The following is a 144179-nucleotide window of genomic DNA, read 5'->3' as shown; positions in this document are numbered from 1 at the left end:
GTAGACCAGGGTCCATAAGTTCAAGTGAGTCTGGCTGACTTGGAATTCTCTGGCTGGCCATTTCAGGTCGGCCCACCCCAGAGTCTAATCCTTCCGCAGAGTTAGCACAGCAGCTATAGTGTTCTGGTTGACTTTTTCTGGCAGGGGCCCCATGTTGCACTCCTGGGCTTTGCCCCTCTACGACCACCTCCCCGTTGCTCTGACTGCTTGGGACCTCAGAGCATGTGGATTGTTCGGCCTGGCTGCCGGTTTGAGGTCTGTGGATGAGACCTGGGATGAAGTCCTCGCTTTGTGGCCGTTCTGGAAAACGCTTCCTAAGCTGATCGATATGGCGATGAACGACTCACCCGCCCTCTAGGCCCACTTCGTATGAGAGAGGGCCCGACATTTTGGTGACTTTCCCTGGCACCCACAGGTTCCCATGCCCATAGTCCCAGGCCCACACCCCGTCACCCACTTGCAACCCCCTCGAGGGTCTTGGGCAAGAGGCCTCTGCTGCCACCCAGTCTGGGTGCAACCTGTCCAGTTTTGTGATTAGTCGCCTCCCCCAGCACAACTCTGCTGGGCTTTTGCCCGTTGCTGTGCACAGTGTGGAATGTTGACAGAGCAAAAAGTCGGTCAGTCTGTAGTGCCAGTCCCCAGTCACTATGCACTTCAGTGATTCTTTTGTGGTATGCACCATTTGTTCGGCTTGCCCATTACTAGATGGGTGAAATGGAGCCGATGTCACATGCCTAATGAGGTTTGCCCTCAGGAAAGCCTGAAATTCTGCCGCAGTGAATTGGGCCCCATTATCGGACACTATGACGTCCGGTAGGCTGTGCATTCCAAAGAGTTTCTTAAGCACCTGGATGGTCCTAGCAGTAGTCATATTTGTGATTGGTATAACTTCCAGCCATTTAGAGTGGCTGTTGACCACTATAAGAAAGAGCTGTCCCTGAAAGGGCCCAGCGGTGTCTCCTCCCATCTATGGACAGGAGTGTGCGGCATTTCAGGCCTAGACTGCTGACACGTGTAACACCTGTGTACTTGAGCTTCAATGGCTTTATCTAATCCTGGCCACCATAAATAGCTTCGTGCCAAAGCTTTCATGCGAACAATATGCGGATGGCCTTCATGAAGCAATTGCAATACCCTGTCCCTTAATGAGGTGGGAACAATGACCCTGTTTCCCCATTGAATACAACCCTTATGAGCTGAGAGCTCATGTCTCCTTGTGAAGTAGCTCTGGAACTCAGGACCCAGGCTTTTCTCTAGCCACCCCATGTGGACCCAAGATAGCACTCTGCTTAGAGTTTTGTCTGCTGCCATTTCTGCGGCTATGTCCCCCACGTGGACATTTGTCCTTTCAGGACTCCAGCAAGTCCTGAAAGGACAAAACGCGGGCTGCTGGGACCGGATCTGGCTCGATTTGAGGCAGTGGAAGCCTGCTCAGGCCAACTGCATGGCCCATATCCTTGCCGAGTTTGTGAATTAGTTTAAAGCTGTATGCCCATTAAAAAATGGACCATCTTAACATTCTAGGGGACAAGATGTGGGGTGTCTGTCTGTCTGTAGTGAATAACCCCAATAGCAGTTTATGGTCTGTGAAGACTGTGAAGTCCCTGCCATACAAGTAGTCGTGGATTTTTTTTTACTCCAGCTACTATGGCCAATGCCTCCTTATCAATTTGTGCATAATTACGCTCTGCGGAGGACAGTGTCCTGGAATAAAAAGCAATCGGGACTTGAGTCCCATCACTCTCTAAGTGACTTAGGACAGGGCTTTTCAACCAGTGGTATGTGTACCACCTGTGGTACATTGGCACCTGGCAGGTGGTACGCAACCATCCTAGAAAAGTGGTAGCGGGGGAGGGGAATGAGCTGAACCAGTGGCAGCACTGCACAAGCCTGAGCAAGAGATGGCTGGAGCTGCAGGGCTGTCAGCAGAAGCACCAGGATCAGCGCCAGGCTCCAGCTGGAGCTCGGCACTGATCCTGGCGCTTCTGCTGAGCCCAGAAGAAGCGCTGATCAGCTAGAATGTTGCAGCATCCCAGGGTCTTGTGATTTACATTCAGATGCTTGGTAACTGATTCATATTTATGACGGTCACAGTGTCCCAGGGTCATGTGAAGTGACCAAAACCTGCTGCAACCACCCAGCAGATGGGAGGAATAAAAACCAAACACCCCCCCACCTCACCCCCGCTGCCAATCCTCAACAGAAATGCTTACAACAATGAAAACCTCAGACAGGTGGAAGATCGCCGCCAGGCAGGCAGGTGTCTTGCTCGGCTGTGGCTTGGGGGGCACTTTTTTCAGTGCCATTGTAACTTCAAACAGTCACTAAGTGAACTGTTGTAAGTCAAGGAGTACCGTATTTCATCACTTTTTTCCTTTTCCTTTTTTTTTTGGTCATTAGGTTTTTGACTCCTTGCTAGGCGACTGGTGGTACTTGGATGTTGCCATATCCTAAAAGTGGTACAATGGGTGAAAAGGTTGAAAAGCCCTGACTTAGGACAGCCCCCACCCCATATGGGGATGCGTCACACGCAAGGCATAACGGCATCGATTCCTTAAAGTGAGTGATCGTTGAACTGATGGACAGTAGAGCCTTCACTTCCTGAAAGCTGCTTTCGTGAACACTAGTCCACTTCCACGCAGTTTTTTTGTCCAAGAGCCGGCGTAACGGCTCTGCCACTGCAGCCTTATTAGGAAGGAATGCATGGTAAAAATTTAGGAGGCCTAGGAATGCCTGAAGCTCTCCCTTCATTTCACATTGCCACCCTAGAAGCAGCCAATGGCGGTGCTGGAGACGGGTTGTCTGAGGAGCTGGGAGCCATTAGCCAGCTTCCCTGCTTAAACAACCTTCCAGCAATTAACCCCACGTGATACTCTTTACTAAGACAAAACCCAATACATTACAGTTAATATTTAATATTTCATAGTGTGCTATATTCTAAATTTGTAAGCAAATGTTCAGTATCAATATAACAGATTCTGTCAAAGGAAGCAGGCTTGCAGTCAGTCAGATGGATATCTATCTCAAGAAGTCAGTCTGTTAATTCACAATCCTTCAATTTTTGTTCCCATTTCTAATCTAGTATTCAGTTTTTCCCACTCCTGGGCTTAGTGAAATATCAGGCTTACATACTCTCCTGTGGTACATCATCAGATAATATTTCACAGCCTGCCAGCATAGCAGGGCATAATATCTGTGCAAGCCTAAGATCTTTAAAGATTTATGGCTCTGTTTTCCAAGCATCATAGGGTAGCTTTTCATCCTGCTTGAGTCTAACTACCTAGGAAATTGTGCCTACCCCTAAAGATTTTTTTTTAAAGGTAGAAAAGGATTGCTGTTCTGGCATACTAAAGATTTTCCTCCACCCGCACCAATAATTAATTATATAATTGTAACTTTTTCCTAAAGATATAATGGGAATTAATCAAAATATATCCATAGAAAGAACATACAATCTAAGATATTTTTAGAAGTTTCTGGATTATTTTTCACACAGTAAGTGCATAACTTTTATTTGAGTTAAATAGGATAAATAAAACCTTTAGCACCTCTGCATTAAACATAGTATGAACCTTAAGATTTAAGGCTGATATGGATCTCAATATGTAACTGTAAACCATACATATTAAGGCCTGAAATCATAGTTGTGGTCAAAAGACCACAGAGGATTTCATAGGATTGCTAAGTAATAGAAGATTTTGATCAAACCACCTCCGAAGAAACTTCTGCACACCATAGATCATAGACCAGGGGTGTCAAACTGCCGGCCCATGGGCTGGTTGCATCATGCAGAGGCCATACCCAACCCAGCTCCAGCAATGTGAAAAAAGTCATGATACATCACGACACATCATGTGACGTGGTGAGATTGACACCCATGTCATAGACCATAGAGAAAACTATTCTATTACCAGCTATAACTATGGATTTAAGACTTACCAGTGAATCTCATCATTGCCCTAGATCAGCGGTCAGCAACCTGAAACAGTGAAAGAGCCACTCGGAACCGGTTCCCTCACAAAAGGAAAAACTGGGAGCCGCAAAAAATGTATGCGCATGTGCTGAATAGTTTGACTGAATAGTGGAGCCAAGGTGAGATATGCACCTACCCTGCATATTTGAATTGATTGGTTGGACTTTTTTAGTCCCACTTTTTTTTTTTTTTGGACTGCACATGGCAGAGGACTGGGAGCCGCAGGAGACAGCTGAAAGAGCCGAATGCGGCTCCAGAGCCGCGGGTTGCAGACCTGTGCCCTAGATGTATCTTAAAACTTTCTTGTCTATATACCTCAAGTCAGAAGAGAAGAAAGGATTTGGAGACAAATGGCCTAGAAGTGTGACAGAGTTTGGAAAGAAACAAAAACGGTGTTAAAATAAATATTTCCGTGATAAAAGCTTGTTTATTTCAGCAAGAAACAATTCACTCTGTTAGTCTTCCAAGAGCTATGAAGACCTGGTACTTTGCCCAGCATGTAAAGATTCAAGGTGCTGGTAATGACCTATAAAGCCCTAAATGGCTTGGGTCCGGGATATTTGAGGGAACACCTGCTGCCAGCATCAAGCTCCCTTCGTCCAGTGCGCTCGCAGAGAGAGGGTCTTCTCAGGGTGCCGCCGGTAAAAGATTGCCGGCGGATAACACCCAGGGGGAGTGCCTTTTCTGTGGGTGCGCCTACCATCTGGAACCAGCTGCCCATGGAGCTCAGGACTGCCCCTGACCTACGCTCATTCCGCCGGGACCTGAAGACCTGGCTCTTTGAGCTCTCTGACCCAGGCTGAGAATTTTAACTGGGTCTTATTTTCAGGGATAATTTAATCTTTTATTTGTCTTTTAACTTCGTATTTTGTATTGGTATGATTTTAAAATGCCCTGTAAACCGCCCTGAGTCCTTCGGGAAAGGGCGGTATATAAATCTAATAAAATCTAAATCTAAAATCTAAAGTTTATGAGATATTGCAACACTGTGGTTGGAGTATGCACTGATGTTGGAGGGTTTGGTAGATTTTATTTATTCTGTTTTATTATTATTGCAAACCACCTAGGATTATCTTATATATAAATGGCCATATACCGGTATGTTTCTAAATAAATGCTAGCTGTTAGCATTTTGAGTCTTTGATGAGAGCTAAACATTATGAGACCTTCTGATGTAGGCATTCTAGCAATTCTTCCAAACAAACATTTCCCAAAAAAAAAATAACCATTTTATTGATATAGGTCAGTCTGTGAGAAAATGCAATGATCTTCTTTTGCTACGTATGCATGAAGTATATAGCCACAATTAACCATGAAATGATATGTAAGGAATCACACCATTAACAATCTGAAAATACTCTTCAAATCTACCCTACTTCAGAATGCTCCTGAGGCCTAATTTCAATGCATTGGAAGGACCCCAAATAGCTAGGGGATGGTAGCACATGAACGCACACATTGCATGCCTTTTATCAAGTTTTATTTACTATACCCCTACACTCTATTAAGTTAACCTCCTTGATTTCGCAGCACAGGAGAAGAACATGAAAAGAGAAGAGCAGAACAATTGGGGCCGACTGCTGAGAATGGTTTTTTTAATGGTGTTCTGTACACTTTATAAGATATAAAAGGCAACATTTAAAAGACTTCTAAAGCTCCATTGTGATACAGTACAATTAATTTAGGCAGTGTCAATTGGAATTAGAGTCTAGGCTTTCAGGAGAGCAGCAAATGTTGCAAAGCCCCCATCTCCTAATTGCTACGTGCCATGGCAACTGAAAGACATGCCTTGTGTTTTTTAAAACAATAATATCTACTTTTGTCATTGGTGCAAGAATACAACATGGCACATAGCCAATTGTTCTGTGAAGTTCTTCCTGACTTTCCAGGCTTGTCCATTCAGTAGTTGCATACTTGGATTTCTTTCTGATTACAGTAGGTAGTTACCACTGTATTATGCAAGTTAATTCAACCTGATAACGTTGCCTAAAGCTCCAGCAGCATGGAAGAAGTTTTTATTATTCTCTAGTTCACTGCTTTCAAAGAGAATCTGACTATAGCCTGTTAAACTGTTCACTGCGAAATAATGAGTAAACATATTCCAAGAAGGAGGAAGCATATACCATCTGCAAGGCTACGATTACTTGCCTAAGGAGAAAGACTACATCCAGAATTTAGAGCCAATTTAAGGAAACTTCAGCTCTCCAAATATTGCTTCATTAAAACTCTTAGCATTTTTGTACTCTTGGCTTGCTTCAATCTTTTCTTAGTTGAATGGTCATATTCATTCAAAAGGCCACTGAAAAGCATAAACATCCATAAATTGTGAATATATATAATTTTTAGCCATTACTTTGCCATCCTTTTGTGTTTATCAGTAACCAAAGTTGAATGCCTGCTGCTAGGCTTAGAAATGCTGTCCTCTATATCAACAAAGACTGGAGGCTAAAACACATAAGGAACGGTTGCTGGAATTGGGTATGTCTAGTTTAATGAAGAGAAGGACTAGGGGTGACATGATAGCAGTGTTCCAATATCTCAGGGGCTGCCTCAAAGAAGAGGGAGTCAAGCTATTCTCCAAAGCGCCCAAAGGCAGGACAAGAAGCAATGGAAGGAAACTAATCAAGGAGAGAAGCAATCTAGAAGAATCTAGAACTAAGGAGAAACCTCCTGACAGTTAGAACAATTAACTAGTGGAACAACCTGTCTCCAAAAGCTGTGAATGCTCCAACACTGGACAGCCATTTGTCTGAAATGGTATAGGTTTCCTGCCTGAGCAGGGGGCTGGACTAGATGACCTCCAAGGCCCCTTCCAACAACAACAACATCATCAGCATTATTATTATTATTATTATTATTATTATTATTATTATTATTATTATTATTATTATTATTAAAGGTAAAGGTTCCCCCGCACATGCGTGCTAGTCGTTTCCGACTCTAGGGGCCGGTGCTCATCTCCGTTTCAAAGCCGAAGAGCCAGCGCTTGTCCGAGGACATCTCCGGGGTCATGTGGCCGGCATGACTAGACGCCAAAGGCGTACGGAACGCTGTTACCTTCCCACCGTAGTGGTCCCTATTTTTCTACTTGCATTATTTACATGCTTTCGAACTGCTAGGTTGGCAGAAGCTGGGACAAGTAACAGGTGCTCACTCTGTTATGCGGCACTCGGGATTCGACCCACCAAACTGCCAACAAGCTCAGCGTCCTAACCACTGAGCCACTGCGTTCCTTATTATTATTATTATTATTATTATTATTATTATTATTATTATTATTATTATTATTATTATTAATCTGACTCCATTTGCAGAATAAATGGCCTTGATACTATCAACTCTCTCCTGACCTCAGAATGAGTACCAGGCCAAGGAGTCAAATTACAATAATTATTCTTAGACCTATGTCTTATGTTGACACCTGCAAATATTCAAGTGTGTTTCCTCCTTCAGATTATTTCTGGCTGGCAATGTTGTTTGGTCAGAGTAACCAGGAAAGGATAAAACTTACCTAGATCTAATGCATCTAGGCTACAAGATCAAAGCAATCACCAAATGGCAACAACGGCTTGGGGTTTTCTGCATCACTTTGCTGACATTAGATTATTGGTCCTAGATTACTTCTAGACTAGAAGATAAAAGTAAAATGTTATGACTCAACTCTACTAATGCTTGGATCCTTTTTGCAGCCATTCTAACATGGATGGAAGCTGATGACACAAAGGTTTTTGAGGGAATAGGAGTGAAAAAAATAGCAGTAATGAGATTGGTATGTATTTCCTTTCTGTTTTGGGAAAACATCCATGATTCACAATACATTTCAAGGTGAAGATAAACCAGGAGAAATATCAATAGGTTTTCTCAATAAGCATAATACTTATAGAAATGAATGGTCACTCTTTTGTATGGCAGGAAATTATTCTGTATTCATTAATTCCAATAGACATTTCTCTGATCCAGAATGGAAAGGAAATGAATGTGGATCTCCTTTCATCAAGTCACTTTCCTCACTTATTTAAAATAGGCTTTGAGTAGCTTCTAGGCTGGCAACTTATAATTGCATGAACTATCAATCTGCATTGGTCATAAAAATAAATGTCCCTATGACTGTATAGCTTACAGGACCTGGGGCAAGAATTACTTTTCTGACCATAGTACTTTGTTTCAATTTCTACTTTCTGCTTAAGAAATTCAATGTAAATGGCTTGAAACGCATAAGAAATGAATAGACCTTACTATAAGAATATTTTGAAAATCTTCACTTCATCCAACTTCCCAAATTACATTTATGAATCTTAAATAAAGAGACATGATGACTTCTGCTTCTGTATTTTCATATCATGAACTTGATTATTATCAGAAACAACCTTACACTTCTGGTCCAACAATTATGCCTGAGCAGATTGGATCCAACAAGGTGTGCATAAAAGCCCAATGCTACACACAAAATATAGCATAGAAAAGGTGTTCCTGCAAAACAAAGAAATTCTATCAGTATTGGGGATGATTCCTGTTTATGTTTTAGAACATGTTTCAGGATTTTTGTACACCATAATTGTTTTTGATATCTTGTAGAATGTGGCTTTATCTAGAATATCCTAGAACTCTGCAAGTTGGAAATATTTTTCTATGGTGCCTCTACTTCTGGTGTTTCTTTATTCATGTCAGAAGCTCCTTCAAATTATAATGATGCTTTGAAAGACAGACAAGTAATTGTTCACCATACAATCCTATTCAAGTTCACTTAGAAGCAGATCCCATTCAATTTAACAGGACTCTAAATCTTTTTTTTCCTGTGATGTAGTCTTTCAATGTAGCATCCCAATGGCACAAAAAACACCTTAGTCCTCATAATTCAATTTTGTGCATGGTAATTTGGAACTGGTCTGAAATTGCTGTTGTAATTATTTAACAAATGGTATACAAAAAGCTATCAACAATGATTGATAGTCACAATTGCATGAGAACCAAACTATCATCTTAATAACAGTCATATGCATATATATATATTATGCACACAAAATGAACATTGACTTCTTATTATAAACCACTATTGTAGCAGTAATCAGAATAGAACTTCATTAACCCAGCAAGTTCCTCCAAACCTTCATCTAAAGACTACTTAATTCTTTCACGGTGGCATATTTTCTGTAATTCATCTGTCACTAACTAATCATTACATGCCGTAGTGTAGCAGGCTATCTATGGAACAGTCTTCATCCCATTACATCAGCCCATTCCCACCTGGTCAGGCAGGGAAGATATCTAGCTAAAAAATTCTGACTGGCATGGTTTCAAATTTTATACAGCGTTTTTATGCTTTAATATTTTTGTTGTACACTGTCTAGAGTTTCTCTGTGAGAGGGATCGGTGATTTCAAAATTTGGTAAATAAATAAATGTGTGGTCTGATTTCTAAATTGCTTTACCACAGTCCCACCATGTCTGTGGTGACAGAACCTAATAGTTCTTGGGACATTTTAAATAGGTGTAATCCATCCAAAATTCAGCATCCATGGCTCCCATGGGATTTAGTGCCACCACATCTTCCAACTACACATCCCCTAAACCTATAGGTTGCATAACACATGAGAAGATGGAGAGGGTGCATTCCCACTCTCTTTCCTGCCTCCCTCTGGACCCTGCACCCAATCAGCTGGCACAAGGCCAAATGGATGAGCAGAAATTGGCTGCTTTGGAACCAAAGCCAAAATTTGAAATTCTTAATGGTGGTGGCTGCTGATATTATATGTGGAAAGACTATACTATATATGGATAGAAGAATGACCCAGTGAGTCATGGGTTATCTAGTTAAAGGTTAATCCTTTTAGAATAGAAACACAGATCAATAGTAATATATGTGATGTCATACTGCCATCCTTCAACACACATTTAACTTTTTCTTGAAAGCTCATTTTTCCATAAAAATGTCATTCCTAATGCATATATCAGGTATTATAATGCATAAATCCCAACTTTTGATAATAAAAGCAAAATAAAGAGGATGGGATACGTAGACTTCAAAGAGCCCAGTCTAACCTCCTGAAAGCCTTAATGACAGCGATTATAAATTATAGATTTGTTAGTGATTTTGTACAACTATTGTAATGCAATACAGAGTATCTTTATTTTGTCTGAACAGTACTAAGACACTGAAAATTCTTGGCTCAAGCATCATTGTGATTTTGTGCCAGTTATTCTCTCTAGGCCCAACATACCTCACAGGGATATTGTTGTCGGGAAAATAGGAGAAGGAAGATGTGTTAAATGTGTTTGCCATCTTGTTATTTGGAAAACTAATAAGGGTGGGATTAAAATAAAATGAAATAAAAATAATAATATAATAAAATAATCATTATCTCTCCTAGGGACCACTAGTCTGGGTGGACCCCACAAGTCAACAGCTTGTAAATATGCAAGAGGATATTAATTCTCTAGTCATGCTCTTCTTTCACTTAGCAATAAAATATAAGAAAAAATAAGAATGTGTTGAAGTTAATAAGCATGTGAAGGTTGGGCTGTTTTAAAATGTACATAATTCACGCAAAATTGTAGAACTGTATGAGAATTGGCAGAACCTAGGAGTGGAGTAAAAATAGGAATCATCCTAGAATCCCTACATAACCACAAATGAACTAAGTCCGTCCCCCTTGAGTGTCATTGACCCATATCTAATTCTCACCAGGTGCTAACCATTAGTTGAGAAGATTCCTGTACATGGCTTTAGCAATAAATCAGCTTCACTGAACCCTCACTTGTGGACCTGGTCTTTTATGCCTTACAAGAATTACTTATTGACTTATACCTGTTTTTAATCAGAAATTCCTTTTTTTCTATTTCAAATATTCATGTGGACATCTTCTTTGATGTTTATTTTTATTTTATTTGCATCCCACCTTTATTATTTTTTATAAATAATTCATGGTGACAAACATACCTAATACAGTACTCCTTTGTTGTCCTATTTTCCCCACAACTGCAAATCTGACAGGTGAGTTGTGCTGAGAGAGTGACTGGCCCAAGGTCACGCAGCCAGTTTTCATGCCTAAGGCGGAATTAGAACTCAGTCTCCTGGTTTCTAGCCTGGTGTCTTAACCATTAGCTCAAACTGGCTGTCTTGTCAATATGTCTAGAAAATAAATATTAGGATGATAAACAATGACAATGCAGAAATTATTTAGAAAGATATATTTAATATTGTACAGACTATTTTCCTAAAATTCATGTAAACTTTCTGCTATAAATTCTAACTTGTTTCTGAGTGAATGGAAAATAAATGTAACAGGGCAATCCTATTCATAATACCATAATACCCTGTGGGGAAAGGTGTGCTGAAAAAGGTACTTGCATTTCTTAAGGAAAAAAAATCAATATCATCAAATTACAAGCTGATAACTACTTGCACTGTGAACAGGATGCTCTCTCTCCCACTTCCTCTCTCTATCTCTCAACAAATATTGCTAAAACAGTAAAGCATATGGAATTGCTAGTGTTTCTGTTTGAAACAGGAAGTATCACCACAAAATGTGTAGCCTGCACAAATATCACAGTCAGATCTGAAGTGATACATAGCCCTAATACAACCCAGAAGAAGCCTTAAATTTGATTTCTATGCTGTCTGAGGATGTGCACTTGGTGACCAAGTAGTGCCACTGACAACTTGTATGGGTAAATGGTTTTGTTTTATTATGCTGTGTGATTTAGTATAGCAGCACCACTAACTCTCACAGTTATCTTTTAAGAAATAGGTTCCAGTGATAGTCTAAATTTAACACAGCCAAATTACAAAAAATAGCCAACAGTACAATTGTTATTTTGGGAAGAGTGCCTTTCTTTCAGTATTGACTCCTGGTAATTTCTTTTTTTTTTAACGTGGACACAGAGGGACTGGACCAAGGTCACCCAGCAGGCTTTGTGCTAAAAGCAGGACTAGAACTCACAGTTTCCTGCCTAGTGCCTAGTGCCTGCCTAGTGCCATAACCATCAAACTGATTCTCTAGTCTAGTAGTTGCTAGACTTTAACACAAATTCTGCACTACCTATTTGGAACTGTAATTATATTAATAAAAAGGGTAACCCTATTGTTAATTTGGAGCCACAAGATGAAAAAGAAAAATGACTGACATTTCCTATTCTCCTTGCTGCTTTTTATTATTCTCTCCCGTTGTAAGAAACAAAAAGAGGTTAAGAGTTGGGCTCAGTAAGCAGGTGAGACGAATTTGGATCCTGCAATTATAGCACCTCTTCAGATTCATCCACGGCATACATACTCTCCAATATTTTTCTGACTTCAGGAAAGGAAGGACTGCAGAAATACAGTACATCCAAAGATCATAATGGAAACTGAATGTTGGATTTCCTTATCTGGGGTCTGACAGAATTCCAATATATCCAATGATTGCTGGACATCTCTCTTTTCCTGTATGGACCACATCTGGGTTTGATTGCAGATGATGTAGTATATTGCCCCATAGTTATAGATTTCTTCTATGCATGACCTGTAAGACCACAGAGCATCACTAATGTGAAATTTCTCCCAAAGGTGGAATATTCTGTATGCATGCCAAGCATTAAATCATGATGACATCTCGGTGCAATTTTGCTTTTGTATCAGTCTTGTACCTTCTACTTTTTACCTGAACATTCTGGTGTCCCTCTGGATTTTCTTTAATTAACTCTTACTTTATATTGCAGCCATCAGATGTAAATTAATAGTTCTTTGGGGGATCATCTTTCCAAGGTTAATTGGCACACCAGCCACCTGTTATTGCCTATCATATTTAAACCTACAGAGTGCTGAGTTGTTTGGTAATGTATGTCATTTGCACATGCATTTACACCACAAAGCATAGCCTGGATTTTGGATCTGCTTTATACACAGTGCAAAGTAAGTAAGCTGAAAAATGCAAATCAAAGCAGCACATAACTATCTTTTGTTAAGACTTTGTATAAATATATAAACACCTTTTTATGTAGATCATGTTTATAATAACACATATTTTACCAAAACTATGTTTCCAGCTACTGAGTCTTCTGCTAAAAACCAAACAACAATATATAATTAAGGTGCTAATTCTATATAACATGAGCAACATTTTTTTAAAATAAGGCACAGGTATAGATATAGATGACCAATATTTATAACAATAACTATGGACTAGATATCTTCCTCCAATCTCATTTCCATCCAAATGTGGATTTTTTTTTACCTGCATGGCTTTTGGCATTTTGTAGGGTGGGGAGAGGGAGATAATTTCCTCTGAATAATATTCATCAGTGTTTTTTTTAACTTTGGAGTGGTTAAAGCTGCTATAAGAAAATATGGAGCTACTTCTGCCAATACCATTTTTTTTGGCTTAGGAATTATGTTAAGTTTGACTGGCCATTGACATGATTAAGGCAGTGGTTCTCAACCTTTTCTTCACCATGCACCCCCTTTAAATACTATTTGTGGCCATGGACCCCCAAGACTCAAAATTTAAATCATAGCATTTCTTCAAGCCTTTGCAAACCCCCAGTGACAACACCACAGCCCACCAGGGTCTGCAGACCACAGGTTGAGAACCACTGGATTAAGGATAGGACAGCTCAAGAAATCTCAAGAATGATCATAAAATTGGAATCAGATGAGAGTTCAGGTAAACCAATTCTATAAGGTCAATTCATCCAATAGCATTTCAGTTCAGTTAAGCACCACAACTTGTCCAACTATACTTGACCGCATGTGAGGCAGCATTGTTTGATTCTTTTAGGGGGAAAATATATTGTCATGATTATCTTGATAGAGCACCAATATTCTCTGTTTCCCCTTTCCTTGACATATAACCTAACCAACTGAACATCTTATACATCATGGCATAAAATAACTATCACTACTTGGCTAATGAGATAATTACTATGTAGACTTAATGCCCCCCCCCCCAGAAAGCAGGGAACATTCTCAGTAGCTGTGTAAAATTGTAGGATAGACAACAACCAGAACACACTGGGAAAAGATTCTGTTGCCAGCCTAGATACCATTTACAGTCATATAGAATCCAACATGGTTATGATTTCCATGGGAAATAGTAAGCAGAATAAGAGGACATTCCCATTCTCATACCTTTTTTAACTAATTCCAGATGATTTTGCATAAATTTCAGAATAATCAGACATATAGTGACTATACACACACACACACATTCATTTTGTGCTTAAATCAAGTGCATGCCATATAAAGGTATTAATATAGCTATTATTACTTTATAATTTATACAAACAGCTGACATTTCATTTTATATGTAAAAGATATAAGTAGTCCTCAACTTACAATCATTTGTTTAATGACCATTCAAAGTTACAATGACTGAAAAAAGTGAGTTATGACTGTTTTTCACACATATTTATGATGGTTGCATTGTCCTGAGGTCATGTGATCACCATTTATAACCTGCCCAGCCAGCTTCTGACAAGCAAAATCAGAGTAGGAAGCCAGATTTTCTTAATGACTGAATGATTCACTTAACAACTGCAGTGATGCAATTAACAACTGTGGCAAAAAAGGTCATAAAATCAGGCAAAACTCACTAAACTGTCTTGCTTAGCAATGGAAATTTTGGACTCAGTTGTGGTCGTAAGTTGAGGACCACCTGTATGTTCATTCATTGAATCTCAAGAAAAGGCTGAAAAAAGACTTCCAAGCTAAAATTTAGAGCCCTGAAGTTGCCCATGGAGAGACAAATGCCCATGTGGATTAAGGGTTTGCTCTTGAGATGCAACTTCCATGATACCTTACAACTAGTAAACTGCTTAATGCTGATAAAAATGGGAGTTTAGCAGCTTCCAAAAGACCACACATTGTTTTCTCTTATGCAAATAATATTAATCTGGAAGGATCAATGGAAGGAGATGATACAAGTTTCCTACATAATTTTTAATTCTTTATTATGTAAAATAAATCAATATTTCAACATTTAATATTTTCAGTCAGTGCTTCTGATTGCCACAGTACAAAATGTAGCAGGAACTGAATAAATTCAACTTCCTCAGTCAGTCATGTTAAAGTAGGAGTTATTTTCAGAGACAGGATATCTGGAGGAGGCCAGTCTAAAATATCCTGTAATTTCCTATTTGCTTTATTAGCCTAAAAGAGTTAGTGAGCTCAAATGAAATAAATGAAATGTAAGAAAACAAAATGTGCAGTTGCAATAGGCTATGAAGCTGGAACAGGCTATCAAGACAACCATTTCTTCCTACACTGTATTCCCACTTCATTGTGATCATTCAGCTTTAGTTGCAATTGCAGAATTATATTTATACCAGAATTAAGTCTTTTCTACAGCCAGTCCGGTCCTTTGAAGCACTTATGTTCAAAAGTCAAAAAGCTGATTTTTGTTCGTTCCGCCGCGACCTGAAGACCTGGCTCTTTGAGCTTTCCAGCCAGGACTGAGGATTTTTTAATTTTTTAACTTATTGTAATTGGGTTTTTAATCAGAGTTATAGGGGTTTTAGATTTTAATTAAGGAAAATTTAATCTATTTTAATTGTTATTAATTTTTGTATTGTAATGTTGTTTTAATTGCCTTGTGAACCGCCCTGGGTCCTATGGGAGAAGGGCGGTATATAAGTTTAATAAATAAATAAATTTGATCCAAGTTAAATCATGGTTTGGGGCAGATCTGATGAAATCAATGGGTATTTTATTGTTCAGTCATTTAGTTGCTTCCAACATTCTCTGTTATCTGAGGGAAAGAATTTTACCAGGATTGTCTGTCCATATAAATTTAATTCTTATAAATTCATGTACATGCCGTTGTCTTCTATTAGCTTTTTTCTAATTGCTTTGGATTTTTCCAAGCATCTGGCTTCTTTAAATTATTTGTATTTGCATTATGTCTAAAATATTTAAGCTTTGGTGTATGTGTGTCTTTAAATTGGTGTTGCCTCCTAACCACTGCCTGGACTAGTCCCTGACGTTTTCTTGGCAAATTTTTCAAAAGTAGTTGCCATTGCTTTCTTGCTAGAGTTGAGATAGAATGACTATCCCGTGGTCACCCAGCTGGCTTTGTGCATAAGGTGGGACTAGAATTCACAGTCTCCCTGTTGCTAGCCTGATGCTTTAATCACTACAGCAGATTGATTCCATTTAAGCTTGTCTTTATTCTTAGTACTTAGTACTTCTACTGTCTTTGAGGCATACAAATGAAGATGCTGACAAAAAAAAATCTCTGACTGTATACTCTGATTGTAGAGTATATTTAGAAGAAGTTCTCTTGCAAATCTTAACAGGAGATGCAATTTTTTAGATAGTCAGTTCCATATTAAAGTGAAAACCCCATGAATGATGACATTTTTATAAGAGATGTGCATGCTTCTAAAGTGTCTCAGAATAAACACTCTGGACCCCAGTGCAAATGCAGGATCTTTCTGCTGCTCATTAAAGGAGTTTGATATTTTTCAGGCTTTTGCTTTAAAGTTGCATAGAATGTAAGGCTCACACTTAGTCTGTGAATAGAGAGCCTGGTGTAGGTAGCAGTGAATTTACTCCCAAAATCTGGATCTTCTGTGGTTTACATTTTTGTTTAGGAAGTGAATGTCTGCTTCCTAGTCTTTCATTTGATTTGATATCTGCTTTGTTTTTTACTTCATTTGAACTGCTGCCCGTTGACAACTGTCTCTGCCATGGGGCTTGTTCTTGATTATCACACATCATTCATTCATCTCTCCTGCCACCAGTGTCTTCTGAAAGTCACATTCCTGCCAAAAGGCTCTAAACAGAAAACACCACATCTCAAAATCAAGTATTATTCAGATTTCTGGGGACGTGAAAAGAGAGAAGCCAAACTTCAACTCAAAAGTGAAGAAGGCAGAATCTAGTTGATTATTGGCAACCTCAGACAGTGGGTGACAAGAATAACTTATCTAAACTCCAGGCCGTGAAAAACAACATGTTCCCTCACTTATGTTTCTCTTTTGTCTCTTTCTCTTTTTAGAAACGTGCCCAGCGATCTCAGTGGATGCAATTCAGTTCATTTGATATTTAATTCTGAATACCAGCTAGCACTGAGATATAAAGTAATGAAAGCGAAAGATCAATGTGCAAACTATTGATCCTGTCAGAGCTCTTTAGAGGTAATTACAGCATAACACTGGCTCCTGACAGCTTACCACAAACACATAATAAGGTCACTGGGCTATAATAACATGCAGTGTGTGGCTCATACAATTCCTTGACTGTTTTTAAGCTGACCCACAACATCTTCAGTTTATAGAAACCATAATGCTCTTCATTTAAATATAAAATAAAATGCAGGAATGGACTTCACTTAGACTATTAAAAAGGTTTAAATAAAGCAATGGGGGAAATGGCTATACCACCACAATTTCAGATTCTTCCATGAGAACATAATTGTCATGTGCATTTTCCATGCTATTTTTTTTAATCCCATTTATATCCCGCCCTTCTCGGAAGACTCAGGGCAGCTTACAATCTAAAGCACAAATCAATGTGCTTAGCAGTAGCCTTCATTCTATGTATATGCCTGCTTATTAGAGCTTTCGGGGGGCCCCCACAAGCGGCATTATTACAGTCAGCTTATTGCCCCCAACAATCTGGGTCCTCATTTTACCTACCTCGGAAGGATGGAAGGCTGAGTCAACCTTGAGCCTGGTGGGACTCGAACCTGCACTAATTGCAGGCAGCTGGTGTTACTTAAGGAGGCATTAGCCCACTGCTCTACTGAGCACCATAAAAAATGAGAAACCTTTTGAGCACCATCTTTACATAACTGCATCAGGACAAAAAGCTAAGATGCCGTTTGCCAAGCAGCAAACAGGGTCTGCCACTGCCCCACTCATCTGTAATAGCTTGTCCCCTGTGTTTGCTGCATTTCCATTCTTTGTTGGAGAAATTGTTAAGAAGAAACTAGCAATGCATTTTGTGAATATACACACTAAATTCAGAAATCATGATATGATTGTATTAGGAATGACCTTGGCAGTCAAGGAAAATATGCTACCTTGGAAAAAATCAGATTGGTGGGAGGGGACCCTGCATCTGCATTACAAACAGAGAAAGAACTCAGAAAGGACCCTTCCTAATTTATCAGACTGTAAAAAGAGACAGTGGAAATTTTCTATTTTCAGGCTTGCAAGATTCTATTAAAGTAACCTTACAATAAAGTAGAATTAGTAGAATTAGCTCATCTGGTCCTGTTTCCTACCTAGGAAGACGGACACATGCAGTTCAAAATTTAGATATTGGGTCCATTCCCATTTTACTGTTTTTTTCATCATTTCAGAGCCATGGGAAACATCATGTTGATGGCCCAAGAGGTGCAAGTAATGTTAATCCTTTTTTATTTTGAATGAAAATAAAATGAAAATGAAAATGTAGATCCATCCACTTATTTATGTATTTAAAATGTGCTGCTATGATTGAATAATTTGCCATCAGATTTTAGAGAAAGTGCCAGGAGTAACAAGTAAAAAGTCAAGAATCCAATGCAAGCTGTGATCTAGGGGGTAGAAACATATTATAAATTCCCTGGGAGTCAGGGAGCATATACATTTATTTATTTTATTAATTCGGTTTATATACCGCCCTACTCCCAAAGGACTCAGGGCGGTTTACAAGGCAAAATTTAAAAACAATACAATATAAAATTAAAATAAAATTAAATTAAGTCTGGCCGCAAAAAAATTAAAATCACAATTTAAAAACATTAAACCCCTCAGTCCAGACCAGATAGCTCAAAGAGCCAGGTTTTTAGGTCCCAGCGAAATGAACTAAGGTCGGGGGCAGTCCGGAGTTCCGTTGGCAGTTGATTCCATAGGGCAGGCATGCCCACAGAGAACACCCTCCCCCTGGGGATCGCCCGTCGGCAATCCTTGACCGGCGGTACCCTGAGGAGGCCCTCCCTGTGGGAGCACACAGGATGATGAGAAATTGACGCTGGCAGCAGGTGCTCCCTCAGATAATCCGGGCCCATTCCATCACCAGCACCTTGAATCTCACCCGGAGGGCAACTGGAAGCCAATGCAGCTTGCGGAGAAGAGGTGTTACATGGGAGTATCAGGAGACTCCCATCACAACTCGCGCGGCTGCATTCTGCACCAACTGAAGCCTCCGAGTGGTCCTCAGGGGCAGCCCCATGTAGAGAGCATTGCAGTAGTCTAGCCGGGAGGTCATGAGTGCATGGGTGACTGTGCGTAGGGCATCTCGGTCAAGATAGGGCTGTAACTGGCACACCAGGCGAACCTGGGCAAAAGCCCCCCTGGCCATGGCTCCTATACGATCTTCCAAACTGAGCCGTGAATCCAGGAGGACGCCCAAGTTGCGGGCCCTATCAACGGGGGGTAACACCTCACCCCCCATAGTTAACGATGGAAAAGATTAGTTAGTCTGAGATGCCAGTATGCACAGCCACTCAGTCTTGGAAGGATTGAGATGAAGCCTGTTTCTCCCCATCCAAACCCGGACCGCCTCCAGGCAACGAGACATCACGTTGAGGGCATCACTGGGTTGGTTTGGGGTGGAAAGAAAAAGCTGGGTATCATCAGCATACTGATGATACCCCACCCCAAAACCACAAATGAGCTCACCCAGCGGCTTCATATAGATGTTGAACAAGAGGGGAGAGTGGACCGACCCCTGAGGAACTCCACAAACGAGAGGCTTAGGGGCGGACCTCTGCCCTCCCATCAACACCGACTGTGAGTGGCCCAGGAGGTAGGAGGAGAACCACTGTAAAACAGTGCCTCCCACTCCCAACTCCCTGAGACGCCGCAGTAGGATACCATGGTCGATGGTATCAAAAGCTGCTGAGAGGTCTAATAGGACTAGGACAGAGGAACAACCCCTGTCCCAAGCCTGGCAGAGATCATTCACCAGCGCAACCAATGCCGTCTTCGTGCTGTACCCGGGCCTGAAAGCTGATTGATACGGGTCCAGATAATCAGTTTCCTCCAGGAACAGAGGGAGCTGAAGTGCCACCACACTCTCAACCACGTTCGCAAGAAAGCGAAGGTTGGAGACCGGACGATAGTTGTTCAAAATAGCCGGGTCCAGGGCAGGCTTCTTGAGGAGGGACCTCACCACCGCCTCCTTCAAGGTGGCAGGGAAGGTACCCTCCCTCAAAGAAGCAGTTATTACTGCCTGGAACCAGCCTCGTGTCTCCTCTCGGGCTGCATATACCAGCCAGGAGGGGCACGAGTCCAATAAACACGTGGCGGAACTCAGTCTCCTCATGATCCTGTCCAACTCATCTGGGGTCACAGGATCAAATTCACTCCAGGTAACATTCTCTAGACCGCTCGATTCCTCCCCGTCAGTCTCTGCCCAGTCAGAATCCAAACCAGCTCGAATCTGAGCGATTTTGTCCGTCAGATGATAGCTAAACTCCTCGGCCCGCCCCTGCAAGGGCTTCTCCCTCACCTCCTGATTAAGGAGGGAGCGAGTCACTCTAAACAGGGCGGCCGGGCAATTATCTGCGGACGTGATGAGGGCAGCGAAGTAATTAGATGATGATAACTAAGTCTTCAATGGGCTTTGTTCAGGAAAGCATATTAATTCTGATCCTCATAATGGGTGCAGTTACTTTACTTTTTCTCCATGATCTTGAATATGGTTTTAATCAAACGTTTGCTTGGTTCATCATCAGATTCTGCAAAACATTTTCCACTTTTGACATTCCTTTCCACTTATTTCACTTTTACATCTTCTGCCCTATCATGCTACCAGGACATGATCATGTAGAATTTATTTTTGTCAGTTGTCTACTTAACTCGCTAAAATAAAACTCCCATAGATCAGCTTTCCACAGTGCTTCCTGTATAATTAATATCTTTGAAAATTCAGATTCCAGTAAATATTAACAGGCTGCCACATGGTCATTCTCAATATCAGAAAATACTGTTACCCAAAAAAAAGTAGGTCTGTACTAGCAAAGATGCCATCCATGCTAACAAAATTGAAATTGGTAGTGCACTTGTTCGATAGGTTACACTTGGACAATGTGCAAGCTTGGTCTTATACAAGACTGAGAACAGATCCCTAATACATAGAAATGTAACACCACTTTTGAGAAAGGACACATAGCTAAATAAAAACATCCATAGCATGATAGGGGGAAGCATGATAGGGGGAATCAGACTCATTAATATATATGCAACAATTAAATATGAATGTAGACAACCGTGTTCTAAATGACTACAATTATTACATTAGAGTTGGGTTGTTTAAAGCCACAACCATCAAGAGTTATATAACGAATAAATAATCATATGTAGCCCAGGCACTTATACCAATGATATCATTATATTGGATGCATGATATCTGCATGCTGAACAGCTTCTTTATTTCATCAACCAGAAGGAAAGGGGCAAAAGGAAATTCTATTTTTTATATATAGAAGTACAGTATGCTCAGTGCTTTTTTTGTAAAAGAAAAAGGTGCCAGAACTCACACATATCATACAACCTGCTTTGCCTACCCTACAAGGTTCCATCCAAAAAAGGTGCCGGAGTATTCTATGACCAAAAAAAAAGCCCTGAGTATGCTTATATAATACTGCATGTAGCTCATTGTAAAAGATTGTTGGAGGATGTTATGTAAGAGCAGTAAGTTCAAATGGCACATTATAAGGTAGTGAAATCTATCCTTCACATTTACTTAATTATTCTTTCCCCAGAGGAAGAAGTCTTCTGTTTTTTTCCTCTCATTTTCAGAACACTCCAGAATTGATTTTGCTGGGGTTTTGAGCTTACAATATTGTTAAGGATGCTGGTGTCTGGTTTTCTGTTACACACCTCTCCATCACGTGGGATTGGGGGGGCAGTCAAATGTTATAAAAGGCTGAAACGAATCCACTTGCCAATTAAAATAGGCTGTTTGCTTTCCATAACCTCAGGATTTCCAAATGTTTAATTCACTTTCCATATTTAGAAATGGCAAGAAAGACAGATTTAATGCTCTTTGTCTAATTAAAGTTCCCCAATCTCCTTCCAAGCTGTTCCTCTGGCAACTCAAATCATACACGACACAATGACAGGATAGCAGCTTGTGTCAGAGGGTGGAAGATGAGTATTGGTTTTTGTACTAAAAAAATGAAATGTGCTTAATAAAACAGTTTTGTTTTTTGTACAGTGGACTTATGAGTGTGTTTATAATGTTTCATTTTGCGGAATTCTCACAAAACTCCTGACAAATTAATTGTAATTAAAATGCAACACTGTAATTATTACATTACACTATTACATAAAACATAATGATGACACTATTACATAATGTCACATAATTTAAATGTCTATCCATATTGAAAGTTTTGTTCCTTTGTCACTTAATAATTTAAGACAGTTTTTTAAAGTTCACTTGATCTTTTTAATCTTTTTTTAACATTACAGCATATTCATTTAATTTATCTTTCTGTTCAGAACTTGATGAGTTAGAATTTTCAGAGTTCAGCACTACATATTTTGTTATTCTGTCTAAAAGAATTCTAGATAATTACTTGTGTATATCTCATTTAGCAGAAATACCAATAGAAATATTTTAATAATATCAATCCAGTTATCTTTTGAAAGAATCCATTAATTTTATATTATGTTAAACTTTAAGGTACGTAAGTTTTCTTCTATTAATTTATGATGCAATCTTTTCATAGGTATACCCTGGATTTGGCAGAACTATAATGATAGACAGTGAGGGATGCACGTTGAAATGTTAGCAGGGAAAAGAATAGAAAGATATGAGGGGATCCTGTTAATTAGCTATGCATCTTGCTAAGGTAAAAACAAAATCTGGATCATAAGAGAATATCTATATTTGAAAGTTGTAGCTTCTAAATTTTGAAACAAATTATTTAATATTTAAAATACAGCATGACTTGTTACTATGAACTAAACTGAAAATTAAAACACCAAGGAGAAACATCAGTTGCTTTTTAAGAAAAACATTTAATAATATTCAGTTTCTGGCTGATTTGAGAATGTATTATTTAAATAACAATAATAGCAGCAATTCATTTCCAGTCTTTCTGCTTAGAAGGTACTCCAGATGACTAAAGATAAGCAAAGTATCATCATGTAATTCCATGTAATTGAACCACCCTATTTATGTTTCCTGGACTGGATCCAGACAGGTATTTCTTATAGTTTAATCTGCTGATTAACAGAATTTATATAGAGGGACTAGAGAGATTGCATACACTGTGGTTATACACAATAAAATGCTCCACAAATAGCATATAAAAGGCATTATCCCATGATATTATGGATACTTAATAATTCAAAATACTAAATACTTGAGAGAGAAAGATTGTTTTAGTTTGGCACTGAGTAGAGAGCAAGATAGGTGCAAGGAAAGGGGAGAGCATTTTAGAAGTCAGATACCATAACTGAGAAAGTAGCAGCCGGCCAAACTGATTTCAAAAAGCTAAGCAGAATCAGACCTGATTAGTATTTGGGTTGACACCACCACCCGGAAATAACATGATGGTAATTCAGACAGAATTTAAACAAGGAATAATCCTAGTGGCAAGACAGTGGCAAACACTTGTATGCTGCTGCCAAGAAAACTACAAAGAGATCAGCAAACCAATTTGACTTTAAGGGGGATATAATTTATGTTCTTTATCTTACTTCATGCTAAGGTCAAAAGGATTCTAGTAATGGCTAACCTTTATATAGCTTACATAAAATTAATTTTGCAGTCACTTTTACCAGACTCCACTATGAAGAGTGAAGGTTGAAGGGTGGGATATACAGATTAATAACAGTTAATATAAAGTACACTTGAACTAGAAGTAGGTTTTTCTGTTGCTTGCTTTACTGAAATTTCAGAAAGAATTTGCTCTGGTGAGTTTGCAAAAATTCCAACATATACTGGCAGTCCAAAGGAACCAAGTTACATTGCAAGAATATACAGTAGACACGCTTAATCAATTGATAACAATAACCCAGCCTACTACACCTTGTACAGTAGAATTTTTTAAAAAAGAATAGTAAGCCATACCAATGTTGATCATTTCATATTTTTTTTATTTTAATTCAGATATCATAAAAAACTAGAATAGAATATATAAAGATATATTAAAGAAGTATTGTATTTACCTAGCATCTATTACAGGGGTGTCAAACTGCCGGCCCACAGACTGGATGCATCATGCTGAAACCGCGCCTACCCCATTGCCTGCAATGAAAAAAAAATTGTGATATGTCACGACACGTCACGTGACGTTGCGAGTTTGACACCTCTGATCTATTACAACAGAAATGTGCTGATCATCAAGTTAGATTTCTTTTAGTGCTGGTAGGTGGAAAAATGGTACGATATAGGAAGAAAACTAACTTTGAGAAGACAAGGAAAAGGGCTACAAACACTGCAAATGTGTCCAAACTCTGGATCAATAGTTTAGAGTGGATCTTCACATCATGTAGAGCCATTCTCCCTCCCAATACTTTGGGATATCGCCATATCAGAAACAGCATCCAGAAATTAACTTGTGGTCATACAAACATCATACAAAACACATACAAATGCAAAGAAAGTTGGATGATGGCTTTTCTGCCAACCTAATTCAACTACAAACTCTTATTTATCAATTGGAAGGTTCAAATCTAGGAACCCCCACTGGCACTTGCACAACATCTGCTTAACAATTTTAACATTGATTCCCAATGAAAAGCCAAATGATTTGCTGAACGCCCAAACAAAGGAAAACATATAAACAATCCTACGCAAAAAGTGCCAGGCTCTGAATTACTTCACCAACATTAGACAATCCTGAATAGGATTCATACCTCACATGGTATCTGCTGGGATTTACTATATAAATGGGGTGTAGCATCCTCCCTTCAGAGTGACTGTGGAGGTCTCATGTCAAACTGTAGATCACATCCTCACTAGCTGTAAGATAAGGCATATACCAGTCCAGTTTCTGATTTCTTTTAGATAAATGATGGCCTAGAACAGAAGTCCCTAATCTTTTGGGCACCAAGGACCAGTTCCATGGAAAGAGGGTTTTTTGCAGGCCGGAGGGGGCATGGTATTATGTGCTGCCTGCATCCGGCAGATGGGGCTTTGCTTGTTTGCATGGAACAGTTTCTGGTATGCTACAGACCAGTGCTGGTCCATGGATCAGGGGTTGGGGACCCCTGGCCTAGACATTAGTATTGGAATATAGATCTTTTTAATATTCATAGTTTACTTGTATCTTTTATTTAGGTGAAATGTTAATATACATTGCAAATCATTGTATTTTGTGCCATACACTAAATAATCTACAAATAGAATTCTGACGTATGTTGGCTATCCAAAACTCAGCTTCTTCAGTGAGACCTCAGAACTCACATTTTAATATATGTGAAGATCTTAATATCATAAAATATTAAACAGATTAATATTGTATTGCAGAGGACCCTTTTGATTAATTTCTTCTGTTTTATGCTCCATTGCTAAGAAATTAGTACCAATTATATGTTATATAGTTGTAGCTGTCAGTTATGACTTTAAAATGTTTTACGTCACCTTGGGAAAACATTTATTCTGAAGGGTATCAAATAATACATGAACAAAACTTAACAAATGGAGTACTCCCTTCATTCTGGATACAAAAACTTAGGAAGTCCCTTAGATGTTGAGTACAAAGTACAAAAAACTCAGCAACATCTATCAGCAGTCTTGCTTCACCTCACAAAACAGAACAGGGAACCATCTCTGTGTCCATTTAAATCTCCAGCTTATCACCAGAACTGTAGTTCTGCTTTTAAAGTTGCAGGCAAATTAGACACACCCTCTATTGAGCATTCTTCCTATAAAATACAAGGGAATAGAAGAAACATTCAGCATTTTATTGATTTCCCCAGTGCCTGTGCATCTATTTGCACTGCTTGGTTAGCAGACGGAAATGGTGACTATGCAACTGTCTCATAATACAATATGTAAAGTATGTCTGGTATGTTGGATGCTTTGTAGTCTAGCCATCCATGATCAGAAAATATTCTCAATCACAGACTGTTATGCTAAGTTTCACAGGATGGATTGGGATCATATGAACATTGCACGAAAGACATACAAATGTAAATTGCATGATATCTAGATAACAGTATATTTTTATTACCAGTGGTATGACTATCAAAATCAGATGCATTTGTAATAACAATCACCATCTAGTGAACTTAAAAAATTCCTTTTATGAAAAAGATATCCTGCATATATCTTTGTGTATAAACATTACATTTTTTAACACCTGAGTGCTTAGGCTCTGACTGATACTCTCTGGGTTTATATAATATTTTGTCTACTGGTTACTTTGTCTTCAACTGGCATCATTTATGAGCCTATGTATGTAATCTCTGAACCTCTCTGTACAATATTGTTCAGTTTCCAAGCTAGCATGAATTAATTCATAACAAATTGTTTTTGAATTTCTGAGTTCTTAAAAGTTTCTGCAGTTTCCGAGTTTCAATTTTAGAGAAAAATAAGAGACATTAATGAACTCAGGAATGCTTCTGCCTTCCCATTTCAGTGAATTGAACACCTCAAAGTCTTTTTAAAACTGAAAGGGCTTCATAAAATATGAAGTGAATCAGAGAGAGGTTTGTTTTCTTCTGGTCTTTTTGTAATTTGGGGAAGAGAGAAATGATCTGTATCTCAAAGATATGGTTAATGTAATGCAATATCCAGGCTTGCAAAATACACACTCATCTAATTTGTTAAAGCTGCAATAATTTAACATACATTTTGATTTTGCCAGTAATAGCTGTCCAAATAATGGAGTTTTATGGTTACTATCTAAGACATAGATTTCTCATTTTCTCTGGAATAAGCAGGGATTCTTAATAAGAGCTTCAGTCTGATCTGGGGAAGTCAGATATGTGGAAAAGGCAAGCGCTTTGTGAAAAAGTAGGAAAGTAGGAAAACAAATCTTTTGCAGGAGAATCAATTGAGCTTCACCTTTTTCAATCTGTGCATGAAAAGTAATGTCAGCAAAGAAGTTTCCTGCTATACATTAAGACACACTCCTAAAAAAAAGGTTGTCCATTCTTTGTTTTGCAGGTTTACACTGTCAGCTCAGATAGAGGAGAATATTTGTAGCTCAGGGTTGAACTGTGGTGTCCTTGATACTCTTTGAGTTTGATGGTTTTCTTACAGATGTTTCTTTACCAATCTAGATAACAACATCAGTAGGGCATGGGGTTTGCTCTTATTTTTATATACTAACTAGAGGCTTGCCCTGTCAGTGTTAGTAGAAATGTTCTTGGTGGTTCCTTGATTAGGTGGAATACTGTTAGCTTGTTGGTCTGAGTTGATAGTTCCTTGATTGAGATATTGTTTATTTCTTGATTGTTGGTCTTATATTAATCTTGGTTCATTGTTCATTTGGGTGCTGATTGCTGGGGAGGAGGTGTTTTGGTCTTTTTGTTTTCATTCGGGCTTTTTGATTGTCTCTTTTGAATGGTATGTAGATCTTGTTTATCTCTATGTGACCATTGATGACCAATTTGTCTATTTGCCAGGCTTCTACGAATTCTTTGACTTTGGCCTTGGCTTGATCTTGGTTTCACAGTTTTCCAGTCAAAATTATGATTGAGTCTATCCTTTTGTTGTGAAATTAAGGAGTTTTCATTATGTCTTTTGATTGCTAGTTGATATTCATGAATGTGTTCTGCTAGTCTTCTGCCTGTTTGTCCTACATAATGGTTGTTACAGTCCTTACACTATAGATTGTAGATGACTCCTGCTTTTTCTTCTGGGGCTGCTAGGTATTTTGGTTTACTTAGGGTATTTTGCAGAACTTTAGTTAGTGTGCTACTGTAATGCCATGTGGTTGTAATAGTCTGTTGATGGTTCTGAGTCAGCAGCACAGCAGTGTTATCTGCAAGACGTTTGACATACAGGATTCATGTAAATCTGAGAAGAGAGAAATAGATTTATTGCTTTTATTATTTGGCATGCCTTTCTTGTCATTCTTGGGATTGAGCAGGGGAGGAGAGTTTCCTTTTGGTTGCATTAGTCACTGTATAGAGGATTCTGTGATGTTTTCAGCTTTGTTTAGCTGCCTATGCTGCATCTTCTTCATGAGCTTGCTTAATTCCAAAGTATTTGGCATGTGCAAAAGTATTTCCCTGATCTTACTAACAGCCCAGGGCAAGAGGAGATTTCAGTAGGTTTAGATTTCTTGAATTCCTCTCTTCTACATGCCTATTAAAGGTGCAGAAGCCCTGTCATCTTTTACATCTATCCACCCTACGTTTGGTATGAAGATCTAGTTTCCACAAATATCACAGGCATCTCTTATCCAAAGATTCTACAGGAACATTTTGATTAGTTCCCTGTGTTCAAAGGCAACCCAGTTTCCCCTCTCCCACTAGCTCCTTGTTCTTATATATGGAACTTCTCAGATGTTCAAATCCAGTCACCTTGAATGACCCACAATTACGGAAGGAGTATTTTTTACCAAGGAGCAAAAGGCAGTGAATATATAGCTGACTGTCACAAAGCCCCATTAGAACTCTGGTGTGACATAAGGTTGTAAGGAACCATTTGCACAATATGAAGTCTGGGGTGGCTGATTTCCTTTGCTCATTTTTTGACCAAAATTATTCAAATGTATGAAACCAAAGATGTTTCCACTACTCAATTACTCAAGATGGTGCCTCCCACCAGCATTTAATGAACTCTGTGGAACATGTTATAAATCTTTTCAGTCCTGATAACAAATCAAGCCACAAAAATTGGGAATAGTAATTTTCATTTTGGAGCTGAGGCCCGACTACATTACACATAAAACTCTGGTTCCCAGTTTCCCCACATCACAGAGGCACTCACTGTGTGTGTATATAAACAAAGGAATAACTAATTCTTAAGATGGGCAAACATTGCCCTATTACTAACAGAAGGGGCAGCTGTATAAATTTAATAAATAAAGTAAGTAAGTAGACTGTTTACAATTACTCTGAATCCCTTCTTAATATTTTTTTGCTGTACTTTCTTGTTAATTGAAAGACTACACAGCATATTCAAGCAACAGATTTGACATTAAGGTCAACTAATGCAACAATATCATATATACTATATATCAAGGATGAATTTTCAAATTAATTTCCTAACCTGTATTCTTCAGTGTCTACATAATAATGGTGACTGAATAATCTTTTTCAAACAGTGAAGCACATCACAGCCTGGTGGCTACAAGTTAAAGTGCAGCTTTAATGCTAGGAACATTATGAGATCAGAATCCAAAGCAGTAGTAGCATTTTCATTTGATTAGTCACCAACAACCCATCTGACCTAACCAACACATTTAACAAAGACATTCAGATTATCAGATTGTCCACTGGCTGACTCAGGAATTCTGGGAATCCACGTCATGAAAGGGGCATTGTTCCTCATCCCTGCTATAGACAATAAGGAAGATGACCTTGACAGAAGTATACAGGTTATTTATTGATTAAATTTACATGTTACCCATCTCACTATCAAAACAAGTCTGGGTGGCTTACAACACAATAAAATAAAAATAGGAAAACATTAAAAATGGTAAAAACATTTAAAGCTTTAACATTGATTTATGTATAAATGTGTAAAGGTATACATCATTACCTAGAAAAAGGGGGCCAAAACATTTTTTAAGCCCTGAGAACCACAATGATATTTGGAAGCAGCTCAGGCAGAGCCTGATTCACTGGGATATGGGGGTGAGATGAACTGCAAGTTTAGCACAATCAGACTTGTAAGATTCTTTTACTAAAGCCAATTTCAGTAAAGTCTTTGTGTGAACTTCATTTCCCGCTCTAGTCTATCTAAAATTGCTGATAGTTGCCCAGTCCTGGGTCTAGGTGGCCTAATTATTGGAAGTCTTGGATTCTGGTTGCTGCTGATTACCATTAGGTATGTTTGGAATAAGATAATGCCTGTGTATTATATGGTGACACATGAACATGCAGACCTGGCATGTATTATTGAAATCTGGTTGGGCAGCAATTCAATTGAAAATCTGCTAGCTCAGGCTTCACATCCTGAAGCAACAGTGACACCAAGGGGAAAGATTGGTAGGCCATAATGCTTGCTTGCTGGATGTATTTTCAATTTTCCTTGTGCATAACATCATTTATTTCTGCTCTGGTTTGGGTATTAGTTGGACAGAAACAGATGGGGTAAATTGGAGTCATCTTATGCTGTGATAAAGATTCTTTCTGAGTGTGTAGAATCTAAGGAAGTGTCTAGAATTCTCTACCACCCATAGGCTTCATGAATAACTCTCTTTGGCTACTTTGATAGGCTAGATGAGGCAACTATTTAGGAGACCAAAAAAGATCCTGGGTTTGCATACTTCCTTTTCTAATCACTTTCAGAAATTGCTTGTTAACTGCATTATTTAAAGTTATTTCAAATATTTTATCCTGCCTTTCTATTTCATACTTGGAAAATGTTAAACTAAACTTAAAATCACAGTTTTAAAATGCTGTGAGATAGCATTTGTGTCAATCAGATGAGTTGGTATGAATTAATAGAGTATACAATAATTCATTTATTGTATATAAAATCAGCCAGGGCTGATGGGGGAAGAGAAATAATTGTGCACAAAAAATCTGAATTGGAGCTAGTACAAATATCCTGCTTCTATGTGGATGTGAGCTTGGCTTCACAAGGGCAAAGTGGGGAAATCTCCCAAACTGTTGTTACAGTTAAATTTGGGAGCAAACTGTATTCTAGGTATTGTAGTCCCATGTTGTTCTGCATATATATTTGAGCGTTGTGTAGAATATGATAGATTTGTACGCTTGTTTTCACGCCCCTTTAACTTCTGCTCATTGTTATGCCACATATCTGTCAGCTGAGGATAACATGTTATTCATCCAGCAGACTGAGCTGCAGTCCTAAAAGCAATAAATCTCTCAAGTATCATAGGACTCATTTTTGTGTCATGAAAATAACCCCTGAAACTATTTCTTAAAAGATTATTTAATGGAATCCATCTGGCTGTGAAATAAGAATAAGCAAAAAGGAGCTCCACCTTTCACTCTGGTACAGCAATCCCTGTGCTGCTGGCACACACACATCATCAGAGCTTTCTTGTTCTTTGAGACAATGCCCTTTTGTTCTCATCCTTTTGCACGGTGACACATGAAACACTGAATAAATGAAGTTAATTGCCAACTTCTGCTTTTTTCCAAGCGGAACAGGGTGAAATGTTGTGGTTTTCCATCTGCATGCCTGCAGAAACATGCTTTGCTACAGCTTGTCAGCAGATAAATGTATTATCCTCTGCTACAAATTAGGATTTCTCACCCACTTTGGGGTACCACAATCAGCCCCTAAAATTAGAGAACTGGCATTAATGTTGTGGAGTGGCATACAATCATGGTATTGTTTAGAAAGTGTATGGTAAGAGAATCAAGAGAAAGGAAGCTGAGTCAGTGAGACTAAAATCAGAGAAAAACACCTCTACTATTGTATTTATCTATACAAGCTCAGTACCAGTGTGTTTTCATGTAACTGGAACCTCTTTGTAACTGAGGTGCCTCTAAATTAGACAATCGTAATATTACGGTCTACCTTATATTTTTTTCTTTTAAGTTTTAATATGGGACTTTTTCTTAAAACTTAATTTTGATTTGAGCAAATCTCATAGACTGGAATTGGAGGAAAGATCACTAGATGAGTTACTGTTTGAAAAAAAGGCAGTGCCAGTGACAACTACTTAGCTGCACACCAAAGTAGAAAATTGAGCTATGTATGGAGCACAAGGATCCAGAAGGCTTTTAGGAGAAAGGACTGAAGTCTTCAACCATTCGCCCTCCCTATTCCATGCCACTTCATCTGTTTATGAATCAAATAACCACTTAAGTTTACTTAGTAAAGTAGAGAAGGACTCTCTTGTCTTAATTTACTAAGCCTTAATTTTTCTGCCTTCATTCTCATTTCCTTTGTTTTCTTCCCAAATGAAAAGGACTATTAATTTTCACACAAATAATATTTTTTTAGACACTTCTATGTTGAGCACCTCACAGATTGCTCCTGCTCTTCATGGGCAGAGAGCGCCATGAAGAGGAATGTCAATAATTCCTTTTAAAGTTTTCCATCAATGACTGGAAAATGGAACTCCTGATAATATTTGCATTCTCTGCTCTTTGAATGTTACTGTGGTCATGGTGATGAACATTTCTAGTATTTTTCAGAAAAATAAGTAAAGCTCAAAAGAATATTTTTGGAAATAGTTGGGGTTTTATATCCAGTGTTTGATTTATGAACTCTGCATCCTACCAGACTGTTAGATATGCAAAGTGCCTCCAGCAGTGAGCAAAACCTGCCAACTTATTTTCTGGGATGATCTTGAAAACTATGTCTTTTTTTTTACTCTCCTTAAGCACTGTGAAAGACAGGGATTTATCCATACTGTAGTCAGGTAAAAGGTGGGTGCAACACACAATTAGAAATGGTGCTTGCGAATGTGAGGTGGAGGGATCAGGAAAACAATTTTTGGAGACATAATTTCTATTAATAACCTTGATTATAACAATATAATTTCATACAAGCTAAATATAAATAAAAAGTAGAAAGAAAAAGAAAAAGGATAAAAAGAGAAAAATAAATATATAATAAATACCAAATATTTAAAACATATCCAACATTCATCACAACAAATATCAACAAATTTAATTATTCCTCATCCCTTCTAAGGTTACAAACAATTATTTTTTCATCCCATATCCCTTATCTATAGGCAAATCCATAAAACATCACGTTTTCAGTCCTGGTGTCAGCAGAAAGTCCATAAGGGGTTGCCAGATGTAACAACTTACCTTGTTTTAACCTTGATCAAATAATCAACTTTATATTCCTTCTTTTTACTTCTAACAGTTTCAATCTTTACTTCATTCAAATATTGTCCTAGGATTTTATTATTATTCATTTCTTCTTTACCCCTTTGCAGAGTTCTTCAAGTCTTTTACAAGCCTCCTTTGTGATTCCATTTAAAAAAATAACTAGGTCACTTTCTTAATCATTGGTATTTCCCTTTTGATTTTTAAAACATCAGCCAGTTTATTTTGCATATCCAGAATATCCTTTACATGTGGTTCTTTTGCCCTGTCACTTGTAAATCCAATTTCAATACTATCTATATCTTATCAGATAAAATTTGTTCCATATCTATTATTTCTTCAGTAACATCTTTTGAACATAATTATCCCTAGAGGCAGACATCATGACTGACATTATTGATATTGTGGCTACTCATTTTTGGCTCAATTTTTCAAACGTCTCCTGTATTGTCAGTGTTATAATGTTTTGCATTATTCTGTAGTTTCCATTAATTAATACAAAATGTAGGCTAGTGTTTTTTCTCTCCGCCTAGAATCTTTAATCCCCTCTAGTGTAGAGTTTTTAAAATCATAACATTATTTAGCTTTGCTGTTTTGCAAAAAAACATTTATTTTCTACAAAAAGCTTTTGTTCTTTAATTTTAAAATCTTTTGGTAAAAGTTTCTATATTCTAAATTTATCTACTACCTTAGTCTAGCGGTCCCCAATAGTATCGTGCGAGTGGCAGACATGCATGCTTGTGCATGCAACTCCATTTGTGCATGCAGCAGGCACACACACACCTGTTACAAGTGCAAATGGACCTTCGCATACAAGCATTTGCCACTCAGGCAAGTGAAGCTGCATGCACACTTGCCAACCACTTGTGTGGCTTGGCTCCAAACAAACCGTGGCCTGGTAGTGGGCCATAGCCCGGGGTTGAGGACTTCTACTTTAGTCCATTTATAGCTTTCTAAAATCAAAATTGTATTTAATTTTTTTGTTTATTTCAAATTGTTTAAATTCTTAAGCTTATGACTAATTTTCTTTCATGCAAGATGAAAGCAAACTCACCTGGCATTTTCAAACTTCTTTTCCTGAAGGTCTCTAACAGCTTAAAAATACCTATTTAGCAAGTTCTGAAAGTTAGGTTAGGGAACTTAGTATCCTTTAAAAGTCACCAATTGTGTTTGCAAGCAAGATGGTTATTTTCATCATATCTCTGAGTTCACACCCACAGGAGACCACTCTCTGGTGTCTCCTTGTGAAGAGCAACTACCTGGAGCAATATGTGGACAATCTCCCATTCTCTCCTTGTTTGAAGAGGTTCTGAATAGTCAGTCTAATCACAGGTTCTTTATTTTTTGCTGAAGCAATCAGCTCTACTTTTGTGGAGACATCTTCACACTCCACCTTTCCATCCCCAAAAGCCCCAGGGGAAAAAATATTTTGAGGGAGCTGCTTAATCCCCTAACTGATGTCATTTTAGCATTGTAGCAATGTAGTGAGTACATTAAGAGAGCAACTACTGTCAGATGTGGCAACTTTAACCTTGCAGGACCTTTGCAGGACCATCTGCTGCCGGGAACAAATTCCCATCGTCCAGTACGCTCACACAGAGAAGGCCTCCTCAGGGTACCGTCAGCTAGGCAATGTCGGCTGGCAACCCCCAGGGGGAGGGCCTTCTCTGTGGGAGCGCCAGCCCTATGGAATCAGCTCCCCCCTGAGCTTCGGATGGCCCAAAACCTCCAATCCTTTCGCCGCGGCCTCAAAACACTCCTGTTCCACCAGGCTGACCTGGACTGACAGGCATTTTAATTAATTTATATTTTGAATTTTTAATTTATTTTTAATTCTTTAATTTTAATTTATTGCACAGATGATTTCAATTTTATTTTTATCTTGATTTCTGTACTTACTATATGTTTTGTTGTTAGCCGCCCTGAGTCCTTCGGGAGATAGGGCGGGATATAAATCCCATCAATAAATAAATAAATAAATAAATAAAATGTAGTAGCTCACTAACACAACAGAAAAGTGAATCTCAAAATGTTTTAAAATCCAAACCACAAATAGGGTCTTAATTTTTTTTTAAAGCAGGAATGAAGCAATGTGCTTCACATACTGTGGACTCAATTTCTGCTGTGATTTATCTCATTTGCATAATGATGTTATTCTGCAGATAAATTACAGTATTTGCATTAATTTACAATCTTTGTTGTGACACTATCACACAAATGATATAAATCCTCACAATACCCAATTCTCTGATTCAGTGGATTTTCCCCAATAACAGACAGCTCATCCTCCTACCAGTGAGCTCATTCTGTGGATGTTCATTTTAATTTTGAGAAGCTCAGTCTGTTCTTGCAAATATCAAGTAATTGCTACTGCTGAAATCCACTGCCTGGCCTACCATCTGCCTTGCATTTAAAAATATTTCACCAGCTAATATTATGTTAGCCTCAAATGACTTTAAGACCGACTTTATATTTGACTGTCAGCCACTGCACGTTTCCTGAAAAGTTCTGCCCACTGTATTTCCTTCCCTCACTCCTCTCCAGTTTTGCTATTATCTTTTGCAACTATTAAGGAGCAATTGATGGATACTGGATATGGCCAAAATGTTAAAATATTCTTCAGTATGCAGCCACTTCTGCTATGTCGAATTTTTTTGATCCCTGCTCCATCTGAATAATAACAGAATAATAACAGATTTGGAAAGGATCTTGTAGGTCATCTAGTCCAATCCCCTGTTCAAGCAGGAGGTCCTATACCATTTCTGACAAGTGGCTGTCCAGTCTTTTCTTGAAAGCCTCCAGTAATGAAGCACCCAAAACTTCTGATGGCAAGCTGTTCCATTGGTTGATTGTTCTCATTGCCAGAAAATGTCTCCTTATTTTTAGGTTGAATCCCTCCTTGATCAGTTTCAATCCAATGTTCCTTGTCTGACCTTCGGGTGCTCTGGAAAATAGGTTGTCCCCCTCCTCTCTCTGACAGCCCCTCAAATATTGGAATACTGCTATCATGTCACCGCTGGTCCTTCTCTTCACTAAACTAGCCATGTCCAGTTCTTGCCATCATTCATATGTTTTCGCTTCCAGGTCCCTAATCATCTTTGTTGCTCTTCTCTGCACTCTTTCTACAATCTTAACATCTTTTTTATAGTGTGGTGACCAAAACTGGATGCAGTATTCCAGGTGTGGCTTACTAAGGCAACTTACTTACCTGCAGGCATTGCTGCAAACATTGCAGATTCAGTGAGCATCTTGTCTTCTTCACAGATCTCTCAAGATGGTTGAAGCTCATTTTGACCTTTTAGAAACAGTCACTGAAGGTATTTTTCCCTTCCATGTTTGAGTGGGGTTCAATGTCTTTTAAGTTGCTTCTGGTAAAACTTAGTCAGGATGTGACTTCTGGATGGCAAGGCGTCGCTGGAGGCAGCCATTCTTAGGCTGTCAGCCCCGCGGCTCCGTAGAGCCGCCGAAAACAGCGCCGATCAGCTGTTTCGGCGGCTCGGAAGCCCCCTCCTCGGGAGAAGAGGAGGGGGTGAGCGCCCAGGTAGGGATAGAGCTCTCCGGGGCCGCCAGAACTTAAAGTTTTGGTGGCTGAAGGATTGAGCCCCCCCCGAAGCCTGGGCATGCTCCGGACTGCGAGGCGCTTCTGCTCCAGGCTTTTTGGAGCAGAACAGGGCGTCCGCAACCATCCCTGCTAGCAAGAAAGAACTTTGGAGAACGAGGATGCAGGCAGAGCGATACAGGAGATTCAGGTGAAAGTGGTCTTTTGATCTTTAACTCAATGGAATTTGCTGAGCTTGAAAGTGAAAGTGCGAAGCAGACAATAGTGGGTGAAAATGGCGGATACATCTTCTAAAGTTCCTGCTCTGGTGAAGCAGTCTTCGTTGCAAGCCTTATTGTCCCCTGCACCCGTATTTGCACCAGCCCTTACAGTTAAAGATTTGCAGAATGTGATGCAAGAGATTATGGAAAAGCAATTGCAACAATTTGCTGAGATAATGGATAAAAAGCTGGAGGAGAAGTTAGCTGAGGTTGTGGATGAAAAGATTACAGAGAAACTAACAGAAATAAGAGCAGACATCTTATCTGTATTTCAAGGCATGGCTATATGTATTGAGAATTTGGATGAAAGAGTGGAAGATCTCAGTCAAAATATACTAGATTAGAAGTAAAAATGACAGAAACCGAAAATGTAGTGGAGAAAATTGATTGTGATTTGACCTTGGTACAGTATCATCAGATGGAGTTTGCCATGAGAATCAGAGGCTTAAAAGAAGACCCTAAAGAAAATTTGAAGAAAATAGTTTCTGAGGCTCTGGAAGGGGTGCTGGGGCGACCAGCAGATGAAATAATGGAAGATATAGATAAAATTTTCCGTGTTAATTCGTGGATTGCAAGACAAAGGAAATTACCCAGAGATGTGGTGGTTTATTTTACAAAGAGAGCGATTAGAAATGAGGTTATTCAAGCCTCCTACAATACTGAATTTGTAATTGCTGAGCAATAAGTCTTGATTTTAAAAGAGATCCCTCCAAGAATTTTAAGTAGAAGGAAGGAATTTGCTTTTTTGACACAAGAATTAAGACGATGTGATATTAAGTTCAGATGGAAGATACCAGTGGGTATGGTGGTGACCTATGAAGGTATGAGGCATCGTCTTAATACGGTGATTCAGGCACGTGATTTTTATAGTAATGTTTTAAAAGCAGCCCCCATACCACTTTTGGAATCTACAAAGAAGAAAGGTGAGGGAGAGTCTCAACGACACAGAGAGAATCTACAAGGTGCTGAAGGAACAATGCAGACAGATGAGAAAGTTACAGGAGTGGATCAAATTTCAGTGTCACTGGAGGAGGCCAGAAATTGGAGGAGGCGTGCTGCTTCTAGACGAATGAGACGAGCCTGAAGATTTAGTTGTAGAACTGAAGGAGATAATAATGCAATAAGGATCATAAAAGGTGGTTTTAGAAGAGTAAACGGGAATTGAAATTGTTAAAAGGGTTAAATATTTGGGGATATATTTTTCGCCCTCGAATGTAGAGTTATATAAAATAATTATGTTTTGTAATATTTTATGTTGTTTTAATTTTAAGATAGTTATGAAAACTTAATTGGGAAGAATTGTAGTAGTGCTTACTGAAATTTTGAAGGTCATGATTTGCTATTTGGTTGGTATGTATATTTATTGTGTGACAAGAAGGTGGATAATGTGTTTAAGGTATATATTTTATGACATGCTCTGTTGCGAGTTTGGGAAAAAGTATAGATGAAAGTTAACTTGTAAGCTACTTTTATGGGCAATAAAGAAACACGTAATAGAAAATATAAAAATGATGTGATTACATATAAAAGAAATTTTAAGTTTGGAAAGTAATGTATGGTACCTGAAGCTGTATAATATATTAAGAGAAGGAAAGATTGTATAAACTTGGTTTTAGTATGGAAAATTAAAGACCAGGTGGAAAGAAGAATAGAAAATTGGTTTTTTAATGACTGATGTAAATTTGTTTTGTCTGTAATTGTTTTTATTGGGTATTTTTATTGACACTACTGTTTTTTGTTTTTTTTTATTGAAAAGTTTTAAAATACAGTTTTCCTTTAAAAACCCCCCCTTCCCCCTCCCTGCTCCCCCCCTACCTCCCCCCAACCTCCCCCCCTCCCCCCCCTCCCTGCCCGCCCCCCTCCCCCCCGACTTCCCAGAGCTAAATACAAGGTATATATATATAAAAAGGCAATCATAAACAACCATATACTAACAACTATAAATTCTAAAATCCATCACTCTCTAGCTTATATAGGATAAAACACACCTTAGCAATATTAAATATATATAAAAAACTAGAATAGAAAAAGAAAAAAAAACGAAAGAAGACTTATTCGAATGCTACATAAAACTTCTTAACCCTATACTTGTTCTGGATAAACTCAATCCATTTTCTCCATTCCATAATATAACGTTCTTGCGAATGATCTTTCAAATAGGCCGAAATCTTCGCCATCTCTGCCAGGTCGGAAACCTTTAAAGTCCACTCTTCTACGGTCGGCAGTTCCTCTTTCTTCCAATATTGGCCTATCAAAAGTCTTGCCGCCGTAATTAAGTTCAACATCAGCTTGGTGTCCACAACTGTAGCGTCTGCAATTATTCCCAACAAAAAAAGTTGCGGACAAAACTTTATCCTCTGTTTAAAAATCTTCTGCATATTCCACCAGACTTTTATCCAAAAAGCCTTAACCTTCTTACATGTCCACCATATGTGAAAATATGTTGCATCTTCATCACCACACCTCCAACATTTAGGCTGATAATTCGGATACATACTTGCAAGCTTTTTAGGATCTAAATGCCATCTATAAAACATTTTGTAAAAGTTCTCTCTTAGATTTTGAGCTTGAGTAAATTTTACGTTCCTCACCCAAATCTTTTCCCACGTGTCCATTGTAATAACTTCCTGGATGTTTTGGGCCCATTTTATCATACAATCCTTAACAAGCTCTGTTTCTGAGTCAATCTCTATCAATGCAAGATATATCCGTTTAATATGTGCTGGTCCCTGATTTCTAATCTGCTTTATCAAATTTTCATCAGTCATTGTAAATCCATTTTTCTGGTCTTCTTTCCACCTGGCCCGTAATTGAATATATTGAAACCAAGTTTGAACAACCTTCTCTTCTCGCAAGAGGCTATATGATTTCAAACACCAAACATTCCTTTCCAGGCTTAAAATTTCCTTGTACGTAGTCACATCATGTTTGAAACCAGCATGTATATTTTCTATTGCGTGTTTTGGAATTGCCCACAATGGTATCTTGCTGCTTAACTTATGTCTATACTTCTTCCAAACTCTCAGCAATGCCTGTCTTAAAATATGCATCCTAAACACAGTATCTACCTTCTTATCATACAACAAATATGCATGCCAGCCAAACAACAAATCATGGCCCTCAAGATTTAATAACCTCAGTTGCGTCAAATTAATCCAATCGCTTATTCCTACTAATGCAGCAGCTTCATAATATAATTTAAAATTAGGCAATTTAAGGCCACCCCTCTCACGAGTATCCTGCATAATCTTAAGTTTAACTCGTGGCTTTTTCCCTGCCCACACAAATTTATTGATACCACGCTGCCATTCCTCCAAGTTAGAATCTTTCTTAAGAATCGGTATCATTTGAAATAAAAATAAAAATTTGGGCAGGACATTCATTTTCACTGCTGCAATCCGTCCCAACAAGGACAATTGCAATTTTTGCCAACTCTCCAATTCTTTTTGAATTTTCCCCCATAGTTTTTCATAATTATTTTTATATAGCTTTGTATTAGAGGGCGACAAAATCACCCCCAGATATTTAACCCTTTTAACAATCTCAAATCCAGTTAATCCTTCTAAGAGAGCCTTCTGTGAAACTGTCATATTTCTAGCCAAAATTTTAGTTTTCTGTGTATTTACTTTAAATCCAGAAACCTTCCCATATTGTGTTATTATCTCCATCAGGTCCACAACAGAGTTCTCTGGCTGGGTCACTGTAACAACCAGATCATCTGCAAATGCTCTCAATCTATAGTCCTGATCTCCAACTTGTATCCCCTTAATTTTTTCCGAGTTCCGAATCTTAACCAATAGTATCTCTAATGTTAACACAAATAACAAGGGCGATAACGGACACCCTTGCCTTGTGCCCTTCTCAATATTACATGCTGCTGTCAGGCTATTGTTAACTATGATTCGGGCAGTTTGTTTTTGATATAATGCCCTAATCGGTTGTAAAAATTTTTCCCCAAAATCCATTTTATCTAAAACTTTCAACAAAAATTGCCAATTCAATTGATCAAAGGCCTTTTCAGCATCTAAAAAGATTAGCGCTGCAGAGATCTGGTTGTGCCTTTCCAAAAACTCTAACACATCAACTATATGTCTCACATTATTTTTCATTTGCCTACCACTAATAAACCCCGTTTGATCCCCATGAATCACCTGTTGCAGAACCCTCATCAGTCTATTAGCCAAAACCTTAGCAAATATCTTATAATCTGTATTTAAAAGCGATATCGGTCTGTAATTTTTAACTTGAGTAGCATCCTGGTCTTCCTTCGGAATCAAAGAGATAAAAGCTGTTCTCCAAGACGGTGGCACCATTCCCCCCCTCTGAATTGTCTGAAACAGTTCCTTTAACGGCTTTATCATCTCTAATTGTAAATTTTTATAATAGGCCGCAGTCAAGCCATCCGTGCCTGGCGCTTTATCCACCTTCAGTTCCTTAATTGCTGTAAAAATTTCTTCTTCTGTAATCAGTTGATTAATCCCCTCTTTTTATACTTGCGTAAGAACCGGGATGCTAGCATTCTCCAAGTATATATCAATATCTTTTACATTAATTTCCTCTTTAGTATATAATTTTGAATAAAAATCCACAAAAGCATCCTTAATAAGATTCTGTTGAAACACAACCCTTCCTTTATACTCAATCTTATCTATATTAGAGGCCCTTTGTTTTTTCCTCAGTCTATAAGCTAACCATCTGCCTGGTTTATTAGCGTTGCAAAAAGTATTGTGCCTAGCAAACCGCAGATTGGTTGCCACTTGATCTGCCATTAATTTATCAAATTGTCCTCTTAGCAGTCTAATAGCCTCCTTGGTCTTCACATCCTCTGGGTTCAAAATCAAAGCCTTTTCTTTTTCCTTTATTTCATTCTCCAGTTCTTTCCTTCTAGTTTCCACTGCACGTCTATGTCTATTATTCATATATATCAACACCCCTCTCATATAGGCCTTGCTAGCATCCCAAACCATGTCCATAGAGGTACCCTTATTCATATTAATCTCAAAAAAATCCTTCATTCGCTGTTTGCATTCTTCCACATTTCTCTGATTTCTAAACAAATTCTCATTTACGCGCCACGAGCGCCTATCTCTTTTCTCCTTGTCAATCTCCAACCAAACTGGACTGTGGTCAGAGATAGTTCTTGCACAAATCTTCACCTTTTTAGTTCTCAAAAAAAAAATCATTAGTCAACAAAATAAAATCAATCCTCGAAAAAGATTGGTGTCTGTCAGAATAAAAAGTATAATCCTTCTCCTGCAAGTGTCTCTCACGCCAAATATCTCGCAATTCCAGGTCATCCTTCATTTCAAAAAAAGATTTAGGCAGTCTAGCATGACTTGGAATGTGCTTAAAAGCTCCAGCCTTATCCAACTGTACATCCAAAACACCATTCCAGTCTCCCATAAAAATAAAAGATTTATAATCCAACTGGGTAAGCTTTGTGTGGAGTAAGCTAAAAAAATCAGCTTGTTGTTGGTTAGGTGCATATAATCCAACTAGAAGCGTCTTTTTACCTTCTAACAACAGCTCAATCATAACATATCTTCCATGCTTATCTGCTTCAATTAAGTCTGCTGTTAAGGCACTTTTAACATAAACAACCACTCCATTTTTCTTATTCTCTGCAGAGGCAACAAATTGCGTACCCAGTCTCGAGTTCAGTAAATGCTTTTGATCCAAAGCTCTAATATGCGTTTCTTGCAAACATATAACATCTATCTTAAATTGTTTTAAATATTGAAAAACTTTCTTCCTCTTCTGCGGTGAATTTAGTCCATTAACATTCCAGGTTAGAAATTTAGTTGCCATGCATATCCTCCAAAAGCTCTTGGACCACAGCTTTGATAGGACTAACTTCTTTAGGCCGTGCTCCTCCCACAGCTTGGCTATAAGTACGTTGTAAAGAATCTGAAAACTTTTGCTGATCTTGTTCTTTTATTTTCTTTGCTCGTTTTAAAGCAGCACGCATTACTCTTTGCTCTCTAGGATCATCCAAAGAAATTGTAGCTTGATCTCCTCCAGCACCACTTTCCTCTGTTTCATCCTCTTGATGTTCTCCTTCTCCAGATCCCTTTCCAGCTTCCAGAAGTGTTAATGGGGTTGCTTTTAAGACATTATTGTAGAAATCACGCGCTTGCTTCACAGTAATCAGCCGATACCTTTTACCTTCATGCATCACCATCAGCCCATCTGGAATCTCCCATCTGAACCTTATATCTCTTTGCTTAAGCTCATGCACGAGAAATGTATAGTCCTTCCTTCCCCTTAAAATCCTTGGAGGAATTTCTTTTAAAACCAAGACTTCTTGTTCAGCAATCACCACTTTAGCATCATAGGCAGCTTGTATAACTTGATCTCTAATTTCTCTTTTTGCAAAATAAACCACCACATCTCTAGGCAACTTTCTCTGTCTGGCAATCCATGAATTCACCCGAAACACTTTATCCATAGCTGCTCTTATTTCAGATGCTGGCTGGTTTAATACCACTTCGAGAGCCTCAGAGATCAGCTGCTTTAAATCTTCTTTAATATTCTCTTTTAAACCTCTGATTCTGACAGCAAACTGCATCTGGTAATATTGGGCTAGGCTTAACTCCCTTTCCACTTTGTCTCTTGCATTTTCATTCTCCCGTGCTTTTATTTCTAATATAGCATTCCTTTGAGCCAGATCATCCATTTTTTCATCTAAGTCTTCCACACATTCCGCCACTTTATGCACTGAAGACAAAATGTCTACCTTCATCACGCTGAACTTCTGTTCCATCCTCTCTTCCATTCTCTCCTCCAATTTCTCCAATTTCTCCTCCATCTGTGCAAATTTATCAGCAATTGATTGATTAATTGATTCCAAAAGTACCTGGGCATGTTTATCCAAAGCATCTCGCAAATCCTTCGATGTCAGCGCTTCAGGAGGGTGCAACGCCTGTAGTGATGATTGTTGCACCGGCGAGGATCCACCACTCCGAAGAGTTTTAGGGGGAGGTTTCGCCACCATCTTTTAGTCCTCAATTATGACGCACTTTCACTTAAAGTTTAAAAAGTCCAACAAGCTAGAGAGTATAGTAAAATAATCCTCTTCACCTTTGCCTCTTGTACCGCTCTGCCTGCTCCTTTAAATCATAGTCCTTTCTTCAGGCAGGGATGGTTCGCAGATGCCTGGCTCTGCTCCAAGAAGTTCGGAGCAGAGACGCCGGCCAGCTGGGAGCAACCCAGGCTTCGGGGGAGTTCAATCCTTCAGCCGCCCAAGCTCCAAGCTCAGGCGGCCCCGGAGAACTCTACCCCTACCTGGGGCCTCACCCTTTCCTCTTCTCCCGAGGAGGGGGCTTCAATTTCACCCGAACACCTGATTGGCGCTGTTTCGGGCGAAAAAACAAACAGCTGAGCCGCGGGCAGCCCGGGAAGGCTGTCTTCGGCGCCGCGCCGCCACCGGAAGTCGACACTACTGTTGTGGATATCAAGCGGCTGTTGAATTTAACTACGGCAGTAAGACTTTTAGTAGGGCAATATTGGAAGAAGGAAGAACTGCCGATTATAGAAGAATGGACTGTAAAAGTTCCCAACTTGGAGGATATGGCAAAGACTTTAGTGTACTTGAGAGACTATTTGCAACAGAGAGATACTGTGGAGTAAATATGGGACTAAAAAGTATTATCCAGCATTTGAATAATTATTGATGTGATATTTATACTGTTTGGAGTTAATTTATATGAGTTAAAGTGCGATAGTTTTAATAGTTTATGATTGTTTGCATAAGGTAGATTATGATTGTTTGTATTTTTATACCCTGTACTTAGCTCTGGGAAGTCGGGGAGGGGGGAGGGGGAAGGGGGTGGGGTGGGAAGTCGGGGAGGGGGGAGAGGGAGGGAGGGAGGTGTTGGGCAGGGTTGGGAGGAGGGGAGGGGGGAGAGGAAGGGAGGGAGGTGTTGGGCAGGGTTGGGAGGAGGGGAGGGGGTTGGGAGGGGTTTTGTTTTGTTTTGTTAAAGATAAAATGTACTGTAAAACTTTTTAATAAAAAAAACTTAGTCAGGATAAGTGAGAGGAACTTACGTAAGTAAATTTTGCAATGCTGCAAATTATTCCTTTCCCCACTATTTGGCCAACAGAGTGAAATACCAAAACAAACAATTTATGGACAAAAATAAAAAAGTAGGAGTGTTAACACATAGCTGTGAAGGGTAGTTGACAATGATAGCATTATTTTCCTTATATTTCTAATTGCAAGATCCTATCCATGAATGTATCTTTTTGATGTGATGGCTACTAACATGGTTTAATCCAGATGCTAGGTTAAGACTGTGTTTTCTGTGCTTTGTTTAGTACATTAAGGAAAAAAAACACCACTTGTTCTTCATAATGGCCCATAATGTCTCTTTGTACACAGGCTTCCCTCAGTGTCCTCCTAGTACAAACTTTGAGGCCTGGAAAGGCTCTGAAGCAAAGGAAATTAAATCAACTTGCTTCATTCTTGGAAGTAAAAGAACAATTTGGCCTTGTGAAGCAATTTTAATAGACTAGTTGTTTTGAAGTTTTGTCAAGCAACATACTTTATTGAAGCTTCACGTTGCCTCATATATAATGAACATTTGTCTTCATCTTATTTGTTTTCAGCTAATTACATCAATGGTACAATTCCACAATTTCAAAGATCAGATGCTGTGAGGTGATTTACCAAAGCCTCCTCAGCAAAATAGTCTCTACTTAAGAATCAGTGTATAATTCACACAAGTTACCAACTTGAGATCTGTGAATATTTCAAGAGATGCAGTGTATTCCCCCTATAACAAAAAGAAAAAAATAATTACCAGCTATAGAAAATCATTTTGTTTGATTGTTTCAAGCAATGGTTGCCTGTAGTTTCAACTTTATACCTTTAAAAAAAGCTTCAAATATTGTGTACTTGATCCTCTCATTCTCACAGTTGTGTTGATTGTTTCTGCACAAAACAAACAGTGATCAAGAGTTTGCCCAAATAAAATTATTCTGTTATTTTTCCACAATTTAACACATACAGTAGGAGGAGAAAGCAGTGTTCAAAATAAATTTAGAGGCATAACTGGATTTATTGCAAATGACAAGGGGGTAAAAGACAAAAAAAAATGGCTGCTAATACTTTAGCCATGCAAGAGCATTCAAATGGAGTCTTATATTAGCTGCTGTGTCCCTGATGAAAAGTGATGCCAGAGGCATCATGACATAATTACACAAATGCTGAAAAATTGTATAATCTGCATGATGATGTAATGATGCACATAGCATTATTGCAGCTTGTACATGATGTCTTTAATACACCTCGTAGAACAGGAATACACAACTTTTGGGTGGTGAATTAAAAAGATACATCTCAAATGAAGACCACCTTCCTATAAAAGATGTGCATGTGGCAGGGAGGATTGTATTTATATGCTATCTACTGATGATGATGTTGTTGATCATGGTGATGATGATGATAACGAGTTATTATTACGGTGTCAAATTTAGGGCTACCGAAAACTAAATTACAAATAAAAGGTGTGCTAAAGAGTAATGTGTGATTATTTGACGGGGGGATTTGTGCTGAATGAAGTATGAAAAAATTCTAAAGGAATTTATTATATGAAATTATATGAAATTTATCTTAACAGTAATCAATGTACTATCCTGGGCTCTCTTTATCTGATAAGTCAGGACAGAAGGAGGCAGCTGCCTTCCAGAGCATTTTTGAAAGTTACAGACAGATGCCCGGAAAGAGTTTAAAGTGTGTCAGGTGGAGATGCTAATGCTAAAAAAAATGCTAAGATTTTATTTCAAGCAATTTCTGTAAGATATTTTAATCTAGGATGATAACAAGAGACTTAAGTGAAGTCTTCATTCTTATATTTGATTGTATTTCTTTTATATTGTTTTGTATTTTTATTGTGTTTTGTTTTTTTAGGTCTGTAGTTTTAGGGGTTTTTTAAACTATAGCATTGTTTTTGCTGTATTAGGTCATTTTTCTTTTTCTTTTTACCTTGCTAATAATGGACCACAATTACACACTTTTTAAGAAATTCAGCACAATTGTATACAATGGTTTACCTGTTTGATCCTGAGAACCACCGACTGATAGTATGCATTTTTGTGAACACAATCCACTTTATACAATTTAGAAAACATGAAGTTTATCAGCCCTCAATATATCCTCTTCTGTTGCTTCCTTCACAAAAGGATATATTGTCAGTCTGAATAAATACAATAAAATACAAGAATGAGAACAAATTTCATAGGTCTGTTAAAGACTGCATATTCATACATACCTCCCTTCAGAGTTCCACAAAATGAATAGTCATCATCCACACCATGACAAACAGTGCTCTCCCATTTAAAGGCTTTTAAAGGTCCATTCTGCAACTGTACGCGTGCGTCAACAACTGTCAAATCAGCCTCTGCAGAAATATGTTACAAAAAGATCATTGATAATATCTTTATACAATTATATAATACAGGTCTATAACATATTCCTTGTATGTGTATGTGTATGAGAAAGAGAGTGAAAATCTGATCACTTTAAATTTCTTTTTAAATCCAAGGGATTTAAAACATTTTGTGTCCCAGAAGAAAGCATCAGTTGAAAGTATATTTATACAGACAATTATAAACTGTGACAACAAAGCCAGAGGAATGATAAATATTTTATCATATTTTATCATTTATGTCAGATTATACATTTTCAATCTTGTAATGAAATTTGGGACTAATCAGAGACCTTCCACCAAACAGTTGCTTCCAGATGTGTTACATTACATTTCATTAGAACCAACTGTATGGCATAAAAGAGTGTCAGCAATCATTTTTATCAATATTTTATTATTTTTACTGCTCATCATTCTGTGAGTAATCTGTGGTTGCTTTATTGTATTTCTGGTAAGCTACCTATGTAAGCATATAAACAGGGAGCAAATCCCACATTCAGTAGTACTGATGTTACCTCAGTATGTTATAATGAAATACTGTATCTGCAAACAAACAGCCAGACTCTGAGAGCACTAAGGACTAAACCCTGAGCTACAGATATTCTCTTCTATTGTTTATTGTGAAATATGTTAAGCATTGTGTTTGAATCTAACTGCTAGGGCCATTCAAAAACATATTCAGAAATGAATATGAACCACTGTGATATAGAGATATAGCAGTGAGTTCTATGAATGTTAACTTTGCAGTAGTTGACAGCACTTCAGATTTTTAGAAAAAATGTCAGTCTTAATTCTCTCTCATGCTTCCCAATAATAGCTATTGAATACTAAAAGTCAGTCCTCCTGGAGCAATCAATGTACAGGTAGTTCTCAAAGTATGACCAGCCAATTAATGGCCAAACTTATGACAGACCCCCAAAGCTGCATACAAGCCTATTTCAAATTTACAGAGGCTGCAGTACCCCTGCAATCATTTGCCCTTACAACCAACCACAAAGATACTTCAGTGCCCCCCACTTTCTCTCCCCATCATGCTCTGACAGGACTCCACAGTGCTTGGGCTGGTACCCATATTTACTGGAACCAGATGCCATTTTCAGCATTCTGACAATTCCTTGAGGAAAAGGTGGCTGCTTTCACAAGTTACCCTCACTTAACCCCCTCCCTCTTCCAAAAACCCACATTTCTTCAATAAGGAAAACAAAAACAGCTCAGAGGGTTGGACTTGTTGATCTCCCCCCCCCCAATTAGATGCTGAAATCAAACTCTTTGCCTCTGCCCTCCAATCTCAATTCCCTTTAACCACTTAATTTGCAAAATTTAGCTTATCCCAAAACTGCCACTTTGGCATGCAGGCAGCTGGCTTCACAAAGCCCAGCAAGGGCCAGGAAAGGTTTGAAGTTTCCTGATTGCCAGCTGATCAGGGCAGAGGCCCAGACCACTCAGAGGCTTGCTTAGAAGCCTCTCTAAGGCATTGAAATGAGGAGCTAGGCCCTAACCTAGCTGGGCTCTTCCCTCCCCCCCCCCCACAGCAGGGCTGTTTTTGGCTTTGAAAATCTTTTTGCTGCTTGTCTGCCTCCTTTAGGGACCCAGCCTCACCCACCCATGAGGTACCCCATGCTCGCTTAACAACTTGCACATTTGTTTTAACTGTAGGATCAGGGAGAGCAGGGGCTGGGGGTTGTTAAGCAAGGCTGTCTAACTTAAGAGTTGTCACTATTTGCAACTGCAATGAGCAACTTTTGTACATTGAGCATTACTTGTATATGCAGTCCTGCATATGAAACACTACTGTTGTTGCAAAGATCAGCCAAGTCTGGTGCTTCATCCTGAATAAGCAGAAGCACTTTCCACCCCATAGAAAGTTACCATTAGATCCAACCCAGCAACAGGAAAAAATAGCCAGCATGGTATACTTGCTGAACAAGTACTCCTTACAAGTGGTCATTAAGCAAGGCCCACCTGTAATGGAGAACAATTAAGTCTGGTGTGGTCTGACATAGCCAGTAAACTCACTTGGAATCCAGAAAATAGTACCTCGCCATTCTGTTTGATCCTGTAACAAACATGGCTCCACTGAAAAGAAGAATGTATCGCTTTCAGAGCCTGCAAGGGAAACAAATTTAGTAAAGTAAAAAAAAATATTAAAAAATAACACAAATCTTTGACATTCCTGTTGGACTACTACAATACAAAAGTAACATATCTTTTGAAAATAATATCAATAAGTGTCAACCAATACTTTGAGTCTGTGTGGGGATAGAAGAAACTAGCAAGACAATACTTAATCAGGATAATATACAGCAATTGCATCTAGAAAAACAGATTATATAAAAAAGGAGTTTAAGGCAGGGGTCTTCAATTCCCAGAATTCCTCAGCCAGGCATGCTGGCTGAGGAATTCTGGGAGCTGAAGTCCACAAGTCATAAAAGGGCCAAGTTTGAAGACCCCTGATCTGTACCCCTGGTACAGATCTTCTAGATCTGTACCTAATTGAAGCAGCTGAGATTGCAACAGGGATGATGTAGATATAGTATTCTATTTAGAGCTTTAAAATTCGCTTGTTTCTCATCTTTGGGGCCATGTTATTTATAGATTATTCTATTTTTGCTCACCTACCAAGATATTTTACAAACCATGTGACTCACCAAGTCATAAGAAGCCATCTTCTCATAAATGGGGACACACCAGAGCTTTCAATAAGTGAAGAAAGAAGTTATTAAACCATCTCAGACCATATTTGATGGCTGAACTTATCTGAGTAGATCTCAATTTTCATGTAGCACCCAAAACAGTTTTAATGTAGTATTATTTAAGCAAATATTTAAAAAAAGTTCTCTTTCAGCTTTGTAGGTTATAAAAAGTGGTAAAATAAATGTAAAGACATGCCTACTTCTTGTAGAAATAAAATGTTTCAGTCCCCACTGCTTGCTCAACTGTGATATTAATTCATTAGTTCATTTTATTTAAATTAGAAGAAATTGTTATGGTCCTCCCCCAAGATTTAAACTAATTTACTAAATGAAAAATAACTTTTGTGCCAGTTCTAAAATAACTCCTTAGCAAATGAGTGGGACCAAGACTGTCCATGAAAAAACAAAGGCACAAGTGAAGGCACAAATATGATGGCATCATCACAGACAATGCAACTTATGTATGTCAGATGCAATGACATATTTTAATTAAAAGGTAGACTTTTAAAAAATAATACAGGCATGTTGCTTTATACTAGAACCATGTTTTCTAAAGTGTGGTCCGAGGAACTTTTGGAGAGACCTGTAAACCAAAACCAAAATTCTTGCCAGATATTTATTGAAGATAATGTAGTTCATGGAGCCAGTATGTCAGAATCTCAGCAATAGCAGGGGGAGGACCAGCCACCCTAGCCACTTTACCAATCCACCTATCACTGGGGCCCCATGAGGAGGACATAACGTTTATAGTGGCCCCAGGCATGGAATGCCCAATGATCCTAGGACTGGAATGGCTGAAGAAATGGAACCCCGGGATAAACTGGAGGACAGCAGAACTCAACTTCCCAAAGGGGGGGCAGAAGAACGTAGACTCCAAAAGCACCCCCCCAACCCAGAGGGAGGAGACAGCAGCAGTGGGGAAAGAGAAGGGATTACCAGAGATACCAGAGGAATACAGGGACCTGGCTGAGGTTTTCAGTGAGGAAAGAGCAGATGAGCTTCCCCCCCACCGCCCCACAGACTGCACCATAGAATTCAAACCTGGGGCAAAACTCCCAAAACCCAGGATGTATGCCATGAGCCCAAGGGAAATGGCAGAAATGGAGAGATTCATAAAGAAAAACTTAGAAAGAGGATTTATTGAGCCTGCCAAACCCAAAGTGGCCGCCCCGGTTCTGTTCAGGGAGAAGAAGGATGGATCCTTTCGTTTGGTTGTGGACTATAGAAATTTGAACACAATTAGTGAATGTAATCTGTACCCCCTTCCCCTAATGAAGGATATGTTATCCCACCTATCGAAAGGAAAGATTTTTACCAAACTAGACCTGAGGGAAGCATACTACCGAATTAGGATTAAGGAAGGAGACGAATGGAAGACTGCATTCAACTGCCCAATGGGGTGCTATCAATTCAAAGTATTGCCATTCGGACTGCAAGGGGCCCCCGCAGTCTTTATGCAATTAATTAATGACGTGCTGAGAGAGCACCTATATAAGGGGGTCCTGGTTTACCTCGATGACATCCTTATCTTCACAGAAACTAAAGAGGAACATATCAAACTAGTCAGAGCAGTCCTGAAGAAGTTGCGAGCTGCCCACTTATATGCTAAATTATCGAAGTGTGAATTCCATCAGGAAAAAATCGACTACCTGGGATATCGCATATCTCCAGAGGGCATCGAAATGGACCCTGAGAAGGTCAGAGCAGTACTAGAGTGGGCACCCCCCCGCACACGGAAGCAATTGCAAAGTTTCCTGGGGTTTGCAAACTTCTACCGCCAATTCATCCCCGCATTTGGCCAAATAGCCATGCCCCTCACAAATTTGTTGAAAACGAAGGGGGGGTCACCCGTGAAACCCAGCCAGCCTCTGAAATGGTCAATGGAATGTCAAGCAGCATTTGAGAGGCTAAAGAGACTTTTTTCTGCTGAACCTGTCCTAAAACACCCAGATCCCGACAAACCTTTTGTAATACAGGCAGATGCGAGTGATGTAGCGGTAGGAGCCGTACTATTACAAGAAAATGATGGGGGGACATTGCAACCATGCGCATACACATCCAGAAAACTCACAGAAACAGAACAACGCTGGCCAATATGGGAAAAAGAGGCATTCTCGCTGAGGTGGGCATTACTAACATGGCGCCAATTTTTAGAAGGAAATAAAATACCTTTCCAGGTCTGGACAGACCACAAAAATTTGGAAGCACTAAAAACGCCCAGGAAGCTCACTCCTAAGCAAGCCCGCTGGTCCCAACACTTTCACCGATTCAATTTCACTCTCAAACACTTACCGGGGGGAAAGAACTTCCTGGCAGATGCATTATCCCGCATGCCCCAATATAACAGCACAAGAGTTACTGACTTTAAACCACTTGTACCGGAACAACAACTGGCAGCACCAGTCACCACCAGGGCACAAGAAAAAATGAAACCGAAGGTAGATAGCCAAACTGGAATAGAATTCAGGAAATCTTTGGAAAGTGATGAATGGTTCCAGAAAAATAAACATGTGTGCACAATTAAAGATGGACTGCCATGGGTGGGGGAGAAGCTATATATACCTGCCACACAGAGAATCAATTTCATGCAACTGTGCCATGATACAAAATCAGCAGGACACTTTGGGTTTGTAAAAACCTTACACTTAACTAAAAGGCAATTTTGGTGGCCATCTATGAAAAAGGACATAGAAAGCTATGTGGGTAGCTGTCAAATTTGCGCGATGGCCAAAAGACTGCAAGGGAAACCGCCAGGTCTGTTACAACCGGTGGCAAACCCCTCAGCCCCATGGAAAGAAATAGCCATGGATTTTATCGTAGAACTGCCTGAAAGTAATGGAAACACCGTAGTCTGGACTGTCACAGATCTGTTCTCTAAGCAAGTACACTTCATACCTTGCCAAAAAATCCCGACTGCAAAAGCATTAGCAAAACTTTTTGTACAGCATATTTACAGATTGCACGGGGTACCACAACGCATCATATCTGACAGAGGGGTGCAATTTACATCGGCATTTTGAAAAGAATTTTTATCCCTCTTAGGAACCACCCAAGGACTGTCATCTAGTCACCATCCTCAGACAGACGGAGCTTCTGAAAGACTTAATAATATACTTGAACAATATCTGAGATGCTATATTAATTTTCAGCAGTCCGACTGGACGGACCTACTGCCTTTTGCAGAAGTAGCATATAATAATGCAGTCCACTCAAGCACAGGTTACACTCCTTTTCAAGTAGCTACAGGCCAGAGTTTCAACCCAATACCAGAACTAACCCCAAAAGAACCGGTTATCCCTGACCTGAAGGAATGGATTGCTCAATTACAAAATACATGGCCAATCGTTAGGAAAGCGTTGGAAGATGCCAGAAAAGCATACAAGACACAGGCAGACAAAAAAAGAACCGATCCAACACCATTTAGGGTAGGAGAGATGGTATATTTATCCACAAAATACCTGAAATCACTCCAACCCTGTAAAAAACTAGGACCAAAATATATTGGACCCTTTCCAATTAAAAGAATCATAAACCCAGTAACAGTTGAATTAGAACTACCCAAAAATCTTAGACGAATACACCCAACCTTCCACTGCAGTCTATTAAAGAGAGAACAACAATCTCCACTACGAGAAAAAATCCCACCACCACCACCCCCCATCATGGTGGAAGGAGAACAACATTTTGAAGTGAAAGAAATCTTAGATTCCAGAAAACACCATGGAACGATACAATATTTAGTGGCATGGAAACACCTCCCCTCCTCAGAAAACGAATGGGTTAACAAACTCCATGTTAAAGCACCTAAGTTGCTTAAGAGGTTTCATACAGAATATCCAAACAAACCAGGCTAACAGTTATATGTTTTCTTTCCCCACAGATGGACTCATCTTTTTTCTGAAAGGAGAGCCGAATGTCAGAATCCATTTATATCACATTTCATAATTGTATAGGTAGAACAACGTGCTATTACTGGGGATTCTGCCATCTCTCCGAGGGGGGGGGAGAGGATGGTTACTAAAGCGATTTTCAAACAACAGGGGATGTTTTAACGGGGGAAGGGAGGGGGACAGACAGATATGGTTTGTGTCTTCATTTACAACTGAAAAAAGGGAAGCAATAACCATAAAACCAAGGAGAGTTCCCTTTCCCATGGAAGAACCTGACACCTAGCAACTGACGACAGCCTGACCAAATGGATGAGGGGAGGGGCTGGAATGGGAATGGTTTATATAGGATTGAAATGTAACTTTTCTCAGATTCCGTCTTGTATTCCCACAATCAATTCCTTCCTAGTAAACATTTTCCTTTTGGACTAAACTTGCATCCAAGAGTTCTTATTTCCTAAGATGTGGATTGAGGTGGGTCCTGACACAGTATGTTACCTATGCCCTTCTTTGGCACCCAATATTACTTGTGGACCACATTCTGCACCGGCTGAAGCTTCAGATACTTTTTAAGGGTAGCCCTATTATGCTTAAATTTTGGAAGTCAATGAGCATTTTATTGCTTTATTTGTTTATTTGTTTGTTTGTTTTATTATACATTGCCCAGACACCTTCTTTGAGGGATATGAGTGATTCAGAAATGTGAAATATAAATACATACATACATACATAATCTAGGTAGAAGATGACAAAGGTTGTTCACTCCTGAATAGGGAGGATTCAAGGTTACCATAACACTATCAACCTCTAGAATAGATCGAATAGAATTGTACTTTCTGTGTTTCACAACTACTTGACTGGAATTTCTACAGAAGTTATTACACTGACATTATGATAAGGTAATGGAAATTAGAGCATCTTAGGTTAAAAGACTTGGGATACCTATTTAAAATCTGAAAATCATTCTATGATGCTGCATTCATATGACAAGCCTATAGGTGTAGATCTGACACCAGTTTAGCCATGAACCAAATATTGGAAATACATTTGAAGCAGGGTGGAATTTTGTCTTTCTAGGTACTTCATTTTTCTATTTTATTCCTGATTGGTGAAAAGAAAATAACTTCACTTTTGAAGTTTAAAAATCTGTAGAGATTAACTAACAATTAGTTTCATTTTCATAACCAATACAAATGATATTTTTACTAAGAACCTGAAATCATAAAGCATCAGATTATTGTTTTCATTTTACAGAAATCTGTTTTGGCCAGATGTTAAATCAAAAGCGGAACGCATGTGAAATAGAAATTGCTAATGAAGAGCATAGTGGAAACCCAATGCAATATCCAGTAGTCTTAAAATCAGGAATTTGTTTGGCTCAGACTAATTGAGGGATAAATTATCTAAAGAAACAAAAGGGTAAAAGGAATTTTTTTTTAAAATTTTAATGAAATTAAAAAATAATTTTAAAAATTACATTGGTTTAAAGTTTTGCAAACTGAAGAGTTTTTCATATAAAAAGCACCACACATGTATGGTTTTCTAATTAATCTTGTGCATCCTAGATTGTAGGTTATCACATTAAGAGTAAAGACCATACCAATATGTGACACTAAACCTAAATTTGTCAGGGTTACTTTGCCCTATTGCAAAAATAGGGCAAATGGAGAGAGTTCCACTTTACTGAAGATGACACAGCTTTTCAAATGTCTGTAAGAATGTGTGTCAGTGTTGGACTTCCGGTGGCGACGCGACGTCGAAAGACAGCCGTTTTCGGGCTGCCTGCTCCGCAGCTGTGTTTTTCCATCGTAAACAGCGTCTATCAGCTGTTTAGATGGATTTGAAGCCCCCTCCTCGGGAGAAGAGGAGGGGGTGAGGCCCCAGGTAGGGGTTGAGCTCTCTGGGGCCGCCTGAGCTGAGAGCTTGGGCGGCTGAAGGATGAGCCCCCCCGAAGCCTGGGTTGCTCCGAGCTGCGCAGCGCCTCTGCTCTGGGATTCTTGGAGCAGAGCCAGGCGTTAGCAACCACCCCTGCCAAAAGGAAATACTTTTGATTATCAAGATGCAGGCAGAGCGGTACAGGAGGTCAAGGTGAAGTGGACTCTTTATTTTTACTCTCTAGCTCAATGGATTTTATAGCTTTAAAGTGAAAGTGCGTAATAAGTGAAAGTGGGGGAAGATGGCGGCTAAAACTTCTAAAGCTCTTCGGAATGCGGGGTCTTCCCGGGTGCAAGAGACCTCACTGCAAGCTTTGCTTCCTCCTGCATCTCCTCCGGTATTGACGCTTAAGGATTTACAAGACGCTTTTGGAAAGCACGCACAACTGATGTCTGATATGATGGATGAAAAGTTGAAAAAGCTGGAGGAGAAATTGGAGGAGAAAATGGAGGAGAAAATGGAGAAACTGGAGAAGAAGATGGAAGAGAAGCTGAGAGCAATGAGGGTGGACATCTTGTCTAAGGTTGTATCCGTAGCTGAATGTGTGCTACAGCTGGATATAAAAGTGGAGGATCTCAGTCAAAAGAACTCTATATTAGAAGCAAAGGTATTAGAAAATGAAAATATAAGGGATAAAATGGATGAAGAATTGAGCCTTGTTCAGTATAATCAGATGCAGAATGCTACTAGAATTAGGGGTTTAAAGGAGAATGGTAAAGAAGATTTAAAGCAGCTGATTTCTGAGGCTCTGGAAGGGGTACTGGGCCAGTCAGCATCTGAAATTGAGGGAAATATGGACAAAGTTTTTCGTGTAAATTCATGGATTGCAAGACAGAGAAAGTTACCCAGAGATGTGGTGGTCTATTTTACAAAGAGAGTAATTAGAGATGAAGTCATTCAAGCTGCTTATGATACTAATTTGGTAGTGGCTGAGCAAGAAGTTTTGGTTTTAAAAGAGATTCCTCCGAAGATCCTAAGGAGAAGGAAAGATTTCGCATTTCTAGCACAGGAACTTAAGAAACGTGATATTAAGTTCAGATGGGAGATCCCAGTTGGGTTGGTGACAACGCACGAAGGTAAAAGACATCGTTTGGTTACTGTGGCTCAGGCACGTGATTTTTATAGTAATGTGTTAAAAGCAACCCCCCTATCATTTTTGGAAGTTGCAAAAGGACACGGTGTGGGAAAGTTTCAAGATGTTGCAAACAGACAGACAGAGGACAATGGTGGTGGAGGGGATCAAGCTACAGTCTCATCGGTTGCTGCAGGAGGCCAGAAGATGACGCGTGCCGCCCTAAGAAGAGCGAGACGAGAGCAAGAGCAAGACCAGTGGAAAGTTATGGAATCTTCAAAGTGTGCTTACAATGAAGATGTAGGAGGAGAGCGGTCTAAAGAAGTTTTGGGGGTCATGACAGAGGTGCTCCAAAAGTTTTGGGGCGTTAAGATTGCTGATTAAATTTTTAGATTAGAATGTCAATGGAGTAAAATTATTATAGAGGAGAAAGAAAGTTTTTTTTCTTTTTTTTAATATTTTATACAATTTAAGATTGATGTTATTTGCTTGTTAGAAAAGTATATTAGGGTTACGGACTTAAAGTATGTGTTGAACTAAGAGTGGGTATGTAAGCTCCTAATTAATAACAAGTTGTCTTAGAGATTGCTTAAAAATTTTTTTTATATATATACTCTTTTTATTTGAACTTTTATTTGAACTTAAGGATGATTTGGAACTGTGAGACATTTGGCGTGATACACGCAAGAACTATTTTAGATTATAGTTTAGTTTGGTTGGAGATTATTAAGATTAACAGAGATAAGCGCTTTTGGTGCGTAACTGAGAATTTGTTTGGAAATTAGAGAAAGGTGGGAGAATGCAAATAGCAGGTGAAAGTTTTTTTTTCTTTTCCCTTTTTTTTTTTGAAATTAATATGAATAAGGACTGGGATTAAGAAAATTTATTTTGAGTAAAGATCTTTTTCTGTTTTCCTCTTTTTCTTTTCTACTTTATTTGTAATATTAATATTGTTTGTATTCATTTTATATGAGCTAGAGGGAGATAGAATTTATAGTTTATTGTTGATAATATAGGGGTGTTTATGTTTGTTTTTTGATTTTATGCCCTGTATTTAGCTCTGGGAAGTCGGGGGGGGGGAGGAGGGAGTGGGGGAGAGGGATAGGGGTGGGGGAGGGGGGATTAAAGTCAAAATGTATTGTAAAACTTTTTAAATAAAAAAAAAGAATGTGTGTCAGTGTTAACTGCCAGCAATTGCCTGGACAAGACCCTGGCAAGGTTTTTTTAGAGGAACTTGGCTCAAAGTCACCCAGCTAGCTTTGTGCTTGAGGCAGGACTGGAACTCAGGGTTTTCTGCTTCCTAGCCTGATGTCTTAACCACTACACCAAACTCTCTCCCTTTTCAAGTTATACCAAACTGACTCTTAAGTTACACCTAGCGTTTTTGTAAATATATAACAAGAAAAGGAAGCACAGATACTTATGCAAAACAGGTCTAGGTTAGTGAAAAGCAAACACACAGAGAAATCTAGAAGTTCACCAGAATGAAGACTCAATGGAAGTCTCTCCAAAATGATCTCCCTCTTTCTGGTCTGTTTCCAAGTATGGTATCATCCAGGACAAATTTTTTCTGGCTCTTTTAACAGAACAATAAAGCAGAAGAAGGGACAAACTAATCTGAAAAGTTTTGCAAATTCTGCTAAACAAAGGCATAGTGGTTCTTTACTTACCACAATAGGAATATAAAATATCAATGTCATGGGATGTACAAAGCAGTTGTTTTTCCGGTGCCACAGTAAAACCATAAACAGAAAGAATGATAACAAGCTGGAAAATGTGTAGGTATCTCAACACCATCTTGCCAGCAATGAAGTAACTTCATTTGCAATAAAAAGAGGAACAATGTTTCGCTTCGTCATCCTCAAACGACAATTTGTTTTAAAGGGGAATAGCTATGTTATATCTTAAATGATACCAAAACAATTATCTGAAATTGTCTTCCAACATTTTAGACATCATTATAGAAGACATGCAATATATTTTCTGAATCTCATTTTGGTTTTCTGTTAATGAATTATAAAATTATACAAATTACAAGAGAGAGAGAGAGAGAGAGAGAGAGAGAGAGAGAGAGAGAGAGAGAGAGAGAGAGAGAGAGAGAGAGAGAGAGAGAGAGAGAGAGAAGTACTATATTCACTGAAGCTTGATTTGATTATGACTGTCAGGAGGCAGACCCTCAAGAAATATTGGTTTCTCAATTCAGCTTTATTATGGCCTTCATAACCCTTATCTAACCACCAACCTTTTCCTTCATTCACAAGCATGAATGGACCCATTCAGGACATTATATATGCTGGAGTAAACCTGACTGCAAAAACCTGACCCAGAGCTTAATGAGTAGTTATTCCCATGGTGGCCTCTTTAATATGCTCAGAAATAGCAATTTAATTAAGCAAATCAAGTCTGATCAAAACCTGCCATTTAAAAAAAATGGAATAATCTGGATTGGTAGATTCCTGTTGTGTTCTTCCTGTTAACTTTTATATAGAATAAGGTTCTGATCCTAAAAATGATGGGGTTAGTTAAAATCAACTTTGATCTTATATCTAGAAATGATATAAATTATGGTATACCTGCAAGAATTTTATCATAGAAAATTATCTAAGCTAACAGGTAAGTTTTTCTTATACTATATAAACTTTTCAAAAATTCTAGGTTAAGATTAGGTTTGTATGCAAGGCTGTAACACCAAGGCAATTCCTACTAAGAATTAAGCAGATATGCTTATTTGGGCCACTGCTATGGCACAGCCAAGATGAATAATCACACTTGTCATTCTCCAAAACTGAAGGGTAGATATACTGCAATCCTCCTATATGTAGATGATGCTGTTTTCTCAGTTTCAATTGGGCAAAAGTGAGTTATGCATTGCAATATAGAAGCATTGAGAATTAATTATACAAATTGTACAAAACTTAAAAGGATGCCAAGCATCCTAAAATTCATCCCCGGCAACTAAATTGTCTTCCGGGTGAGGTTCAAGGTTTTGGTTATGATCTTCAAGTCCTTACATGGCATGGGTCCGGGATACCTCGAGGACCACCTGCTGCCGGCGTCAACTCCCCTCCGCCCTGTGCATGCCCACAGAGAGGGTCTCCTCAGGGTGCCTCCGGTCAGGGAATGTCGACTGGTGGCCCCCAGGGGGAGGGCCTTCTCTGTGGGTGCTCTGGCACTATGGAACCAACTGCCGTTGAGCTCCGGATGGCACCGGACCTCCGCTCCTTCCGCCGTGGGCTGAAGACCCACTTCTTTGAACTAGCTGGTCTGGCCTGATGGGGAGGGTCTTTTTAACGGGTTTTTTATTTTATTGTTATTGTATTTTAATTGGGCATTGGTTTAATCTCTTTTTAATTTTTGTACTGTTATTTATTTATATATGCCCTGTTAACCGCCCTGAGTCCCTTGGGAGAAGGGCGGTATAGAAATCGAATAAACCTAAACCTAAATAGGCACCCAGTTGCAGAGGTTAAAATCTTCATGTGTTTGGGAATAGTGTTTTATTTTACTGGACAGAGCACATATGGAATATATTCTTCAAAAATTAACATGAGCTGTGACACATTTCTATTATTCTAGAGGTACATGCTTCATATAAAGGTAAAGGTTTCCCCTGTCCAGTCATGTCCAACTCTAGGGGGTGGTGCTCATCTCCATAAAATATGCTTCTTTTTGACCACATAACTTTTATAATTATCTAATTTTTAAATAATTTTTATTTAACTTGTCCTTTTCTTTTTAAATTGGTCAGTGACCATAATCAAGTTTATTGAGTTATTTTGTTCAACTTTGTCCATAAATGAATGGAAAACAGCTACAAAATCATACAATTTTACAGCTTTTCATAATGGAGATAATCCATTTTTGCAGATCAGGTGTGGTAGCAGATGCCATAGAAATTTTTGTGACTGTGATTGCCTATCACAGTAATCTTGTACCTTTCTCAGGACAATCATTTTTTGGAAGAGCCTCATGTATTGTGTCTTGACTTAAATGTTATGCATGCTTCCAAAAAATTAGCCATCTTTCTAGCTATTGTTATGTATATATTATTGTTACAGCTTCTGCCTTTTTGTGAAAGTGATCATCAAACAATATTTGGTTGTGATCATTACAGATGCAGGAAATATGCATGTTGTAAACTACTTAACCAGATAAAATTGTTGGGTATAGCCATGTTCTTCAGAGTAAGACTAACCACTCTTCCCATGTAATTGAAATCATTTTGAAGACTAGATTGATAAATCTACCCTTTATTTGGACTTGTGTACAAAACTTGTGCTTTATTACCAAACTATATTCCTTCTTACCCCTTAACTATGGCCAAAGGTCATAGAACCTGTATGTGCACTACAGCAGAGGTCCCCAACCTTTTGGGCACCAGGGACCAGTTCCATGGAGAGAGGTTTTTCCACAGACCTGAGGGTGTGTGGTTTTGTGTGCTGCCTGCATCCCATGGATGGGGCTTTGCTTGTTTGTGCGGTCCGGTTGCTGACATGCCGCGGCCCAGTACTGGTCCTTGGACCGGGGGGTTGGGCACCCCTGCACTAGAGGAGCAGGCAGTTTTATCTTTGCATGAATATGTAGAATGGAAGTTATGTAACTGTGTAGACCAGGTTTGTAAAATCCATCCTTCAAAGGATATAATTTTTTAATAATTTTTATTAATCAGCCTTACAAAGAAACAAATCATGCCACTGTTGCCACTTATGCCTGAGCTAGTAAATTCTTGTGATAGTTCATATGAAGTCATAATAAATCCAAAAACACAATAAACCTTAAGAACAATTTTTTAAAGAAAAAATTTGTGTATGTCCCACTAAGTTATTTCACTTATTAGTAAGCCAATTATGACTCCATGTATTGAACAATGCATGCTTTTTGAGCACTCCATTAGAGGGCCTGCATTTAAAGGTGTCATACAGTATTGTGGTAAAGGTCCCTCTAGTGGCAAAAACACTTACTGAAGTTCATCCATTTTTTAGTTATCCAAAATTGTGAATTTTAACTTCCTCAATAGTACAGTTCTGGAAAAACTGAAGATCATTTCAATGGGCAAAAACTTAAAAATAAAGAAATAAAAACAGGTACTGCTTAAAATTGAGCTAGTTCTTAGAACTGGGAGAGGTTTCTTTGAAGATTGTATCAATCCATCCATGAAATAGATTCTATTGTTACAAAAGTGCTTTTTCAAAAGGCAATGGACGTGTTTTTTCCTTGGACATTCTGTTTCTCATCCAAGAAGCTTCTTCAGTTCTGACTGAATGGTGGTGGTGGCGGTGGGGGGAGGGGAAATAGGAGGTTTTATATTCGTTTCAGTCATCTGGTCATTAACACTCTCTCTGGGAGTTGTTGAGGCCACTTTGAGGTTTATCAGGGTCTTGTGAATCAGAGTGCAAATGGCTATGGAATCTTCTTCAAACTGCTGAAAGGACTGTGTTGTAAAGAGGAGACAATGGTGTCGTATCCCTCCCCCTCTATTGAGATAGGGCTGTTCAATTTTAATGTAGATGGGCTCTTTGACCCCCTCACTGTCCAGAGAGTGGTCTGCTCTGTTCAGAATGTGGACTCTGAAAGAGGGGTCAAAGAAGCAACATCTTAAAAGACCATATTTTTGTTCAACAGATTAAATGCTTATTCCAGTAAAAGCACTTTTAATCACACTCATCAATATTTAAAATAACAAAACTAGAATTAATGATGAAAAAAGCAGTATTAGGTCATCTAGAACCTGTGAAAGACTTCTGAACATCAAGCAGAAATCAGGTAATATATAAAGATTTGACATTTTAGAATTCTATTTTTCTGAGTCCTTCAAATGAAACTGAAAGGGTTTGTCATAACCCATAAGATGGCTGTAGTCTTGAGCATAATTAAAAAGAAATGGGTTAACAAACATTGCTCTTCTTTTAACATAAAATGTTGTGAAGATCTTGCTCATTTCTGGAACAGTCACATCTTTCTGATGGAATAAAGTTTTCTTTTCTCTCAAAACACCACTATATGTAACTGCTGTATATGTGTCGGTTTTATCTTTATGGTACAGACGGATAATATACCTTCTAGTAAATAAATGTAAGAGAAATGGTGTTAAGAAAATAAAGAATAGTGCGGTACTATAAAAAGCAATTTCTGAATAGAGTTTGTCAAAATTTAAACCATACTTGTGTATGATACCAAACAACATGGAAGCAGTGATTATACTGGTGGTAACACAGAAAATCTTTACTCCTGTAAGAAAAAGAAAAACATGTTAATAGTTAAGAGGTTCAAATTGGCTCCCAACCACATATATGGCATACACCTAGACAGTAATTCAAGAAATGCAGTACTAAGTTCCATTTACATCCATTTGGTGGAAGAGCCATCTTCCCTCAACAGGATTGGCTTCTGAATTGACATAGTTCAGTTAACAGAACTAAATGAAATATTTAACAATATGCAGCTGTTTGAATGGGAAGCTGAAGAGACACTTCCTGCCTCTTTTATCATTCCTGTAAGAAAGACAGCTTTTCCTGGGCTTCCATGGCTGCCAGAAAAAGCTGTACAAAGGTTCTTGTTTAGCAATCCCAATTACGACTAGCAGCTCTGTTAAATTTTTGCTACATGGGAAATCATTGTGCTTTCCTTTTTCCCAGCCTTCCCAAGCTTTGGGATGCTCAATTCTGAGAGCTGGGAAAACCTGCTTGAAATTGACAAGACTAATCAGTTTCACACCTTCCTCTTTTGCTTCCTCCTAACTAGACTGGGATAATTAACAGGAAGGAAATTAATGGTTGTATTTACATTCGTTGGAGAAGGATTACAAGAGAATATGTAGGCACACAATGAGGAATACACATCAAAAGCAATGTGGTGGCACCAGCAGCTATAAGCATGAAATGCAAATAGTACAGTATATTGCCCATTGTCTGCTTAATTTCTTGTAATCCCTTTTATTCTAATTTTCTTTTCTGGCGAAACAAGCAGTTTCTAAAGCAATATCTTCTAGACCTGACTCGTTTTCCCTCCCAACACCCAGAGTGGAGACACTAGAGTGGAAGGGATTACAAGAGATCAATCCTTTGTTATAAAGTCCCACTCTTTTGTTACAAATCTAAGATATGCCACTGATATGAAGAATGTTTTTAAAACTTGCTAGTTAGCTTCTGGATCCAATTCAAGTGTTGCTTATCACCTTTAAAGCCCTTTACAGCATGAATCCAGTCTCTCTGAAGAAATGTTTCACCCCAGTGGGATTGGCCTGCCCCACTTGCTCTGGCTGGGGGGAGTATGGTGCTGACCACATTGGCCCAAAAAACTTCAGCTACCAGGGTCCAGGAGAAAAGCCTTTTCTGCCGTAGCTCCTGCCCTTTGGAACATCATGCTCCTCATGGTGAAATCTGGCCTTACCCTCTTGGCCTTTCAAAAAGCGTTGAAAACCTGGCTCTGCCATCTAACTTGGGCCTTCCACTTTGGGGAGGGTGAGTAGATTGAGAAAAGATTCCACCTTCACTCCATTTACTTACTAGTTCCTTTTTATCTAGTCCTTGGTTAATTTTAATGTTTTAATCCTTAATGTTTAATGTTCTTAAATGTTCTATAGTATTTTTTATATTATTGTGAGATGGTTGGTATATAAGTTTACTAAAAGTATAAAAGAACAGAGGAAAAACAAAATATTTTGTTTAAAAAGACTTTGGAAAGCAATTAAGCTGGCCAGCATTTCTCATGTTGATTGACAAGAACATGCAGTAGTTCCTGATAGCTACCGTGTTTCCCCGAAAATAAGCCCCTCCCCTAAACTAAGGCATAGCTTGATTTGGGGGGGGGGGCTAATATAGGTCCTACCCCCAAAATAAGCCCTAGTTAGGGCCCTGCCCACTCTGTCCCGCCTCGCTGCCACAGTGGGGAAGGAGACCAGACGGCACATGGCGCTGCTGCCGCCACAAGGTGAGGCAGGTGGGGGAGGGGGTGTAGCTGCCTCACGCACCCTGCACCCCCTTATTGGTACTTCAGCCTCCCCCCACCAGGCCATTCCTTGATTGGCAACGTTTCACTTCCCTCCCAAGCCAGACTGTCATGCTATGGTGGATGGTATGGGTGGGTAGGCCCGGTCCCCCTCCGCCGTTTTGGAGCCAGGGGCGAATGGCTCCGCTGCTGCTTTGCACTGCTGGAGGGGCTTTCTTTAAGCTTCACCCTGCAGATCACCTGCCTGGGCGCAGCTGCTGCCTCTTTGTCCTCTGCCAACTCTCCAGGCCATCTATGTCCGCCAGCCCTTTGTCGCCTGTCTCACAGAGAACAGAAAATGCAGCAGCTCTGCATAGAGATGCAAAGCAGAGAACAGCACTTCTTTGCTGCCTGCATTGCCCTGCGTCTCCCTTCTGGAAACGGCAGCCCCATTTCCTGCCGCTTCTCCTCCTGGCGCAGCTCCTCCCTCTTCCCAAAAGTATTTCTTTGCTAACCTGCTTTCCAGCTCTGGCGCCTTTGTCTTCTGCTGCAGAAAAACTGAGTTTCTGGGACTAAAAAAAGTTCCGTCAGACTTTTCAATTTCTCGCAAAAAAAAAAAAAAAAAAAGATTTTGCAAGAAGTTGGAAGGTCTGACTGAACTTCCAGCCACTGTTTTCCCCATAAACTAAAAGGAGCCACCAAGGTGCTCCAAAAGTGTTTTTGGATTTCAGGCAAGAGAAAAAAGTCATATATAACAGAGAAAGCATCTTAATGTTCTTCTTTCTAGCAACAGTCCCAAATGCCTGGGTTAAATTACTACATAAGTAGCAGTTAAATAAGAGATTTAAATAAACAAATGTATATAGTTATGCACTTTGCATACATTTCTGTATGACAAGAATTTTTACTCATGAAAAAGTTTTTTTTTAAAAAAAACAACACACTTACCCAATACAGTTTTTGATAAACTTCCAGAATAAATTAATCTTCCATATTCTGAATGTTCCTCCAGGGATGATGTACTAAAGCGGTATAGAGACTCTGCATGGAAAAATGGAACCTAGAGGCCAAATACCATATATAACCAGTAGTATCAATATATCTTCCAGTACGTTTATTCAGATATAAACATATATATGCAGACATGCTTTCCTCTAGCAACTAACCTAAATAATGATCCTGAGAGCCTGGTTGAGATTGACAAACTGCTGCCCTACCTCTAACCATGGTTCCCTTTGTTATGTGAGTGATGCATGGACCACATGAAAAATTAAGATGCCCATGATTCAAAGATATTTATTGTATAAGATTTATATGGCCACCTATCTTCTGCAATATAATCTTGGGCAGCAGACAACTGCAATAAAGGCAACATAGCAAAATTAAAGCAACTACAAACATCTTTTAGATGTCCATCCTTAATAATTAGCAATTTCAACTCTATTTGCTACTATATATGCATTTTAAAGAAGCAGCAACAAAAGCATTTTGAAGTATTTCCTACCAAATTAAAACTAACTGTTTGCTTATATCTCCTGGTGGAAAAAGAAAACTACATACATGTCTCAGATTTTGTTTCCAATTTCCTGCTGCTGCTAGGCTATGAAACGCTGATATCTTTCATCCCAAGCACAGGTAGCATGGATCACTCCACCTGGTGGCTCAAGAATTCTGGGAGCTGCACTCCACTCATCTTACAGCTACCGAAGCTGAGAATCACAGGATTACAGCAGCAACTGTTGATCCACACATGCCACCTACGGGCCAGGAGCCACAGTTTAAATCCCGGTTGAATGCTTTCTGACAAGGATTTGCAAATGGCATGTGTACCATCGTGCTTGAAAGCAGCTACCATTGTCCCAGTCCCCAAGAAAACTGCAGTTGAGTGCCTGAATGACGACAGACCTGTTGCATTAACGTCTGTAGTCATGAAATGCTTCGAAAGATTGGTTCTCCATCTCAGGACATGCCTCCCACTGGATTTCGATAAACATCAATTTGCCTACAGGGGGAACAGGTCAACAGACGATGCCATAACTACTGCTTTACACTCTGTAGCAAGTCATCTTGAGAAACCTGGAAGTTATGTCAGGATGTTTTTTGATTATAGCTCGGCTTTCAACACCATTTTGCCGAGTATTCTCATCGAGAAGCTGACTGACTTGAAATTCTCCCCCTCCATCTGCGATTGGATTCAAGACTTCCTTAGGGACCAGTTACAAACAGTGAGGGTCGAGTCTGCTTTGTCCACCCCCCTGAAGCTTTGCACCGGCTCGCCACAGGGCTGCGTGCTTAGCCCCTACCTGTACTCTTTATACACATATGACTGTGTATCATCCGACCCATCTACTGCAATAATTAAGTTCGCAGATGATACGACCGGGGTCTTATTACAGGTGGGGATGAGACAGCATACAGGGCGGAGGTACAAAAACTATCCATATGGTGTTGTAAGAACAACTTGCACCTGAACATCAGCAAGACGAAAGAGATGGTGCTAGACTTCCGGAGGAAAAAGGAGAAACTTGCCCCACTTTACATCGGGGAGAACTGTGTGGAGAGAGTTTCCTCCTTTAAATTTCTGGGAGTCTACCTCTGTGAAGATCTGACATGGAAAGTTAATACAACCCAGGTGGCCAGAAAGGCCCAACACAGGCTTCAGTTTCTCAGGATCTTGCAGAAGAGTAGAGTAGAACGGCTTATGACCCTCTTTTACCAGTCTACTATAGAGAGCATCCTCTCATATGGTATTGTGGTTTGGTATGCTGGTCTGACAGCCGTGGATAGGAAGGCATTACAGAGGTGGTGAGCACAGCACAAGACAATTGTGGGCTGTCCCCTGACACCACTGGATGACATTGCCAGGGCTCGCTGCCTTGGAAGAGTGAAGAAGATTCTCAGGGATGACTCACACCCTGGACGGTATCTCTTTACTCTCCTACCATCGGGTAGGAGATACAGGAGTACAGCCAGCCGCACCAACAGGCTGAAGAACAGCTTTTATCCATGGGCTGTTAGGCTTTTGAACGGGAAATAATTTTTATAAACTTTATGCATAATTGACTTGCGAGGCCGGTGTGTTGTGCAATTAGTTCACATGGTGTAATAAGATGGAGGGTTTGTGTCACTGTAAGTTGGGGGGGTGGGGGCACGAAGGGAGGCTCAGCCAATCTCAATGTATACCTGGTTGTACTTTGACAATGAAAGGTTCATTCATTCATTCTACGGGGACTTCCGTCCTCCCTCGCCGTGTAAGGAAGCACCGTTCGCTGCAGGACCTACCTGCTTATTTTCCCCCAGCCAAAACCGGGATCCAAACGCTCGGGGCGAACCAAGCGGCGTTAACAGTTTGCAGTGGGAAGCCGTGAAGGGCTGGCGCTTCTCGGGGATTCCCGCCAACCTCTTCGCCGGCTGGAGCGCCCTACATCTTCCGGCGCTTTGCTGCCACAATTTTAGGCCGGGAGCGTGAAGCCTCAACCCGGCCACCAGCAACATCTCCGCGGGAAGCCAAAGCTAGCGGGAAAAGCAGAGCGGACGCCGCTGCGAGGCCTCCCCTTCCGGCCTACAGAAGCCGAAAGCGGCGTTGGGAAAGCTGCTGCAGCGCGCCGCGGTGGGAGGGGCTGCAAGGCGTTTGAAATTACTCGGATCCCGATCAAATGCCGAGAACCTGAGTTTTCCCAGCCGAGGAATAGAGCTCCCGAATGAAGAGCCACTCTTCAAGCGGTCCTGGGGAAAGAGGAGCTCGAGAGGCGATGGGAAGTTGGTGGGAACTCTCTTCCGTCTGCAGCAATTGGACTGTTTAAAAAAAAAATAGCAATGCCGAGTGAATCAAAAATACACCCTGGGGAAGTTGCCTTGGGAATGTTATCCCCCTCCCGCCCTCCCCTTGGAATATGAGGTACATAGGTAAACATGCTGCGAGGGATTTCCTCTGTTCTGTACCTGGAATAAAATGGGGTTTTTTTAAAGGAGCTGGGGGAAATAAGACTAGGAAATAAAAACCATAGCCTTTGAGATGGTGAAAAATTTATTTGAAGCTTACAAGTTTTAACTACAAAACTCAACTTTCTGATAGGACCAATATTTACAAAATACATGGAAAGCTTTTATCTTCAGCTTTGTTAAGTCTGGTGCTAAAATTAATGATTACAATTGAATATAAAGGAATACTAAGGGAGTTTCGTGGGGGGCGGGGAGGGTGTAGCATACAAACACACCAAGTATTATTGGGTACAGAATTGCAGGTTTAATAATCCTATAGAATATCTTTCATAGCACAATATTCCCCTACTGTCCTAATCTACAACTACTCTAATTACACTATGGGAAAGCATCACGTTGAGGAAGGTAGCTTGGAATATTTACCAAATTAGGATGAAATGTTAATCATCAATATGCTTAATGTAAGGATGAAAAAACAATAGAAAAACTATTGACTAATGAATTGATGTTCTACACATTCCCCCTACTTGGTGTAATAAACCTAGGAAGTCTTGCAGCAAATCCATTTGGGTTTAGTTATCTTTTCATATGAGAATATTCCCAGATTATATTTTGTCTTTAACTCAAGAATATAGTTTATCTAGTTCGCCAAATAACTATTGACTCATAGAGTTCATAGTTTCCTTTAAACTTTCTGGTGCTGCAACAATAGCCCATTAAAATTCAATGCAAAAAAATTGAATAATCTAAAAAAACCCTCCCAAAAAACCCTCTTATTAATTTAACACCTAATCTTTAAGGGTTGGGTTGAGCCTCAACTTCTTGCTCCAACTTTTCCACAATGTTTTTCAGACGTTCTTCATTGTTGAAGAAGAACAAGCAGAGTTTTCTTTCCATCTCCTGTACTTTATTATTTTCCAAGACTTTCTTCTTAGCTTTTATATCAGCAAGAAAATCCATAATAAGTTGATTTATTTTATTCAACTGGAATTCCAACTGCTGAAATTGTTCAGACAGTTCCTAAACATGAGAGAAATACAGTAGTGAGTTCAATACACTTCTGTCCCACCATATCCTAGAAATATCATTATACTAACTCCTTTATGTAGGCAATCATGAGCTTTTTCTACCCACATCTTTTTGAAATATGGTTCTTTAAAATTAAAGCTTCTGATTCTTGGCATTTATATTGTAAACTAGGAATATGAACATTTTGATTTTATTCTATTGGCCAACTATTACTGGTTATTGGCAATAACCTTCTGCTGGGTAAAAAGCTATGGGTGGGTTCACACAATACATTAGATTGGGAGTCTCAAGCTCAAATATTCAAAAGTGCTGATGTCAACTGAACAGCCACTTAACTTTGGTCACTTAAATTGTTGCATATTTATTTATTAATTTTATATGTTGCCCATCTCACCATCCAAAGCAACTCTGGGCTGCTTACAATATAATAAAAACACAAATACAAAAAACATTAAGATGAATAAGAATTAGATAAAACTAAGAACCAAACATATGAGCAGTATGAAGGTGGGATCTTTTAACTAAAATACCAATATCTGGTGTAAGTAACCCAGATCAAAAAAGCTGCCTAAATTCTATTTTTATGTTCTTTCCCTCTTCTTGGTGAGTAGAGCAATTTTAATTTCCTGCATTCTTTTTTAGATCTACCCCATGAGCACAATTTCCCAATGTCCTGACATGCTGTTCCATTGACTGCTGTGACCTCTGGCAGTACATGACTCCAAACTCTTCATGAAAATGCCTCCAAGTGGCCTCTTTCAGTGCACCAATTTCAGTATATATTTTGATCCACTGAGGAGGTCTAGAAAATGCATCAGAATTGTCTTAGTAAAGTGAAAGAAGCAGAGGCCAGAAAGTGTTTTCTACGATAGTGCCAATGTACCTGAACAGACCTCTCTTAAACAAGCATGATTCCCACCTCCAGTGACATAACCCAAATAGGAGAGGGCCTTCAGAAAATTATTATTCACAACTGGTAATGTTTGCTGAGTACTGCAGTCATTTTTCATGAACCTGAATTGAATTATATTATTTGGGGTTGTAGATTATTTTACTGTATACCCTTCACATAGCCAGCACTTCAATTTTGTGGTTTCCATTCTCCTCCAACAGTGTAAGTATAAGAAATAAGATTGGAAAGCCAGAGAAAACAACTATCCCTCTATAGGTAGTCCTTAACTTATTACCACAATTAGGCCCAATATTTATGTTGCTAAGTGAGAAATTTGTTAAATGAGTTTTGTCCCTTTTTACGAATTTCTTGCCACATTTGTTAAGCGAATCACTGCTAAGTTAGTAACATGATTATTAAGTGAATCTGGCTTTCCCATTGACTTTGCTTGTCAGGAGTTTGCAAAAGGTGATCACATGACCCTGGGACACAGCAACTGTTATAAAATGACAAGTTGTCAAGCATCCGAAAGTTGCTTGGGGATTTTACAACAGTCATAAGTGTGAAAAATAGCCATAAATAACTTTTTCCAGTGCTGTTGTAACTTCAATCAGTCACTAAATGAACTGTTGTAAGTCAAGGACTACCTGTATTGTCACAGTGAGGCAGGGGCTGCAAACTTAGTGAGTGAACGTTCAACAGATGTCAATATGCACTGCTGATAGTACTAAGATGGTCAAGGAAAAAGAACCACCCTCGGTCAGAATATTTAGGCTAGGTCAGGGGTAGGCAACCTCGACTCTTTTATGAATCATGGACTTCAAGTTGAAGTCCATGAGTCATAAAAGAGCCGAGGTTGCCTATCCCTGGGCTAGGTCCAGACTGTGTTAGATTTGGAAGGACTTAATTCTGCCTATCAGCTTTATGATAGCTTACTAAAGAGTTGATTAGACACATCAAAAAGTTATGTGAATCAGGCATTTTCTTATAATTACAGTATTAACAAAAGTACTGCTGAATACTCCATGAAACCACCATCTCGGGTGATCATAATCCAATTACTTACCTGATTACTAAGACACACACTTTCTTCTTTGCAGTATACTGTATCATGAAGAATTGTTAAATCAGCATCCATCTTTGACAAAAGAAGACTTTGTCCTTGGCCAGCTATCACCAATTGCTCAAACATTGATACTGAATCCAAATGTAACTTTTCAGCCATCTCCTCAAGCCTTTCGTATGTTGTAAATAATTGTTTTGGATTCCTTCCTTCCAGAAGTTGACACATCCTTTAAAATATACATAGACATGGGATAGAAATACAACAAAATTAACAATGCTAGTATTTCATTAACAGTGAAGCATAAAATATAACATTATTTAATAAAATCTGTAAATCTGGTGCAAATACAGCAAGTCAAAAAGTGTTGGGCCTTTGCATCCATGTTGTTGTTGTTGTTGTTGTTGTTGTTGTTATTATTATTATTATTATTATTATTATTATTATTATTATTATTTAGATTTATATACCGCCCTTTCCTGAAGGACTCAGGGCGGTTTACAGGATATTTAAAAGAAAATCAATGTTATGCTTGGTTCAAGAGTCACGCTTGTCATTATGGAATTCATTATTTTAAATAAATAAGACCAAACCCTGGCAAAAGATGGTTGACTTTGGAATGTATCAAATATCAGGCAGCTATTAATCCAGGAACAGCATTAAACTACGGTATCCAATATTCTTGGTTGAAATGTTACCAAAGTTAGACAAAGAAGTATACACGATGCAAACTGTAACATCCATACACTCTTTTATTCAAGGAAGGAAGTAAATTATACTCTCCAATCAAAATAACAAAATCCCAAAATACTTGCATATTAAAAGTGTACTGAGAAACTGTTCATCTGCAAAGTTTGGATGGGAAATGAGATTACATCCATTGATTTTAAAGGTTATCTGTTTCAGCTTTCTATACTTCTGCAGAAAAATCAGCTACTAACCTGACAATCAGTTTTCATGCAAGTATTCAGATTAACAACTGCTTAACTAGAAACAACTTAAAATACTGTACAAAAAAGTAAATATTTATTATGAATTTAAAAATACACGTAGTCCTTGACTTATGACCACAACTGAGCCCAAATTTTCTGTTGCTGAGACATTTGTTAAGTGAGTTTTGTCCCATTTTACGACCTTTCTTGCCACAGTTGTTAAGTGAATCACTGCAATTGTTAAATTAGCAACACGGTTAAGTGAATCTGGCTTCCCGCTGACTTTCCTTGTCAGAAGGTCACAAAAGGTGGATCACATGATCCAGGGACCTAAGCATCTCAATTTTGATCACATGATCATAGGGATGTGGAAACAGTCGTAAATGTGAAAAACAGTCATAAGTTGCTTTTTTCAGTGTGGTCACTAAGCAAACTGTTCTAAGTCGAGAACTACCTGTACATAACAGTACATTCTGACTTAGACCAGTTACCCATAAGGAAGACCAATTAATTTCAAACAAATTATTTTTATGTTTGTATATAGACCTTATGTTTAGTGCTTCATTAAGTTTGAAATAAGTCAGCTTCTTACCTATGTGCTGCAATATCTTTTGACTCAACAGTGCTACTTTGTGTCCTAGGAAGGGATATAGAAGGCTCAGACATTGTTTCTATTGTCCGCACTAAAATGTCATTGCTTAATTTCAGGTCTTGCACCATATTTTCCAGCAGACGGCTGTTTTCCCTAAGTTTTCGAAATTCAATTTCATATGCCAATTGAAGAAATTCGAATGATGCCTTCTGTTTGATCAGCTGGTTACAAATCTGATCCTGCCTTGATGTATAGTAGTCCTGTCGAGCAATTTGTAGATCAAAATCCCCTTTAACCACAGGCATATTCAACAGCTCTGCATTCTCCTTAATCAGCAAAGGTAGGGTTCCACTGTTTATTTGTGATAAATCTGTTTTTATTTTTGCAATATCATTATTCAAGCTAGAAATTTTAGCTTCAAATTTTTCTTTTCCATGAATCTGCAAAATAGACAAATAGTTTCTGAGTTTTTGTTTAATTTTTATTAAGTCTCGAACTCCAGAAGTTCCCCACTAATTATTTTGAAGGGGATAAATATATATATTTGTACATATTTATAATACTGTTCCATTCCTTTTCCTTCTCCTCCTACCTATCCCACAGCATCCAACAACGTCGAGGTGCTCTAGGTCTAGGTCAACAATTGAACAATGTCATCTTGTGAGGCACAAGAAGCATACCTCACAATGCCTGCTCTATGGAATACACCCTAACCCAATTCTGGCCTGTAAAAAATCCCTGAACGTCTGGTTCTTCCACCATGCTCTGGGCCAGGATAATATCTATAAGTCTGTTGCAACTACTTGAAATCTGTGTTTTTTCTCTACAGAAGTGTGTTTTATTTTCATTGCCTTCTATATTGTGTTGTTTTTAATCCTTACTAGCTGCCCAGAAATTTGACAAGTGGTCAGCTATATAAACTGAATACATGCCATAACACACTTTATTTGAAGCATAATTGCAATTACTCATCTTTAAAATCTGAGTGGCTGTAGACCTGAGCAAGTGGGAAATATTTTTCAAAACTTCATTTATCAATCCCTTTGCAATTATTTTATTCACACTATAATGGACTTTACTATAATGGATTTTTGAAATGCACCATAATGGATTGCAACATAGGAACTATGAAGCAAATTCAGCCAATTGATCCATGTAAGGATAGAAACTTTTAGAAGTCTTTTGTTCTCTTTTACCAAGGATTTCTCACTTCACCCATAAGGTTCCAATATCATTGACTGGTATGGATAAATACTGTAGTTCTGTTCAGAACATTAATTTTAATATTCTATAGTTACTATGCATAAATTCTATCTATTTTATTTCTGGAGTTGAAATCCACATCTCCTTTATTATTTAAGTCCTTCGTTGGGGAGATCCAGTTATCCCAGTGGCTGAAAGACAAAGAAATTAATTACCAGTGAAAATCAGTTATTTGGAGGGTTTATGTTATTTATATTAGCTGCCAATTGACCTTAGATTAAATCACAGCATAAAGAAGACAGAATAAAAATACAATATAAAATAGAAGAGACAAAGAAAAAGATGATGAATCTGGCCAACAACACCAAATACATACAAGCATATCTAAGAAAGGACCCAACCATCTCAGCCCAAAGCCTGGGAGATTGGGTGGTTGGGTCACTGGGGTGGGAGCCACACAGATCATAAGAGGAACTTCATTCCTTAGCACAGGATACTGAGAGATCAAGGAGCACAAGAATGAATGTATCATCTCCATCCTAGCTCCAGCACAGGTCATCTATGTGTGTGACCAAGATTGTCTCTGTACTAAATCCTGGCCTGAAATCTAACTGAAACAGGCCTAGATATTCCACTTCCTCCAGGGTGTTCTACAGCTGCAGTCGGACTACATTCTCAACAACCTTCCCTAAAAAAGGATGATAACTATCTGAAAGTATTGATTCCAAGGATGACTTCTTAAGCAGGAGTCCAACCAGCGCCTTCTTCAAATCTGAAGTTATTGCTCCTCTCCTTCAAAGACCATTCTCTAATGACACAGAGAATCCTACTTACTTCAAAAATTACTAATTCAACCTAATTCCAGCTCACACTTCAAAACCAGTCAAGGTCCAACTCAGCATAGATCTCAGCAACTCATACTGCATTTTCAGGATTAATCTGTTCTAAAATGCCAAATAAGTTTGCTCAAAATAATGAGTGCCAGCCTATGGAACATTTAAGATGATGATATGTTCAAGTCAACTCACTATGAATTCAAAGACCGCATAAAATTGTATCTTTAAGACAACAGCATTAAGCCTTAAGCAAATATCACCTTACCTTTTTTAAAGTACCGATACTCTTCTCTGCCCACTGAAGACCCGATCTCATACTTAGGTTCTTTGCTTGCTGTTGAATTAATTGATGCTGAGCACAAATATATGCCATTTGCAATCTAGCCAGTTCTGATCTTTCATCACAGAAATCACTGCTTCCCTCACAACTGGAGGACTTACTTATATGTACAAGCTGGAAATTTTCTTCATTAGAACTTTCCACCAATTCAGATATATCCTGGAAAAACTGTTTTTTTGTATATGAAGTAAGAGCTCCGGTGCTTTGTTCTTCTTGATACAAATAATTATCTAAAGCAAGTTGGGTTAGCAGCACAGGAGGAGAATCCAGGTCTTGTCCAGCTGCAACAGCAAAAAAAGAAGCAAGTTTCTTAACTCCTTCAGTTAGGGTCTGAAGCTCATTGTTTATCTTTATATTCATGGCTGTAAAGTTCCTTTGACCATCTTTCAGGATTTTAAGTCCTTCCTCACCTCTTTCTTTCATTTTTAAGGAGATAAAACTATTAGCTGAAGCCATGATTTGAAGCTTGTTACGACGATGAATCTTTACCTGTTTAATCTTTTTAAGAGCTTGTAATTCATTTTCTAACATTTTAAGAGTTTCCTCTTTTTCCTCACAATTGTCAGTGTTCAAATCCAGAGGCTTGGAAATCTTAAGAACCTCACTGAGAGCTTCTTCTCCTAAAATTGGTTTTGATGATTTTAGGAGAGTGTTAAATGACTGCAACTCTTCTTCAGATAATATATTATGTTCATTCAAAGCTCCACAGAACCACTCCAAAAATGATTTATCTTCCAAAGTTTCGAATAACCAGTCAAAGTCTTCTCCGTTAAGTGAATTTGCCTTTAAATATCCTGTCCGCTTTAGAGTTTCAACAAACCTAGCTCCATCATCCATAATTCTGTCTTCACTTATTGATGCTGGATATTGCAGCTGTTCTCTACCAAATATTTCTAGAAAAATATGGGATAATAAAAATAAATTAGTTTTATAAAGATCTATATTCTGTCAAATTATTTAGAATGCATGGTTTCAAACCAATTAGAATTTTACATATTGATTACAATGCATTTCAATAGTAGCAAAACAACGCAAAAATTAAACTGAGTGGGCAAGTAAACTGCTTTAAATTTCCGGGGAAAAAATAAGTTCCTTTCTACTCGTTTCCTATTAAGGTCCCTTTTCTTTGGAAATTGTTATTTCTCCCCTTACTTGGTATGAATCCCCAGTGTCTTTCCTAGGTTTATTACCTAGTGATCATATGAATCCACCCGCGTACGATTCAAAGGGATCTGTAGGACTAAAGAGACTCGCTCACCAAAAAAAAACCCCAAAGCATCCCGCGCCAACCTCGGGGAAAAGCTGCTGCGCTGCTTTGGCGGGCAAGGGCGGAGAGGAATTCAAACTTCCGCCTTTACATGAAAAACCAGCTTTCAGATCCTCGCGAGAGCCAGCCACATTCTTCCGAGTTCATAGAGATTGATTTTAACGCTGATCTCAGAATGGAATGATTCAATTTAATTACAATTCTTCTTAATTAAAATTAATGTAATTAATATTAAATTAATTAAAAAGCGGAGCCACAAGAACCCGCAGCTTGTTACTTTCCCATTACATCCAGTACACCTAAGAGGAGTCAGGCACAGGTTCGTCTCTTAGTCTAAAACGGTGTTTTCCAAAATTGTCAACTTTAAAATATGTGTACTGCAACGTTTCAGGTTGGTTGGGAAATTCTGAAAGCTGAAGTCCACACATCTTAAGAGTTGCCAGGTTTGAAAAACACCGATCTAAAAGTTATAAGGAAAACAATCAACCGCTACAATTTGTCGTGAGATACTCTCATCACAAGACCGAGGTTATTCAAGAATCAGACTTTTGTAAGCAACTTCCTATGTGTGTACATGAGAAAGAAAAGAAACTACCTTGGTTTATATCCACATGAGATTTAAACATATACTATGTACATACTGGGATGTAATGTGGAAGTGTCGGATTAGCACCAGAAAGACGTGCTGCTCTGCTTTCAGCCAGGGCAGGGGTAGGCAACCTCGGCTCTTTTATGACTCATGGACTTCAACTCCCAGAATTCCTGAGCCAGCCAAGCTGGCTCAGGAATTCTGGGAGTTGTAGTCCATGAGTCATAAAAGAGCCGAGGTTGCCTACCCCTGAGCCAGGGAAAGGGTCATTGCAGTCTACTTCGTAGGGTGAACAAGCCCGACACAGCTCTAATAATTCAAAACTGGACAGGACCATTCGTCGGCATTTTAAAATACCGTTAGCTAGACACCTCGCCCTCCTGTCATTGGAGTTACTAAAGAAAAGATTCTCCCAGTTGCTCCCATAGCATGTTACTCTACATTATATCTCTATCGTATTTGTTTCTCTTTGCGTTTCGGAAACCGGAAATCATTTTTGGTGACCTACAGGAAGTGGTTTCTGGGAAGGATTGTCCCGACTGGAGTGGTGTCGTTCCTTGGGAAGCTGCTTCGCGGATTTCTGCGGCTGGGAAGCGGTGAGTTGTTGAAGAGCGACCGGCTCGTGGCCTGATAAACCCGTTTCTTTCTTGCGCGTTTTGTTCGCCACGAGGACTCGATAGCTGGGAGTCGTGGGAAGCTTTGCCACAATAGCTGAGAGCCGTGGGAAGGTGCTGGTGTCGATGCTGGGCGGAAAGTGACTTAATCCCAGCCTTGAATTTTTGCAGCCCGCCTTCCCCAAAGCTGCTTCGCATTGCATTGGGGAAACTCTTCTTACGTCTGATATGACTTATTGATGCCCTCTTAAAAGGACCCCTTTTCTATTTTCCTCCCTGAGCCCCTGAAAATTACTTTTTTCTCAAGAGCTGCCACGTCTCTTAAGACTGCTGTTTGTGAAAAGCACCTTGTAAGGGTTGCTCCGCCTTCTTCCCCTTTAGTAAGAACTAAGAGGACTTTATGTCAATTTCTCTGTGGGTTTCAGCTCTTTATTACCTGTGAACTCCTGGATGGATTTTTCTCTCGGACTGACTTTGCCGCACATATTTTTCTATCATTTCTTTCCTCCATTCTCTAGCATTCTTCTCTGCTTTTCCCCCCCATTATGATTAAAGTGAAACGAGCCACTCTGATAGCAAGACATTCGTAACTCAAATATTTGTGTAGCTTAGAAATCAAATGTGGTAGTTTTGGTAATGTGATAATATTCCCTTACTCTTTTTAAATCTGTTCTTCGCCTACAATTCCCAAGTAATTTTCAACACTATTCAAAATATGATCCATGCAGTAAGAATACAGATATACTATAAATATAATAAAAAAATATGCCTTCCAGCCAGCATTGACTCCTACCAATTGCATGGATTTCTGCAGGTTGTTTGGCAAGATTTAAGAAATGGGTTTATTGCATTCTTCCTAGAACTGAGAGAAAGTGATTGTCCCAGGGTCAGCCAGCTGACTTTGTATCTAAGGCAAGACTAGAAACTACAGTTTTCCAGTTTCTAGCCTGGTGCCTTAACCACTGCACCAAACTGACTCTCGTACCGTACATATAATGCTAGTAAATTAGGTTTAGCAATAAATTATATATCAAAACCAAATCACGCATATCAGCCTTCTCTTAATATGGAGCACTCTATATCTCAGTGGGTTAGGACGCTGAGCTTGTCGATCAGAAGGTCGGCAGTTTGGCGGGTTGAATCCTGAGTGCCGCGTAACAGAGTGAGTGCCTGTTACTCATCCCAGCTTCTGCCAACCTAGCAGTTCGAAAGCACGTAAAAATGCAAGTAGAAAAATAGGGACCACTATAGTGGGAAGGTAACAGCGTTCCGTGCGCATTTGGCGTCTAGTCATGCCGGCCACATGACCACGGAGATGTCCTCAGACAAGCGCTGGCTCTTCGGCTTTGAAACGGAGATGAGCACCGGCCCCTAGAGTTGGAAACGACTAGCACGCGTGTGTGGGGGAACCTTTACCTTTTTATATAATATTAGGACTGCAACTGCCCCCAAATCTCCATCTAATGTAGCTGTTTGTCATACCAGGTAACAATTCTGAGAATTATAGATCTGAAAGATCTGAATGGTACCATAGGAGGAAAAGCCACCTATGTAGTGTCACTTTGTGTGTTCTTAAACAAAAATTTTTTTTCAGTTTGGTGAAACTCATTTTGATTCAGATTAAATTAGCAATTGTTTGCAATGTAAGATTTAGAAATCTAAAATCTCATAAGAACATACGTCAGTACAAGTTTATCATTTTGTTTTTCACAATGGCCAAGCAGTGCCTCTAGGTTTCTTGCAAACAGGAGATGGAGGAATTACTCTTTTCACCATTATTCTGAGATTGGTATTTTGGAGGTATTTGAGTCTCAAGATTAAATGCCCTTGATGTATCTGTCCTCTATGAAGTTATCCAAATCCTTTTTAAAACTATCCAGGTTGGTGGGCATTATTACATCTTGTGCTAATTAATTCAACAAGAATTTTACAGTTCTTGTGGACTAGGATGAGCAACCCAAAATAACTAAAACTTTTAAAATGTATATCTGATATACTGAAACTGAAGACACAATGTAGCTTTCTGATGAGATGAAGCATGTCCACTTTCAGGGCATCTGGGCTTTTTGCCTAGGATATCTTTAATTTTATATTTTAAAAGACAACATGTATAATTTTAGGTTAAATTAGAAAAAATATTCAGGTAGTAATGTCCCTTCTACAGGAATAATATCTCCCAAATGTTCAAATAAATTGGTGAAAGATTTTGTGCAAAGTGGCATTCAGAGTCATTTTCTTTGCCCAGTGGCAGTTGTGCTGGTATACTGATCAATTGACAAGGCAGATATTGATAGAATATCTAACAATGGTCAGGCATTTCTTAATTTCAGTTATTTTATTCAATAGGTAGATGATAGAATTAACTAATAGCAAGTGTTATGTTTTCTTGATTCCCAACTTGGCACATCACAGACTTAACTTAAAATTAAATCCTGCTCTTTCTATGTGTATTTCAATTTTAAACAAGATCCCTATCTCTGTATAGTATAGAGGGCAAGAAAGACAATTCTTTCTAAATAAGAACAATATCTGTATAATGTGCCCATACAATTTTTAACAGAATTTCAGCTGACATTTTATATCTGGCCATGCTGCCTAGAATGAGAATTTCCTAATTATTACTATCTGCAAGGAATCTTGAGGTATCATCCAGTGTGTGTGTGGTAGGATAGTATTTATCCTGAAATATATACCTGTAAATTCAAGAATGAATACATCTATATTTGTATAGCTATGTTAATACATAGATATAATATTGAAATACTTTATGTGAGAATACACATACACACAATATGAACTGTTCCTTATTGGAAAAGATCATACTTGTATTCTGATAATATGGGCAGTATTTTTGCCAGAAGGAAGACTTATTCTGAAAATCAAGGTTACACCTGGCCAAAAAAATCCACTTAGGTATTTTTAATAAAAATAGTATGTGACAGAAATTCTTGGACTGACCAATTATCTGTCCATTTACTTTATGGTGAAGTGTACCATCCTGTGTTTCCACATAACAGTTTGATTAAATAGATTGGGCTAAGAGTGAGTGAAGACCATATTTATATAAAATTTCCTGACAGTGAGAACAATCATCCAGTGGAATAGCTTGCTTTCAGAAGTTGTTTATTGCTGGAGGCTTTTAAGAAGAAAGTGGACAGCCACCCGTCTGAAATAGTATAGCGTTTCCTGCTTGAGCAGGGGTTGAACCACTAGAAGACATCCAAGGTCCCTTCCAACTCTGATATTCTATGTTCTATAGACTACCCTTACCAAGTGACTTCTTTTACTGGAAATGGACTGGAACCCAGCCACTCTTAATCGAATCATTTTACCACCTTGGCTCTCTGTGCAAGCAATGCCATGGACAGTTAAATAGAATCTTTCTAGACATTTATCTTTTGGCCTTTAGATTGTAGGAGGTATAATCCAACTTATCTGATAGGTATTAAGTTCCGGAAGACTGAATTAAGTCATCTGACATGCTTGTTATTGATGATGTTATCTAGTTTGGGTAATGAAACATCTGCAAGAAAACAACCAAGCTTAGAGAGCACCAAAGATCCCTTCATTTCAACCCTGAGCTACAAATATTCAAATTTGTCTTTTATTTTGACAGCATTTCCCATGATAATTTGCGTGTCTATTAAAAAGTCCTTCAGGAAAAACTTTATTCAGTTACAATCTCCAGATATTGTCACAGAGTAATCTATTTAGTATAAAGTAGTCCTTGGATTATGACAGCAATTGAGAGTGGGATTGCCATTGCTAAGGGATGCAGTCATACAGTGCAATGTCATATGAGCATCACTTAGCAATGGCAATCCTGACAGGTCCGGTTGCTGTTGTGTTAACTGAAGACGTGGGCTATTGAGGAGGAAGCAGAGGAAGTCCCAGGTAAGGAGCACAGGGTTACCAGAGGGTAGGGAGGCCTGGGGAGGCCTAGCTAATGCTGTGTGTGAGATGAAGGAATTGGAGCAGTGAGTTAGTGGAGGTTTGAGAGGGCTGGTGGAAGTTGTGCACAGGCAAGACTATGTGCTGCAGATGGGAACAACTTACTAGAGTGATTTGCAACTTTGCTGGCTTCCCCACTTTGCTTGTGGGAAACTACCAGTGAAGTAATGATTATGTGACTGTGGTTGCCTGTGACATTGTAACTGATCTACATTGAAACCTATTGTAAATGTTTCTGGGCCTACAAATACCTAGATAAGATTTTAGCAGGCTTGGCCATGTGATTGGCCAATCAAATTCATGATTGTACATTAAGGTTCCTTAGATAACCTTGGCCTCAAATTAAGGGGTAGTAATGTAAACACCATGCTATATATGGTATGGTAATATAGTACAGTAAACATAGGCAAATCACGTTTTTCTTTGAGGTCAGTACCAACTGTACAAAGGACTGCAGTTAGTGACCTTCTTGTACTGCCACCAGACAATATTCTTTTCTTTTCATAATGAACTTGAACATGTATGTACTTTTCCATTTGTTTTCAGATCCTGTTTAAAAGCTCCAAAGGCAAAGCAATTATCATTGCTTAAGAAGATATGGGTAAGGATATTGACAAAAATATCCTTTAGAAATATCTTTGCTTTTTAAGAATATATTCAATATATCATGAAAATGCTAATTTTACTTCCAGTCATGTTTAAATGAAAAGTTGGGTGAGTTTTCAGAGTAGTAGTAATTAATATAATACTTGTAGTTGCAACTGTTTTAAATTTCATTTTGTTTGCAGAATAACAAAGTGATACTTTTGTAATCTTACATTATTCGGAGATATATATCACTTCCTCAACACCTCCCCCTTTTAAAACTTCAAAGTTGTTTTTCCCTCGTTATTTGGAGATAAATTAAGTTTTCACTTAATTTAAATATGAATCAAATAGGAATGAAATTACATGGAGATTCTAAAAATCTTGAAAAACCAAAGAGGAATAAAAAAGAAAGATGGGCAAATGACAAACCATCATGAAAACCTGCTTCCCAGGAAGGAAGTAGCAGTATAAACAGTTCTGAAAATTGGAGAAAGAAGGGAAGTAATTACCATCTCAAAGCCTGAACACAATTAACGTATTGAATGTTTCCTTCAGCCATTCTCCCTCATGAAGCTACTTACCATTAACAGCCTATAGAAAGAATTCTACAAAATATCATCTTTTTATAAGCCATGTTTTGAGTATTGCTATCTTGACAGGTGAAATATTTTTTAAAAAAGAAAAATTACCAGTACTGGTGGGAAGGGTGGGTATAACAGAAAAAACAGAATTCATTTTACTTTGTAGTGTGCTGAAATTGTATTCATATTTTAAATTTATCTTTTAAAATTTATTTCCTATTATTAAATATTTTAGATAACTCTGTCAAAATATTGTTGATAAGGATGCCTTTAATTTAAAGTTCATCAGGTTTGAATATTATCAAGGAATGCTATAGTATTTTGAAAGATTTCAGATTAGTAGATTAGTGTCCACCTAGTATTAAAGCAACTTGAGATAAGAACTCTTACAGTATTTATCTCAAAGAAGATCTCAATATCATATTTATATGTTGGGCTTGCTACCATTCTCCTATGTATTTTTATCCCACTTTTATTACTTTATAAGTAACTTAAGGAAGCAAACGTATCTAATACCCCTTCTTCCTTCTGTTTTGGCCCCAACTACAATCCTATCATGTGGGTTAGGCTGAGAGAGAGTGACTTGCCCAAAGTAACCCAACTATCTTTCACACCTAAGGGGTGAAACTCATGGTATTCTGGTTTGTAGACCAAAATGGTTCTCCATATCAAACTATACATAATATAATAATTCATTGTTGCAATTTTTATTATTGTTAAACCTAATAATCATAAATTGAAATTATTCATTTCATGTTGTAGATGGAGAAGAGAAAACATATGGTGGGTGTGAAGGCCCTGATGCTATGTATGTGAAGTTGATATCTTCTGATGGCCACGAATTCATTGTTAAACGGGAGCATGCACTCACATCAGGAACAATAAAGGCAATGTTGAGTGGCCCAGGTTGGTATAACACTCATTTCTAGAAAATTGGGATTGAGAATTTTTCTTTGTTTTGTAATACTAGAGTAATCTCTGGAACTAGTTTCTCCAAAAAGAACAGTACAGTTTTGTAAGATTTAGTATTTCAATTTCAGTCAGAGTCTGTGTCCAAACAAAAGTGAAAATGATTTTAGAATCATAGGGATTTTCCAATATTACCAAAGGAACGATTCTAAGCTTTAGGTACTTTTTCAGTTTTTGTTTTTTGAAAAGGGATCAGCTTTGAGTTAGCCATAATACCAAATTGGGTCAATAATATATATTATGGAAAAATAATTTCCATATTCATTCTGCTAATGATAATAATTGTACAATTCTAGAGACTGAGAGTATCTGCCAATACAAGGAGCACTACTGGTGGGATGTATTTCCCTTCCTCACTGTAGTTGTTTCCTAACAAATATATTTAGCTACTGTGCCCACAAATCCATAATATACATTTGGGTTCCTACAAGCCAGATTTATGGGGCACAGAAGCTTATATTTCATATTATTACGGGGTGAAGGAGCTTATTATATTTCATATCACATTCACTTATAGTTCGCATATGTTCAATCATGCTTACTACAGTTTTATTCTAGGAATAAAATTTAGGGATGATCAACAGCTATCAAAATCAGAATTAATTCAAATTTATGACAAATACTTTTATAATGATTAGCGTCAGTATGGCACAATTCCCAATTCATTTCTTTTGGAAATAAAATCTGATTAAAATCCAATTATTTTTAAAATTACATTTAATGTTGCTAAAGGGATAGTTTTTAAATTTTAATTAGATACAGGTAATCCCCGAGTTATGAGCATTCACTTGACGCTCGTTCAAAGTTATGTGATGAGCGCCCCATAGTGCTTATGAGCAAGTCCTTAAGTTACGAATATTGCAGCAGCATCGGAGTCGTTCGCCCATACGAGCGACTGCAGTGGCTCTGCAACATTCACCCTGGTTATCCTCTCCCTCCCTACACCCTGTGAGATCTTGCATGATCTTGCGTTACTTTAGGCCTCCATTCTCTGCAAACGCACCAAAGGCCTGGAGCAGCCAAGAAAGCGAATGATCTTCAATACTCACCCTGTGAAGATCAAGATCCTTTGCTTTCTTGGCTGCTCCAGGCCTTTGGTGCGTTTGCAGAGAATGGAGGCCTAAAGTAACGCAAGATCATGCAAGATCAGTGGGGCAAGATCTCATACTACTGATCTCGCATGATCTAATGGTACTTTAGGGTTCTGTTCTCAGCAACAGAGAATGGAACCGAAGCTGAGAGACACGTATTTCCGGAGGCTGGATCGGGGCTCTGGAGGCCTTTTCCAGGCCACTGAGGCTCGGATCTAAGGCTGGGGGAGGTTTCCACGCCCCCCCTCCATGGCCCGATCTGGGCTCCAAAGGCCTTTTCCAGGCCGCTGCCGCCCAGATTTGAGGCCAGGGAATGCTTCCGTGCACCCTGTGCAGCCCGATCCAGGCTCTGGAAGCCTTCTCCAGGCTGCTGCCGCCCAGATTTGAGGCTGGGGAACGCTTCCATGCACCCCGCACAGCCCAATCTGGGCCTGGAAAAGGTCTCTGGAGTGCGTGGAAGCATTCCCCAGCCTTAAATCTGGGCAGCAGCAGCCTGGAAAAGGCCTCTGTAGCCCGGATCAGGCCGTGCAGGGTTGCGCAGAAGTGTTCCCCAGCCTCAAATTTGGGCAGCAGCAGACTGGAAAAAGCTTCTGGAGCCCAGATCAGGCCGCAGGGGGTTCACAGAAGCGTTCCCTGGTCTCAAATCCAGGCAGCAGAAGGAACCGCGGCAGAGAGGAGACGGATCTTTTCCAGGAGAGTCCGGCGCTGCAGGAAGGGAAGGGGAAGCATGCAGTATCTTAGTGGGTCGGGGAGGCCTGGGGGCTTATTCCAGCACTAGGCCCTCCATGGCCTCCCCCACCCTGAGATACCTCATGTTCGCTTAATGAGCCACGTGCATTTTAACAAGCAAGGGAGTGATCTCGTACCTCTACAAGTTTTCGAGTTATGAGTGAAATGGGCAGGCTCCATTACACTCGTAACTTGAGGACTACTTATAAATGTGAGTTTAATTAGCTGTAAAATATAGAGGCCTAATCTCTCACGACAGAAACAAAGTTATAAATGATGGAGTCATGCAGCAACAACTGACAGAAAATAGGTTCCTCACATATAGTTATAGATATAATTTGCAGAGGTATTACTGAGAACTATAAAAGGTACCTGAAAGTTAATGTTAGCTACTTTTTGGGATGCTTTCCCATATTCCTAACTATAATTTATGATTTAGGATAGCAATTAACTTCAATCATATTTTTATATCTGCAAATATAATGATGAAAATATCTGTGTGTTTTTTTATGTGCACAGGCCAGTTTGCTGAAAATGAAACAAATGAAGTGAATTTCAGAGAGATTCCTTCTCACGTCTTATCTAAAGTATGCATGTATTTCACTTATAAGGTTCGCTACACTAACAGCTCCACAGAGATTCCTGAATTTCCAATTGCACCTGAGATTGCACTGGAACTGCTGATGGCTGCAAACTTCTTAGATTGTTAAATAGAATAAATTATAATAAAAATGTAAACCACCCCCCTTCCCCTCCAGTATTTAATACATATGTTTAGTTAGCAACTTTTTCGTATAGCATGTTTTATATGTTTGGCCAAGAACTGTACTCATCACTGTGGAGGATATTTCTCACAGTGGTTTTGCATAGGAATCATTCATGCTCAGATTTTGTTTTGCTGCTTACACGAGTACGGACTTCTTACCAATTGATAAATAAACATGCCAAGTTATGCATGACCTTTGCCTTATCCTTCAGCAAAAAAATAATGTTACCAACGCTGTGAATTTGCTGAAATTACTTCTTTCTGAGAACAGATCACAGTTAAAGATGGAATCCTCTCTGGGGATGAAGCCGACTTCACTCATTTGGAAAGCTCAATATTGAGCATGCTACAAATGTGCTGGGGGGGAGGGTTTGGAATTTTATGTTAGCATATTCTCAGATTGTGCTAATAATAAAATGAATTTATGTTGTAATTGTAAAAACTATATAGCTATGCTTATAACATATTTGTTGCAATACTTTACTGCATTTCTATGTTTAAACTATTGGTAGGCATTATTACATTTACATAGTAATCTATCATGGCTTTTTCCATACTTCCAGTTCTTGTTTACTTTTAGTATCTTTATAAATTCATCTATAGCAGGGATGTCAAACCCAATCGCACTGTGGGCCATATCGTGACATATCAGGATTTGTTTTGCTCTACGGGGCTGGGTTGGGCATGGCCTGCACGGGCTGGATGCGGCCTGTGGGCTGCACATTTGACATGCCTAATGTATAGGCCTTATAAAAATGATGATTCCCAACTATGCTGTCAAATGTGAAACAGAGGACTATGACAGAAAGACACTTCTCAATTTAACATTATTCATCCTGAATAATATTTTCAATCATTACTGGACTTCATTTTGTGCAGTAAATAATAATTTATTGAATTCATATGCACCCGAGTCCCAGAAATTCTGGATGGTTTATAAATTGTTAAAAACACATAAAAATACAGTACAAGAAACAAAAAAGAAAAATTAATATGGCAGAGAAAAGAAACCTGGATAGGAACAAGGAAAGAAAAAACATATCAACTATCCTCACCAAATCCCTAATGAAGATCTATGTCTTCAAGGCCTTTTGAAATCGCATTAGAGTGGGAGCTGTTCAAATCTCAAGGGGAACCTTATTTCAGAGAGCAGATGCTGCTACAGAGAAGACATACTTTCAGTGTCCCACAATGCAGCATTATTTAATCAGTGAAACCTGGGGCAGGCCAATCCTGCCAGATTGAACCAGCAAGGCACATATTATGGGACTGTGTAACCTAGGACATTATTTAGTGTAGCAGTTTATACATCATCTCTAGAAATATAGAGTATGAGTTAAATGCTGTTTTTATCCAGCAGTGTTTTTCTGCTTGAGAGCTGGCTACAATAAGGTCATTTTGAATATTGCTGTTTGGTAACAGAGGTATGCAAATGTTTCAAGGAACATTCTGCCATCCTATTCTGACCATGCATCAGGCAATTCCAACTATACCAGAGCTAGTCCAGCCTCAATTTTTTGCAAACTTGTTTAACAAGCATTACAGAAAATGGTTTTGAATAAAAAAACACAGTGAATGTATATGCATGGATCCCATCTGCAGTCAGAGGTAAAAAGAAACAAAACCTTTACAGATTTGATGTGTGTTCAGACTAAGGCATCTGTTCAGTTTTTTAAAAAAATAGGGTGGGGAATTAGGGAAGATTTTTTTAAAAAAATCCCATTTATATCCCGCCCTTCTCCGAAGACTCAGGGCGGTTTACAATCTAAGAAGCACAAATCAATGTGCTTAGCAATAGCCTTCATTCTATGTATATGCCTGCTTATTAGGGCTTTCGGGGGGCCCCCAAGCGGCATTTTTACAAAGTCAGCTTAATTGCCCCCAACAATCTGGGTCCTCATTTTACCTACCTCGGAAGGATGGAAGGCTGAGTCAACCTTGAGCCTGGTGGGACTCGAACCTGCACTAATTGCAGGCAGCTGGTGTTAAGAAGGCATTAGCCCACTGCTCCACCAAGGCTCTATAAGATTGCCTTAAGTACTTAATTTTTTAGTGATCTTGTGAAATAACTTCTTTTTTTCTTTTCTTTTTGTCTCTGAGTCACTCTTGACTCCTGGTGGCTACCTAGACTAGTCAGCAGTTTTCTTGGCATGATTTCAGAAGTGGCTACCCAGTGCTGCCTTCTTAGGGCTGAGGGAGTGTATGTGGCCTAAGTTCAGCCATCTGGCTTCATGACTTATTCAGAACTAGAACTTACAGTCTCCCAGTTTCTAGTTTGGTGACCTTTAGACTAGTTATAATACTAATTGCTTGGTCTGTAAAATATCTGGATAAATATGCTTTGCTATAATTTTATGTATTTTTCATAATATACTATTCAGGCCAAAACAAGGCATGATACTGGGGTGGGGGAAAATCTAGAGATCCAGCTTTTCTAGTTGAATTTAGCATTCAACTCTTGTGTATACTAGTTCCCCATGTAGAACTGATGCAAGTAAATATAAGCAAATATTACTTACATTCCAAGTAGAAATTTGCGGTAAAGGTGTCTTCTGGCACAATTTGATCTAGAACCTTATATTAGTCAATTTGTTCTTCATTTATTGATTTTCCCTTCTTTCCCGGCCAGTATTCCTGTTTTATTTCTCACAATTCGGGTCTGTTTTTTAATCTATTCTGAATATTGTTCATTGTGTATGTATTCTGAAAGTATAGTGTAATGTGTTTATTTCAGGATTATTCTCTTTTTGAAAAATGAGGAAGGAACTGATATATAGAAAAGGCGCACAGTGAAAACAAAAAGTATACCATGAAATTTGGTTTTGTTTCCAAATACTCCCACTGTCAGTAGCTTCTAGTTTTGCATACACTGAAGATAATGAGAAACTGGAATAATTCTGTTAGGGTATACTGCTCATAGTGAGGTGGCCTCCTGGTACTGCAAATGTTAGTTGCTATGCAACTGGCCCAACAAAAGGATGTGAATATAAATCTTCCATTACAGTGGGCAAGACAAAACAACTATGCTGTGAGGAAAGTACAGAAGTACATCTGTTAATTGTGTAAGATGTTCAAATATCCACTTATTTATAAAATAAATTATGAAATTGATAGAATTTAACATCCAGGTCTATAGCTGATAGGAAACTGTCTCTACACTGCAAAACTATTCCACTTAAAATATTCATATGGATGTATTCCCATACTGAAGTGGAGCCACATATTGTCTTTTATGAAACATGCCATTTTCCAATTTTAGTCTATTATTAGTTTTTATCCAGTGTGTAGTGACGGTATATGTTACTTATATGCTTATAGCATTGGTTGTAGATTAGTATTAAATAATGTAATTTATGTTTAAAATTAATTATGCTTCAGAACTCAGTTTTAATATTAGTACAATTGTTTCCTCCTTCAGAAAGATCCTTTTTAGTGCCTTTCACTCAATGGTAACTCCAAGCTGACTGCCTGGTCTGTTCCCTGCGATTTAATAATTTTACAAGTTTCTATTTCCCTGGAATAAAAAAAAAATCTTGCAAAAAACTACACGTGAGATTTGAAAGAGTAGAATAAGACTTCTTAATCTTGTCAATGGAAGCAGTGGAATACTTACAGTGAATCTGATTTTGATAAATTATTCAAATTATTCAAGGAGTCCTAAACTTACATTGATTGGATTCATATACCTAATTATATAGTTTGACTTATTTTGACTAAAGAACAGTTTGAAACCAGGCATTCTGGCTTATAAATCATGATTTACAGTTTATACATAGTGTGAACCAAATTATGGTTTATTCAACCAAACATGGTTAAACAATCCATGGCTAAATAAATCAAGTCACTTGCTAATGCAGTTTTCCTCAATCGGTTATCCTCTAGATAACATGACCACAGAAGTCTCTGGACGACACTGGCTCCCTCAGCTAGGAAACGAAAATGAACACTGTCCCCTAGAGTCAGATACGACTGGACAGGGGAAACTTTTATGTATGTTTTGGATTATATTCATATAGCATTGTTCTTGTTTACACAGGCTAGTAGCCCAATGAAATACATATGCCTTCTTCCTAAGTAAGACAGTTATGCGTCTCAAGCAGCCTAGTTAACTTTTTCCATAAACAAAGTACCAGACTGAACTACTAAAATATTAGTAGGTTCAAAAACAATTCCTACTGAACTAATGAAAATGAGATAACTGATATAATTTTATCTAATAGTTTTAACAAGCAATACAAACTGAAAAGAATAATCTGATCTAGAATCATTTGGTTTCTTGTCATATTAGACCCATGGAAGATTATCTGTGGAATCTGTGTCACTAGAATCCTGGGGTCTGTTAGCCGAAGTCCTGGTGTAAAATGCAAACACAATGAATAACAGTTTGCACATGACTCATACTGGTTTCCATACCAAGTCCGAAGGATGTAATCTTGTGTCCAGATTGTGTGTGTGTGTGTGTGTGATTTGTACCTTTGAGTCAGAGTTGACTCCTGGCAACTTCCTGGACTAGGCCTTGCAGTTTTCTATAGCAATTTGTTTTTCAGAAATAATTTACCATTTCCTACTTTCTAGGGCTGAGAGTGAGCGACTGACCCAAGATCACCCAGGTAGTTTCATACCTAAGATGGAACTAGAACTTAAGTCTCCTTAATGCCTTAATCACTACACAAAATTACTCTATTAACCACTGGAATTTTAATAAAGATTATGACAACTGCTTTTTTTTAAAAAAAACAAGTTTAACATCCATATTAGCAAATGTTCTGTATGACAAAAAACATTAGTAGCCCTAATGGGAATTATATGGTTGTGGGTGTCATTTGGCTGGATGATGGGAAAATCTAAACTTGAAGTGAAGAATCATCTTCCAATTGCTCGTGTAAATATTTTCATTATAAATAGATCATGCAAACCCTTCATGAATTGGTAAAATCATGTATTTCTGACAAAAACATTTAGGATTTCAAATTCCCTGCTCAGAGGTACAGGACGAATCTGTTCAGATATATTTGCAAGATTTTACTTGATTATAACAACTGCCCCAATATACTTTCTTCAGTAATGAAAAAAACAGGCACTACCAGAAAATAAGCCTTTATCATGGCATGGTGTCATTTCCTATACATAGCTAATTATTTCTGTTCTGTGATAATATATTCTGTCTAGAATAAAGAGAAACTATTCTTTTTATAGCATGTTAAATGTTAACACACATTTTGAAGGTAGGTTATCTATAGCTGTATCTGAAACATAGGTCACTTGTGATGTCATTGCTGTCGATATGGACGAGATTCCAGGAGACAATCAAAATGCCTTGCTTTTCCTCAAAGCTCATTAAGTCGAGCCCTACTCTGGGTAACCTCACATCGTCCGTGACGTTTCTTTGGCCCCCTTCCAGATGCAAGGCCGTAGTCAGAGAAAGGACATGCGATGTCCGGTGCGTCCACGAAGATATATATACACGTATTTTTTTTATAAACCGCCTGGCACCCTATACTCGGGAAGCCAGCACAGCACGCACGTGGCCTATATGTCACCGAGTTCTGACGCCGTAACAAGAGGAGCTAAGCTGCTACGGTTTGTTTTGAACCTTTTGGGCGTCGTTGTTTTTTTTTTTTTTTTTAAGGAAGGCCAGAATTTCAGCAACCCACTCGAAGAGGTCCCGTGCCCACCTGGCACCAACTACGGCAGAGCCTCGGGACGCATGCGCGCTTTTCACGGGATGGCCGGAGTTCCCACGTGACCCGGAGGGGTGGGGGGAGAGGCGAGGAGGAGAAGGAAGCGACCGGGGAAGAGTGCCGGCGTTGCTGCCGCCGCCGCCGCCGCCGCCGCTCTCCTGAGTCTCTCCCGGTCCCGGCCGGCGGCGCCGAGAGCGGACAGTGCGGGGAGGCGGATTCATCATGGCGTCCATGCAGGTGAGCAGCCTGCGGCAGGCTGGGGTGGCGTGTCGGCTCGTCCCCAGGTGACTCTCCCGGGAGTACGGAGGAGAGTGGGGCGGAGAGCCGCGCTGCCGTCAGGGGTGGCAGAGGAGGAGTTGGTGAAGGTTGGACCGGAGGCTCTCGCCCTTCTCGCTCTTCGCCTGCAATGACTTCCGTGGAGCGGCGGCGGTTGGAGCCGCTCTGGCGTTTCCTGCCCGAGCGATTGGCAAAAGCCTCCGAGAGAGGAACTTCGTCCTGAAGGGACGGCGAGAAGCCGGGCGAGGGGCAAGAGAAGGCCAAGGAGACCTCTCCCCACCTTCGTCTCCCTTCCCGGCTGAGGAAGGGGCTGGCGAGGGGAAGGAAAGCTGGAGAAAGGCAGGGGTGGAGGCGGCAGGGCCAGCTTGGGCTTCGCCGGGGAGAGCAGGTGGCTGTTTCCTAGGTGTGGCTTTCAAAGACTTGGGCTGTGCTTGGCCTGGCTTGGTTGGTGGTGAATGTGGAAGGGGCAGTAAGAGGCGCCTACTGGCTGAGGCAGGGCTGTCGCTGCTTCAGGAAATGAAATATCTGAAGCATCCGTTGTCTTCGGAGTCCTTTGAAGGACCATGTTGCTCTGGAACAGGGGTCTTCAAACTTGGCCCTTTTATGACTTGTGGACTTCAACTCCCAGAATTCCTCAGCCAGCTTTGCTGGCTGAGGAATTCTGGGAGTTGAAGTCCACAAGTCATAAAAGGGCCAAGTTTGAAGACCCCTGCTCTGGAAGTAAGGAGACGAAGAAGGAGTTTCGGTGGAGTGCCTACGTGTGAGGGTTTGAGAAAGAGGAAGAGGTCAGGAAGTCTTTATGGAAAGTCCTTTCGGTGTGCTTTCTTTTGTACCTTAGTCATGGCATAGTTTGTTTTTGTAGGAGTGACACTGGCACTGCAGTCTCCATTGGACCTATCTTTCTCTGTATGAAGATAAGAGTTCGGATTATTTGTCTGGTCCCATAGACCGGGGGGGGGTCCCCAACCCCTGGTCTGTGGACTGGCACGGCATGCCAGAAACTGGGCTACACAAACAAGCGAACCCCATCCATGGGATGCAGACAGCACATGAAACCATGCCCCCTCCGTCCATGGGAAAACCTTTTTTCCATGGAACAAGTCCCTGGTGCCCAAAATGTTGGGGGCCCCTGCTGTAGACCAATTACCCTGACTTCAGGGATGTCTGTGTAGTACCAGGATTTCAGGGTCTCCAAGGGAACCAAATTCAAAAGAGTGGTGGAGAGAGGTGAAATAGGTCCTGAATAATCTGTTCTTCCCACTAAGTGGTCTATTACTGTTATCTTCGACACATTTTGATGGCAGGCGTATTCAAAAACAAGTACCGGTATGTATGAGTTGTGAAATTCTAACTAACGTTTTTGTTTGCCTTTGTGTTGGAATCAGGAAGTCAACCTAACCTAATTGGCCACTGCAAATCTTCTTGTAATATCTCATTTGCTTTCTCCCCCCTTATCCATAGAAAAATCTCCCCACAACCATTTCTACAGTTTTGTATTTATTTCTATTGCTTTTTAAATTAATAAAAAGGACAATACAGTACACAAAAATAATAGTGATAGTGATACATATATTGTCAAAAGACAAAAAACCCACATAAAAATTATTCTAACCAAAAGTGAAAAAAACAAAAATGTAATGTCTTTTATAACAATAAACAGTTACAATTCTATATATGTCTAGTGTAAATAGTGAAGACACATATTCTGATACATTTATATGATTATTTTTAACCTATTTTATTCTGTATAAATGAGTCCCATATTTCATTATACTTGTCCATGCAAAGCCTACGTCTATAGGAAATTCACTCATAGATGGCAAGTGCAATCAGGTCTTCAATCCATTGAGTGAAGCGGGGCATAAATATATCTTTCCAGTGCTGCAATATTAGTCTTTGGCCTTAATAAGAGCATGGATAATGAACTCACCTTGTCTTGTTCTCAAATTCCATGAATTAGATATGTAATTCAAGAGAATATTACCCCCTGAGAATTTTAGTTTTAGTTGTACAATCATATATCATCCAATACTTTCTCCAAAGATGTAGCTATAAGACATTGTAAAAACATCCATTTTAAAGAAATGCTACCATTATTACATCTACAATAAAATGCTATTTTTGATAATCCTTTCTATACGTCCAATAAATTCTAAACATTTTTCTTCTATAAGCTGTAATTGGAGGTCCATTGACATTCTTACTATAGAAGTTAAGATAGTCTCCCATTATCTAGATAATATAGAAACATCTAATTCTATTTTCCACTCATTTTTCAACATTTGCTTATTGAACTGATTTTTTGATAACAAATATCTATAAAAATAATAGGTTTTTTTTTAGTTTTAAAGGATTTAACAAGTTGTTCTAGTACCTCAGGTGCCTTAGAAACAAAATGCTGCTCTTCCAAATAATGTAGCCAATGTTATAATTGTAAATATTGCCATTGAATTATATATGATAGATGATTTATTTATCTTTGTGCGTAGGATAAATTAAAAATTCATCTTTATCTTCTATCATTTGGTCCAAAGTCAATATGTCTGCTTCTAAGCTGTTTCTAAGGGACGTGGTGGCTCAGTGGGCTAGGGCGCTGAGCTTGTCGATCAGAAGGTCGGCAGTTTGGTGGGTCGAATCCCGAGTGCCGCGTAACAGAGTGAGTGCCTGTTACTCGTCCCAGCTTCTGCCAACCTAGCAGTTCAAAAGCACGTAAAAATGCAAGTAGAAAAATAGGGACCACTACAGTGGGAAGGTAACAGCGTTCTGTGCGCCTTTGGTGTCTAGTCATGCCGGCCACATGACCACGGAGACGTCCTCGGACAAGCGCTGGCTCTTTGGCTTTGAAATGGAGATGAGCACCGGCCCCTAGAGTTGGAAACGACTAGCACGCATGTGCGGGGGAACCTTTACCTTTACCTTTAAGCTGTTTCTATATTTGACTTTCCCATGCTTGTTTTTTAAAATAGTATTTAAGAATTATTGAAGTAGTATCCTGCTCCTTAAAAATGATTTACAGAATTAAAATAATATACTTTCATACTGAAAACTGTCAACAACAAAGATCTGAAGAAGACATTCTTTAAGCAGTTGATGTAATCAAAGAACTATAAATGCCCAGATTACCCAAGTCTTCAGAAAGATTTAGTAACCATAGCTAGAGACTGCCTATCAACTAGGAATATATGTAACTTACATTAAACCAGTTTTTCTTTTTAAAAATATATATGAAGAATTAATAGTTGTGCTGACTATCACAGCAAGTCCACCATCCAATTAAAAAATGTTTTTGCCTATCAAATGTTGGCTCATACATGCATTCAATATCTATATCTCTATCTATATATCTCTATCTATCTATCTATCTATCTATCTATCTCTATATATATATCTCATATCTATCATCTATAATAACATAAAAACTAACAAGATACAAAGTAAAGACAGGAACAATGACAAAGAAAAAGTAAAAAATACAAACAAAAAAACAGTTGCTGATTTCCTTTTCAGCAAGTATAATTACAAATAAAAAATACCTCTTACTCTGTGGTTACAAAAACATTCTCTTTATTATATTACCTATTTTTTCTAGTTATTAAATCTGTAAGTCATAAGTTCATTATTTTCTGTTTCACACAAAAAGTCTATGAGGGGCTTCTACTAAACCAGACATGTCAAACACAGGGGCCGGATCCGGCCCTCGAAGTGGTTTCATGTGGCCCGCGAAGCCATCCTGGAAACAGTGAGGGAACGGCCCCCACTGCCTTGGCCCTGCCCAGAGACCCTCCTTCTGCCACAGACCCTCAGATCTGTCCCACTCCTGCCCAGGCCCCCATAGGCACCCTTGATGCAAATGATGTAGAGCTGCACACGCCCACCCAGTAGGCCATACACACTCTAGCCACGCCCACCCAGTAGGCCACGCCCACCCAGGCCACACCCACCCGGCCCCTTGAGGGCAACTGCAATGCTGATGCGGCCCTCAATGAAATTGAGTTTGACACCCCTGTACTAAACTAAGTCAATTTAGCTATCTTTGCAAATTCCATCATCTTCACCAACCATTCCTCAATTGTGGGTAATTTGAGTCTTTCCACTTTGGTACATATTTTTATACATATAATATTCTTGCTGCAGTTGTGTAAAAATAAAGTTCCATGACTTTTTTTTTCCAGTTCCTTGTCCATAAGTCTCAAAAGAAAGCCTCTGGTTTCTGTTGTATGTTAATCATCAAAAGCTTCTGCAGTAGTGTATTCATTTGCATCCAAACTTTGCTGGTGTTTTTACACATCCACTAAATATGATAAAATGTCCCTTTATGTTGTTTACATTTCCAACATAAATTTGAAATACATCCTATGCAGTTTTTCTGGTGACATATACCAATGATCCATAATTTTATAGAAATTTTCTTTGTTATAACAAAATGTAAATTGTATCTTGTCAACCACTTATTTTCCATTTGTAAAGAGTTCTATTTCCAATTCAGTCTTATATGTTCATACATTCTTTTATTTATTTTAAAGCTTTTTGATAATTATGTATAGGAGAGCCATGGACAAGTATATCACTTTGCTATTACATCTTCTCTTGACTTTATTTTGTATTCTCCTTTAAAAAATCTAATATCTCGTGGTAAGCTAATCATTTATGTTTGCTTATTTTACTTTATCAATTGTCATTGATAAAATACTTATTTTGCTGAGAGCCAGAGAGATATTTTTGGACAAAATCTGGATGTATATTCCATATTCTCAATATGGTACAACTAACATAATGATTTTTAAAATCTATGTTAACCTTAGTTTTATCATATGACAAATAATCATGCCATCCAAATCATAGATTGTGTCCTTCTAGCTCCAGCTCCAAAAGTCTTTTATTTCTCAGCAATGCCCACTTTTTCATCCAAAATAAACAACAAGCAGCAAAATGCAGTTTTGCTCTTTTTGTAGAAGAGGAGGCAGAGTCAAGAGGGGAATCAATCTGGAGTCGTTATGTTCCCACAATTGGTCCAAGTCCAGCTCTTCTTGAATTCTATTAACTCTTTATCTAGTGCTAATTTAGTGCTGACTGTTAGTTGATTAGATTCTTGTGTATAGGCAAGAGTAATAAATCAGCTTAACTAGAACTTAATATGTGGGCCTGATTCTTCATGCCTGACAATCTAATCAATTAAGAAGGAGAGGCAGAGCCTGGGGGGCAGAGTCAAGAGAGGAGTCAGCACTAAATTGGCGCTAGATAAGAGTTAATGGAATTCAAGACTGGCTACCCTTGAACCTCTTAGGGATGTAATGACTCCAGGCTGATTCCTCTCTTGATTCTGCCTCCAGGCTCTGCCTCTCCTTCTCCCACACTTTGCTCTGCATCTTGTAACACCTTACATTTAAACAGTGGCTTTCTCCCTTTTTATACAAGGGTAGGTATGATCACAAGGGTGCTTCAACTCTACCCATTAGCTTATTTCCCCCCTTATGTGGCTCCCAGCATTCTGAGGCCCCTTCCAGGTTACCCGGTCTTTGCTGTCTTCCTGTTGCCACTACTAACCAAACATAACTCTTTGTGATGCAGTTGCTAGCCACACGAGGCTTTTTTCCTCAGGCAGGATCTTTATAAGACATGGGGGAGATGGCCTCATGGGTCCAGCAGCTGCCTTGTCAAGGGCCAGAGTGGGTATGCCTTGTCAGCAGTAAGAGAAAGAAGATGGCGAATATCAGTTGGGATAGTAGAGCTCAGGACATCAGGGGCCCCGGAGTGCGAGATGGCGAGGATGATTTTTGTGGCACACTGCTGGGCCAAGCTTTGTGCTGTGAAGGACTTTGCTGTGTGCTGGGGGTCGGTGTAATGGGATGTAGATTATCTTTGGGGCAGTCAGACAAGAGAGGAGAAGCTCCTAATGGATTGACAGTCAGAGGAAGAAACTTAGGAAGGACATGCCCTAATGGATCAAGCAGTTAAAAGTGGCGGTGGGAAGTTTGTACTTTCAGATTTGCAAGATTCTTTTTATGTGGCATTATAGTAAGATAGAATTAGCTGATCTAGTTGCGGTTCCTTTCTGATTTACTTGGGACGATGACATAGGGGTTTTTAGCACGCCCAGAGTTTTGCTATGCCAAGAAGCCCCTTTGTGTTGTGCTGCTAGGCTGAGTTGGAGCTGGGTTTCAAGTTGTGAAGAGCTTTGTGTGGCGGCTGGGGTTTGTTGCAGCTCCCTTTAGCCGTGTATGCTATAGGATGTGGGCAAGCGTTTTAGCATCAAAGAGTTTTAATGTTTAATATTCCCCACCTTTAATAAAAAAAAAATCCTTGATGTTGGTGAACATTCTTCAAGCCAACTGTGATAAATTCAAAGCAACTGTGTCTTTTCCCAGGTTCACAAAGCTATCCTCTGTGATTTATGGAAAAGATAATGTTTGGCTTTTTCTGCTTTGAATCTGAAACATTGCATAGCTTTAAAAAAATATATGTAGAATCAGTTTGATATAGTAGTTAAGGCATCAGATTAGAAACCAGGAGATCATGAATTCTAATTTCTCTTTAGGCATAAAACCAGCTGGGTGACCTTGAGGCAGTCACTGATTCTCAGCCCTAGGAAAGCAAATGGCAAATCATTATTACCTACAAATATATATTGGGTGAAATGTCTAGGATAATAAGGTAGGGAAAATGTGCATAGCAAAGGATTACTTTTATTCCAGCTGTTTTGGGGAAAGTATTGTCCTAAATTCAGGGTCATCCTCTTTTCAAATAACCATGACATTTAACATATGCTGCTTGGTAATTCCTTATGACCATTATAAAGAAGCTGTCATATTCACTTCAAAATAATCACTCTATTTTTCAAGCATTTCTTACTAAACTCTCTGGAAAAAGTATTTCTCAGCAACAAACCGAAGTAGGAAAAATATAACAACACACTTTCCATGTGTTTGAAGATATATTGTACAGACCTTAATTTAAGATGAGTCTTTAACTTTAGTAGCTAATAAATGTTCTCTTGTAATCTTATACACATAACTTAAAACTTGATTATCCTTTGGTAAAATTCCTGGGATAAAGAATCCAAGGGTGATTTTGAGAAGAAGACTCAAAGGCACATGGCAGGTTGTATGAGAAAAGAAAGTAGAAGGGAATCCTGTTGCCCAAACAGACATATACTCGCATAAGTTCTACCTCAAATTTTCCTATGGAGCTACTAGGATACTAAATACATTCTATCCTATCATTATTTTCTGAAATTCTAGAAGAGATTTAGGAGTGTTATCCTATAAATAAAAGGGAGCTACATAATTATTTAATTAAATGTTTTAGTTAGTCTGTTTCACAGGCATACTTTGCAAAAACATACGGGTAAGTCAATCTTTAATAAACCAAAACATAGCTTTATAAAAGGTAGTGACTCTAAGTATATGTTTGTTTATTATTCTATACATTTATGTAACTAGTGCTTTAATATCAACTTCTGGAACTCCCCTACAAAATAATAATATAAAGAGGAGGAGTAAGAGAAGATGACAGTGAACGAGCATGCTCATTAATGCAGAATTTTAAAAGGTACATTAAAAGTGGAAAATAGGAAGTGAGAGTGAAATGAAATATTCAGGAGATAACGAAATAGGGCAACATTCTGAAAAGAAGCATTCCTGTATTTTATTAGCACACACTGAAACAGTTTGTTCTGGATACCGTTCGTCCACTATTTGTATACATTTTTCCAATCCTCAATATTCTTTTTTAAAGCTGTCTCCTTAAACTTTGAGGTTTAAATAAATAAGTGATAGACTATTGGCAACTTATTGGGCACATACATATATTACAATCTCCATAATTAACAGAGGAAAGTGAAATTCTGTGCTCATATAATTTCATCAGTATATGAATATTGTGAAACTTAAGGAGGATGCACTATGTAGTAATTGTTTTGAATATGAATTTATTCATTAAAGTATATTTCTCTATGACTTCTAGATTGGTTTTCCTGCATCTGCTTCATGTCTTTCAAGTAAAAGTATACTTTCACTTTTTATCCTCATGTTTACAGCAGCTCATTTTTGTTTTATTTTTTTTCCTCAGGCTGACTATAAGAGTGCTAATCTAACAAATCTAGAAGGCACCAAGTAGTGGAAAGCTATAGTTATCTCATGATTACTTGGAGAATACTTTGATTATTATTTTTTTTAGCTGCTGGGTGCAGAGATGTAATTTTACCCAGTTATGTACTACTCTTATCTATTCAAACATTATCTATTTGATATAATACTGTAAATAATAAAAACCAGTTTCTACAATTTCCTTATACCTTCATGCATTAATTAATTAACATATTTTTTCCCATTCAAGTGTGTTCAATTCTCAGAATTGAGAATTGCCATGAAAAATCCCTGCAATTTTTGATGAGATTTTTCTGAAATGGTTTATCTTTGCCTTCTGAGAGGCTTTGTGCCTAAGAGAGGTCTAGAAATCACAGTCTCCCAATTCTTAACCACTACACCAAATTGCCTCTCAATATATTAATAGTATGATGCGATGTATGTTTCCTCTGAATTATCCCTGTATATTCAGTTAGGTTCACTGTTAAGTAAGTTTCACATATTTGCAGTTTTAAATTATGTGAATCAATTCTATATCTGTTTTGAAGTCGTGCTACATATATAGACAATTGTTCAGATAAAATTGAATTACTAATCATAAATTTAATTGGTGCTCAAGCCAATTTGTATAGTATAGAATATCTAGATAGTTTAATTGAAGTTTCTTTACTTTCTGATATTTATTGTGTTAAAGAAATGTTGAACTTCATCAATAAACATTTTATATTGGATATCTGTTTCTTGTGCTGTACTGATTTTCTATATAACATATTTTGTTATTTGTGAAGTACAGTCTACCTGTCCCAGTCTTGTTCAGTTCTCTGGAATGATAACCAGTATGATATTCATTTATTTACTTATTTGTCTTACTAGGCTTATATGTTATTTGAGTCATTACCAATTCTTAGCAGCTTATGTATCCTTAACCTACCTTTGTATGTAAGATTAGAACAATATATAATTAAAAATAAAATGTAAGCTGCTGTTGACTTGCTATACAAAATGCAAAGCAAATATACACATGGTGATTATAGTGTTTAAGACATAAATAACAGGCTTGGCCATTCAGATTGAGCAATGTCTTATACTATATAGATAACATCTTTAAATACTTTATGAAATGTTTTAAGATTTTTCTTTCTCTTTAGAAGAGGCTACAGAAAGAGCTGTTAGCTTTGCAGAATGACCCGCCACCAGGAATGACCTTGAATGAAAAGAGTGTACAAAATTCAATTACACAGTAAGTATATGTATTTTTATTACTGTTGTGAAAGATACGACTTGTAGGAAAATGCAAATATATTTGCCATTATTGTATCACTAAATACTTCGTTTGATCCACTTATCCAGTTTACATTGCTATCAGACTTGGGTATAAATAGTGTTTACTTAGATGCATGTTTAAAAAGGATACCGTGTGGCAGGATGGGCAGCTAATAAATTTTACAAATAAATATTTAAGTAAGTGATGGAGAGTTCTCTGATATTTTATCACAGTTTAAACCTTTTAAACAAACTAGGTTTGTGATATTGAAGCATGAAATACTGTTTTATAACACAGATAGGCAATATGATGCCTATGATAATAAATGTCAATCCTCTACTTATGAATTTATTTATACCTATATGCATAGTCTGTGTGAATGAGATATTTTTTGTTTTGGGGCATTGGCAACTAATTTTGTCTGTCCCTTGTCATGAACAGATTGATTATTTTGGAGTTCTCTTACCCATTTTCTACTACAAGGTGGCAGGATTTATTCATGAGGGGGGCCTATACGATGATTATGAATGGAGTTGTTTTCCCAACTGTTATTTTTCATATTATTATGTTTGGTTGTTTTTAATTTTGTTAGCTGCCTAAAATTGCTGATTGCAAGATGGGTGGCCATATAAATTTACTTAATTAAATAACAATTTGGTCCAGCAAAGTGCCAGATGAATGCTTTTGGGCTTTGGAGGGTACTAGTAAGAATTCCTGATGATCAGCTGCTGAGACCTTAATCACCACTCCATGGCCTCTTTTTTTTATGTTTCCCTTAGGGCCACCTGGTTTTTACAGTCTATCTTGTGCATCCTACTCCTTACATATAATCACTCATACCACAGCTGGTCCAGAATCAGCAGAATGGGTAGTTATGAAAGTATGTCAGAGTGTGCACAGTCTTATTGCGTGAGATAACCCAGGAGTAATTTAATTTAATTTTTTAATTTTATTAGATTTATATACCGCCCTTTCCCGAAGGACTCAGGGCGGTTTACAGGGCATTTTAAAATCACACCAATACAAAATACAAAAGTTAAAAGACAATTAAAAAGATTAAATTATCCCTGAAAATAAAACCCCAGTTAAAATTCTCAGCCTGGGCCAGAGAGCTCAAAGAGCCAGGTCTTCAGGTCCCGGCGGAATGAACGCAGGTCAGGGGCAGTCCTGAGCTCCACGGGCAGCTGGTTCCAGAGGGCAGGCGCACCCACAGAGAAGGCCCTCCCCCTGGGTGTTATCCGCCGGCAATCTTTTACAGTAAACAGTGGTCTACATTAAATGGTGGTTTATCTTACACTATATAATATCATACATCAGGAACAATATACATACACCTGCTAATACAGCAGGATCCAACAAACACCAGTTAACAGCAGGAAACGGAAGAGATAGAACATATCAGCAGAGCCTTCCCTTTATACAAAGGCTCTTAAAGAGACACAGACCCTGCTGAGTCATTCCCATCATTACATCTTACATTACATAAGCTGGTTAGCTGTTAAATCATTACCTTGACACTCCTCCCATTTAAAGCTAAACAGCTGTTAACCCAAATGCTTTCAAGTCGCTTGACAAAGGAGTCAACCTGGGAGCGATTCTTTGTAATAAAACAAGTCATCAACGTAAGCTAACAGGAAACAAACTGCACCCTTATACTGCACAGTGTATAAACATGGATCTGCCTTTCTGCTTCTAAAACCTAACTCTTTGAAAGCAGCATCTAAACACTGATTCCAGTTTTTTGCTGACTGTTTTAACCCATATATGGCTTTATTCAATTTAAATATATATCCATATTCCTCTAATTCAGCATTTAAATATGCACTGGTAATATCAAAATGATATATGGTATAACTGCGTGTAGCTACTAAAGCCAATGCTAACCTTATGGCCTCACCTCTTACTGTTCGTGCAAACACTTCATCATAATGAACGTTTTTCTGTGTAAATCCTTGCGCAACTAACCGTGCCTTATACTGCAATTCATTATTGTGCAAAACCTTCTTTTTACATACCCATTTACACCCCATAGCCTTTGTTCCTCCTTGTAATCTCATAAGGGTAAACACCTGATGCACATTCATAGACTCCATTTCTCTGTCCATAGCCTCCTTCCATTTTATCCTGTTCTACTTTACGCAATGATAACATCTCTTGGTAATTACGGGGTTCATACTTTACACTATATGGTCTAACCTCACTGAGAACCGATCAGAAGGCATGCCTTTATTGCTACATTCAGACCTCCTCGGTATCATCTCTTCCTGTGTTTCTGTTACTTCTCTCTTTACCTTAGGTCTATCCTCTTCTATTCCTACTATTTCTGACCTGCTATCCTGTCCTTCCTTCATTGGGCTTTGTGTAGTCTCTCCTTCCTGAGAACGAGCGCTACATGTTGGCATGAACATCTCTGCGTTAACATGCGCCCTGTCCAATTGTTTTGTTCTGCAAAACTAGCAGACCTTGAAATCATAACCTTCTTTGTTCCATCTGTGAATCTATATTCTTTAGAACCTGGCTCATATCCAACAAACCTAAGTTTCCTGGCCTTTTTCTGTCCTTTCCTTTTGTTGCTTTTGGGAATATTCACCCAGGCTTAACTGCCAAATGTTTTTAGGTGAGCCAATGAAGGTTTCCTTCCATATAACAGGCAATATGGAGTTTCATTGATAGCAGCACTCCATACCCTGTTTACTAGATAGTTGGCTGTTTTCATGGCTTCCCCCCGGAATGTTTTACTCATTCCTGCATTTGCCAACAGTGAGTCTTTCATGGTTTGTAATACGTCATTCCTCCGTTCAGCCACACCATTTTCTGCTGGCGAGTACAGGTTCGTACATCCATGCTTTATGCCTAAGTTCCTCAGCTACTTTTGGAAGTTGTCAGACATGAACTCTGTTCCCCTGTCTGTTTGCAGCTGGCATACTTTATGGCCATAGCTTTGCTCTACAAAGTTCACCCATTGCCTGAACTGTTGTAGGACTTCTATTTTGCTCTTTAATAAATAGCAAAACCCATATCTGGTGTAGTCATCTACTAAGACTAGTACATACCTAGCCCCTCTTAGAGAGGACGCCATAGAACCAATTAAATCAGCGTGCACTAACTGCAAAACTCTGTTTAGCTTGAGCTTTTCTTACTTACAGGATACACTCTGGACTTTGACTCCTTACAAATAGTCGCAGTCTAAATATGTACTGCATTGTTTAAAGTTTAAAGTCTGGCATCCTTTGCAGCACTCCAAAACGTGCATGACCTAACCTCCTATGTAATAAATGTACACAATTATCATGTTCATGCACAACCATCCTGCTGCTTTCCTAACATGTATAAATTATCCATCTTACCACCTTGTGGATAAATCCTCTCACCTTTCCTGATGATGTATTGACCCTTTGCAAACAGTACTTCATACCCCATATTATCCAAGCTCAAAATATTGAGTAAATTATGGTTTAACTCTGGTACATATAATATATTATCCAATGTTTCTCCAATACCCAGTACATAAACTTTACCTTCCCCTTTAACAGCAGATTGTTGTCCATTAGCCAAGCTAACAAATGTTTGTTTAGCTGGTCTTAGGTTTGAAAACATTTATGGGTCATTTGCAACATGCTGACTCACCCCACTGTCCAACAGCCAAGTGTTTTTTTCAGTTACTGTTGCTGCCCGGGAAAATGTCGGTTGTGTAGCTCTACTACCTTGTTTTGCTGCTCCTCTGTTTCTCCTCTCAGGGCAGTGTCTCTGGAGATGCTCTGTAGAACCACATGTGAAGCAGCATTTCACCATGCAAATGTTCTTGGCTGCTCTACTGGCATCTTTGGACATTGCAGTTTTAGGCCTGGTCTGTGCGTTGTCATCACCTCCTCTCTGCTGCCTTTCCAGTCATTTCTGTTCCTCCTCCAACAACCAGCCAGTCAAATAACTCATGGTTAAGTCCCTCTCTTGCATGGACTCTAAACCGGTCACTAGGACGTCCTATGAAGTGTCCAATGAACTGAGCATCACATACACATTGTGTGCCTCAGTAAAAGTCATTCCTCTTTCTTTTAACTCTAGGAATGTCTTTCTCATGGACTGCAAATGAGTAGACATGCTCTCTCCCAGTTATTTTCCCTCCAACGTTCAAAACATTTCTACAGGTTAAAATTTTCCCAGAATTAATTACCTTAAAATATTTTAATATTTTCATGTCTTGAAAAATAAGTAAGAAAAAGACACAAAAAGAAGGACATAGAAAAAGAAAAGATGTGGGAAAAAAGAAGAAAAAAGGGGAAAAATATACTACTTAAAGTACATATCTCTCTTGAACTAGTATACCCTTATTTCCAATTTTTTTCTGTTCTCTTTACCTATAATTAAATCCAATCATCTACTTTTTAATTATCCATTGAAATTTTCATAAAATCAATTACATTTAAATATTTAAAACATTTTCTTTATGTTGATCATCCCACACATTTTTATAGTTCTCATATCAAAAAACAAAAGAAAAAAAGAAAAGAAAAATACTTGGAGGGTTCATTCCTCTTAAACTAAAATCTTTCTATTTCTTCAGCCATATTCAAACAAGTGTTTAATTTTTAAATATTCCCTCTGATACACCCCATCATCTAATTCCTCAATTCTCACTTTAGCCCTTTTCTTTTGCCAAGCATCTTTCTCAATTAATATATTCCATTGCATCAAAGAATCTTTCCATAATCTTGTAAATGTAGTTGTAGAGATAGTAGGCAAATCAAACTTCATGTCTTTGTAAAAAGATTTTGCCCCTTCATATTCATTGAAGATTTCTCTCATCATCCCTTGTCTCCCCATTTCTTGTGGTACTCCCAACAGCTCAGCAATCCATTTTGTCAAATCTTTTTCTTTATCCTCAAATATACTTTGTGGTCTTAGAGTACAAGTTTTCTTTTCCATGCTCAATGTTTCTTGTCATTCTCCACTTGAGTCTCCACTAGCTTATATTCAGTTGTCTGCTTTACATGATCTCTGTCTCTTTTTGTTTTCTGATCATTTGATTGTTGTGACGTTAAATTGAGAATGCATTCATTTAAATTTTCAAATTCATTTTTAATTTCCTCGTGGTTTGAAGTTAATATCATTTGCATTTGTTGTAACAGAACATACTTTTCCTCCTGGTAAGTATTTTTTTTTGTATGTTCTTTCTCCAGATCTCTGATGCTCCATAATGAAGGTCACAACAACAGGCTTTTCTTTCTGGGCTGTATATTTGTTGTTGTAGTTAGCTGCGAAGTGGTGTCCAACCCATCGCGACCCTATGGACAATGTTCCTCCAGGCCTTCCTGTCCTCTACCATCTTCTGGAGTCCATTTAAGCTCACGCCTACTGCTTCAGTGACTCCATCCAGCCACCTCATTCTCTGTCGTCCCCTTCTTCTCTTGCCCTCAATCTTTCCCAGCATTAGGCTCTTCTCCAGTGAGTCCTTCCTTCTCATTTGGTGGCCAAAGTATTTGAGTTTTAGCTTCAGGATCTGGCCTTCTAAAGAGCAGTCAGGGTTGATCTCCTCTAGGACTGACCGGTTTGATCGCCTTGCAGTCCAAGGGACTCACAGGAGTCTTCTCCAGCACCATAGCTCAAAGGCCTCAATTCTTTGGCGCTCGGCCTTTCTTATGGTCCAACTTTCACTGCCATACATTGCAACTGGGAAGACCATAGCCTTGACTGTATGCACTTTTGTTGACAGGGTGATATCTGTCTAGATTTGTCATGGCTTTCCTCCCGAGGAGCAAGCGTCTTTTAATTTCTTGGCTACAGTCCCCATCTGCAGTGATCTTGGAGCCCAGGAAAATAAAATCTGTCACTACCTCCATTTCTTCCCCATCTATTTGCCAGGAATTGAAAGGGCCAGATGCCATGATCTTGGTTTTCTTAATATTAAGTTTCAACCCAACCTTTGCACTCTCCTTCTTCACCCGCAACAAGAGGCTCTTTAGTTCTTCACTTTCTGCCATTAGAGTGGTATCATCTGCATATGTTAGGTTGTGATATTTCTTCCGGCAATCTTAATTCCAACTTTTGATTCATCTGTATATTTAGGGCAGTATTTTCATCTACCACTAGATGTCAGCACCAGTCCATCTTTCAATTTTCTGTATTCCCCCCCCCCCCGTAAACTTAATTCATCACTTTAGTTTAGAGGAGGGTGGAACAAAGTAGTAGTAGTAGTAGACTTTATTGTCATTTCAACAATATACAGTACAGTACACAGTGAAATGAAACAGCATTTCCCCAGAACCAAGGTGCTACATCAGACGACACAAATCAAAAGAAGAGCAGAACAACAAACTACACATAACTCTAAAAACTTAAAAACTACAAATACAAGTATTTATAGTTCCAGTTTCTTCGTGTTGAGAATTCTAATGGCTTGTAGGAAGAAACTGTTACACAATCTGGATGTCCGAGCCCGAATGCTCCTGTACCTCTTTCCAGATGGCAAAAGAGTGAAGAGTGTATATGAGGGTTGTGTGAAATCAGCCACAATGTTTCTGGCTTTACGGATGCAACGTGTGATGTAAATATCCATGACAGAGGAAAGAGCAACCCCGATGATCTCTGCCATCCTCAATATTTGCTGTAGGGTTTTCCGATCCGAAACGGTGCAGTTTCCAAACCAGGCAGTAATTCAACTACTCAGGGTGCTCTCAATAGTCCCTCTGTAGAAGATTGTGAGGATGTGTGGTGGAAGCTGTGCCTTCCTCAGTTTCCTCAGAAAGTAAAGACACTGGTGGGCCTTCCTTGTTATGGAACAGGTGTTGAGGCACCAAGTAAGATTCTCTGCCAAATGAACACCAAGAAATTTGGTGCTCCTTACGATCTCCACGAAGGAGCCATCGATGTTCAGCGGAGAGCGGTCGTATTTTGTCCTCCTGAAGTCAACAACCATCTCTTTTTGTTTTGTCTACACTCAGAGACAAGTTGTTGGCTTTGCACCAGTCTATTAGCTTCTCCACCTCCTCTCTATATGCTGACTCATCGTTCTTGCCAATGAGACCCACCACGGTCATATCATCAGCGAACATAATGATGTGGTTCGAACTGTGCATTGCTACACAGTCGTGTGTCAGCAGGGTGAACAACAGGGGACTGAGCACACAGCCCTGAGGGGCCCCAGTGTTCAGTATGAGGATGTTAGAAATGTTATTCCCGATCCGGACTGACAGGTCTTTCAGTCAAAAAGTCCATGATCCAGTTACAGAGGGAGGTGTTCAGGCCCAACAGGGCCAGCTTCCCCATCAGGTGTTGGGGGATAATAGTGTTGAATGCTGAACTAAAGTCTATGAACAGCATACGTACGTATGAGTCCTTGTTTTCTAAATGAGTGAGAGCTAGATGGAGTGTAATAGAGATGGCGTCATCAGTGGAATGATTTGAGCGGTATGCAAACTGCAGTGGATCCAATGTTACGGGCAGCAGGGTCTTTATGTGCCTCATAACGAGCCTTTCAAAGCACTTCATGATGATGGGAGTAAGTGCAACGGGACGGTAGTCATTGAGGCAAGACACAGATGGTTTCTTCGGCACAGGAACGATGATCGTTGTCTTGAAGCACTTTGGGGCAACAGTGGTGCTCAGAGAAATGTTAAAGATGTGAAAACATCTGCCAGTTGGTCTGCACATCCTCTGAGCACTCTGCCAGAAATATTGTCTGGTCCTGCAGCTTTCCGTGGGTCGACTCTACTTAGGGCTTTCCTCATGTCAGCAGTGGAGAGACAAAGTATCTGGTCGTTGGAAGGAGGTGTGGTCTTCCTTGCTGTCACATTATTCTGTGCTTGAAAACGGGCGTAGAAACTGTTCAACACATCTGGAAGTGAGCCATCGCTCTCACAGGCAGATGGTAATATTCTGTAATTAGTGATGGCTTGCATGCCCTGCCACATACACCGTGTGTCGCCACTGTCCATAAAATATTGGTGGATGCTCTGGGCATGTGCACACTTTGCTCCTCTGATGGCCCTGGACAATTTGGCTCTCGCTATTCTTAGGGCTACTTTATTGCCTGCCCTGAATGCAGAGTCTCGAGTTTTCAGTAGAGCACGCACCTCTCCAGTTATCCACAGCTTCTGATTGGGGTGTAAGACAATTTTCCTGGAGACTGTAACATCATCAATTCACTTGCTAATATAGCTGGTCACTGACAATGTATACTCCTCCAAGTCAATGGAGTCGCCGTTGGTTGCAGCCTCCCTAAACATGTCCCAATCAGTGCATTCAAAGCAGTCCTGAAGAGCAGAGATGGCTCCTGCTGGCCAGGTCCTCATCTGCTTCCGTACTAGCCTTGAACGCCTGATGAGTGGTCTGTTTGCTGGAATTAGCATAACAGAGATGTGGTCTGAATAACCAAGGTGGGGACGGGGCTTCACCCGATATGCACCCGGGATGTTTGTATAAACAACATCCAGCATGTTTTCCCCTCTGGTTGCAAAGTCCACATTTTGATGAAATTTAGGGAGCACAGTTCTGAGATTTGCATGATTGAAATCTCCGGCAACAATAAATAATCCGTCAGGGTGTGTGTTCTGCAGTTCGTTGATAGTCCGATAAAGTACACAGAGCGCTTCTTTAGCATTAGCGCTAGGTGGAATATACACTCCGAGTATAAAAGCAGTGGTAAATTCCCTGGGTAAATAAAAAGGTCTACATCTCACAACCATAAACTCCACAAATGGTGAGCAGTAGGTGGAAACAAGGACAGAGTTTATACACCATTCTGTGTTGATGTAAACACACAGTCCACCACCACGGGTCTTACCACACAGAGCTTCATTCCTATCTGCACAAAACGCGGCTAACCCATCCAACTGAATAGTAGCATCCGGAACTCTATCACTCAGCCATGTCTCCATAAAAACAAAGACACAGCAATGTCTGTACTCACGCCGTGTAGCTTGCTGGAGTCTGATGTAATCTAATTTATTGTCCAGGGAACAAACATTTGCTAGCAGGATAGATGGTAAAGCAGGCTGACTAAAGTTAGCCTTTAACCTACCCCTGCTCGTTTTCCTCGCTTCCGCTTCCTCTCGCACCACTTCCGATGCCCCCTCCTCCATCCGTCGGCTTCTGGTGACGCCGAGGTCTGAAGACCTGGGCTTTGGAGCAAGCTGAGATTACACAGCTTCCTCTGCAAATCTTCGGTAATAATGTCGTTGAAGTTGTTGGAGTTGTTTCTGAGTTTCCATAGCGTCTGGCGATGGTACACGTAAACACCAGTTGCTCTGACATCCATATATTGTGTGAGACATAAAAAACATAAAAAAGATAGCACCACTTAGGATCTGCAGTGGCCGCTGCGAGCTACTGCCGTGCCGCCAAAAAAAAAAAAAAGACACACACCCTCACTTTCGGAGGATTTTTACTTCTGGGTTTTTTTCTTTTTTTTTCCCCTCAGGAAATCAGTCAGGTAAAAGAGATAAAATCAATCTTCTTACCCAGTTCAGTCACGCTGTTTACAATCACGCTTAGTTTAGTGCTTTTTGGCTTCAGCTGCATGTAGCTTGGGCTAGTCTCATGAATGATGCTAACCTTTCTTCTGTTGGTTTTTTTGCCACCTGGCTGCCATTTTTTGAAATGACTTGCTGGTGTCCCAAGGGTGCTTTTTTCAGGACATAACTGGACTTCCTTGTTTTTCTTTGAAGACGTTTCACTTCTCATCCAAGAAGCTTCTTCAGCTCTTCTTCAAAGAAAAACAGAAAAGTCCAATTGCCTGTTGAAAAAGCACCTTTGGGACAACCATGATCTGGAAGACTGAGAATCTCCATTGACCTGCTGGTGGTTTATCTTTTTTTTTTATCGTCAATATCTATTCTTCCAATTATTTCTCAACCTCCTCACAATTTCTAAGAGGAAAGATGACAGTTTGAGAATGACTCAAGGGGCAGTTAGGAAGATACCAGTACATACCGTCCATTGCTCAGTTGTCTGGGAAATGGCAACCCAGCCTAGTGATTCATTAGAAATTGAAGAATTCTCTGTTTTGGATTCAACAGTCCAATTGTTGATACAATATTTCTGTAACATAACTTCATTATTTTTTTTCAAAGGCCAATATTGTAGAGAATATTACTTTTGGTAAAGCACATACAATGACCTTTTAAGAAAAAAAGACAGCCCGATAACTTACATCAAGTTACTTACAGAAGATCAAATACTATGGTTATGTGTTTTCATCATTGTAAACCATTTTCTTTCCCAAGGTGGATAGTAGACATGGAAGGGGCTTCTGGAACATTATATGAAGGGGAGAAATTTCAACTGCTATTTAAATTCAGTAGTCGGTATCCATTTGATTCTCCTCAGGTAATTTATCATATGCTCAATTAAATTATAAAATATTTGGTAATATTGAATGATTATTTTATTATTTTATCCATTCAATGACATTGTAAAGCTTCACCTGTAAAAAAAATAAATTCAAAACTCAGGCTTTAGCAGGAAAACTCATGGGTTACAGGTTTGGGGGGGGCAGTGAGCTACACAGATTTACATAAACTTGAATCCAAAGCCATCATCAGTTCAAAACTTGACATTGCAAGAAATCTTTGAAACAATCAGAGTTGAGAAGGAAATTTGCTATAATGTAACAATACCAGGGTTCAGACCTCACAAGCGACCCACAAGGTAATTGCAAAGTTGGATCTTTCCATCTTAGCAACTTGGTCCCATGCGACTTCCATTTTTTCTCCAAATTAAAGAAATACTTCCGTGGGCTATTTGAAACAATGAAGAGGTAAAAAGTACTATTAGGCCAGACACGTCAAACTCGTGATGTCACATGACGTTGTGCAACATATCGCAACTTTTTCCCTATTGCCGGCAATGGGGTGGGTGCAGTTTCAGCGTGATGTATCCGGCCCACGGGACGGCAGTTTGACATACCTGTATTAGGAAGACAGGTTTTGAACTGTATATTCTGAATTGCACGGATTCACAGCACAGGATCAGGATTAAAAAACTTCAAGTTAAAAAAGTTAAAAAGAAGAGTAAAAACAAATTAGGAAAAAAATCACATTGAGAATATTTGTCTGACAAGAATTAAATATATAAAGGTGTAAGTCTTCAACTTACAACAGTTCATTTAGTGACCATTTGAAGATACAATGACACTGAAAAAAATGACATGACCATTTTTCACACGACCATTGCAGCATCTTCATGGTCATGTGATCAAAATTCAGCTGCTTGGCAACTGACTCATATTTATGATGGTTGCAATGTCCCAAGGGTGATTATCTTCTATGACCGTCTGACAAACAAAGTCAGTGGGTAAATAGTGATTTTGCAGTAATTCTCTTAACAATGGTGGCAAGAAAAGTAATAAAATGGGGCAAAACTCACTTAACAAATGTCTCACTTAGCAACAGAAATTTTGGACTCAATTATGGTTGTAAGTTGAGGACTACCTCTAGGCAGTAGCACCTGAAGTAACAGAATGTACATAACAGAATATAACCGAGAAACCACTAAATTGGAAGGGATATTGGAGGCCTTCTAGTCCAATCCCTTGCTCAAGCAGGAGATCCTATACCATTTCAGTCAAAAGGCTGTCCAGTGTTGGAGCATCCATTACTTCTGGAGGCAAGATATTCCACTGGTTAATTGTTTCCACTATCAGGAAAAATTTTCTTAGTTCTAGGTTGGTTCGCTCCTTGATTAGTTTCCATTCATTGCTTTTGTTTTGGAGAATAGATCTTCCTTGTGACAGCCCCTCAAATATTGGAAAACTGCTGTCATTGTCATCCCTAGTCCTTCTTTTCACTAGATTAGACATACCCAATTCCTACATTCTTCATATGTTTTGGTCTCCAGCCCCTTGATCACCTTTTGCTCTTCTCTGCACTCTTTCTAGTGCCTCAACATCTTTTTTATATCATGGTGACCAAAACTGTATGTAATATTCCAAGAGTGGTCTTACCAGGGCATTATATTTCATATGATCTTGATTTTATCCCTCTATTAATGCAGCCTCTGACTGCTCTGGCTTTTTTTGCAACTGCAGAACGCTGCTCGCTCATATTTAAGTGGTTGTGCACTAAGCCAGGTACCACCTATTCTGTACCTGTGCAACATACTGAATGATAAATTTCATTAAATTCAAGACTGACATACTGCGATATATGAAGGATAAAATTTGATTCATACCTTTCACATGTCTCAGTTAATTTACAGATTATGTCCACGTTTGAATTCAAATGTTTTTTGTATAAAAATGGGGTATTTTATAAATAGTATTAGTATTTTTATCTATAATTTTAATAAAGTATTAATTTTATTTTTACTTTATAGGTTGTGTTTACTGGTGAAAATATTCCTGTTCATCCTCATGTTTATAGCAATGGACATATCTGTTTATCTATTCTAACAGAAGACTGGTCTCCAGCTCTTTCAGTGCAATCAGTTTGTCTTAGCATTATCAGTATGCTTTCAAGCTGCAAAGAAAAGGTATAAATTTAGAGATAATGTCATTATAAGTTTAATGATAGTAGAATGTCCCACTCTGAACCAATTATGTTTCTTTTCTCTTTAATGACATTTAGTGGACCCCTAAAATAGCTACATTGTTAAACAATACACTTTAAAAGTGCATAAGGGTTAATTTATATAACTGCAATGCAAACTAGTTAAGTAACAACTAACCTTTTTTTTTCTTTCCAACCTTTGGAGACTAAGAAACAATAATTATCTTCAAAAGAAAGGTCATTACCTAGTTTCACTGAAATTAGTGTGAATTCCTGCTTCATTTTGCCACATTTTTTAATTCACATTGAATTGTTATTTCAAGAAATCCTGAAAAGTTCATTGGAAAGCTTATGAATGTGACTGGCTGATAATGGGTATTCAGTGAGATATTTGTATACTTAGTGAGCTTGATATTAATAACATTTTGAATGCTATCTCTAAAGCAAATTAGAGATATTTAAAAATCCTGTAATGATTTTCTGTCTAAAATAAAATTCAGCTTTTAGCAAAGCACACTTGGGCATCAGTGAAATTTTCCTGGCTCTTTGTATAGTTGCAGATCATTTGGTATATGTTGCAATGTTATATCTAAATTGTGTCTCTCCTAGATTGAGACTATTCTTGTTTGGCTTAAAAAGAACAAATATAAAAACACATTCGGGCAATATAGCAATCCTTCTGACATACTACTCATACTTGGTATCTTTTACTAAAAATACATTATAAATACTAGATGGTTCATACACAGAATACAGTTGGAAGAACTTCTTCCGATATATTTAAAGTGTGTGATGGAGAAGGAGTAAGAGGAAAGCTTCTGATTATTATTTCCTCTAGAAACTGCTATTTAAAGTTTGGCAGAGAAATATTTTCTCATATCACTTAGCCATGTATTATTCACTTCTTTCTTTCTTTATCCAGTTTATTTCTTGACACAACTTGAGGGTTTTTCCAAACCTGGATTGACTACATGCTAGTTTTGTCTGGTTTGTCCAGCCATGAGTAGAGAGATATTATATTTGCTTAAATATATGTGTCAGTACATCAGGAATTATAAAGTCACCTGAAGTATTAACAATTTATTCCCTGAGAGTTGACCAGTTTAAAGTATTGAAAATCAGGAATAAAATCTTAGAAAAGGAACTTATAAATGCCAGATTTTTTTCTCATTTCAATTAATGCATTTCTGAAATTTCCTTTTTCCCTTCCTTTTCTTTGTTAGATGTATATCCTATTTTCAATTGAGCCACTGATGTGCAGTTTTGTATAATTGAAATAGGTTTATAATTTTATATAGTTTTACTTTATTGCAGAGAAGACCACCAGATAATTCATTTTATGTAAGAACATGTAACAAGAATCCAAAGAAAACAAAATGGTGGTATCATGGTAAGCACTTACTTTGAAAACAATATTCTAAATAATGAATAATTAGTATGTAATTTACAAAGCTTCTTGTATAATGCTTGAATGTTTAAGTTTCTTAATATTCACAAATAATACTACAAATGAGTCTACTAGTACATTACTTAGACTTGTCTTAATGAATTCAGGTGAGAGAGATCTATATCTTATAGGCATATGAAAATTTCAAATACAGTTCTTTTCCAAGAAATCTGCTAGGGAATGAAGTATTGTCATTCTGAACTGCAGAAGCACTGAAAACAGGCTTTCCTATATGTAATGCAGATGTTCAGCTTTAAGGATTTTACTTATATTGAGAATAGCCATTAATAAATGAGCCAGTTAGTACATTAAGTGTAAAGGAGTGCTTCATATCAGTAGAATGAAATAATGAATAACCTTACTGCTCGGTATAAAAATCTTTTGAATGAATAGATCATTAATAAAATAGAATTGAACTGAAGAAATAGGTTGCCAAAGCTAGCATAAAATAAAATGCAATGAATAGTTTAAAATATAACAATTTCTTTATTCTGCATGGAAATATCAAGACAAAATAGTATAGAGGGTTTTTCTACCACTTCTCATCCTCTAAACCCTTCATGATGTGGCACAGCAACAGATTTTTTTTCCCAAATCTTTCACGGTTTCTGAGACTTGGGGCTTTTTGTATATTTGCATTTTTGTTTGAAAGATGCACTATTTTACTGAATAGGCAGTTGAGCATTGTCAGATTAGTGTGAACAAAACAAGGCAATTCAATGGTTCAAAATTACATTGTCTTCTCCAGAATTTATAATTTAAACCTTATTTAATTGATTGAAGTGGTACTGTTAGGGGCTATTCCAGATAAAGATCTTCATAAGTTTTAAAGAATGTACATGTGCACAATATAATATTTTACATTTTGTTTTTCTTTAAAGATGACACTTGTTGACACCATCATTCTATGATTCTCCTAACAGAAGATAGTCCTACTGAGAAAATGAGCACTTTGATCATTCAGTCTTTGAACTTTAACCTTCTGACTGGAAATGATAAATAGGCGATGAAGACTACTTCCTTTGACTGAATTTTTACTAGTATGCATTCTGGGCGCATGTTTATCGCTGGTTCACACCATGCTACTGACATGCCTTTCGTAGTCATACAACGTTAATGCTGGAAAATGTCATTCAATTTTAACATTCGGAAGAATTCCAGGTCTTCATGTATTGTGCAATAATATGAATTTCTTGGTGGTTTTGGTATATCCATTGCCGCAAAAGATTGTTTCAGGAAACATATATGCTTTCCAAACAATAGTTTAGATGCATGATAGGGCCTATGAAAGGTTTTAAGTATATTAGGATGATAAGTAACCTATCTTTTACTTTGAAAGCCACCTAATTTGTTTAGATATGGATTCTGTGCACTGTGATCACACAACTAGCAGCATAAGTTAAAACATGCTTAACTAAGAAATTAGTAAGATCATTGCATATTTACTGAACTGTCAGTGTCTTGACAAGCAAGTTTTTTCCAAGTTATGTCAGCAGAGAGGTACGTTCTATGGTAAATAAATATCTTTTGTTTTATATGTGTTATGTTTCTGAAGAAAGGTATGAATAAGGCAGAAATGGTTTAATCAAGGAAAACTTTGTTATGAAATAGAAACAGGTAGCAGTGATAAAACTGATTTGCTGCAGTCCATGATTGGGCTTGTTAATATGTATACTAGAGCTATATTCCTAGTAGATTGCACACTGTTATTTCATACTAGCCTTCAGCATGAGCTCTGTTGCCTACATAATATTTCATTTATTTATGTGTCTAGAAATTTTTGAGTTCACCATTTCTTTTGTGGTCTTATATGTCATATTTGAATGTTACAAAACAATATTTTCACTGAAAAGCTATCAGAAGATATTTTCTTGTAAAATATTTCTTTATTAACATTTATCTTGTCTTTTAATTCTGTACCATAAAGGAAGAAATACATTTTGGACAGAGATGAACTGTTTTGACAAAAAAGTGTGGATCTTTTTATTTAAACAAGACAAATATATATAAATATATATATTTTTCTTACCTTACTTATCCCATACAGCCATAACACTTTTCCAGGTTTTCTTTAAAGATATGACAAAAACTAGAATTACCTTTTATACAGAAAAACAATTGTTAAACAATAGTGAATTGATCTTCACCTATATGTAATTTTATGATACTGGATCTAGGCTGTCTTTTTAGGAAGCAATGATGTGTCTTTTATAAACTTGCTACCTTTACACATATGCAAACTTTCTATTTCAATGCTCTTTTTAATGTTGCCTTATTGTTGCACTAAAAATCAAATCTAGTAGTCAATAAATGAATGTTTGAACTGCAGAGTAACTTTCTTACTTGATTTTTAAAGTAAGAATCATATAAGCAAAACCAATCTCTTAGGATTAGCTGAAAATACTCTAGTGTGTGTGGATTTTTTTAACTGCTGCATTGAATCTTACAAGTTTTATAGATATGTACATACTACTATAGCTATATTTAAAATCAATATAATTGCTAAGCTCAGGGGTGGGAAGGAATGAAATGAAAGAAAAAGTGTTCTGTCCAGGCACTGAATTCCAAATTATTGTTAGAGCAATGTTACCTTTTTTGTTTTAAAGAAAATGATTGGCCTCTTAATCAAAAATAAGATACTGTGGGAAAACTTGTATATAGATGTTTATATTTTTCCATTGCATTATTAATGTTACTATAATAATTTTTGTTCAAACCAAAAATAATGTTGATGTTGAAATTTGTATTCCTCCTTGATTTTCTTCTTTTTCCATTTGTAAATTAAATTGTGAAAACATGTTAAGTGTATACATGAAGGGTACCACTGAATATTTAAATGGAATCTTCATAGTTCCACAATTCACAAAAACTATGTATTCATACATTTAAATAATGTCAATCTGTTCTGTAATTCATTAACAACCTCCATATGTCTAGAGGTTCAATTTCTCATCTTAAAGATTAATGCAACTGTTTCCATATAATATCTGATTTTTAAAGGTTGGTTACACAATCCATGCTTTAGTTTTGCATGTATTTTATTTGCCTATAGATTTCTCAGTTTGGATTAAATCAAAATTGCTCAACAAAATGCTACCTGGGTTGTTTTATACTATTTTGGGGGTATGGAGGCTGTTTAAATATGTAATAAGGATTTTAAACCAAAATTGTATCATTTGGATTTCCATAAACTTATGATCCCACACTAATGCCTGGAGGCAGAGGAAGAAATCAAGGTTTGCTTTTTTCGCTTTACCCTTAAATTCTGTGTCACCTGAAAATCTGTTTGGGGAAATTATGGAGCTCACGGCAAAAGTATATGAAATAACATAGTGAACAACCATTCCATTTTTTTTGGGGGGGGGGGAAATGGTATCACTCAAAAATGTGTTCTCTACAACTGGTACATGCTGATTTGATTCTGTGCTATCAATAAGATGTTCAGGATCTACTTTCTACTTAATCAGAGTTCAGTCTGCAATATATACATGGAAGATGCCCTTTTTTTCTGGAGGTTGCCCATCTTTATCAATTGCACATGGTAGTATACATCACAGATTATTATTCATTTTATTTATGTGGTATTTTGCTTAGAACATGCAAGGCAACTTATATAGAGATGTTCCTTAATTTTATCCTGTTTATCAACCCGTGAGGTAGATTGAATTAAAGGAGAATGATTGGCTTAAACTCAATGAAATCCTTGGTTTCTTTAATGTTAATCACTCACATCAATATCATTTTAAAATTTTATAGTCCACTTGTATGTTTTCTTCATTATTTATTTTTGGTATTTTAGGTTATCCTAATGTTATGAACAGAAGGGACGTGGTGGCTCAGTGGGTTAGGACGCTGAGCTTGTCGATCAGAAAGTCGGCAGTTTGGCGGGTCGAATCCCGAGTGCCGCGTAACAGAGTGAGCGCCTGTTACTCGTCCCAGCTTCTGCCAACCTAGCAGTTCAAAAGCACGTAAAAATGCAAGTAGAAAAATAGGGACCACTACAGTGGGAAGGTAACAGCGTTCCATGCGCCTTTGGCGTCTAGTCATGCCAGCCACATGACCACGGAGACGTCCTCGGACAAGCGCTGGCTCTTCGGCTTTGAAACGGAGATGAGCACCGGCCCCTAGAGTCGGAAACGACTAGCACGCATGTGCGGGGGAACCTTTACCTTTAATGTTATGAACAAATAAAGAACCACCTGTCTTAGTATCAGTTATTAGTTAAACCGTCTGTTTCCCACTTCATGGTAAAAAAAATGTCAGTTTATATTTTTCTGTTGTATGGTATGATGTTGGTGTATGAAAAGGACATTCTCTTATCTCCATGAGACATTTTCTCAGAAAGTCCAGATAGACAATATATTAAAAGTTGTGAAACAAACAGCTCAGGAATGCTGTTTTGATATTAATATCCTATATTTTTCAGTGAAGATAGATGCTGTGAATTAATTAAGTTTGCCTCAGTCTCATGATATCTTTAATTTCACTTTCTTCTAATCAGGCTTCTATTTAGGAAATTTGCCTCAATGTCTATAGCAATAGCCAGCTATGATTGCATTTATTTTGCCAGACTCCTCTGTTGATAGCAATCTGAGGACTTCTATTTAGAACAGACCTTGACTGAATTATGTGTAGTGTGCTGTTTAATGCTGCAGTAGCACATAACATTTTTTATATAATTATACCTCATGTTTATTGTTATTAGATAAGCAAACATGAATCCATTTTCACTGTTGCTGCTGACTTGAATTGGATCGCAGATTGTCAGATGGAATACTTACCAAAACCCACTAAATGAAGCATATGAATTGTTTTAAAGTAGTCCCAAAACTTCATGTTCTGTCCCAAAACAAACCAACTTAAACTGATTATTGTGAAAATTATTTTAATTCTTTCATGAATTACTAAAAACGAACAGGGAAGATAAATTAGTTGTTACATTTCATTAATATCTGCAATATTTGCAGTGAAGGATGAACAACTGGCGGGATAAAATAATATAATTGATGCTAGTAACTTATTAAAATGTGATAAAATTGCTTATATATTAAGTCATTCCTATTTCTCAGCATTTTCAAACCACCAGTTTTGTGTAGATGCAAATGACATGGAGCCAATTTTAGTATTCAGTACTGTGTCTTTCATGCTGTTTATAACGGATGGAAACTAATCAAGGAGAGAAGCAACCTAGAACTAAGGAGAAACTTCCTGACAGAACAATTAACCAGTGGAATAACCTGCCTCCAGAAGTGGTGAATGCTCCAACACTGGAAGTTTTTAAGAAGAGACTGGACAGCCATTTGTCTAAAATGGTATAGAGTTTCCTGGCCGAGCAGGGAGTTGGACTAGATGACCTCCAAGGTACCTTCCAACTTCTACTTCTTCTTCTTCTTCTTCTTCTTCTTCTTCTTCTTCTTCTTCTTCTTCTTCTTCTTCTTCTTCTTCTTCTTCTTCTTCTTCATTATTATTATTATTATTATTTCATGCCAATAAAAAAGGATGGGTGCACAGAGTAAAATTCAGTAGACATTTTTACATTCAAGTGCTAAACTGGAAAGGAGAAAAACGAGTGTGACTTGGGAGATAGTGGTACAGCACATATTCTCTTTTGAAGGAGAAGGATAACTAAGGAGGTAAATGGACTTAATATTTTTATATTCTTAAAATGCTTTTAAGGCTTAAACCAGAGATGTCAAACTTGCGACATCATGTTATGTCACACAATGTGTTTTGTCATTGCCAGCAATGGGGTGCGTGCGGCTTCCGGATGACGCGCCTGCCTGTGGGCTGGCAGTAGGCTTAAACCATGAATTGTTTAAGGCTTTTAAGGAAATGGATGACACACATAATCTGCCTAAAGATGTCTAAAAGCAGCATCTAGCTGCACTTTATATGATTTCCCTTTATATCCATTTACTTTTTTAACTTGTTTATTGTGGATACTATAACTTTTCATTAAGTAGTATCAGGAAAGGCAGCCAATAGAAGCATCAATGTATCTTTATAGATACATAGCTTAATTTGAATAAATGACATGACTTTTTAACATTTTTGGAAAAAAATAATATATGGCAATTTATCAAATGGAATCAATTGTATCTTAAATTTGTAGTACGTTGGTAGAAATCACTTGACTCATAGCGTGTACTTAGCAGTACATAGTCCAGGAAGACTTTTCCAAATTTGTCTTATGCACCACTTGTGCCATTCTGAGAGCAGAATATACTTATGGAATATGCATACCTTAATCAGCTGATGGTTGGATGACTGCAATATACTTTATATGAGGCTGTTCTGCAAGCTACTTTAGAACGGTCCAAAATACAGTGGGGCAAATTGGTATGGGTGTACCCATGTCATATACCCATGTCATACTTTCTGAGCTGCATTGGTTACCAGTGAGCTTTCAAGTAAGTTCAATGTCCTGTTGGTCATCTATAAAGCCTTTGTGGTACAGGGTCTAGATATTTGTAGTACCATCTCTAGCCTATTATTTCTGGCTGCCTTAAAAGAAATATATCAGGATCAGCATGTTTGGGGCTTCCATCAATTAAAGAGTGCCATCTTAGGGGACACATGAAGTATGCTTTCATTGTTGCTGCCCTTGGAATGGTATCCCCCCCACTAAAAAAAATCCTAATGACCCTAACCTTGCTGACTTTTAGGAAGACATTTAAGAGCTGGCAATTCCCATCGGTTGGAAAGGATTATGTTCGGTCTTGCTAATTTCCAGGTAAATTATTTTTCCTCGGTTTGGTCATTTTTGATGTTTAATGTTTGGTTTTTACTGTTTTGAACCATTGCAAGCTGTCCAGAATCATTGAGTGTGTGGTCTTAGATATTGACTAAATAAATAAATTAAATAAATATCCCTGCAGAATATACAGACTGCTTGTTACACAATTGCAAAACAGTAAGTCTCAGAGCTTTGCATAAAAGCAACTGAAAGAAAGCTCCACAGACTGTTGATGGAGGCAGACAAATGTTTCATGTCAACAATTAAGTAATAAGTCATTTGTGGAGAGAAAGATATGAGAGATTTCATCTGATATTTCAGTCAGTAGTGAGGAAAGATGGTGAGAGAATGCCAACAGCTCTGCTAAGTGTGGACCAGGTGATAGCAGAGAAGTGTCAGGCAGGGAAAGGCTTGGTGGAGCAGTGGGCTAATGCCTCCTTAAGTAACACCAGCTGCCTGCAATTAGTGCAGGTTCGCATCCCACCAGGCTCAAGGTTGACTCAGCCTTCCATCCTTCCGAGGTAGGTAAAATGAGGACCCAGATTGTTGGGGGCAATAAGCTGACTTTGTAATAATGCCGCTTGGGTGTGTGTGTGTGAAAGCCCTAACAAGCAGGCATATACATAGAATGAAGGCTACTGCTAAGCTTGTAAGCCGCCCTGAGTCTTCGGAGAAGGGCGGGATATAAATGTAATAAAAATAAATAAAATAAATAAATAAAATAAATTGCTTGCTAGTTGCTTGCCTGAAAACATGCATCTAGCAATAAATTCCAAATGGGAAGCCCAACTGGAGAAATTGCAGCAGTCAACAACATGGTAAATAGAGGGTGGTAGCAAAGGAAGAGAAGGTGCCCATGTTCCACTCTCTCTAGCTTAAACACTTGCAACAGCAGTCCAACGGTGATGTTAACTTACTAAGGGCTGTGCTTACATGACAATAAGAAATAACTTTATCTCTACAGAAATAGAGCACAACAATGACGAAAACTGTAAACCTGAATGCATTTGGGTCAATATAAAAGGGGGGAAAAGACATTGCCATAGGTGTATACTATAGGCTGCCCAACCAAGCAGAGGAAATAGATGAACTTTTTGCTAGTCAGCTAACTAAGGTATGTAGGAAGCACATCACAATAGTAATAGGGGACTTTAATTACCTGATATCAACTGGGAGACAAACTGCACCAAGTGGAAGATCAAACAGATTCCTGACAAACCTAGCAGACAACTTTCTCTCCCAAAAAGTAGAGAAGGGAACTAGGGGATTAGCCATATTGGATTTAATTCTCACTAACAGAGATGAAATGATAGGTGTCAAAGCCACAGGAACCTTGGGGGGACGTGATCATGCAATACTGGAATTCAACATTCTGGAAGCACAAGCAATAGAACACAGTCAAACTAGACTTTAAAAGAGCAAATTTCAATAAACAGAGAGAAGAATTCCATGGATGAGAATCCTAAAGGGGAAAACAACTCAAGAAGCTTGGGAAATTTTGAAAAGAGATAATAAAGGCCCAGTCTAGCACAATACCAACAAAGAAGAAAAATAACAGCTCTCAAAAGAAACCAGCATGGCTGCATAAAGAACTCTCTGATAAATTGAAAGATAAAAGGACAAGTATAAGAAGTGGAAAGAGGGGCACATAACTAAGGCTGAATATCAGCAAATAGCCTGTGCCTGCAAAGATGAAGTGAGGGTTGAAATGATGCCCAAAAGTGCAAGAAAAGATCAGATAAGTTACCTGGCATTGGGGGCAGGGTGAGTGGGTGGAAGAATGCTGATAGAAAATCCAGTACTGAAATGCGCTTGTTTATGATTTAGTACCAATAAAAGCAGAAAAAATTGTCTTGTACTCCTTCAGCTTTATAACATCCAAATAAAAGTATTGTTAAAGGGAACCCCTAGCAGAAGGATTAAAGAATGAAAAATTAGACTATTTCTGAATGTATGTTGTCATTATTTATTTATTTATTTTATTTATTTTTATTTATTTAGATTTATATACCGCCCTTTCCCGAAGGACTCAGGGCGGTTTACAGGGCATTTAAAAGAAAGTCAATACAAACTTTAAAACAAATTAAAAAAGATTAAATAGAACCCTGAGAAAATTAAAATTAAAATTATTGACAGGTAAGGCGTGTCATGTTGTGCCGGTTTGCCGATTTCCACTGCCACAGCAGCTAAAAGTAGAAAAGCAGCAGAATTTTAAAAAATTACAATATCACATGCCAGCAAGGTGTAACACTTCTTAAAAGAGAAGTGTCTTTTCTCCATCCTGGGATTGAATTCAGAGGACGGCGGTGCCTTCAGCTGCCACCGGGGGGCGCGAAACACCACTCGGGGTTTGGGACTGGGAGGCGCTGGGGAAGGTGATGCGGAGGCGGCCCTTCGCACGGTCAGAACTGGGGGGGGGGGCGGTCAGCAGCGGTAGCAGTCCCGCATAGAGACGCTCTAACCTAGGCCGACTGGGCTAGGCCCCGGCCAGAAGTCGGAGAGCGGGCCGCCTCGGCTTCGGCGCCTTATCGTGGCGTATAGCGAGAGTGGGAGGGTGGAGAAGCGGTGGGTTGGAGCCGACCTCCAAGGCGGGGTCCCTTCTTGTTACTATTTGCCGATTTTGACGACGTCACCAAAGTGTCCCGGGAACCAGGTAACCTTGGCCGTACGGGCCCGTTGCGGGACCGGGGTGGCGCGAGGACGGCTGGAGCGGACTCCTCCACAGCAGCCGCCCTGGCCTTGGACAGCCGCTGGAGATGCTGCCGCGAGGCAGAAAAGAGCTGCCTCCTACGGCCGGTAGAGAGGAATCGAGCTGCGCAAATCGAGCCCCGCTTGTTTTGCTCCTCACAGAATAACAAGAGTTGGAAGGGACCCTGGAGGTCTTCTAGTCCAACCTCCAACCCCATACTATTCCAGACCAGGGGTTGTCCAGTCTCATTAAAAACAAAGCCTCCAGTGGTATCTTCTGAAGACAATCTCGTTCGGCTGAGAGACGGGACGGCGGGGAGCCTCTCGTCGTCCCTTCGAGAGCCGCTTATCCGATAGGGCAGGGAGCGCCCAGGTTGGGAGCCTCGCAGTGATCCTGAAAAAATCAGTTCAAACGATGAGGGGATGTTCAGGAAACATGGCAAGGACGTGTGTGTGTGTCTGTGTGTGTGTGTGTGTGTGTGTGTGTGTGTGTGTGTGTGTGTGTGTGTGTATGTGTGTGTGTGTGTATGTATGTATGTATGTATGTATGTATGTGTATATATATATGAGAGAGAGAGAGAGAGATCTTCCCAAGGACATGTGTGTATATGTGTGTGTGTACACACACACACATACATATACATATATGTATACATATACATATATATATATATACATACACACACATATACATACACATAGATATAGACATACACACACACATATATATACACATACACACACACACATCTTCCCATGTAACTTAATGGATGTCCCATTTGACTTAGTTAGCTCTCATTTTGCTTAATAAAGGTTATTTCTGAAACGTATAACGTAAGTTGAACAAAAATATACCCACGTAGTTAATCCTTCAAAACCTGAAAAATTCTGATATTAACATTGTACCAAAAGTAGAACTAAAACAGCATATTTTTATTGTGCTGGTTTCATGCCTACTAATATTGTTCCCAACACCTTCCTGTCTTAATTGTTCTCTTGTTTGGTCTTTCATAAAGAACATTTCAATGATGAAGGCAAAACTATGTTCAATCTCTGTATAATTAGTTTGGAAGCTAGTTACTTGAATAAATTTTAGACTAAATGAAAATTACACATGCTATAAATAACTACAACTAAATATGCTTTCTTGAATTATTTAATAAATATATATTAAATTTAGATTTTAGCAATCTTTTCAAGATGTCTGGGCAGGCCCTATTTTTAAGATGGTCTGTTCCTTCACTATGATCTGGTTAAGACACTGAGATATGATTAGATACTCAATGTCAACCATTAGTTTCGTGGCTGAATGGAATGCTGAGCCCATCAGTTAGACCAGGGGTATCAAACTGCCGGCCTGCAGGGTGGTTTCATCATACTGAAGCCGCGCCCACCCCATTGCCAGCAATGCAAAAAGAGTCGTGATACGTCACAACATGTCATGTGACATGGCGAGTTTGACACCCTTGAGTTAGATTAACTGCTGAATCTTATGAAAGTTTATTTAGATGTAGCAGATATTTAGATTCAGTAGAGCATGGGTGGCAGCTTTAAGACTTGTGGATTTCAACTCTCAGAGATTTCCTAGCCAGCAAGTCTTACAGTTGCCAAGATTGTCCAACCTTGGCAATGTTAAGACTTGCTGGTACTGCAAGAATAGAGTACTATGTTCCTAATCAATGATATTGAGAAAAACCAAATAATAAATAAATTGTTATGCCAGTCACACATTTTAGTTTGGCTTGATGGTATTTGGGAAAGTGATTGGTTTGCATTTACACAGTGTATTTATGAGGGTTGAATGAAAAATGTTTGCAGTGTTATAAGTCATCAATACATGGCATTGCTAACACTCAAAACTCTGATATCTTCTTTAGCATTTGTTCTTTATTTTAACTGATGGGAAGTTGTTATAAGAAAATGTTGGTGTTTCTGTTATTTTGTGATATAGAACCCTGCAGTGAGTGCACATTGGTGCACTTTAAATCACATGTTATAACTTTTTTTTCTGGCAAAGGGAAGAAATTCACCACCAAAAGTAACTTGTTTATAGAATTGATTGAATCAGTATGAATAGTGGGCATTGCTGGCCCAAAAATATAAAGTTGGTGAACCAGAAAAAGTTGATTTGGGTGATCAAGAATGAAGAAGATAATATCTAACAGCAGCCAATGAGTTTCACAAGAGAAGAATTGATGAAGTGATTAAAGACAATTGATGGATAACTTAAAGGGAAACTGCTATCAAGCAGAAATGTGTGGGCTACATTATTGATGTCTTGTGTAAGATAGGTTTTTAGCATGTTGACTGCAGAGATGAAAACTTCAGGAACTGAAATTTGTTAGCAGTTTTTGCCACCTTAGGAGAATGAAAGTGAAGAATCTCTTGACATCATGATGACAACACAATAGCTCATCATTATGATCCAGAAATGAAACAGTCACAAAATAATGTCACTAAAATGTCACCTGTGAGGGGGGGGAATCAAAACATAGTCTTCAGCAGGAAAACCTGTGGTCACATTTGTTTGTAACATAGATGATTCTATTAGTATAGATTTATTTGAACCTGGTATGATTATCAACTCAGAATATTGAATATCGTAACTTCAAGGACATCTGTTTGATTCAAATGAAGAAGTAATAGTAATTTCAGTCTCTTAACTGAAGAGACAAAGCATGCAGTTCTTTCATGATGGCTTCAAGAAGCTTGTCTGGCATTGGCAGAAATTTTGTATAATGAATGATGGTGAGTATGTGTGGAGAAGTAAATGGAAATAACAAAAGAACTCAATCCAGGCTATTTTACTGTTTCACTTAACTAAACATCTCTTTTAAAATTAAATATAGGGAGGTGGAGTTGCTTTTCATTCAACCCTTATTGCTTATTTTTTTAATAGTTTGTGCATAGACAATCAGACAATAGTTTTGATTCATTTTACCCCGCATTATATTTAGATTAAGGTTTCGTAAGTGTCTTGTGTATTTTCTGGATTTTATTATATGTAAATGTATGTTGTGACATATGTCACACATCACAAATATTTATTTTACAGAAGTAAAGTTGGTGGTCCTCAATTTAACACACAATTAAAAAGAGGGGGAAAGCAAAATGCTCATTATATGTAATGAGCATTTTGTTCCCCCTGCTCCCTTCTAACTGCGTTTTATTTAGGATCACCAGCTTTACTTCTGTAAAATAAGTAATAGTGATTTGTGAGAGCAAACATGAGAGGTTCTGAGATGTCAGATCTTTCTAATATTCAGCTTGTAGGGCATCTGAAATGAATGTTAAAATAGAAAATTGTGCATTCAAAAGAGTTGCTTTATGTTTTGGATCTTATCTCATACCTTGAGGAACTTCAGGGGTGTTATCTCAGAAAGTGCCTTTTTTATTTTATGACTGACATCCTCATTGTGAAGGAGATTTCATGAAACATAATTAAACAGATACACAAACATTTTGTGTAAGAATTCTCATGTGTCCATCAGCCATCACCCCCGAATAGGAATCACTGCTTTATTCCTTCTCAAAGTGGCCATTCAGAAAAATTAATTGATGATTAATATTTTATGCACTACTGTAAGAATAGCCATGTGAATGCGCAAGCCTTTGAAATTTTAATGTTTTAGCATCTTTTGTCATATTGTGTTTATGCATATAGTAAATACCCTCTATCTTAATGTAAACACCTCATATTGTATCAGTCAATGTTCATTATATTTAGTTTGACAATATAAACTTTCCTTTTTAGCCTACTTAACATCTTCTGGAGTAGCCTCCTGAGTGAATGAGATTATCTCCAGGTTTAACATTTAGAGATTTTGTAAATTTAGATCCGAATGTTCTAAGTCAGAGGTTCCCAACCTTTTGGGCACCAGGGACCAGTTCCATGGAGAGAAGTTTTTCTGCAGACAGAAGGGTGTGTGGTTTTGTGTGCTGCCTGCATCCTGAACTGGTTGCTGGCATGCCACGGCCCGGTACTAGTCCATGGACCAGGGATGGCGACCTCTGTTCTAAGTTAGTGGTGCTTTCTGGATATGATATTTTATGATTCAAAGGTAGGAAATAGAAACAATTGATTCTGATGTTTCTGTTATGTCTGTTAAATATAGATATACATTTAAATATAGATATACATTTCTGTTTTTACAGGCAGTATTATTCCAACAGTGAAATTGAATGGTCTTTCTATGGAAAGACAGGAGCCTGCCGTCTCTGTACCATTAGATCAAAAGCCAGTCCCACTTCGAGAGCAAATTATATTTTTTGTGGCATGTATGATCGGAGGTTTGTGCATTTTATAATTATTATAGGTCCAATAGCATTTTAAAACACCAGCAGATTTTAAGTTTTTAATTTGTGTATGCTGCATTTCATTATTTGATACTTTATCTACTTTAGGTATGCTTTAGTTTCTGAATTTTCTTTTCCTTCACAGTGAGAGAAAGTATGTGGAAAATTAGCAGGAAATGAAACAGTTTCCCCATCTCGGTAGTATATATCACATTGTTTGGTTTACAAATGTTGTTACTTGATATCAATTGGTTTATTATTATTATTTTTTAAAAAAACTCTTCATTTCACATTTTACAAATCCTTCTGTTGAAGACATAAGTGGAAATAGATGGGTTATAGTCACTGTGTATGAATAGAACATGGCTTTCCAACCGGTGGTACGTGTACCACTAGTGGCTGGTGGTACATGGCGTTGCCTTCCTCCCCCCTGCCTCCCCCGCCTCCCCCCTGCCTCCTCCCCACCCCCCCAACCCCCACGCTCTGCTCCTTCCCAGCTCACTTGCTGCTGGAAAGCATGCTGCTTGGCAGCGGCCTGCAAGAACCCTACAAAGGGCGCGCGCAGGCACAGAGTGAGACCCCGCCCTTCCCAGGGACTTCTTGTGCAGCAACCGGATTGACCTATGATCAGCGCTTCGGGGCACACATAGCCGGGAAGGCGCGTCAGAGTCCCAAGTACCAGTAAGGCGATCAGCCTGCTCCTCCCCCATCGCCCGCCAGCCCTGGGAGAACCCCGTGCAAGTGCCTTGCCGGCCATCGAACCCTGCCTTTCGAGCAGGAGCAGCTGTTGAGTCCCGGGCTCGACAATCAACTGGGTTGGGGGGGGGGAAATCCATGCAGCAACCCGGCTACCTGGCCTGCCAGCCTGCTCATTGCTCCGCCGATCAGCTGGGAGGCTGAGACTCCGGATTTGAGCCGCTGACAGAGCGCACTGCAGGGAAGACATGCCAAAGCTCGTCCCGGAGCCTCCCGCTGCTGGAAGCCTGCTTGCAAAAAGTGGGGCAGGCGGCAGCAGCTGCTCATTGTGCCAGGCAAGAGCAAGCAGGGCAAGGCCGCTATGAAGCCCCGGGCTTGACAATCAACCGGGTGTGGGGGGAAATACATGCAGCAACCTGGCTACCTGGCCTGCCAGCTGCTCATTGCTCTGCCGATCAGCTGGGAGGCTGAGACTCCGGATTTGAGCCGCCAACAGAGTGCAGCGCAGGGAAGATGCACCAAAGTGAGCTGCTCATTCTGCTGATCAGCTGGTTTGCTGTGCGGATCCCCCCACCCACCCACCCAGTTGATTGTTGAGTCCGGGGCTTGATAGCGGCCTTGCCCTGCTTGCTTTTGGCCGGCTCTGTGAGCAGCTGCCGCCGCCCACCCCACTTTTTACAAGCCCCGTTATGCCGCCGTCGCAGGCTTCCGGCAGCGGAGGCTCCGGGTCGAGCTTTGGTGCGTCTTCCCTGCACTACGCTCTGTCGGTGGCTCAAATCCAGAGTCTCAGCCTCCCAGCTGATCGGCGGAGCAACAAGCGGCTGGCAGGCCAGGTAGCTGGGTTGCTTGCACCAGACCCAGTTGATTGTCATGCCCGGGACTTGATAGCGGCCTTGCCTTGCTTGCTTTTGGCTGGCACCATGAGCAGCTGCTGCCCCCCGCCCCACTTTTTGCAAGCAGGCTTCCAGCAGCAGGAGGCTCCGCCTGCTTGCTTTTGCTCTGCTTGCTTTTGGGCGGCGCCGTGAGCAGCCACCGCCATCTGCTCCATTTTTGCAAACCCTCTTATGCCACCGCTGTAGGCTTCCGTCAGTGGGAGGCTCCAGGATAAGCTTTGGCGCGTCTTCCCTGCGCTGCGCTCTGTCTGCGGGGGCCACCTTGGGAAAGGTGGAAGCGCAGCTGACTGTCCAGGACAGTCAACCGCTCTGAGCCCTGTTTGGCCGACTTTGTGCCTCTGTCCCCAAAGAGCAGCTGGTTGTGATTTGCTGCCGTGTGCTTCCCCGAGTGTGCCTCAGCCCCGGATCTCCCCCCACCCAGGACTCCGGCTGCGTCTGCATAAGGCAGCGGGACGAAAGGCGTTTTGGTGTGTCTTCCATCAATCCCGTTTGAAGGGCGCTTTCCTGCCCTGCGGTCCACAGCAGCATTGTTGGCGTGCATGGATTGACTGTGAGCGAATGCGAGGTGTTTCTGTTGCTGGAATAAAGCTTATTAAATGAGCTAGCAACCTCCAAGTATCATTGATAGATCTTCCCTAACTTTCCTCAGGTGCTTCATAAAGAGTTAAGTGGGCATCAGGTTTCTTGGTAAAAATGGATAAGGAAGGAAGGAAGGAAGGAAGGAAGGAAGGAAGGAAGGAAGGAAATGACAGTGGGAGGGAAGGAAGAAAGGAAGGAAAGAAGGAAGGGACAATGGGAGAGGGAGAGAAATAGAGGGAGAGAAAGGGAGAGAAGGAGAGAGAAAGAAAGGGAGGGAGAGAAAAAGGGAGAGAGGGAGAAGAGGGAGAGAGATGAAGGAGAGAGAAAGAAGGAGGAAGAGAGAAAGAGAGAGGGAGAGAGAAAGGGGGAGAGAGAGAGATTAAATTAATAACGTGGTTAAGTGCTTGTCACAAGGTTGCAAAAGGCGATCACGTGACCCTGGAACAATGTGACCATCATAAATATGAATCGGTTGCCAAGCATCCGAATGTAAATCATATGACCCTGGGGATGCTGAAATGGTCATAGGTGTGAAAAATGGTCATAAGTGACTTTTTTCAGTGCTGTTGTAACTTTGAACAGTCACCAAGCGAATTGTTTTTTCTTTTTTTCTTTTTTTGGTCAAGTTTTTGACACCTTGCTGGGCGACTGGTGGTACTCGGACATTGCCTTATCCTAAAAGTGGTACAATGGGTGAAAAGGTTGAAAAGCCCTGCTTTATAGTATATGAAAAACCCTTGTGCTCTTATTTGGAGTCATAACTTCAAGATTATCTATGTATTATACAAAAATTGCACATAAGAATCAGTTCAAGACCTGTGAATATCTGCTTACACCCAAAGAAGTAGAAACTCAGTATAGCTTGAGGAAATGATATGGGAGGCTCATGAAAGTACTGTCACAAAGCTTGTGCTCATGGTTTCTATTTGCCTAGAATAACATGAAAGTCAGTCTGTGGGGAAAAGCTTTGAAAACAGTGGTTATTTACCCATGCAAGAAGTGAAGTTTACAGGATCAATTGTCACTCTATTGATTATGTTTAGAAAATAGTGTAACTTAAAATAATTTTATTGGCCATCAGAGGGCAGTATAAATTTATTATTTGTTTTTAGCTTCAACTACAGAAGCTAGGGTATTTTTCAGCAGACTATTCTTTACACTCTTTTTAGACTGCATTATCCTGTTCCATATTATGTTTTTAAAAAGGGATTAAATTTTTAACTCTGACTATTATAACATTTTGTAACAGCTTCTTATTTTGAAAGGCATGTTGAGTTTATGCTAGATGTCAGAAAAGGTAAAGAACACAGCATATGGCCTATTTACCACAGAAGTATTTTTAACCTATGACATTATTTCTTGCAAAATGCCTGTTTAGTACCATACCTATACAATTATTTCTTTTCTTTCTCTCCTCCTTCAATGCTCTCTCATTTCTCAACATATTTCACACACACTGAAAGTCTGTGGCTGAACAGTACATCGTGGTCATTTCCCCCAAATCCTTGCAACAATTTAATTCTAGTCTATAAAATAGTAGATTCTGTTGACCTGCATTCAGAGAGTAGGAAGGTTAAATTAGAAGGCATCCAAAACCAGGAACTGGGGAAATACTTCCATTAAGAGGACAAGCCTGCAGGAGAAAGTGGGGTCAGGGTTTGATACCTGGAATCTTAACCAAACTGGGTTTTAGACAAAACACAGAATAACTTTGAATCCAGAGAAGATTTCCCCAAGCTAATATCCTCTTTAGTTAACGAAAGCATTCTCTGGATTTTCCCTACCAATGTATCAGTAGCTAGAGCGGCTTGTGAATTTTTGGATTTTAAGTTCAGCACATTTGAAAGGTATCAAGTTCAAGAAAATTGAGATCAGTACTTTTTAATGAGATAGTGTTTGGCCAGTGAAGCCCCTGGGAGGGTAACTCTTTAGAGTAAAATGCAGCAGCCCAGTTGTTATCAGGTAGGGTCCACTGCTATAGAATAATGGCTATTTTATTGTTGCTATACAGTACTGGCTTTCAATAGATGTCCAGGTTCAATTCAATAGTATTTCTTATCATCTTTAAAGCCCTATACAGATAGTCCTCATTTAATGACTGTCCTGTTTAGTGATCATTTGAAGTTACAGTGGCACTGAGAAAGTAATTTCACAACTGGTCTACCCACTTATGACATTTATAGCATTCTGCAGTCATATGATCATCAACTGGCTTCTGACAAGCAGAGTCAATGTAGAAGCCAGCAGTAAAATTGAAAATCATGGTCACACAATGTCTTGCTTAATAGCTAGGTGATTCGCTTAACACCTAGGAAAGGTATAAGTTTTGCAGTCATGTAATCTCACTTAACAAGTGTTAGTGACAGTATTACCAGTCCCAATTGTGGTTGCTAAGAGAGAGTGCTGGCAAGTTTGATTGCCTTGTTCAGAATAAATCTGCCCATCCTGTTAGTTCATCTAAAGCATGAGTGTCAAACTTGCCATGTCACGTGACATGTCGCGACGTGTTGCGACTCTTTTTGCATTGCCAGAAATGGGGTGGGCGCTGCTTCGATATGATGAAACTGGTCCATGGGCCGGCAGTTTGACACCCCTGATCTTAAGAGAGCTTATGAGAGTTTTGGCCCATTAATAGGTAAAAAGTACAAAGATTAGAATCCATGCTTTCTTGATACTACAGAATTGTTTGGATCCCTTGCTCCTGGATTTCAGGAATAATCTCAAAGCCTTTCTTTTTAACCCAACCTTCAAAGCTGAAACCTAGTTGTTTATGTTGGCTGCCATCTTATATATACAAAGGAGAAGCTTGCTTAAATGTGGGATGGGTGATATAATGTGAGGCTTTGTTTTTAAGGCTGTTAGTTTATATTGCCCTTGCAATCTTGCAGTTGGGGCAAATTCATAAGAATTCCCAGCCAGAATACTGGAAACTGTGTTCTCATAACATCTTAGGATAGTATGTTGGGGAAGTACTGTAAATGTGAAGTTAAGTAAAGAATAATGGTTGATTTTAAGATTTGTACTCTTTATAAGTAAATCTAAGGACTAGCCCTGAATTTACACAATTTATGTTCTCTCTTCTTAAAAAGAGTATCTTCTTTGTGAAAAATTTGCCTTAATGTCTTGGTTGTTATTCCAAAACTGAAAATACACTTGTGAATGAAGAATAGTATTTATATTTATTTATCCCCTCTTGCCTTGATTTTCTTTTTTTTCTCCATCTCTTTTCTTGCCTTTGCTGCAGGTAGATTTTAAAGTATAAACTTGGGATGAAGAATTGCCTAGGATTTTTTGATTTCAGACTTTTTTTTCTTTGATTTATATAATGTTTTATAAACATTAGCAATATTGTTAAAAACCTGGCTCTTTGAGCTATCTGGTCTGGACTGAGGGGTTTTAATGTTTTTAAATTGTGATTTTAATTTTTTGGGGCTAGACTTAATTTAATTTAATTTTAATTTTATATTGTATTGTTTTTAAATTTTGCCTTGTAAACCGCCCTGAGTCCTTCGGGAGTAGGGCAGTATATAAGAGCCTTGGTGGAGCAGTGGGCTGATGCCTCCTTAAGTAACACCAGCTGCCTGCAATTAGTGCAGGTTCGCATCCCACCAGGCTCAAGGTTGACTCAGCCTTCCATCCTTCCGAGGTAGGTAAAATGAGGACCCAGATTGTTGGGGGCAATTAAGCTGACTTTGTAATAATGCCGCTTGGGGGTGTGTGTGAAAGCCCTAACAAGCAGGCATATACATAGAATGAAGGCTACTGCTAAGCTTGTAAGCCGCCCTGCGTCTTCGGAGAAGGGCAGGATATAAATGGAATTAAAATTAAAAAAATAAACCGAATTAATAAATAATAATAAATTATATTGCATATGTTAAAGTAAATCAGAGATCCCCAACCTCTTGAGCACCTGGGACTGGTTCCGTGGAGAGAGGTTTTTCTGCGGACTGGTTTTGTGTGCTGCCTGCATCGTGTGGATGGGCCTTTGTTTGTGCAGACCAGTTGCTAGCATGCCGCGGCCTGGTACTGGTCCACGGACCAGGGGCTGGGGACTCCTGAAGTAAATTATTCTATTACAATTTCTAAGCAGTGGAGTGAGGAGTAATCAGGCTTCAAGACTGCAGAAGTATAAAGCATGATAAAAAAAATACATTAGTGGAGGAGATCTTATAATTGGCCATAAAGATTGAGTAATCTCAGTGGGCATAGAATGTTGATATCATTGCAGTTATATGTGTAAATAAATAAAGTTAACAACAACAAAAGTAGAACATGATTTAAGTACAATAACCCTTTTTTTCCAGGACATTTTGTCCTTTCAGTGAATATAGTACTTTTTATATCTAGATCATTAAGTATTATGTGTAATCAAAACAAACCCTCTGCTAAACCTTTTGACTCTACAATTTAACTTTTTCTCATGAAAAGTTTGGGTTTTCTTATGCTTACCATTGTTCATGCTAATTTTTAAGCATTATGTAATAGGGAAATATTCATCTTAATAAGTTGTCCAGAGTAGCCTGATGTATATAACATCAATAGGGATAAATTGGGAGTCTCCCGATACTCCCACGTTACACCTCTGCTCCGTGAGCTGCATTGGTTACCAGTTGTCTTCCGGGTGAGATTCAAGGTACTAGTAATGGTGTTTAAAGCCCTACATGGCAGGGGTCCGGAGTACCTTAGGGAACACCTGCTGCCGGCATCAACTTCCCTCCGCCCTGTGCGTTCCCACAGAGAGGGCCTCCTCAGGGTGCCACCGGTCAGAGAATGTAGATTGGTGGCCCCCAGGGGGAGATCTTTCTCTGTGGGCGCCCCAGAACTATGGAACCAGCTACCAGTTGAGCTCCGGACAGCACCCGATCTTCGCTCCTTTCGCCGCGATCTAAAAACATACTTGTTTGAACAAGCCGGCCTGGCCTGAGGGGGGGTTTTATTATGTATTAACTGTTTTTTAATGGGCATGTATTTAATTACTTTTTAACTTTTGTAATTTTGTGTTTTATTCTTGCCCTGTACACCGCCCTGAGTCCTTCGGGAGAAGGGCGGTATAGAAATATTAATAAATTAAATAAATTAAATTAAAAATATAATGCTAAATTGAAGGGTTGAAATACCTTGTTTTCTTTCCTTACGTAGTCAGTATGGTGGCAAATACAGCATTATTTTCAGGTTACAAAGATGATACTGCAGTAAGATATACAGTATTTTTTATATTCTTCTGTATCAAAAATTTTGAAGTATTTAGAAAATTGTCTTTCTAACCACTAAGCATGGTGGGTTATCTAGTTCACGGAAAAGTTTATGTGCTGAAATAGATAATAGAGTTGAATAATCTAAGACATAGATTCTGCCTTTTTTTAGTTTGCAAAAGCAACTTTTTAATTTCTTGCCTACTTCTGATCCCAATTGCCATCATACCTCAAGGACTAACTCTATAAGAAGTAATGCCTTCTTTCCAAAAAGTATTACATGCAGGAAATCTGAATTCAAATTGCATTTGCATAATTGTAATACAACTACATAATGCATTGAAATGTGTTAATTTACTTGATAGTAGGGTAAGTTTGTATTGTCCTCTATCTCAGGTATGAGAATATACCTCTTTTCCTTGTAAGTTTTTGTCAGCTTATGAAAGCTATATTTACATTATATGGATAGGATGCTTCTTAAATATATCCTAACTAGTAAGTCCAAAATTAATATAGTATGACATGATGTCATTAAATATTATTTCAGACTCTGAGAAAATGTTCATGAATTCTAGATCAACTTTGGGAGTCTTGTTCAAACTTTTTACATAACATTAATCTTGTTAATTTATGGAAAGGATTAATAGTTCATTTAAAATATACATAGTCCTCAGTTTACAATTGAGCCTGAAATTTCTGTTAAGCAAGACAGTTGTTAAGTGAATTTTGTCCCATTTTACAACTTTTCTTGCCACAGTTGTTAAGTGAATCACTACAGTTGTTAAGTTAGTAACATGGTTGTTAAACGAATCTGGCTTACCCATTAACTTTTCTTTTCAGAAGGCCACAAAAGGTGATCACATGGTCCCGGAACACTGCAACTGTCATAAATATGATTCATTTTCCAAGTGTCTGAATTTTGATCATGTGTCCATGGGATGTTGCAATGGTCAAAAGTGGAGAGGTTTTGCCTGCATACAAATTTCTTTTAGATTCCAGGTAATGTGTGGTGTAGAAATTGCTGTCACATGGGTAAATATGTTTTAGAATTGTAATCTTCCTATAACTATGGCAGAATCCAGTGATATGTTTTCAGGAGGAGTAGGTCTTGCTTTTCTTCCATACACATACTCTCAAATACTGCTTTGGGGTTCCTTCAGCTCTGGAACAAATTTTGAGAATGCAGAGGGAGGACATCAAAAGGAAGACTTGGGAGATGGATGTACTTGTATAACATAGGATTCTACCGCTATATTTTGTTCATAATAGAGGCAATCCTCTTCCTCCTTTTCTTCCTCCTCCTCCTCCTCACGTCTTCCTCTTGCAGTCACATCATACCCATGTTGTCTAGACTCTGAAATGTATTTTTCCAGGATAGAACATGTTTGGATTTTTCTGGTTAATTTAATCAGAAAAACCTCTTAAAGTTATTTTAAACCTGTAGGTTAATACTTCTCCTTTTTACTTTAGCTTTAGTCTTTTAAAAGGCAGAGTTTGTTTTAAAAAATTGAAGAAGGATCACATAAATTGACTTTGTTCTATATAGTATACCAAACTGTATTGTGCCATTGATCAGCTATAGATGGATGTGAATTCTATAGGAAACAGGGGTCACTAGTTGACATGGGCAGCTATAGAAATCAAATAATAAATAAAATAAAACATAATTTTTGCTAAGTGAATTTCATTTCTGTTTTTTTAATTGTTACTTTATGGCCTTTGTTTTACAATCAAAATTAATAATCAAACAAGCTGGATCTACTGAAAACCTTTCTAAATTCTTCCATAGCAGCAACTGCGATCACAAAACTGATCCCAGCTCCATGATTGTGCCTTGAGATCAAAATAAACAGATGCCTTTAATCTACTTTGTAAATATCCCTTAATGATGTCATTATATAACCAGATCAGAGAAGTGTTTAATAATACCATTGTTATTTGAAACAAAAAGGATCATTTTTTTTACAAACAACACACACACACACACACACACACAGATACATACCCATGCCGTGGGATATACGTCCAATGTGATAAACTTGCATGGCTATGAAGGAGTCACCCTCTGTGCTATCAGACAGTCACAGTGTAAGAACTCTTTAGAATAGTATCAGAAAACACGTCTTCTCTCCGAGATGTCCAGTTCTCTTCAAATGTTCTTCTCTGGATATTCCTGCAGGGGAATGTTAGGCGCTTGACTCCAGCAAAAGGTCTTTTTCACTTGCAGGTACCTACTTGTAGAAAGACCTTCTAAAGAACCAAGAATTTGTTTCCCTCTTATTCAGGACATTGCTCTTCTGGCATTTTTAAAGTATTTGGATGCTTTTTAAAGTTCTCCTGCTATTTTAAAATAGCCCTAGTTTAGCAAACTGCCTCATTTAGCAGTTCTTCAGTTACGGTGGTGATGGAAAAGTAGCTTTAGAACCAGTCCTTGCATTTACAACCTTCACAGGTCTGTAAAACAAAGGAAAGCTGAAGTAAGATCGTAAGCAGAGTTGTGGTATCGGAGACCACTTTGTTTAATGACTGAGTTGCCAGTCCCAATTGTGGTCACTAAATGAGGACTATCTGTAATGTCATTTACTTAAGAGAACTCCTGTCATCGGATTGATTAAAAATGTTATAATTTTTTTTAAATGAGTTTTCAGGACATTTGTGTTATGTTTTATTTTGTCAATAAATGTTTTGCAGTAAAAATAGAGTATCTTTGATTGCCTCAGAAATAATGTGGTACAAACATGTTTATCCAGGAACTTAACAGGCAATTCAGAAAATGCTAAAGGAGGCAAACAGTGCACAGACCTAGCTTTATATTGCAAATTATAATATGCAAAGAAAATGGAATTAAATACAAGCAGTTCATACTGTTTTGAAATTTTACCCAGTTTGTTAGAAGGTTTGTATAAAAACATCTATTCTTCAAGGAATGTTGATCCCATAGAGGAATCTGAAAAAATATGGGAAATGCAATAGATTATTTAATAAAATAATACTTTACTTTTATGTATATTTAGTATACATGGAGAAGTTTTAAGGCATATTTAATATGCAATTAATATTTGGCTAGAAAGTATAGGATTGATTCAGCATGTGTGTTTCATATGACATCATATTCCATTAAAATTAAAATAAACATAAATTTTGTTGGCCTCTGTGGCAAACCAAAATTAGTTTTGTAATTGTCAACAGACCATAGCAATTTATTTAATTACAATGGCGCCTAATCACACCAACGTGAAGGCATATTATAAATCCCTTTTCAGATGCTAAAAACTAGTTGTAAACATTCTTCATTGCCTAAGAACTTTGTGCTGGATCATAGCTTAGAAACTGAGTTCCAGCTTAATACTTTTAGTTCTAAAATGGTCTCCTATTGGTGGTCTCCCAAAATAGTTGCCTATCTTGAGAATTTATTTTAAACCTTATTAAAATGTTTACGAACCATATGCTAAATGCATTGGGACCTTTGAATCTTTCCCGGGCAAAACCCCTTTGATGAAATTTTCAATTGTACTTGTAGATTTGCCATAGAAAAAAGTGATCATTATTGTCATTTCAATGCTTCATAAATGTTACATTAAGATAATGTGAGTAATGGCTTCAGGAGAGTCACAGTTCACTTATATATTAGTTCTCTTGGTAGTCACTCATAAAACCTTTGCTTGGATTGATTACTAAAAAAATGAACACCCTAATTAACAACTAAAGCCACACACAACCAGGCACTGTATAAATACAACATATAGGACATCCCAGTGCACATATTAAGGAGAGAGAGATATTCCCTGATTATGGCCTCCAGCATGAGCCTAAAGCTTGGAAGAATAAACTTTTGATCCAGGTGACCAACTCAGATTGGATCCTGCACAAAAGTTTAGATCAGATTGATTTTGAAATTTGCTGGGTAAGTATTTTGGGGCTATCATTAGAAATTCATTTGTCCTGAATTTTTTAGAAAAACAGAATGATAAAATGAATGATAAAACTACAACTGCAAAAAAAAATGTCATACAGTAAAATATAGTTTGGAAAATGAAAAAATGTATCCAACCAAAATATTATACCAGATCTTAGCTCTTGGTGATATGTTTCACTTATAATTTATGTACAAATTGCTTACTATGTGGATTTAACGTGTAGTGACAAACATTTTTCCCCTATTTTTTCTTAGATACCACTACCCAATGCCTAAGGTTTTCTACGTTCAGTTAACTAGAGGTGAGCATGCGTTTTTTGGTGAAGGAAAGACTCTACACAATGCTGCAAAGAGCTTTACTCTTCAGAAAGAGCCAATCCCTCCAGAATTATCTTAGATGAGTGATTTATTTTTGCCTTCTAAACACAGCATGCACACATTTTTAATTATATAATTAAATGAAGTAATTGAATGAAATAGTATTTGGAGGAAAGTTGGACTTTGCTGTTCAAAGAAAATGTGCATACACACAGACACACATGAGCCAGTGAAGTGGAATGTTGGATTAGAGCCAAACTCTTGCTAGATTTACTACCAAGCCTTCTACCTCCCTTTTCAGCATTTGTTTCAAGTTTTAATTTTGTATTTTGTTTTCAAGTGTAATGGTTCTTATAGATCAGACATGTCAAACACAAGGCCCGGGGGCCGGATCCGGCCCGCGAAGTGGTTTCATGCGGCCCGCGAAGCCATCCTGGAAACAGTGAGGGAACGGCCCCCGCTGCTTTGGCCCCGGCCCAGAGACCCTCCTCCTGCCAGAGACCCTCAGATCTGTCCCACTCCTTCCCAGGCCCCCATAGGCACCCTTGATGCGAACGATGTAGAGCTGGCCACGCCCACCCAGTAGGCCATATGCACTCTAGCCACGCCCACCCAGTAGGCCACACCCACCCAGGCCACACTCACGCGGCCCCCTGAGGGCAACCGCAATGCTGATGCGGCCCTCCATGAAATTGAGTTTGACACCCCTGTTATAGATCATTAGTCTCAATCTAGTGCTTTGGTATCTGGCTAGAGTACTGTGTCCTGATTGACTTTTCCATTTCTATGGGCATGTTGAAGGTTTTCTAGAAAGAACAGTTGTTAGGACCATGGAACTGCAATTCCACACCATGCATGGGGCAGAAAAGGTTGAGAAAGAATGCTTTATACGTCAGTTATGTGGCATTGCAAATTGATGGTGGAATCTGTGGAATATACTGCTTTTTTGTATAAAGATCTGTACATGGTCATTTTTATTATTGTAACATAAACATCATGATATGTAGTTCTATTTTAATGTAGATTTCAATGCAGTGTTTATATAATTAAAATTATTATCATTCTACTATTTAAAAATATTAATTAAACTAAAAAGAGAAAAGTAACAATTTTATCCTTATTAATTATCATCTAGGTGTCAGTGAATTAATTACCTAATATTGAGATATCCATTGTATTGTTACTTAATGTGTGTACATAGCTAGGTGTAGGGGATTATATTGTGTGTGTGTATGTATGTGTACACATACACATACATATATGTATGTATATATTTGAAATGGAAATGGCTTGATCACATAGGCAGAAAAACTGATGGCGGGTGGACCAAGGCAGGTAGACCAGGCAGTCATAGAATGGATCCCACTTGGTAAAAAGCGAGATATTAAGGATGTATTTATATATATATATTAATACATAAATATATATAAATACACACACGTGTGTGTGTGTGTGTGTGTGTGTGTATACACAGATGTTGTGATTCCGTGCCAGCCTGTACTCCCAACAGCTGAGTCCGAGGGATCTGAGGAGGAGGAGGAGGAGGAGGGGTTTGGATAGCGTTCAGAGTTGGAGGGAGGCTCTGAGGCATTACAGGACTCACAGTCAGAGGAAGAGCCGGGCCCCTCCAGTTGTGTTCTGTATGAGGCTCAGCTGTGTAGGGAGGATGACTCGGACTCTGAGGCTTCACAGATGAATGTATTTATTGATGTTCGAAGTAGAAGGCAGCTTAGCAGAGCAGATCAGAGAAAGACTATGCGGCAACTCAGCGAAAGGAGGAGAAGGCATTGACAAGCCACGCCTTTGGGCTGCTAATAAAAGGGGAAGGTGTGGACAGTGCTCATTGCTGAAGGTAACCGTGTGTAGAACTCCAAAGGAAATCCTGGTCTGTTTGTGTTCTTGCTGAACTTCTTGTTTAACTCTTGTTTTTGCTGTTTGAACCATTTATTTGCTAAGGAAAATATTCTGTTGTTTTTTTGGACTTAAGTATTTGAACTGTATATAAATAAAAGGGTTGGGTTTTTCCAGCCTATTGATTAAAAGAAAAAGGGTTGTCCTTGACACGCAAACAAGGACGGTCGTAGGCTGGAACAGATCAACAGATACATTTATACATATGCACAGTGCTTTTTTTGTAAAAGAAAAAGGTGCCGGAACTCACACATGTTATACAATCCGCCTTGCCTACCCTACAAGGTTCCATCCAAAAAAGGTGCCGGAACTCCGTTCTGAGCGTTCAATGAGAAAAAAAGCCCTGCATATGCATATATACATGCGCACACAGAAACACACATGAAGCAAGTTTAACGAAAATTAAATTATAAAATTACCAGATATTAGAAAAACCAGTTTATGGGTTGTATGTCATATTTAGTCATATTTAGTCTTAGAGGCGCTATCCAATTGAATGCAATTCCATGCAAAACATCGGAGACATTATAGGAAAGGAGAATTGTGTTTAATAATACAGTTCTACTGTATTTTGATTGTGAGAAAATAATTATTAATGCACTTTAAAATAATATTTCTATCTCTTCTAGTTTCAATCAAAGCATTACAGGAATGCTTTCATGCAACAAAAAATAAAAATACAGAATGTTACATCAACTGGTTCCAAGTACCTATTCTTAAGAATTTGTTTCCTTCAGATCTTCTAAATGATGACATTTTAATGTTTTTGTGAATGAGAATGAGATTACAAAAACATTTTGACAGAGCTTCAGAACAGCTGTCAGATGGTTTTAGGCAGTCTATTAATCCCTTGGTGTATCACTGAGCAGTTATATGAAGCTAGAGTTTTGTTATTCTTCCCGCCTGCCCCCAGCAGCATTTTTTTTAAAAATGTAAAGATATTGTGAAAATACATAGGACTAAAATAAAAGGACTAGGGTAATAGCATTTCTATATTTACCAGAAACTTCTAAATGAAGTTGAAAGGGACAGAATAGATTGGAACTTTGAAAGTAGATGAATGTAGTCTTATTTTTCTCTCATACTAGTTCCAGATTTAAATTTCTTTCAGAGTTTCTTTAGGTCCTGCTCGGGAAATTCAAGTATTTTCTCTTTGCTAAACAGATTGGAAGGAGTTGGGAGAACTTTTCCTCATAGCCCTTATTAATG

General features: G+C 38.7%; 5 protein-coding genes across 8 annotated transcripts; 2 read left to right on the top strand and 3 right to left on the bottom strand.

The window, feature by feature from the left end:
* Positions 1 to 45128: 45128 nt before the first annotated feature.
* LY96 (lymphocyte antigen 96) lies at positions 45129 to 58408 on the bottom strand (the record flags this gene model as incomplete). Its single annotated transcript, XM_083359536.1, has 5 exons — positions 45129 to 45371; positions 45465 to 45529; positions 46869 to 46997; positions 49041 to 49130; positions 58282 to 58408. 5 exons carry the CDS (start codon positions 58406 to 58408, stop codon positions 45291 to 45293), a joined length of 492 nt encoding a protein of 163 aa, XP_083215662.1. The 3' UTR covers positions 45129 to 45290.
* A 2850-nt stretch (positions 58409 to 61258) lies between these two features.
* On the bottom strand, positions 61259 to 68086 carry TMEM70 (transmembrane protein 70). Of its 2 annotated transcripts, XM_083359535.1 has the most exons (4): positions 67820 to 68086; positions 65486 to 65597; positions 62773 to 62839; positions 61259 to 62178 (listed from the first exon to the last, which is right to left on the bottom strand). In XM_083359535.1, exons 1-4 carry the CDS (start codon positions 68030 to 68032, stop codon positions 61842 to 61844), a joined length of 729 nt encoding a protein of 242 aa, XP_083215661.1. In that variant the 5' UTR covers positions 68033 to 68086; the 3' UTR covers positions 61259 to 61841. The 2 variants fall into 2 exon arrangements, with proteins under 2 accessions (XP_083215661.1, XP_083215660.1); XM_083359534.1 differs by having other exon boundaries at positions 62040 to 62839.
* Positions 68087 to 68141: 55 nt separating this feature from the next.
* Positions 68142 to 76203, bottom strand: HAUS3 (HAUS augmin like complex subunit 3; the record flags this gene model as incomplete). Of its 2 annotated transcripts, XM_083359184.1 has the most annotated exons (5): positions 68266 to 68332; positions 69268 to 69499; positions 71467 to 71692; positions 72988 to 73427; positions 75292 to 76203. In XM_083359184.1, the coding sequence occupies 4 exons, from the start codon at positions 76201 to 76203 to the stop codon at positions 69275 to 69277; spliced, it is 1803 nt and encodes a 600-aa protein (XP_083215310.1). In that variant the 3' UTR covers positions 68266 to 68332; positions 69268 to 69274. The 2 variants fall into 2 exon arrangements, with proteins under 2 accessions (XP_083215309.1, XP_083215310.1); XM_083359183.1 differs by having other exon boundaries at positions 68142 to 69499.
* Positions 76204 to 77734: 1531 nt separating this feature from the next.
* On the top strand, positions 77735 to 86992 carry ELOC (elongin C). The gene is made up of 4 exons (XM_083358001.1): positions 77735 to 77818; positions 82334 to 82388; positions 83719 to 83862; positions 86265 to 86992. Exons 2-4 carry the CDS (start codon positions 82385 to 82387, stop codon positions 86453 to 86455), a joined length of 339 nt encoding a protein of 112 aa, XP_083214127.1. The 5' UTR covers positions 77735 to 77818; positions 82334 to 82384; the 3' UTR covers positions 86456 to 86992.
* A 4942-nt stretch (positions 86993 to 91934) lies between these two features.
* UBE2W (ubiquitin conjugating enzyme E2 W) lies at positions 91935 to 119076 on the top strand. Of its 2 annotated transcripts, none has more exons than XR_014492192.1 (6): positions 91935 to 92429; positions 101701 to 101792; positions 112037 to 112139; positions 114126 to 114281; positions 115597 to 115688; positions 116627 to 119076. XR_014492192.1 is itself a non-coding variant. In XM_083360183.1 (6 exons), the coding sequence occupies exons 1-6, from the start codon at positions 92415 to 92417 to the stop codon at positions 116638 to 116640; spliced, it is 456 nt and encodes a 151-aa protein (XP_083216309.1). In that variant the 5' UTR covers positions 91935 to 92414; the 3' UTR covers positions 116641 to 119076. The 2 variants fall into 2 exon arrangements, 1 of the variants encoding a protein (XP_083216309.1); XM_083360183.1 differs by having other exon boundaries at positions 115613 to 115688.
* Positions 119077 to 144179: the final 25103 nt, after the last annotated feature.

The sequence above is a fragment of the Vipera ursinii genome (assembly GCF_947247035.1).
Source record: "Vipera ursinii genome assembly, chromosome: 3".
Lineage (NCBI taxonomy): Eukaryota > Metazoa > Chordata > Lepidosauria > Squamata > Viperidae > Vipera > Vipera ursinii.
The sequence above is the reverse complement of the archived record's forward strand: the minus strand, read 5'-3'. Positions and strand labels throughout refer to the sequence as shown.

Excerpts from the sequence above, each read along its gene's own strand:
- TMEM70 (XM_083359534.1), bottom strand. The coding sequence starts at position 68,032 with ATGTTGCTGGTGGCCGGGTTGAGGCTTCACGCTCCCGGCCTAAAATTG. Across the intron at positions 65,598-67,819 it reads GGCTGGGGGAAAATAAGCAG|GTTCCATTTTTCCATGCAGA; the intron begins GTAGGTCCTGCA and ends TTTGGCCTCTAG. Across the intron at positions 62,840-65,485 it reads TTTATCAAAAACTGTATTGG|GAGTAAAGATTTTCTGTGTT; the intron begins GTAAGTGTGTTG and ends TTTTTCTTACAG.
- UBE2W (XM_083360183.1), top strand. Across the intron at positions 101,793-112,036 it reads GTACAAAATTCAATTACACA|GTGGATAGTAGACATGGAAG; the intron begins GTAAGTATATGT and ends TTCTTTCCCAAG. Across the intron at positions 112,140-114,125 it reads ATCCATTTGATTCTCCTCAG|GTTGTGTTTACTGGTGAAAA; the intron begins GTAATTTATCAT and ends TTTACTTTATAG.
- ELOC (XM_083358001.1), top strand. Across the intron at positions 83,863-86,264 it reads GGCAATGTTGAGTGGCCCAG|GCCAGTTTGCTGAAAATGAA; the intron begins GTTGGTATAACA and ends TTATGTGCACAG.